Source organism: Symphalangus syndactylus, chromosome 7, assembly GCF_028878055.3.
Source record: "Symphalangus syndactylus isolate Jambi chromosome 7, NHGRI_mSymSyn1-v2.1_pri, whole genome shotgun sequence".
NCBI lineage: Eukaryota > Metazoa > Chordata > Mammalia > Primates > Hylobatidae > Symphalangus > Symphalangus syndactylus.
This window is the reverse complement of record NC_072429.2, coordinates 94,822,934-94,967,112: the sequence shown is the minus strand read 5'-3', so window position 1 is coordinate 94,967,112 and position 144,179 is coordinate 94,822,934. Positions and strand designations below refer to the sequence as shown.

The following is a 144,179-nucleotide window of genomic DNA, read 5'->3' as shown; positions in this document are numbered from 1 at the left end:
GGAACCAGAATAGCTAAAATAACTTTGTAAAAGAATAATAAAGTGAGAAGAATCAATCTACCTGATTTCAAGATTTATTATAGAGCTCTGGTATTTACAGAGTGATAGACACATAGATCAATGAAACAAATAGAGAACCTAGAAACAGACCCACAAAAATATGCCCAACCAAAAGGTACAAAAGCAATTCAGTGGAGGAAGGGCAGCCTTTTCAATGAAGCTCAACTTAAATCTCATATATTTAAAGAATTAACTCAAAAATAGATCGCAGGCTTAAATGTAAAACCATAAAACTTTTAGAAAACAAAACACAGGGTATCTACAGCTAGGCAAAAAGTTCTTAGATTTGCCATCAAAAGTCTGACCCATAAAAGAAAATATTAATGATTGGATTTCATCAAAATTTAAAACTTTTGCTGTGTAAAATGCCACATTATGGAAGTGAAAAGACAAGCTTCAGAGAGCAAGAAAATATTTACAAACCACATATCTGACAAAGGACTGGTAGCTAGATACATAAAGATATCTTAAAACCTAACACTAAAAAATAAAACAAAAGCAATACAATCAGAAAATGTGAAAAAGACATGAAGAAACACTTTACTGAAGAGGATATATGGATGGCAAATATGCATTTGAAAATATGTTCAACATCATTAGTCATTAGGAAATGTGAATTAAAATCACAATGAAATATCACTATGCAACAGAATGGCTAAAATAAGAAATAGTGACAACACCAAATGCCAGTGTGGATGTGGATAAACTGTATCTTTCCTATAACTGTATCTCTTCTGTATCTCTCCTATATTTTTCTATAAACATGTTTCCATTTCTCTGGATAAATACTCCTAGGTATTTATCACACAAGTATTCGTGGCTGTTTTTCTGGTAGTAGCCAAAAAACTGTAAACAACCCAGATGTCCTTCAACAGGTGATAGCTAAACACACTATGGTACATCCATGTGGTAAAAAAATATCAGCCATAAAAAGAAACGAAATTCTGATGTGCACAGCAAATTGGATGAAGCTTCAGGGAATTATGCAGAGTAAAAAAAGCCAATTCCAAAATGTTACATACTTGATTACAGCATTTATGTAACATTCTTGAAATGACAAAATTATAGACATGGAGAATGGAGGAGGGGTTGCCAGGGGCTGAGATGGGTGTTGGTAGGAGGAGATGCAGTCAATAAGGTGGTGTGGCTATAAAAGGATAATAGCAGGGAAATTTGTGGTGATGATGTTGTTCTGTATCTTGTCAATATCCTGGTCTGACATCATACTATAGTTTTTCAAGATGTTGTCGTTGGTTGAAAATGGGTAAAGGGTACAGTGGATTTCTCTGTATTGTTTCTTACAACTGCATGTGCATCTACGGTGATCTCAAAATTAAAAGTTGAATTTAAAAAATAAAGCACAAACCACACTCATGTATTATCTCATAGTCAGAGGCCCAGGCCCAGCATAACTAGGTCCTCTACTCAGTTCCCACCTGTCTGAGTCCAAGGTGTCTGCCAGGGCTGCCGTCTCATCTGAGGTTTGGGGTCCTCTTTCGTGCTTAATCAGGCTGTTGGTGGAATTCAGTTCCTTGTGGCTGTAGGACTGAATTCCCTGTTTTCTCACTGTTGACCACAGACCATTCCAGAGACCAACAGCTGCTTCTCGACATGTGGCTCTTCAATATCCCTTCTCATGCTTTGAGTCTCACTTTCTGGGAGGGCCCAGGCCCATTTAAGAAGTTGCCTGATTAGGTAAGTCCCACTGGGGTAATCTCCCTTTTGATTAACAAGTCAACAGATTAGTAACCTAACCATGGACACTGATACTCCATCATATTCACAGGTTGAGGAATTATGTGACGCATGTACACCAGAGGGTGAGAATTCTTGGGACTGCCTTAGAATTCTGCCTCCCACAGACCATCTTAGCCCCAGCATTCTCTGTGGGATAGGCAGAAGTCTTTGATGGGACTACACCACAGTGCAATTCTTCTCTCTGCCCATTCCTATTGTTACCAAACAATCAATGGGCTCACTTCCTAATGCACATAAAAGCCAATACTATTCACTGGATTTTGAGAAAAGAAAGGCTCTATTTCTAGCTAATTGTCAAGGAGACAGGAGGAAATGCTCCAATCTGTCTTCCTGAGCTGGGGACTGGGTCAGGCTTTATAGGCATATGGTAATGAGCCATGATCTGATTGAGTCTTCCAATGAAGTGCTGCCAGGGAGGCATGATCTGACTAGATCCTGCCATGAGGTGACACCAGGGCTCCATCTGATTGGATTCTGTATCTTGCCATTTCAGGGTCTGCTTCTTCATTCAGTCCATGCTCCCCAGTTTGAGACCTTAGGTTCCACCCATGGTTGAATCCTTGGTTCATCTGGGCATGCTCAGGTTATGTGACCTTCAATCTGGAGGTTCCTGGCGACTGAAAAACAGCTCAGACTTTGTTACATAAAACTTGAACCAGATTGGTCCGGTGCAGTTACACTATTTTCTTTGTTCCCTACTCTTGTTGATCCCTAGAGCAATTGCCCATAAACTTTCTGCACATAAATCTTGGCCTGTGAGTCTGTTTCCCAAGGAACTGGGAGTGGTACTGTTGTACCACTGAGCTAGAGGTCATGGAAGACTGACCAGTAACATTTTATTTATTGTTATTTTTGTTTATTTATTTATTTTTGAGATAGTTTCACTCTTGTTGCCCAGGCTGGAGTGCCATGGCACCATTTCAGCTTGCTTCAACCTCTGCCTCCTGGGTTCAAGTGATTCTCCTGCCTCAGCCTCCTGAGTAGCTGGGATTACAGGCATCCACCACCACGCCTTGATAATTTTTTGTATTTTTAGTAGAGATTGGGTTTCACCATGTTGGCCAGGCTGGTCTCAAACTCCTGACCTGAGGTGATCCACCCACCTTGGCCTCCCAAAGTGCTGGGGTTACAGGCATGAGCTACTGTGCCCAGCCCCAACCAGTAACATTTAAAAAACCTGGGCACAAGTTATACTTGGGACCCTACTTAAAAAAAGAAGTTGTTAGAGCTGTGTTGGTGGGTAATCCCTAGTGCATCAAGTCAGGAGTACTACATGGATGATCATTGGCAACCAGGTCGCTCAATGTTCTTTCTCCAGATTCTGTTTGCTGTAAAACTTGATCCTTCTTTATCATCACCATCACTGCCATCATTGCTATCACCATGACATCATAGTTACCTTACACTGAAAGCTCATTGTGTTCCAAAGAGTGTGCAAAACATCTTGTCTATCATCTGATGAATGATTACAGCAGAGTAGTTAAAGGTACCAGGAGTTAGACTACCTCGTGTTGAATACCAGCTTCTCCATTTAATAGCAACCTGGCTTCAGTTGGGTAAACTTTCTGAGCCTCAGCTTCCTCATCTATAAAATAGGGATGGTATTTGTTTGATAAAATAACCCTTCATGTATAACTCTTAATACAGTGCTCGGTACAGAGCAAGCATTCCATAAATGTTAACAATTTAGTAGTCTCATTTAATTCTTATGACAGCCCTGCAAGAGGATTTATAGCTGAGTAAGCTGAGGTTCAGAGAGGTTAAGCAACTTCCCAGAATCTAACAAACAACTTAATAGTGCCAGAGGTAAGATTTCAACCAAGTTCCTTCTGAGCATGAAGTGTTAGCCCTTAACCATTATTCTGTCTTGTTTCACAATCGTGGGGATCCACAGGGGTGACAACACTGCCTTAAGCAGAACGCAGAAAGAAAAACTGAAAACATACACAGAGTCAGAAAATCTCTGAAAAGGAAATGCTCATGAGAGGGATTCCTACTGTTTCATCTGTGGGGTGCCAGGCTTCTGAGCCCAAACCTGTGTGCTGGTTTGTGGCTTCCTAAGTGGGGTAGTGGAAGTCAAAGTCTTTCTTCTTAAAAAAGATAAGCTGGGCAATAGCCCCTCAGGAAAATGTGATTACAGGTCCACGATCCCCCATCCAGAAGTTCTGAAATTCAGACAGCTCTGGAAACCAAAAGTTTTTTCATAATTCATTTGGTGGCAAAACCTGACTTGGCCTGAATTAATGCAAGCTCATCCTTGTCTTGTTGCCTTTTTTGGGATGAATTGTCATACACTGCTGCAGAAACGCTCATGGGATGATTTGCTGGGGGGCTGGCCCAGACTCCACTGAGCTGTCGGCAACTATGTTACCTTTCTAAACTCTGAAAAATTCTGAGTTCTAGAACACATCTGGCCCTCCAGATATTTCAGATGAAGGCTTGAGGATCTTTTTCTATTCTTTTTTTTTTTTTTTTCTGAGATGGGGTCTCGCTCTATCATCCAGGCTGGAGTAATGAGCCATGCAGTGGCATGATCACAGCTCACTGAAGCCTCAAACTCCTGGTCTCAAGTGATCCTCCCACCTCAGCCTCCTGAGTAGCTGGAACTACAGGCCACCGTGTCCAGTTAATTCTTTTATTTTTTTGTGGAGACAAGTCCTCTCTATGTTGCCCAGGCTGGTTTGGAACTTCGTGGCCTCAAGGGATCCTTCTGCCTTTGCCTCTCGAAGTGCTGGGATTATAGGCATGAACCACCACACCTGGCCTTTTATTATTATTTTTGACCATTTTTACTAAGTACCAGAGCCAAGTGTACAAACCCACCAGATTTTATTCAAGAGTGACCTTCATTTAAATAACCTTTATCTAAGAGCTTTTCAGAAGCTCCCTTGTTCACTGAGAAGGAAGAATAGCAAGCCCCAGGCCATCCACACCTGTCCAGCTCTAACTGAAGGCAGGCTCAGGGGTTCTTGATGGCCACTGCCCATTCCATTTCCTGGAATTGTGGGTTTTTTGACCATGTGTTGTAGAACATTCCTGCCTTGTGCTCATGCCCCAGAATGCTGAGCCGTGTGTCTCTGTGATACGGTAGCATGTAGGACTAAGAGTGTTGGAATGAGAACAGGAGAGGACGCTGGGGCTGTGGCTAAAAGAGCAGAAGAGAGACAGGAATGAGGCTCTTCCAGTTCCTTTCCTGAAACCTCTGAAAACAGCAATATTTTTGCTCACAGTATTTTCAACATAATGCAAAAGCATAAACTTTATATATTTTAAATGCATAAATTCCACATTGTCTTCTCTTCCTTCTTCCCTACTTAAGTGAAATAAAACGCACAATGAGATACAGACCTGGTCATCTCTAAAACTACAAGTTCAGAGTTGCAAAGGAACAGCACCTCTGAATAACTGACCTGTCTCTCAATATTTCTGCGGAGTCTATTCTAACACTGAAAACCCTATTTAGCCACTTTGATGTGGAGCCGAATAGGTGAGCATCATTTTACCACCGTTTGTTTAGCTGTACCTTGGCAAATGTCAAGTTTGAGTCTGGATATTTGGACTGTGGTGAGCAAAATGAGGTCAGCAGCCTCCCGATGGGCTTTCTGTCTGGCTGACAGCACCTTACCGACCTTCACTCAGCTCATAGAGAAGGTCGATGCATGACTCTTAGAGAAACATTGGATGAATAAGGCTTCTGGCTGCTTTCTTCTCTTCAGGATAAATATCAGAGATCAGCTGATGCAGAAGATCCTTGCCACAACTCTAGCTCCAGAGCTTACCCTAAGAGCAAACTCAGTGAACACTTGGAGCATTTAAAGTAAAAACTGGCCAGGCATGGTTACACACACTTGTAACCCCAGAGCTTTGGGAGGCCAAGGCAGGTGGATCATTTGAGCCTGGGAGTATGAGTCCAGCCTGGGTGACGTGGCAAGACCCCGTCTCTACAAAAAAATAAAAATTACAAAAATTAGCCAGGCATGGTGGTGTGTGCCTGTAGTCCCAGCTACTTGGGAGGCTGAGGCGGGCGGATTGCCTGAGCCCAGGAGGCAAGGGTTGCATTGAGCTGAGACTGTGCCACTGCACTCCAGCCTGGGTGACAGAGGGAGACCCTGTCTCAAAAAATAAAATAAAATAAATAAATAAATAAAGTGCAAACAAGTAAAAATATTTCTATATTTGACCATTTCCAAATTATTCTCATCCATTCCCTCTCATCGGTTATAATCTTTGGCCAAGCACACAGTTGGGCGATCCTGCTTCTGATACATTGGTGGGAAGCAGGGAGAAAGGAAAACAACATCAGTTTCTTTTGAATTTAATTCAATTTTACAAACAAATTGAGTACCTCTTTGGCTTGGTACTAGGGACACAGGGACTAGGAATTACAGTCAAGTCAAAGGAAGAGATTGCTCACTATCAAAACTAAGAAGTAGCACAAGATGTTACAAGAGCACATAGGAGAGACACTCAACTTAGCCTTGTTGGAGTGAGGATCAAGGAAGGCTTCCTGGAGGAGATGACAGCCTATGCTTAGTCCTGAAGACTGAATAGGAGTTTTTCAGGCAAAGGGGATGAGAAGAGGATGAAGATAGTGTATGCAGAGAACAGCTTATGCAGAAGTTCCAAGGAAAGTGCATGGTTTGAATGACACAGCATGTAATTTATTTTTAAATACTTCAGCATCAACTGAGAGATGTGTGTTCATTTTAATCAACACCTTAGGAGCAATTTGCTAACATGTGAAGTACTCTGATCAGGGATACATACTCCAGAGTGTTTCATTAGCTTTGAAAGACTCTAGCTGGAAGTCCACACTCTAGAGGTAGCTTCTGCAAGAGCTTCAGCAATCTTTATCTTCCTTCAGCACCAAAGCGTTTATTCATTTGTATAATAGGTTTAGAAATAGTTTTTCATTAATGAAATGAGTTGTTCACAAGATATATGGACGGCTAAGAATGCGGTAAGGGCCCTCCATGCTTGTGTGCACAGAGTGTAAGAAGTTTTCAAGCTCAACAGCTTACACCCTTTATAATGTCCCACCAAGCCTAAGACTCCATCTGGTCTTATGCCACAGACACGTAACAGATGATTCTACGCTGTCTAGCTTGAATCTGACTAGTAGCCCACATGAATTCTGCCACTAGAATATTTTCTCATCATGCAAGATGTGTGTCATACAGAGCAAAGATTTCATCAAGCTTAGAAAAATACTTATGTGTTATTATAGTGCCTGCTTATTAGTACATGTTTATACATACAGCAGAATTTGGTCTGGGTCTTGCTTTCAGTGCAACATACACATACCCCTTGGATGGGTAGCCATAGCAGAGGGGATCTCTAATGCTCATCTTGCTTTAACTAAGGTAGGCCATAGATATCTTTCAAAAAGAACCTAAGCCAAATGAGCGGCCAAATTGGCTGCAGTCTGTTTTCCGCAGCAGGTCTCCTTGGTTTGTTTTTAACAGTGCTAGCCATCCTTTCCCGCCACTCCAGGGAGGAAGTTATCCAAGGTGGGTCAATTCAACTGGGCAGTAGGAAGGAGCAGAATCCCATGGAAAGGTGCCCAAGTTCTACCAGGAAGACAATACCAGTCCTGACAAATCTGCTGGGTAATGCAAGGACAAAAACAGGAGGACTGCTTGGTGACTGGGAGAGCTGAGAGAAAGATGGAAAGGGGTGTGAGGCCCTGGTTAGGATGAGTGGGTCAGGACTGAGGCTGTGACTAGCAGGTGACTGCCACAGCACACCTTCGTCATGATGCCAGAACACAGCATGCTGGCTTCAGCTTCCACTCCCAGCTGGACATCAGCCAGCTACCCATGGCCAAGCTGATTACCTATTGCTCCTCCACCACCTCCCGAAATCTGCTCTGCCTCCTATGTTTTCCGTTCAGCTAATGGCATCACCCTCCACGTGGGAATCACCCTGGGCACCTCCAATGTCATCTCCCCAATTTTAATCAATCACCAAGTCTAAAAACTTCTATCAACAAAATATCTCTTGACTCCATTATAACTGGCCCACAACCAACTGCCTTGGTTCCGGCCCTATCGTCTCTCCTGTGGGCCATTGCCCCAGGCCACACTACAACAGCCTCCTTGCTGGTCTTCATACCTCTATCCCATGTCTCAGCTGCCTTTCTGAAGTACAGATTAAAACCCTGTAGAGACTCCACCACTGTCCCCAGTACATCAAATTCTAGAGCACAGGTTGTTAGAACGGTTTTGATTACGATGGAGTTAGAAACCTAACTAGGACTAGCTTGAGTGAAAAGGGGAAGTTGGTTGGTTCACTTGACTGAATTACAGGAAACACAAGGGTTGTGCCTCAGGGACTGGAATCAAGGACTCAAATATCGCTGGAATGCTTCCTCTGTGTGTTGTCAATGTTGTCTTCTCCATGCACCTGGATCATAACCTGTGGCAACTTGGGCCTCACAAATGCTCAGTTGCACCCATCTTTTTAAGTTCCAATATGAGAAATCCCAGGGAGGGCCTCCTATTGGTCTGGTTGGTATAATGGACCTCTAGTCTAAGGAATATGCCTGGGATGGGGTGATCATGAATGACTCTAGATGCCCCTGGACAAGGGCCAGAGCATGATACATCATTAATATTGATGACAATGGAGGTACTTAGATAACCCACCCAAGTTCTGGCCATGAAAACAGAGCCCAATAATTTTCTCCCTGGTCAACTAATCCCTAGCAATATGACACAGGAGTTAATCCCTTAGGCTCTGGAGTTAGAAGTGTGTGGGTTCAAATCCCAGCTCTCCCAATTATTAGTTGTGTGACCTTGGACAGTGTGCATAGCCCCAGTGAGCCTGTTTCCTGATCTGTAAAATGAGGAGGGAAGTATAATTACATTGTGTGAAAATTTAAGGAGGCAGGGCATTCAGAGCACTTAGAACACAGCCTGGCTCTCGGTGTGTGCTTGTCAGTTCTTCCTGATCCCAGCAGCCTTGGCATGAGTGGGCAGCCTTCAGAAGGCAGCAGGGCCTCAGGCTACTGCCTGCAGCCAGCAGAATGAGATCAGGGTTAATCAGAGGAACAGACTGACCTGATTCCCAGCACTCCAGTGAGGTGACCCATCTGACACCTTGGAGAAGACAGTGCCAGGAAGAGGAGTTGCTTGGCACATGACATTCTCCATAAGGAAAGGCTGAGGGGTCCTTTCAGAATACCTTTGTCTCCCTGCCAAAGGAGAACAACATCTGGGAGGAAGTATTTCTTCAGCTTCACGGTTATAATGCCGCCAGCCTTGCGGGTCATAGCCTGGAATCATCTCTTTATTAAATAATAATTAAGAGGCCCCTGTAAAGGGAATCTGGGTCTAATTACCTGACTCATTAAGCTACCCCGTTGAAACTGGGAGGCTGTTTTGCTCCTGTGGCCCCACTCTAAAGCAATTTTCACATTTCTGGAAGCAGCAAGTGGAGTCTCACTTTTGTGGGGGGCTCAGACTCAAGGTCCTGTGTTTAAGTATACATGTCATTCAAGAAGGCTCCCACCAAGCATCCAACTCAAAGGGTGAGTCCTCCCCTTTCCCGTACTGCAAGATCTAAATTGGTCTTGGAACGGAGAACACAAGGAAGGGCCGAGGGACCAGCTGGGCAAGGAATCAGCTCATTAGTAGCCTCTATGGAGGTGTTGAAATTCAGCAAGTTAAAAGCATATTAGTTTAAATGAGACTTTTCACAAATGAGGGGAAATGTTTAGGTAGGAAGCAAATGTAATTATTTTGTGATGGGGCATAATTTGATAATTAATGGAGAAGTTGTCAGTATAATCTTGAGGGAGCCCCAGGAAATGAAGAAATCTGTCTTTATTAAGGGAAACTCAGGAGAAAAAGTTATTGGAAATGCAAGCAATTCACCAGCAAGGTCCTGGTAGCAAGTCGTTATTAGATGTGCGTGTCGGGACCGTCTTGCTGCCACATCTGTGTGTTTTGTCTTGATTCACCAGGCCCACTACCTCTCCTAATGGGAATGTAGAGAATAGAGAACACTGAAGGCGGTTGTGAAGCAAACCCAAGCTTCTTTCTTCGGTGCAGATGGGCTGGCCGGCGTCTGCTATGCTCAGCAGGAAAGCAGGAAGAGACAAGTCTAACTGGCTCTCTGGGGGCCAGCCAGATTTTGACGCCCTAAAGCCTGTGCAGCCAGGGTTCAGTTTCCCAGGGGGATGCTAGGAGTGTGCTTCCATGGAATGTGCCAGCCCATGGAAGAGCAAGCCCAGGGAAGCACACTCCTAGCATCCCACTGGGAAAACAGGCTGGGTGGACTCCCACTTGGCCAGAACAGGAGTCCAAGAGAAAAGCCCCACAAGGGTGCCTATGCACAGTGATTAAGGCACAGGCTCTGGAGCCAGAATGCCTGGGCTCAGCTCTCCACTTGGCCACAGTGCTTCAATTTCCTGGTGCCTATCTCATAGGGCCAAGGATGGGAAGAGTAATTCTATGTAAAGGACCCACAGCAATGCCTGGTGCTGAAGGTCTGCTCAACAAGTGTAGTTGGCATTTGTCGTAACTACTAGCCATGTGTGGCATTTGAGCACTGGAAATGTGGCCATTCTTGGTTGATATGTGCTGTAGGTGTAAAATGCACACAGAATTCAGACTTTGTGCAAGAAAGAGAATATAAAATATCTCATTGATAGTTTTTATTTTGATTGCATATTGAAATGATAGTATTTTGAATATATTGAGTTAAATACATGTTATCAAAATTAGTATTGCCCGCTCTTCTTAATTTTCTTATTATAGTAAAAAACACTAACATAAAATTTACCCTCTTAACCACTTTTAAGTGTACAGTTCAGTAGTGTTAAGTATGTTCACATTATGGTGAAACAGATCTCCAGAACTTCTTCATTTTGCAACTCTGAAACTCTATACCCATTAAAAAACTCCCCATATGCCTCTCTCTTCAGCTCTGGCAACCAACATTCCACTTCTTGTTTCTATGAATTTAGATATTTTAGATACCTCATCTAAGTGGAATCATACAGTATTTGTCTTTTTGTGACTGACTTCTTTCGTTTACCATAATGTCCACAAGCTTCAGCCATGTCATATCATGTGATAGGATTTACTTTCTTTTTAAGGCTGAGTAATATTCCATCCTTTTTTTTTTTAGGGTGACTATTAGAAAACGTAAAATGTATTTGTGGTTCCTATTATATTTCTACTGGATAGTGCTAGTTTAAAACTAGCGGTTCTCAACCCCATCAGTTCCAACCCCTCCTTATCACAATGAATTTGTAACACTCTCTTCACTCTCCTGAAATAAACTGTATAGATAAAATAACTCATATGCACACATAATTTTTTTAAAAAGAACAATATAATGACCTAACTGTAAGTATATAGAATAAATGAAAGGAACTTATAGAGAAAAAATATATTTTAATTTACTGTTAGACATGACCACTTAATACAAAATAATCAGATGCTTCAATGAATATGTAAAATCACCACTAATGAGATAGGTATCAATGCAGGGTAGTAACTCAAATTTTAGGAGTGATGTTGTCAGCAGAAACGTGATTTCCTGAAATGAAACAGCTCAGTAAAATTCCAACAAAACAAAGTACAATTTTCTCTCTATTTATATGGTTACATTCCTACAAAAATGCATATAAATTTAAATGAAGCAAAATATATAGGTATATATGGAAACTGTAATTAGGTTCTGGGCTCAGAGACTTCAAAATAGATTTTTCACCTAAATGAATGCCCAATGAGATATTTACAAATCAAGAGGACCCCAGAGAAATTTTTCACTTTGCAGAGTTGCCCTGTGCATTGCAGAATATCTTGTTTCCCTGTGTCACTGTATATCTATTGAAGGCCTATAACATCCTTCAGCCACTGGGACAATCAAAAGCATCCCCTCTATTTTCCAGTGATCTCCCGTGGAGGCAGCAGAGCCTCCACTGAGAAGCAGCGATACTGAATTGTGAGAAACACAGTGTGGTGATCCCAAAGGTTCACTGTTCAGGAGCTGCTCGGCTTTTCTGCCCGGTGGTCCCATCCATCCGCAGTTCCCACCATGGCTTTCAGTAACTCAACGTGAGGGGAGTCCTCTGGTCCAGCACTAACCACTCTCCAGCACAGACCAGAAGCCTAGACGCTGAAGTTTCTCCAGAACTTCAAATACAACAGACTCAGCCTTTTTCCCTTTAAACCCATGCCTTTCCTTGACATCCAAGTTTCACCGTCACCAGTGTTTTCTCCAACCCCACCCCTGACCCTTACATAAGGCAGAATCACCAAAGCCTCTTCTCTCGTTGCTCATGGCCTCCCATTTCCCCTGCTTCCAGCTTCCCTGCCTCTCCCTTGGATCTGCAGGTTTCTCAATGGCCCCTCATTGCTCTTCCTCACTCTAGTCTGCCACCGCCACTCCATCCTGTTCATCACAGCCCATGAAAACTGGGAAGCATGAGGTCAGCATTCAGTTCTTTGCAATCAGGCCCAATTTTCCTTTACAGTCCTCCAGAAGTCTCCACCAAGAGCTCTTCCCTTTCATCTGAGTGAGAGGCAGCACAGCCTAGTGGACAAACTCAGGCTAGGATCAGCAAGAGCTATCCTGTATTGACCTAGCCCTACACAGTCACGTGCTGCTGAATGATGGGATATGTTCTGAGAAATGTGTCTTTAGGCGATTTTGCCATTGTGCGAAACATCATAGAGTGAATGTACACAAACTTAGGTGGTATAGCCTACTACACTCCCAGGCCATGTGGAATAGCCTATGGCTCCTATGCTAAAAATCTGTAAAGCATGTTATCATACTGAATACTATAGACAACTATAACACAATGGTAAGTGTTTGTGTATCTAAGCACATCTACACATAGAAAAGGTGCGGTAAAAATATGAGATAAAAATGTTTTAATGGTACATCTGTATAGGGCAGCTCCATTATAATCTTATGGGACCACCATTATATATGTGGTCTGTCATTGGCTGAAATATGGGTTTCTTTTTTTTCTTTTCCTTTTTTTAGAGACAGGGTCTTGCCCTGTCACCCAGGCTGGAGTGGAGTGGTATGATCACAGCTCACTGTAGCCTTGAACTCGTGGGCTCAAGCCAGCTTCCCACTGCAGCCTCCCCAGGTAGCTGGGACTATTAAGCATGAGCCACCATGCCTAGCTAATTTTTTTTTTTTCTGTAGCGATGAGGTCTTGCTATATTACCCAGGCTGGTTTCAAACTCCTTGGGCCTCAAGTGATCCTCCTGCCTCCGCCTCCCAAAGCTCTGTGGTTACAGGTGTGAGCCAGTGCGCCCGCCCTGAAACATGAGTACCTATCCAAACTTCACTCCTTATTAGCTGCCTCTGGGTAAATGAGTTAGCCTCTATGTACCTCCTTCTTCCTCTATAAAATAGGCTTCACCATATGTGCTTTGTGGTGCTGTTATAGATAATTAAGAATGTGCTTGTAAGACACCAAGGACTAGGCTGGCTTGTAGGAGAAACAGCCACTGCTGGGTCCCTAGACCACATTTGCTCTTCTTCAGCATTGTTCCTTCTCTCTACACATTGAGCCAAATATTTGCACAAATTTCACGTCGTCTCAGTCAGACAGTTATCCCATAACAGACCATAAGGGGAACTAAAACCTCATTTCACTAGACATGGACTAAGACAAAAAAATATGTATTTACTAGAAAACAAAAACAGCACTTTCGGTGGGCTGTAAAGTTCCCAAGGGCCATAAGAAGTAATAACTGATGGGCACTGAGCCGGCAGGTAACTGGCTGTACAGCTCTTGTTTTGCTGGGTGGGGTGGATGTGTTTGGGAACTGCAGAGGCAATAGAGACTGTCCGCCCTGGCCCCTCAGTCCTGCATGCCCTCTGCACTCAGCCTCAGTCTCTCTAGCAGGTGAAATTCAAGCAAAGATTTTTAACACATCAGTTTGAAGGAGTGTCCAATGCATGCCAGCCCTGGGTGCCTAGTGTCTTCTCCTGGATATGGCTGCATCAATACTCAGGCTGTCATTCACAACTCCAGGGCCCACCTGGTCTGGGAAGCTTTTCCCATTCTGTCACTCCCTGGCCATCCTTCCCTTCTTGGAAGTCTCGAACACTCACCAAGAGCACATCTGATGATCTTCTCAGTTGGGTTTTTTGTATCTCAGTGAAATAAATGATGAACCTCTCAGGGGCAAGAACAGCATCTTGCACCTCTTCCCATCCCCTGTAGCCCAGGTCACAGCTATGCTAGGAGACAGGCAATGAAATGTGACATGAGTGAAGGATAGAGACAAATGTTCACAAATTCAGGAAGAAATTTCAGAGTGTGGGGGATGAAAGAAGTTAATTATTGGCTCACTTTCTCTGAGCTGGCTTGGGTGTGGTCTTGCTTAGAGGACAGGTGAGGTTGCCCAGCCGATGGTTTCATGGCACTTCTCTCATCAGTGGGCTCTGTTCTTTCCAACACACATGCTGGACTCTCAGAAGGATGCATCTCCCTCTGTGCAGATTTTGCCACGAATTACCAGATAAAGATCAATATTAAGTGTGGTCTCTGTTGATTAAAAGTTGAAGACCGTCTTAGAGTGCCTTGAGGAGATGGACTTGATTCCCTAATAGTGCCTACCATCCATTGAAGGGGGAATTCTTTTGGCATAAAAAATTCAAGCATCCAAGTGGAGGCCCCTTCCTCTCCCCAACAAAAAAAAAAAAAAAAAAAAAAAAAAAAAACTTGAAAAGAAAAAGGGCTCATTCCCAAAGTTGTTTCTTCAGAATATAGAACCTACTTGAAACAAAGTTTAACCTTTCTGGGGTTCAAGTTCATTTATTCTTTGCATATACAACTTCAGCAGCTTCTTTATTTCTAAGAACAAAGGCTTGTTAAAAGGAAAAAGGTCTCTACAGTCTCCTTGGACATCAAATAGTTCTTCAGAGGGAACGCTTTGATGAGCTAAGTGTAAATGAGTTAGAAACATACGGATTAGATTTCTCATATAATACATATGGATTTAAGAATTAAAAGGGAAAATCTTTTTGGAAAATGTGGTTTGGATTTGGATTCTGCCTACTCCACAGACACTGATTAAGTTAAAAAATATGGATTTTCCTTGTGTCTCGCTCCCCATCTTCAGCCTCAGGAACTAGCGCTCATTCTTTCTCAAGTGTGATGTTGGATAACCAAAGGCCAAGGAGGACTTCTAAATAGGGCACACACAGATTACTAATGTTCAAAAACCACATAGGTTTTTGCAACAGACTCTCTTCCCAGTAGATTGGATTTTAAAGTACATTTTAGAAACACCTCTCTGTTGGCTACTGTGGCTCACTAACCATGAGTAAGCCCCAGCCCTGTGTTTTGGTGAGCTAAATACACCACCCTCTGGTAACCAGATTCTGTGGCTGGTAATCCCATTGCAGGAGGCCTCTTGCTACCCTTGGGTAGATGATTTTACCAGCTGTGGCCTTGATATGACATTATGCATATGCCACAAGTTGAACCCAATTGAGAATGTTTTCTTTGAGTCAGCACATGCTTTCATACAGTGTCCAGCAGAGATTAAATGGGGTTAGAGAGGTGAAAGGAGTTGACACAGTACATGGCACATGGAAGGTGCTCACTGCATGGTGGTTCTGTCTAAAAAACATTGAAAATTGACTTTTGTTACCTGTGAGGATCGGAACTGCTCCTCTGCACAGTAAAAATCCTGCACAGTTTAACTAAGGGGGGTGCTGGCTGCAAGAACCAGGCAGCCCTGCTTCCTGGCACTGACCACGCTGGGCAAACATGTCTCTGTCCAGGAAATTGGAAGTCAGGTGAGAGATTCTACTTAATGGGCACTGCAGCTGGCTGGAATGTAGAGTAAGCCACTTTTCTCCATGCGCAGAGAGAGCCAGTGGAGAAAGCCCGGCTCAGACAGGAAGAAGGATGAAGCAGAAGCGCAGAGAAAACAGAAATGAGAGGCCGAATCCTCCTCCTCCAAATCAGCACCAGGTCCCCTCAGTGCTGCTCCCGCATGTGGGTCTTCTTTAAAAACCAGCTTTATCAAGACATAATTCATGTACTATGCAATTTACCCATGTAAAGTGCACAATTCCACACCATATGCAAAAATCAACTCACAGTGGATTAAAGACTTAAATGTAAAACCAGAAACAATAAAACTCTTAGAGGAAAACAGGGAAAGAACTTCCAGCCATTGGACTTGGCGATGATTTCTTGGATATGACACAAAAACACAGGTAACAAAAACAAAAAGAGAAAAGTGGGATTATATCACACTGAAAAGCTTCTATATAACAGAGGAAACAACCAACAGAGTGAAAAAGCAAACTACAGAATGGAAGGAAGTATTTGCAAATCCTTTATCTGATGAGAAGTTAATATACAAAATATATAAAGAACTCACACAACTCAATAGCAAAAAAAAAAAAACAAAAAACAAATAACCCTATTTAAAAATGGGTAAAGGACTTGAATAGCTATTTCACGAGAGAAGACATACAAATGAACAACAGGTATATGAAAAGGTGTTCAACATCACTAATCATCAGGGAAACACAAATCAAAGTCATGAGCTAGCACCTCACATCTGTTAGAATGGCTATTATCAAAAAACTCTGAAAGATACCAGTCTGTGAGTGTAAAGGTGAGGGTGTGAAGAAAAGGGAACCTTTGTACACTGTTGGTGGAAATGTAAATTGGTGCAAACAAACACTATGGAAAACAGTACGGAATTTCCTTGAAAAGTTAAAAGTAGAATTACTGTATGATCCAGCAATCTCACTTCTGAGTATACATCCAAAGGAGTTGAAGTCAGGATTCTGAAGAGATATCTGTACTCTCATAATTACTGCAACATTACTCACAATAGCCAAGATATGGAATCAACTTAAGTGTCCATTAATGGATGAATGGATTAAAAATGTGGTACATACATACAGTAGAATATTATTCAGACTTTAAAAAAGAGGGAAATTCTCTCATTTGCAGCAACATAGATAGACCTGGAGAAAGTTATGCTAAATGAAATGAACCAGATACAGAAAGACAAAGGGTGCACAATCCCACTTTTATGACAACTCTATAATAGTCAAACTCATAGAATCAGAGAGTAGTATAGTGGTTATCAGGGGCTGGGTGGGGAAGAATAAGGGGGTATTGTTCAAAGGGTACAAAGTTTCTGATATGCAAGATGCATAAATCTGGAGATCTACTGTGCAACATAGAGCCGACAGTTACAATACTGTATTGTATACTTAAAAATTTGCTGAGAAGGTAGACCTTATGTTAAGTACTCTTGCCACAAAAGAAAAAATTTAATTAAAATAAATAAATACATAAAGCAGGCAGAAGGCAACTTTTGGAGGTGATGGATAAGTTTATGGCTCTGATTGTGGTGATGGTTTCATGAGTGTATTCTTATCCCCATTAAATATATACAACTTTTCGTATATCAGTCACACTTCAGTACAGTGGTTTAAAAAATAAGGTATACAATTCAATGGTTTTTAGCATATTCACAGATATGTGTAACCATTACCACAGTCAATTTTAGAACATTTTTTTCAGTTTGGAAAGGAACTCTTGTACTTTTTAGCTATCACTCCACCTCCATTGCCCCCTCCCTGTAGTCCTAGGCAACCACTAATCTCCTTCTTTTTTTTTTTTTTTTTTGAGATGGGAGCTTGCTCTGTCACCCAGGCAGGAGTGCAGGGGGACAATCATGACTCACTGCAACCTCAATCTCCTAGGCTCAAGCCATCCTCCTGCCTCAGTCTCCCCAGTGGCTGAGACCTCAGGTGCATGCCACTATGCCGGGCTAATTTTTTTTTTTTTTTGTAGAGACGGGGTCTTGCTAAGTTGCCCAGGCTGGTAGTGAACTTCTGAGCTCAAGCAATCTTCCTGCCTCAGTCTCCCATTTGTGCTGCCCACCACTAATCCACTTACTGTCTCTATAGGTTTTCCTCTTCTGGAGTTTCATATGAATGTCTTCATATAACATGTGGCCTTTTACTGACTTCTTTCATGTGGCATAGTGTTTTTAAGGTTCATCCACAATGTGGCATGTCAGTACCTTATTCCTTTTTATGGACAAATAATATTCCATTGTATGGATATACTACAATTTGTTTATATTTGTTTACCTATTCATTAATTGATGGACACTTGGGTTGCTTTCACCTTTTGGCTATTGTGAATAATGCTGCTGAGATTAATAATAATGAGCCTTGAGGATGTTATGATGAGAAAAATAAGTTAGTCACACAAAAAAGATAAAGTGTGATTCTACTCATGCAAGGTATCTAAAGTGGTTAAATTCATAGAAACAGAAAATTGACAGTTGCTGGGAACGAGGAGGAGTGGCAAGTGGGGAGTTGTTTAACGGGTAAGAGTTTAGTTTCACAAGTTTTTTTTTTTTTTTTTTGAGACGGAGTCTCACTCTGTCGCCAAGGCTGAAGTGCAATGGCACCGTGTCAGCTCACTGCAACCTCCGTATCCTGAGTTCAAGCAATTATCCTGCCTCAGCCTCCTGAGTAGCTGGGATTACAGGTGCCCACCACCACCCCTGGCTAGTTTTTAAAAATATTTTTAGTAGAGACGGGGTTTCACCATGTTGTTCAGGCTGGTCTCGAACTCCTGACCTCAGGTGATCCACCCACCTCGGCCTCCCAAAGTGCTGGGATTACAGGCATGAGCCACCACACCCAGCCTAGTTTCACAAGTTTTACATGATGAATAAGTTCTGAAGCTCTGTTGTACAACAATATGAATATATTTAACACTACTGAACTGTATACATAAAAATGATTAGGATGGTAAAATTCATGTTATGTGTTTTTTACCATAATTACAAACTTTACAAAGCATCTGTGCTTTATTCTCCCTTACTTTCTTGTCGACTCTCTTGCAGTTCAGGCCATGGTCCATGCTGGGCTAGGCCTAACCAAGGTCAGGACCTATCTGGAGGGGCTCACAGGGCCCCCGAGGGAATGCTCACTTGGACACTTCCCCTGTTCTGCAGAGCACAACAAGAGGGTGAGGGCAGGGCCAATTCTCCAGTGGCCACAGCTGGAGGCCCCCTTGGTAGCCAGCAGGGGCAGACTGCACAGCAGGTACTCCCCATGAGGATGCTTCAGACCAGCTCGGGCCTTGGCATAGATTTTCTGGCTAGGCTAAAGTCATGCCCACTTCAGTCTCTCCATTTTTGCTTATTTCCAATTGGTTCCTCTGTGCCAATCATATATGCGGCTAGGAATGGGAGAATAGACTTAAGAAGGCTTTGGCGTGTAACCAAGGACCCTGTTTAGGAGAAAATGTTTTGAAACAAGTAGGTGCAGGAAGAACCTATTTGTTCCTAAGCCTCTTACTGTGTAGTCAGAAAACCCCTATATAAGTATTACATTCACTCTGGTAGCAATTACAAAAATAATTCTATCTGCCATCTACTGTATACTTACTATTTTTCCAAGAACTTAAAACAATCCTATTTCATTTCATCTGATAAAGCTAATATTACTATCTCTATTTCATAGATGAGGACATGGAGGCCCAGAGAGAAACTTGCCCAAGAAGTAGAGCCAAGATTTGAATACATGCCTGTATGAGTCCAAAGGAGTCCTGTATGAGTTCAAATATATGCCTGTATGAGTCATTATGAGTAACGACTCATAGTCATTACTCTACACAGACCTCTCTTATTAGTCTATTAACATTTATTAAGTGCCCATTTTGGACAAGCTCCTGAACTAGGTTGTAATGTGAACGCTAATAGAGGAGAGAGAAAAACCCATACATGGGGAGTGGCCAAGGAATAACTTTAAGTAAGTACATGTAAGTATCACTGTACTATATATGAATGGGGAGGGTGAATATATGAGTTGACTACATATAGAAAGAACAATAAACAGTCTGGCTGTATGTTTTTTTTTTTTTTTTTTTTTTTTTTGAGACATAGTCTCGCTCTGTTGCCCAGGCTGGAGTGCAGTGGTGCAATCTCAGCTCACTGCAAGCTCCGCCTCCCGGGTTCACGCCATTCTCCTGCCTCAGCCTCTCCGAGTAGCTGGGACTACAGGCGCCCGCCACCACACCCAGCTAATTTTTTGTATTTTTAGTAGAGACAGGGTTTCACCGTGGTCTTGATCTCCTGACCTCGTGATCCGCCCGCCTCGGCCTTCCAAAGTGCTGGGATTACAAGCGTGAGCCATCGTGCCCAGCCTGGCTGTATGTTTGAATCACAGGATTTTAGAGTCGAAAGGGATCTGGGGGGTCTTCTAATTCCACCTCTCACCCCAAACAGAGATCTCTTCTACAAGTATCTGTGGAAGTTACAGTGTCAACTTAAAGGCAGTGAGCCAGTTCTTTTGTTTTCCAGGTTTTTGGTAATTATAAAGTTCCTGCTTTTCATCACCAAATCTGTCTCCCTTTGGGGAATTCTCCTATTGGTCCCAATTTTCCCCACAAATCTATAGCAAATAGTCACCCTTCTCATTGCCATGACTGCCATTCCTCACATGCATAAAGGGAAGACAAGCATGTGTTGACCTCTTACTCTGCTCCAAACACATCCCAATAGTCCCACTCAATAGGGATGTTGGTTTCTCATCTAAGGACTCTGAAGAGTCATTAGAGACATTAAGAGTCATTAGAGATATTAAGAACCTTGTCTGAGTTACACAGTTGGAAGTACTGGAGCAGAGATTTGAACACAATCTCACCTCTTTTCTACTATACTACACTGCCTCTCAAAGCCAGTCATCATCACCATGCTCCTCACTTTCTCTTATAGACCATCTAAATATCCCTGATTTCTACAGACTTTCCTTCTCAGGGTACAAGTTCTCTAGACCTCTCCTGATGTTGGTTATTCTCTGAACAGGCTCCAGTTTGTCAATGTCCCTCTTGAAATGCACCATAAGACCAGAATTCAATACCCAGTGTGGCCAGACCATCCTGCTTAGCTTGCTTACCCTGCATGCCATTTGCATGCCCAGGATGGCTTCACTGACTTAAGAAGCATAGTAGAGCTGTCATACATTTGGCTTGGGCTGATTTTGATGTAGCTGCAACCTGGGTCTTTTTCATATGAGCTAGTTTCAAGTCACATTTCATCCATCCCTTACTTATACCATTGCTTCTAATAAGTCTCAGTGGGATCCTGTTAGATTCATTTATTGGTTTTGAGAGAGTATTTCAATTTGTTAAACAGCATATTAGCTGCTTCTCTGGCTTTAGGCTATCTGAACATTTTAAAAGTAGGTCTTCAATGTTGTGATACAAGTCACTGATAAGAATGTTGAACATGCCAGGACCAAGAGCAGAGCCTTGAGACATCCACTGGACACTTCCAACAGGGTGGCAATTCATTGATTAATTAATGCTCTTTTGGTACAGTTGTCTACCCAGCTGTGATTCCAGTGAGCTATTTTTAACTCCACATTTCATTTCTCTACCTCTTCACAGTTTATGTAATAAAAAGCTTTGCAAAACACCTGCTGGAATTCATCCAAAACATCCTTTTTTCCAAGTGTGTTCTGTAGAATGCTTGATCAGTGGGATGGTATTAAATAGGTTTTTTGGTGCAGGACTTCTCAGAACCTTTAATGTGCTAATGTGTCCTGTGAATCTTCAAGATAAACTATAATAGCACACTGTGTTTCTCAAAGTTGAGGTGGGTCCTTTATTTTATTTTATTTTTGCTTAGGTGGGATTTGTACTCTGCTATTTGCTCATTTGTAGTATTCCCTTGATCTACCAATCTGATAACTACGTGTAAAAGCAATACGACATTAGCTCTGCATGGCTTGTTTTTAGTGAACCTCTGCTAAAGCCCAGTGATCAATGCTTGCTTCTATAAAGATGGTCACAGACCACCCTTTAATAATCTGCTCTAGAATTTTACTGTGGATTAAGACCACGCTTGTTGACCTGCAGTTTTCAAAATCTATTTTTTCTCTTCTCTCTCCTGATACAATACTTTCTTGTTTCTCAGGGTTTAACCCACTGCAACTATGAACTTCAGCACCACGATATTTACTGCAACAGAAGTATGATATTTACTGCACCTGACACAGTCAGCTGCTATTGTGGGCTTCAGTTCTCTTCTATCCATGTATGCACTGCCTTTTCTAGTTTGAATGGGCTTCTCTTGATGGAGAACATAAAAACGAAATCTGAAACAATTCAGGTTCATGGTCAAGGCAGATTCCTGACTGATGATCCCTCAGATTTTCATGTAACTCACAAAAGGAGGTAGACGCCATGGGGATAACGAGCTAGCCTGCGTGTCTTGCTACAGAACTGTTCTGATTGAGAATTAAAGGGTGAAGATGAGCTTCCTAGTGGCAGGGTAGAGGAAAGGGTGTGATGAAAAAGACCCTGATGAATATTCAAGCAATGAAAACAGGCCAGAATGGCTGGAGACAGAGATGAGGGGAGAAAGTGACCAGGGACATGAGGGAGGGCCAGAGCATGGCTTATGAGCCCTGATAAAGAGAAAAGAGAAATCGCAGAAGGAACTGCAGCAGCGAGAGAGACACAATCAGATTGAACAAGGAGTGAATACCCATTCTTTTGTCTCCTACTCTTGTTCTATATGTGGAGTTTGTAAGCTGTGCCCATTTCCTTTTAAATAATAGTCGTTTGCTTTTTCTAAACACCTCAAATCACCCCAGGGTTGGCCACTCCTGATACGCTACTTTTGCGGGGTTTCTTGCCACTCTTGATAAGCATCCTTGGTTGGGTGCATCCTGTTTTTGTATATACATGCCCTTTAAAGTTCTGAACTGTTAGTCAGTGATAGAAGGCTTCAGAGAGTGGAGCTGGCTTCTGAAGATGAGAAATGTGGTGTCAGGGAAGAGAAAAAGAAGTTTGGTAGGAAGGACACATTGCCTAAGTGTATGAAGCCCCAAGGCTGCACAAGTAACGTGTGGTTCATATTTAGTGGCTCATGGGTGGACATGGTGTACAAGGGCAAGAAGCTAGGAGTAGGAATCTGAAGGTGGCCTGAACCCTGGCTCTGCTATCACCAGCTGTGTGGCCCTGGCCAAGTCATTGCACTACTCTGGGCCTCAGTGTCTTGACATATGCAATGTAAGGGGTTCAACCAAGGCTTGACCCTGAGCCCCCTCCTTCAAACTTCTTTGTTGCTCTTTGTCTCCCCTGTCTGCATATGCATGTGTTCGCATGTGACAGCTATCTCATACAGGGTGTTCTGCCATCCAGGCCACAGCCTCCTTCTTGAACTGTTTGCAAGTCAGAAGCTGGACTGCAGATATAGCATCTGGGAGCAACTCTCCTTGGATCGGAAAGAAGGTGAAAATGTGCTATTCTGTTTTATTTCCCCAGTCATGTTTTAATGCAGCCCAGACTCTGGCTTCCATCAGCAGAAGAGGTCAGGAGGCGGATTATGGGATTGTAATCTTACAGAACGACGAGTCCACCTCTCCCTGTGGCCAAGTGAATGATTCACGTTTGGCTCAGTTAACACTAGGGAGAAGTCAGATTAACACAGTAACTTGCTTGGAAATGGAGGTTGTTGCACATGGGGCTGGCTTTCTTGAGAGAACACATTTTCAAAAAACACAAATGTGTTTTGTTCAGGGATTAAATGTTCTCAGTGGTCCATCATTGCCTGTCTGGAAAGCTCGCAGTAAGCGGATGCAGGAGGGATGATCATTTAATAGTTCCCCAACCTAAACTCACCATGACAGGACAGAGTTAGGAGGATGAAAGATAATTAGTTCAGTTTGGGGAGAACCACCAATGGAAGTGCCTTTTCTTTAAACTCTTTTTTGATCAGAGCAGTAACTAAGCCTCAGAAGACACAGAAGGAAGAACATCTTCCCTAGATGCAGCGCAGATGCAGCCCCTGGCAGCCTAGACCCTGGGGCTCAGCAAAGCTCCGGAAAACCCCCCACAAACATTGCAGTCCCATCTGAAAACCAGAGGGGTGGTGGATTCCATCAGGAAGGAAGCAGCTCTGGTATGGAACTGTCAGATGCACTGAAGTGGATCCAGCCAGCTCTTTATGGGGAAAGAGCCATAAAACTGGAACTCGGGGACCTGCTGCAGCAGAACTTTTTGTTTTGCTTTTGTGGCCCAGTGAAGCACCCACTTGCAATACTCTCCATTAGCAAGTGGTTCCGGGGAAATGACAAATCTTCAGAGGCCAATGGTTCCACCTCTTTCCTTCCGAGGTAGCCCTTATGGGAATCTCCTGGATGGATTAGGTTGATTCTGGATGGATACCAAGGCCACAAAGGAAGATTCCTCAAGTCAAGGGGCTGCCTGGCTGGAAAACTGGGCTCCTCGTGGGGCAAGGGCTGGGTCTGGAGTAGACTGTGTTTGAGGCTTGAACTTCCAACCTCCCTGGCACTGTCTTGTGCTTTGGGAGTGACTTCCAGGCATAGTGCCACCCAGTCACCCAAGCTAAAACACTATCACTGTGGGGTGGAAATGGAAAACAGTATCATGCCAGAGTGGACAACCGTTCACTGCCCTGGGTTGAGCCTGTGGAGCAGAGTGATGACCTCCTAGTGCCCCCAGGTTGGTGAGACCGCCCAGTTCTCCAACCCCAGTGGGTGGAATAAATCCCTAGTGTTAAGAGAATTTGGGCCGGGCGTGGTGGCTTGCGCCTGTAATCCCAGCACTTTGGGAGGCTAAGGCAGGCAGATCACGAGGTCAGGAGTTCGAGACCAGCCTGATCAACATAGTGAAACCCCGTCTCTACTAAAAATACAAAAATTAGCCGGGCGTGGTGGTGCACACCTGTAATCCCACATACCCAGGAGGCTGAGGCAGGAGAATCGCTTGAACCCAGAAGGCAGAGGTTGCAGTGAGCCAAGATCGCGCCACTGCACTCTAACCTGGGCGACACAGTGAGACTCTGTCTTGAAGAAAAACAAAAAAAGACAGAATTTGGGTGTGGTGGAAGGCCTCAGCAGGGATATGCTGCACTTCCGGCTGGTAATGGCATCTCAGGAATTGAGCAGTTAATTGGAAAAATATGAGATGTGGCTTACTTGAACTCCGAGCAGTCGAAGCGAGTTATCCTGGTTATATTAGAGGTGGATTCACTGTGAAGTTAATGAAGCTATGCTTTTGAGTCCCCTCCCTTCCTTTGCAAGTGCATCTTCCAAGACCCTGGGAATTAGTCTAGCAATGGAGCCACATGGCATTCATTTTTGTGAAATTTCAAGAATAAGAGCTTTTGATACTATTTTTATTAAGGAACCTCTAGAATTGTGAACCCCAAATGGAGAGCCCCACAAAACCTGAAGTTTGAGTTATACCCATGAACTGGTATCCACGGGAGAAAATCACAGCCTTCTTTGGGATCTGGCAAGATCAAAGCAGGTACTGGGGGAGGAGAGTGGATGCCTTTGCACCTGTCCCAGCTCAAGTACTAATGATCAGAAATTGATTCTCAGTCATTACCTCCAAAGAAGGAAGGTTGTAAGAAACTTGGAAATAAGGTATTTTCTGATTAGCATGCCAAAGCAGGGCCTATCAATTTCTACAGTTGGTGGAGGTCTTACAAGAAAAAAGTAAGCAATACCAGGTGTGGGCCCTCGGACACAGCTGAATGTGCCAGCTAAAGAAGTGGAGGTGGCAGGACCCAACTGCCACATGCAGGCTGAGGGGCGCATGGGCCAGAGGACACTTACAACATTTCTACATAATCAGAGAGAACCCGAACAACCCACACCGGAAGTATCACATCCAGGAAGGGTTAGTCTGTGCCCTCTGTCCTGCAATCTCACTCTGAGAGCATTTACTGAACACCTGCTGTGTGCCAGGTGCTGGGGATGAACACTCAAGGAGCCTGGAGTCTAGTTGAGATCTGCAACAGCACCGGTATCAAAGAGGTGAATAACAGGCCACGATAGCACTTCCAAGTGCATCAGGGATGAGGGGAGTTTCACAGAAATAGAGTGTAGAGTATTTGCACTGAGACTTGAGGGATGAGTGGAACTTGCCAGGCAGAATGACCGGGGCAGGCATTCCAGGCAGGAGCCTGGGAGTGTGGTGCACTTGGTGGGCTGTGCGGAGGCCCAGTGGTTCCACAGTGCTACGTATAAGAGAAAAGCTTGGAGATGAAGGGATCAGCAAGAGCTGATGCTGGACACACAGCTGGGTGGGATCCTTGTGCTCCCTTGAGATGCCAAGGAGTATGGGCTTTATCCTGAATCCCTCTCATTGAGCATCAAGCCCCACTGCTTCTCTCTGTAAGGTCTCTCTGGTTTGTTTCTTCCTCTCCATCCAAAGGCTGCCCTAGTTCAGGTCCTCACCAGCTCCTGTTAGTTTATCGCAATTGCCTCTTAATGTTTCCCTGCCTCTAAAGAGGCAGTCATTGTAACAGTGATAACAGCACATATTTATTGAACACTCATGACAGGCTGGACACTGTTGTATGTGCTTGTAAAAGATGCATTTGGGATTTCTTCTTAACAACCCTATGAGGTAGGTATTATCATTTCCAGTTCCCAGAGGATGAAACTGAGGCACAGCAATGAAATAACTTGCCCAAAGTTAAACAGTTAGTGGTAGGGGCAGGATTTGAACCAGAAAAATTTGGTGTGTGAGCTAGAGTTCCTACACTATCACATTGCAGGTAGAGGATCAAGATCTGCATTCTGGAAGATTACCTGAGTCACTTAACTTCTTCAAACCTCTCGTTTCTCCATCTGTAAAATGGGGCAACATCAGCGAAGACCTTGTGAGGAATAAATCAGAAAATCCATGAAAAGCACGAAGTAAGGTGCATGGCACACAGCCCAAGGAAGCATTAGCTTTGATAGAAATTATTTTGCCAAGGAGGGCAAAAATATCAGGTGCCAGTCACATTAGCAACTCAACAGCACAAAGGTGATGTCAACATGTTAAATATTAAACAATTTATTTGGAAAACCTCAATATTCCTTTTCCCTCTCCCAATCGGAGCAGCTGGACAATAAAGAATTTTTTTGAACAAGATACAACCATTTGCAATATTTAAAAATCAAGGGCTAAAACAGTACAAATGAGAAAGGTTGAGGCAGTGGATCTCACACAAGATGTAGACCCTTGTTTCTGTCCTTGGGCCAACTTTGTCATACCCATTTTGGGTGAGATTTCATGAAGCTGGCCAGCTCTGAAACAGAGCGCCAGAAGTTGTGTTTACACCATTGTTCCAAACCTAAAAGGCAATTCTGCTGCTCGCAGCAATGTCGCCTGAAAAACCCGTGACAATACAAGATAATTTACAGGCCAACAATCACATTTTGGAGCATCCATTACTCCAGAACTCTGATTCTGTCATTTCCCTTTATAAGATTTACTTACAAAACTTACTTCAAATACAAGGCTGATGCATCAATTTTTTTATCACTTCCATTTCATAATCTATTAACATAATAGTCAATCACTTGAAAGTGAAAACTGATCACAATATAGTGGAGGCTTCCTGTTGACTGATGTGAGTGCTCATTCAGAGGGTGTTTGGTGATTCTTTCATCTGCCCTGCTCTTTCTGCATTCCAGTGTGTCATCGAGTGTCCTCCAGCTGATGGGCATGCATTTAACAACACTATTTACACAAGAGGGCACCATCTGGACCAGAGGGAAGCCACTGTTCGTTCTTTCTTTCTTTCTTTCTTTCTTTCTTTCTTTCTTTCTTTCTTTCTTTCTTTCTTTCTTTCCTTTCTTCTTTCTTTCTTTCTTTCTAATTTTTGAGATGGAGTCTTGCTCTGTCACCTGGGTTAAAGTGCAATGGCGTGATCTCCGCTTCTGGGTTCCAGCAATTCTCCTGTCTCAGTCACTCGGGTAGCTGGGACTACGGGCACACGCCACCACACCCAGCTATTTTCTTTTTTTTTTTCTTTCTTTTACTTTTAGTGGACACGGGGTTTTACCATATTGGCCAGGCTGGTCTCAAACTCCTGACCTCAGGTGATCCACCTGCCTTGACCTCCCAAAGTGCTGGGATTACAGGCATGAGCCACCACGCCTGGTTGCCACTGTTGCTTTTAAGCCAAGTTTTTATTATTTTTTTTTTTAAATTTGTGTATTTAGGAGGTACAAGTACAGATTTCATACATGCATGTATGAAGGAGTGGTGAAGCCTGGGCTTTTAGTGCACCCATCACCCGAAGTGACATTGTGCCCAACAGGCAATTTTTCAACCCTCTTCGACAACCTTCTGTTGTCTCCAGCATCTATTATTTCACTCTGTATGTCTATGTATACCCATTGCTTAGTGGGTATTTATTTATTTATTTGAGACGGAGTCACTCTGTCACCCAGGCTGGAGTGCAGTGCTGTGATCTTGACTCACTGCAACCTCCGCCTCCCAGGTTCAAGCAATTCTCCTGCCTCAGCCTCCCAAGTAGCTGGGGTTACAGGCACCTGCCACCATGCCCGGCTAATGTTTTGTATTTTTAGTAGAGATGGGGTTTCACCATGTTGGCCAGGCTGGTCTTGAACTCCTGACCTCAAGTGATCCACCTGCCTCGGCTTCCCAAAGTGCAGGGATTACAGGCGTGAGCCACCGTGCCTGGACAAGGTTACTTATAAGTGAGAATAAGATGTGTACTTTATTTTTTTAAATGGATAATGGTGTTGGGCTTATCTCCTTTCTGTTGAAATTTCTTAGATGTACATAAAGAAAAACTCTTTGGCAGATACACAATATTGATGAATGGACCTGCAGCTGAGGTGATCTGGGTGGCCAAAGCATACAAACATACGTGGATGTTACCAAGAACCATAATGGCCTCTCCTTCATGCCCTATGTGTGGTCTGGCTAGCCTTGCACTCAAGCTGAGCCTGGCATTTTGTGACTCAAATGCGGTCCAGAGAAAGCGACAGGAAGACACAAAGGGTGAGTATGTGAGTGAATAGGTATTTGTGAGATTATGCGTTTCTGTAGGTGGATACATTTGTGATTGCACTCAAGCTGAGCCTGGGATTTTGTGACCCAAATGGGGTCCAGAGAAAGCGGCAGGAAGACACAAAGGGTGAGTGTTGAGTGAATAGGTGTTTGTGGGATTATGTGTTTCTGTGGGTGGATACGTTTGCGATTTCAGGCATCCTATTCTCAAGCACACTCCTCCACCGTCAGCATACTTAACTGACCACACCAAGAAAAACACAGCCCTATTCACTTTCATAGATGCTCCGGCAGGCGTGGGCTCTTATAACAGGAGTTTGGGAACTTTGGGCCCTGGGTGTTTTTTCAGCTTTCACCCATCATTTTGAACTGGGACAAGCAAGGGTTTAAGGGGAAAAATGCTGAACACCAGCACAGCAATACCACACATTGGCTTCTGTGGTCTGAGAAGAGCAGCAGGAATTCACGCCATGATTGGTGGCTCTTTCCCACCTCAGCAAAGCACAGGGCTGCTGCTGCCCAGCGTGTGAAATCTAAGCCAGGCGCTGACCCACCGCTGGAATGGAAACTCAAACCTGCACAGTCTCTTGGCTTTGTGGCTGTCTTTCCTGCTCATGGCGGCAATCAGAAGTCTGTTCCCAGTTAGGGAGCAGAACCTTGACTGATAAGAGAGATGGGAAGAGAATTTCAAAAATCTTACAGGAAAACCGCCTCCTAGAAAGTTAAAGTGGGGTGGCGGGAGGTTGCTAAGTGAGAACATTGGGGGTTATTTTGGGGTGGACAGACACCAGATCACCAGGGTGGTGAGTATGGAAATGTCACTGTCACCTACCATCCCATCCCCCTCCATGAAGAGTGGCATTTCAAAGTATTTGGCCAGTGAGTCATCAGAAAAATGCTATTTTTTCATTTTGGAAAAACACTGTATCACAGCAGGACATTTTGCTGTTATCTGTTCTCCCAAGAAATACAGTGGTGGGGGAGGACCCAACCCCTTCAAAATTAAAGCCATATGCATACCATATTAAAAATAACCCACCCAGCCCATTCCAGTATTGCTGACCATAGGAATTCAGTATTTATAATTTACATTCTTTCCCATACTTTGCTGTTTCAGACGTGAAAAGTAGAGGTTTATGGCCTCATCAGATTGTAAATCATTCCTGAGGGCAGAGGGAGCTGCTACAGAGGAGAGAAATTGCCTTCCAACAGTTTGCAGAATGCGTCAAAACATTGGGAAAATAATCCACATGGAGTATGGGGACCGTGTTCAAGAGCTGGCATCTCAACTGATTTCAGGCCACAGAAACACAGGGATGTCGAGGTCGGACTCTGTCTACTCACAGGACACAAAAGACAACGAAGGCCAACACCAGTTATTCTGTCCACAGAGCACGCAACCAGCCAACCACGCCTGGAGCCATCTGAAGAGTGGCTTGGAGGTGTGGCCATCTCTATTCAAGCAAGCACCTGAGATCTGAGTCTCCTTCCAAGGAGGAGGAGCAAAGGTGTGGCGGTCACCAGGGAACCAGCTCCTTGCCATCCATTTGCCAGCTCTGAGGCCGGTGAGGATCTATGGGGCCGTGGTCTGCTGATAGGAGTGAGACATGTGCACAAGAATCCAGGGGAGGAGCCTGGCACAGTCTCAGGCTGTGTTGCTCTGGCGGCTCCCCCAGCACCTCCTGGCCGTGTGCTCTATGTGTAAGCTTGTGTTACTGTGGCTGCTGGGAGGATTCAGGGACCAGAGGGAAGGGGTGCGGAGAGCCCCACACAGGGGTGTTTTGAAGGCTCCAATCCTCTGAATGCCACTGTCTGGAAGTCGTGTTAGCAGTGGCCCTAGTGAACTCTTATTCCCCTGCTCCTGGTCTGGATTTCATCCACTCTAAGAGAGGTGGAGGATCCCTAACATTTTGAAAGCTGAAGATCTTTCTTAAGCCTTTCCCACGCTGCACTCATAAAATACCTAATCAGTCCATGACGTATGCAGCTGGAGAGATGAGAATGAGCCCAAACAGCCCTTTGTCGGGCGGGTGGGAACAGTCAGGCTTACAGCCCGGATTTCCAGTATGGATTGTTACATAAACCTTGCCTGCAATTTGACTCTGTAATAAAAGCTATTGTGTGTATACTTCAGACACGAAAATGAAGTTACTTTGGTTTTTTTAGTCTCAAATGTTAGAAAACCAATTTTCTTTTAAAGGCAGACAAACTTCATTTCCTGTGGTTCGTAAAACCACAAGAATCTCCTTTACTCAGCATCCAGAAAGGGGCCACACCCTACGCTGGAACACCAGGCTCTGATGCCCCGGTGCTCTGACTGCTCTGAGGGGCAGGAGGTCGCAGCTCCGAGCAAATCTTCCTGCCACCGCAGGGCACTGTCGGTGCCCACAGTTTGCAGACCCTGGCCAGGGTGATGTCTTGAGCATTCCGGTAACAAAGAAAAACCAGCAATTAACTCCCGGGCACAAGAAGTACAAGCGTGAGCCCAGATCACTTAAAGAGCCTGGGCGGTTGGTTGCATCAGCTGTGAAAGCAAAACCCTTGGGTAAATTCTATGTTCTGAATGATGTTACTGTCCTCACTGGGGTTACGAGAGGGGAAGGGATCTGCCAACACCCTTCTCCTCTCTGCTCCAAGAGGACAACAATGCTGGGGCTTAGGAGTCCCTTTTGCCAGAAATGCAGGCAGGAAGCTTGCTGTCACCCGCCTCCCCAGCCAGGTGTACTGAATATGGAGGTAGAGACCAGGCTTCAACCAGAGTATTATGAGTATCAGAGTATCATGAGGGACAAATTCAGCTTAGCCCTGTGAGGCCTTGGACGTACTTGGACCTGTTGCCACCCCTTGAACAGTGTTAGACTGTGACAACAAGTATCTCTTTGCAGGACAAGCAGCTTCAAAATTCCACCTAACAAGCTGCACGAAAGGGAATATCAGAGTAGACCAAGTCACGGATGAACTTTCTGAAATGGACTAAAGGCATTTTTTAGTGAACGTGGAAGAAAAGGAAGCTTTTTACAATGTAGCATTCCTATAAACTAAAAAAAATTCAAATCCAACTGTTTTTTCTCTTCTTTGGTAGACATCAATGAAATAATTCCTTTAAATTCACAGAAGATAGCAAAATTAAAAAGCCGTATTTATCTAATGCATCAAATACCAAAGTTCAATTAAGGAAACTATTGCAATCTTCACCTGAGATAGGCCCATCATCAGGTTAGAATAAAGTGTGATAAGGGGGAAATGTTGTGAAAACCTCTTACGGCAGAGCAACATGACTGCAGCCCACCAGTCTCGGCCATTACTGATACTGACCCTTGCAAAGAACCAAATCTCTAATATAATCCTGGGAATGTGCACACACATGTGAAGGAAAGAGGTGTATTATGTAATGGAACACTGACAGACAGACGTCTTAGCTCTCCTTACAGTTTTTTTTTTTTTGAGATAGTCTCGCTCTGTCGCCCAGGTTGGAGAGTGCAGTGGCGTGATCTCGGCTCACTGGAACCTCCACCTCCGGGTTCAAGCATTTCTTCTGTCTCCGTTTCCTGAGTAGCTGGGACTACAGGTGCCTGCCACCATGCCAGGCTAATTTAAGTATTTTCAGCAGACACAGGGTTTCACCATATTGGTCAGGCTGGTCTCAAACTCCTGACCTCAGGCGATCCACCCACCTCAGCCTCCCAAAGTGCTGGGATTACAGGCGTGAGCCCTGCACCCAGCCAGCTCTCCTTACATCTTGATTTCAATCCTATAAATGGGAAGTGGTATGGAGCACTCTCGTCTACTATGGGATTTCTAGTTGTCATAACAATAAGAACCATATAAACAATGCCCACCTGGTAAACATTAGGGTGGGCCCAGGAACTCTGCAGCAGTCACTGAGCACATTCCAAAGAGCGTGGATGTTAACCCCCCAACCCCGTATTTAAAGGGCTAGCTTCAGTCTGGCTGCCAATGGTTACATTTTTTCTTCACCACCTTGTGTTTAGCCTCCCCGTCTGTGTCCAACCTCCTCCACTTCTCAATGACCCCGAGGGCCTCTGTAAGTGCAGGATTCTACCCAAAACCCTCCCAATTCCAAAGGGTGGGCCTTGGCATAAAGAGGCATCACTCCAGGGTGCTACACGGTGGCTTCTGAGGGAAGACCAAGAAGGCTGAACCTGTTGTATTTGGTAATGAATTTTGTTTTCTCCTGGGTGAGCACCTTAGCAGCTTACTGTAGAAGCAGAGTCCTAGTGAAAATAAGACTGGCATTGATAGGACGTCCTGTATCATCAAAATGCTTAACAGGTCCATGAAACATCCTAGCATTGCTGTGACAGTGGTTCCAAGGTTTCTATGAATGGTGGAAACAGACACAAAAGAAATGTGGGAAGAAGCTTTGGGAAGACCAAGAATGAAAAAAAGGGAAAAGAACCGAACACTCAGTGCAATGCTACTTAAGGAGAAAAATACACAAACCGTTCTTCATGCTTTAAGTCCAAAACAATGTTGTCTCTTAAGAGGGCGGTTTGCAAACAGGGAACATGAGATAATTTACAATCAAATCATTTCAGATATTGAATGATAATTCTGAAACACGCATTCTATTTCCATCAATGTGAGATCTATTTCCATAGAAACAGTGAAAAAAGTAGGCCAAACTCAGCAGTATGGCTTCTAAAAGGAATGGCAGCTGTGGTTCTGGCCAGCCATGGAAAGCACTGGTTTTGTAACTGCTATAGTAAAGAGCTCTGACTGAAGGGAAATAGAAAGTTTCAACTCAAAGAAAGGGCATGGAAAGTATCTGAGGACTTTCCTGGCTGTTTGCAAAGCCATGGAGAAAAAATCGTCTCCTGTGCACCCTGCTATTCACAATGCCACAGTAAAGTCGAATTCACCATCTGTGAAACAGCTGCCTCCTGTAGGCTGGCCTCAGAGGAAGCACACATGCTCCATCAGTTGGAACAGGGTGACAGTCAGAAGAGTGTGAAAGTGTCAGGCCCAGCGCTCCTGAAAAATGAATCTGGAAACACTCAGTGAGGCACCACAGGCATGAGAAAGAAGAGACAGGTGTCTTCTCCAATGGGCACAAGTATGTCATGCTTAGAAAAGCAGAACACAGGATGAAACAAAACATATTTATTTGCAAAGAAAGATCACGTTTAAATTGTACCTGTGTTTAAAAATGGCCTCTTTGATGGGTTATAAAAGTGCAGGCAGGTTTTATAAAACACGCACTTTGCCTCTCTTCTATCCTTTTGTGGGAAGCAGGCGGATGCTGGCTGGAGGACATTTGAGAGCTCGGAGCTGAGGCTCATCACTGCCAAACCCCTAACTTGCCAAGTGAGCGGAGCTGCCACTGACGCTTCTCCACTCCCGCAGAATCTACTATTGAGCCCTGGGCCCCCTGAGGACAGGATGTGACCCTGGCTGGCATGATTCATCCAACTCCTTCATCTTGGAATTCTTTTGCAGAAAAAAAAAAAGTGACACTTCTATGGCTAAAGATTTCCTTAAAGAAGAAGAGACATCGGAACGAACCTTTGTGCTCTGTGAAATTAGGGAACAAAAGATTACTTTCAGTGAGTTGATATCTGTAAGCTAATCAACTGGGTACTGGCCTCTTGTTAGAGGACAAAAAAATCCAACTTGGAAACCATTACCACAGGAAAAACAATGACTATGTTGTTCATTTCCTGTTGGTCACTTGGGAAGTCTAAGAAGTAGGACATATATCTCTGTAAGCCCTTTAAAATACACATCTTTTCTTTTTCTTCTCACTACATATAACACATATACATTATCCTAAAATCACTTGAAAAACACACTGACTGCTTACAATCAATGGAAGATACCAGTAAGATGCAAGAAAATGAGCATTTTACAGACAGACCTTTGGTAGGCTTTAAAGTGAATCGTTTTTATTTAAAACAGGGATCCATCAGAGGTGGTGAACTATCAGGGTCAAGGTTCTAGAGCATGGCACGGATGAAAGGTAATACTCACCAGCACCTCACATGGGACTCAGTGACAATGTCAGCAACACACCATGGAAGGAGAACAAACCCGATGTAAAAGGCACCTGGCTGGGGAGAAGCTGTGGTGTGCACTGCCTCTCTAGCAGGTTTGCTTTTGTGCACTGTGGGTAAGTCTGGATGAATAACATTGGGAAGGGAATAATCGGAAGCGAGGCTCCTATGCAGGCAGCTACCCTCTCCTGATTGGTGTATACTCGCCACGTGGTAGAAGGTCTTACAGGAGACTGAGGTTACCAAACAGGAATGCAACACCTCTCTCCCTTTTCTGCTCTAGAAGGAAGGGGAACCCTTCCCCCAGTGTCAATTTCAGCAGCGGCTTCTAAAGGCTGTTAAAAAGCATCCTAACTTAAAAACAAATAACAACAGTAACCAAACAAAAGACAGAAAAGTGGCCTGAACTTAAATCAATCAATGGAAACGTAGATTCATAAAAATAAAATAAAAACTGGTGACCAGTCCATTAACCATGGGGTTAATGCCTTGTCTGAAGGAAGATGTTTACGCTGCATCCACGATCCAGCAGGTGCGGGAGCTGCTCTTGGCAACTGTGAATGAATAGCTACCGTTTCCCTTCAACACACCGCGCTGCCACCGGTGACCGCATGCCAAGTGCTGAAGTTAGAAGAGACCGCACGTTGGCAAAGGCCCCCCAGGCAATGATCTGCCTGACGCGGCCAGGTCTGTGGGAAACAAGACTTACGATCTCAAATAATGACCCCCAAGTGCCCTCGCCTCTTCCTGCTTGCCCTGTGCGCCTCGACCTCCTCACGGGGAGGTCCAAATGAGTTCCATTTCCCCCTCAGTTCTAGGCACTCTGGAACATCTTTGATTAACCAGGGTTTTTCATTTCTTTCCAACGCCATTGGTGACTTTTGACTTGGAATGCCGATTCCTTCTCCTGGAAGAATGGCTTTCGTTGTTGCCTGCGTGCTTGGGTGGGCTGTCTTCAGAACCTGGCCAAAGAAATCAGAGCACACCGTCACCCTGGGCTCTGGAGATTGGTGGCTGCCCTTTTCCAGACTGCCCTAGGCTTGCCGGGGAACAGGTTCTTCCCTGATACGTGCACTCCCCCTAGTGGCCTCATTCAGAAATGAAGGCGAGGCTCTCAAAGAACTAGTACTGAAGGAGCACACGCGGTGGCGCGGGGTTCAACGCAACAGCCCCCCAAAGTCTGGGTGGTTCCTGAAGCGTGTGTACATCTGTCCTGTGTATGATGGACATGGTCATGATGGTGAGGACCAGAAGTGAGAGCACAGGTGAAACAGAAGCCCAAACGAGGGGCAATTAGAACACACACCACGCGGTGCCCATCCTGCCCTGCAACCAAGGGTTTCCATCCCTTCACCTGCTCCACACCACCTTCTAAACCCGACATCGGGAAAGACTCTTGACACTATAAAATCAGAGCTATTTCACACCCTCTACCACTTGATCTGGAGAACATCCTTACAACTCAGGCCCCTGCTGCCCACGATGGAGGGCACTGGGCAGCCTCTGCCCTCCGGCTGAGCCTGTGTTCAGCCCCTGCCTGGCCTAGCGGCCAAGCCAAAGGGTTCTCTGCCCCAGGGCTCTGATCCAGCCCCATAGGAAATCTCCACCTGAGGCTGCCAACAAAAAAAAAGTTACCAGAGTTACAGTCTCCACTGTAAGGAGCATTTGACTTAGACTAAGAGATTCTTTCCCCACTCAGAAGACTTCTGTTTTTGTTATTTTTCTTTTTCTATTATTCCATCTAGTAAATACATCTCTACTACTGCTTAATTCTTTTCATTGGAGAACCCGTAAGTGCCAAGGTTGTTTGTAAGCGCATGGTTCTAAATAGGACACCTGGGGAGCCCCTCTGCCCATCTCCATCAGATTTCACCACGGGCCGCTCACTGATCAATTCCGTGGTTCAGGAGAAACTTTCCCCAAAAGGGCGGCCAGCAACTCAGCACAGTGTATGCTAGTGTCTCCCCTGGGAGATCTTTAATGAGCCTGATGCCAAAAGAACTTAGGAGAATGACTGCAACAGGGCGTTTTCTTCTCCATTGGCCCACCGTTTCTCTGAGCAATTTTGTGAGCTAAAATTCAGTCTTTAGTATTTGTAATTTTCTTTCCTCAGCCAAGCTTCCCAAGCAGCTTATAAGGATTGACAAGGAATTACTGTCCAACGAAGTCACCTCAATGTCATTATTCTACAAGTCTAATTCTTTGAAATAACCGGGTGGCCCCAAATGTTCCCAAAGTGATCCTTAGAGGCCAGTGGAGGCTCCCTAACTACACGACTGAAATCTCTTACACTGCTCTGCCTCTTGAATAAATGCCATTAAAATGATCCCCCTCTTTTGAAAGGCTTTTCCTCCTGATACACAATTCTTTTTTTTTTTTAAGAGGCAGGGACTTGTTCTGTCTTCCACGTGGGAATGCAGTGGTGCAAGCATAGCTCACTGCAGCCTCGAACTCCTGGGCTCAAGTGACCCTCCTATCTCCGACTCCTGACTAGCTGTAACTACAGGCATGTGCCACCACATCTGGCTAATTTTTTAAGCTTTTTGTAGAGACAGGGTCTTGCTCTGTTGCCCACGCTGGTCTCAAATTCCTGGCCTCAAATGATCCTGCCATGGCCTCCCAAAGTGCTGGGGTTACAGGTGTGAGCCACTGTGCCTGGCCGGATATACAGTTCTTCCTGTTCACTCATGATGAAAGCCAAGAGGAAGAACGTTCCCATCAGGGTGCTTGAAATGGTGTGGGGCCCTCAGGAAGGGCAGAGCTACGTGGAGCCTCTTCTTACAAAACAAGTTTCTCACTCAGATCCTGTGAGCATTTTGCATGTTTCTTTTTCTTTTATTTCTTTTCTTTTTTTTTTTTTGAGACAGAGGCTCACTCTGCTGCAGAGGCTGGAGTGCAGTGGTTTTGAGAAAGAGTCTTACTCTGCTGCCCAGGCTGGAGTGCAGTGGCATGACTTGGCTCACGGCAACCTCCGCCTTCCGGGTTCATTCGATTCTCCTGGCTCAGTGTCCTGAGTAGCTGGGATTACAGGCGCCCGCCACCATACCCGGCTAATTTCTGTATTTCTTGTAGAGACGGGAGTGTCACCATGTTGGCCAGGCTGGTCTTGAACTCCTGATCTCAAGTGATCCGCCCACCTCAGCCTCCAAAAGTGTTAGGATTACAGGCGTGAGCCACCGTGCCCAGCCATTGCATGTTTCTTAATAAGTGACAGGAGACATTCGATGGGTAGGCCTGAGACCCTTCAAAGCTTATATCATCTCCACTCAAAGAATAGGTAATAATTCCACATCTCAAGGACCCAGTAAAATTTTAAACAATGAACAAGATACCTTTTGTCCCTTTCCTCTGATGCCAGGAGATCTCTGGACTGTAGGTGCCATCTTCACACTCTGAGTAGGTCTAGGGAGAGAGACAGGCTTAGTGCAGGAATTTCAGGAACTCCCTGGGAGAAGTGGCAGGGCAAAAAGGCGAGCATGCTGTGTCCCTGCCTCTCCCAGGCTGGGCTCATCACTGGCAAGTGACAGAACCTCCCTGTGCTTATATTTCTCTGCTATAAAAACAAGGTTCTTTCCTCTCCCAGGTGATGCAGAATCAATCTTCCAAAACATGCCTTAAGTTCTTTAGACTGAAGGTGTAAATAAAGTGTTATTTTTACTGAAAAAAAATTACCGTCTACCAGACTGCCATCGTGTCTTAAAGCCATTCATGTCTGTTTTCTATTGTATCCTCATATCTACTCAATGAAGGTCAGGGCAAGCGTTTGCCCAGAAGAGCCACAGGCTGGAACACAGGAAGAGGCCTCCACACAGTTTAAGAGCTGGGGAGAAAACCCAGCTTCCAAAGGCCAGGTCACGGCTTTCCTATCACTTTTCTTTTTTTCTCCAAACAAGCATAACTTTTTTTTTATCTAACAAAAGTTAGACAAAAATATTGGTCTACCGAAGAGAGCCGTCACAAGCAGGGCCAGCAATGGCTAGGGAATGAGTTGCGACATGCAGTTTCTGCAGTGGCAGAACTGGAGGCCCTGACCTCAGTGTTTGCCTCGCCATATCCTTACAGGCACATGCTCTGAGCTAACCTGCCAAGCCCGGGGTGATTATTTTAAACAATGGCCATCCCTGCCTCTCCTTCCATACCTTTTCTTGGTGACCATAGTGTTCTGCATACCAAATCATGCCGTACAGACAGAGGAAAGTAGTGAAAGCCTGGAAGAGAAAAACAAATGATGCTGCACAAAGAAATTCAATTTCCCAGAACTTCAGGGTTTCAGTGGGAATTAATGCAGGACAGCTCAATGCACTTCTGCCGTCTGGACGCCGGTTACAAAATGGCTGGACGTGGCAGAGATCAGACCTCAAGGGGAGGGTGCACACCCAAAGCTTCTGACAATAAGGGTTATGATGAGACCACAGTTACTACCTGTGACTCTACTATCAGAAAGCAAGAAAGACCATTTTCAGATGTGGGATATGGTGGGATGCATTTTCTTGATAGCTTTGCGGGTTCTGTTAAAGAAGACACAGAGGATTCTATGTTCTAGTTCTGACTTTCAGGGCCCATCCTCTCCTAGCTTCCCCATCACAGGAGAGCGCTAAGAGGACTCAGTGTGTCAGCTTCTAGGGGGAAGAGGTCACAGCGGCACCTGAGGGCCCAAGAACAAACACTCTCAGGGTAGAGGGTGGGGAGTTCAGCTGGACAGGGCTGCCCTTGCTTTTCCAGGCTTTTGAGTGTCAGTGACCCTACTCTGGCCCCAGTTTTTATTGCTTTTGTTTTTCTTGGTTATATGGATAGGAAAACAAAGAGAAAATAAAGATGCTCTGTAACGCCCTGAGTGGAATGAGGAGGGTGTGGCCTGTGGGTGCCCAGAGGCAGGGACAACCTCTACTCCACACTTGCCCCACCCACTGGGCCTGCCCCGACACCCTAAATTATACCCTAATTTAAGGAAAGAAAAGCACAGACAAGAATCCAAAGTTTCAAAACATGTCAAAAAATCAAAGCTTAGGAAAAGTCTCTGGCTGCCTGAACTGCATACCAAAGGCGGGAAGGAGGGAGGGTGGGCAGGCAGAGCAGGGCCATGAATCTCCCTGGCCACACCTTCCCCACTGCAAGCAAAGCAACCAGAACAAAACAAGGCAACTGCCTGTTCCTTCCAAATTCCTCGCTCTAGAAACCCATTCATATCAAGCCATCCTGGCTGTCGAGCCTCCATCTCTCCCCCTGCATTTCCTGTGGACACCTGGGCACCTGTCATTTTCCTGGACCCCTATCATCTTGCACCAACTGTGGGGACAGCTGTGAGAGCATGGAGGGACCTTCACAAGGAAATAATTTTAGTTCTAAGAATCATAACTTTAGATCAAAAAGGTCACCTCAGAGACCATTAATTTCATTGCCCCTCATTTTCCAGAAGAAGAATGAAAGCTCAGAGAAGTGAACATTGGAGCCAGAACTTAGGTTTCTTGAAACCCCCGGATCTGAGTTTAAGGGATGGCTATTGATACAAATATTGGCTTTATGCCTATATAGCTTTATTTCTCCATCCATGTATCCATCCCTGAGAACGAAAAGCATCATGGGAACAGTGAACAGCAGCAGCTTCTCCTCTGCACAGCCACAGTCTGGTGGTAGGGCGGGAAGGCAGGGGCTGTGAATTCTCATCACGGCAGCTTGCAGTCCAGCTTTGGCCCAGTTCCTTTATCAGTGACATTTCCTGGTAGCTGCTGGATACACAGTGCCATCTTACTTCCAAAAAAGAAAGGAGAGCAACACTCTGGCTGGCCGTCCTCTTCCGTGCCAGTTACGTGGAAGCAGGAACAGTGGCAGCATAGAGAGAGAATGAGAAGCACAAGCAGCGCCACTGGTTCATTTCCTACTAAACCCACGTGCAAACTGGCATATACCTACAGGTTAGGGATTTATTAAAAAGCTCATATCCATCAAAAATTAGGCCACGAATGAATACATTAAAACTACAAAGTGAAAATGACTTCCAACCTTTAACATGCTCTAATGCTTGCCCAGATTTCTTAGATATACCAACGTTAAGTGTGCCATTTTCATGGCATGGAAAGAGTGGGAAGGACTAGAAATGATTTGCAGAGTGTAAGCCTGTGTATGCGCTAGGCCCCTTACAAAGAGCAAAACAGGACATTCTGGGTTTCACACAGCGGACTGGGGGGTTAGGTTCCACCTCCCCAAACCAGAGGGCTGTGGGGAGGCGGGTCCCTCCACTAGACTGTCATTGCAAACTCTGACCACCAGAGGGCAGGCACGCGGGGCTCTTCCCTTCCCCAGTCCCAGGCTCAATAGGACAGGCAGTGGCAGCTGCCGCTCCCTCCAGGGGCAAACAGCAGGCACGTGGAGAACGACAGGTGCTTATCATCAGAATCGTCACACAAAGGGCCTGTTGTGATTGCCAAATCTACTTCACCTGCGTACAAAGAGGCCCATTTTACACTTGTCCCAGCAAACGGAAGCCGGTAATTTACAGGTTTGCAATCACACCTGTGGAAATCTAGGCACGTACCCACTGAAAATGTCAAGGCTCAGATTTAAAATAGCAATTGCACACTTCGTTTAAAGAAAGGGCGGGGGAGTGAGAAGAAACTACGTGGGATGAGAGCCAGGCTGTCCAAGACCACGGGGCTGGCGGCAACGAGGGCGCAGGACCCCAGCTTGGCTTCTACATTATGGTAATGAGCATTCAAATTAATGACGGCCGAGCAGACAACCACGCTCCTGGAAAAGCTTATTAACCAGCACCCGGGATCTTTGCTTCTGCATTAATCTCAAGCTCCGTGCGCGCTCTCTTACCAGGCCAGGGGAGTAATTAGGGGCTTTGCTTCTCTGAGTGGGGCAGAAGGCACGGTGTAACTTGAAGCTCTCTTATTGAATAATGTTCGCCTCCACTCCTGGGTCTGAGATCAATCTTGCTCTTTATAATAAAGGTCAGGAATATTTTAAAAAGTGCCAGGACCTTGTTTCTGTTCTTCTTTGAAGGAAGGCAGTGGAGACCCCTAATCATCCTGTCTCAGGGCCTCTTTTCAGGCCAGGTCCCTCTCTCATGTCTCATCCTGTAAGTCTAATCAGAGATTCTGCCTGTCTTCACAATCCTGCTCATTGTCCCCGGCCTGACCTCTTATTAAGGAATCCCAGCCTCAGTCAGCTCCTCTCCCAGAAGCATGTTCCCTGAGCTCTTAACCTAATCCCAGGACTCCAACTGCACCCTCCATATGGGCTCCTCCCAAGTATTTTATTTCCACCAATGACCAAATCCTTCCAGTGTTACTGACAGATTAGAATTTCCCATAAAACAGGACATTTCCACCTGTAAATTCTAAAGGTTCCTCAAACCCAAATCCCCTGAACCAAATTCACCTCCCCCTTTCAATGGGCTTCTCCTATACCCCCAATCTGTCGCTAGCACTGGTGGCCACCCAGTGGCACCAATTAGAACCTTTGGAGTGGCACTCAAGTCCCCTCCCAGCTATCACAAGAGTAATGGCATCCTGTTGAGCGGATTCCTTAAACAACTCTCAGATCCAGCCCTTCCTCCGTATCTTCAATGCCTCTGCCTTGGTTCAGCTTCAGTTACTTGTCAACTAGGCCTGGCAGCACCTCTGACTGTGCTTCCTCCCCCCAGCCCATCTTCCCTCTAGACTCTCCCAGCCTCCATGGTGTTTCCCCATGAGATACAGATCAGACCACATTGTTTCCCCGCTTGAAAATCGCTGGAGCTCCAACTACAGCCGCACAAAGCCCTTCCTAAGCAGGGGACGCTGTCCTACTCTTCATCCAACTCGCTCTCTACACTGTCACTCCTCAAACAGGTCACCACCTTCCTGAGCCACTGGGCACTCTCACAGCTTCCTGTCTTTGTATGTTTGTCCCCCAGCCACCTGCATGTCGCAAGTCTTTGTCTCTTGAACTCATTCCTTTATTCTCTACGAAGCTGCCAAGTGCTTCCTATGCACCAGGCACTGTGCTTGAGGCAGTGGGGCCAGAAGGATGACTTCAACTTATTCTTTCTGAGCAAGGAGTGCAGTGTGGAGGAGACGGATAGAAACAAAACAAATTCCACCGCACTGGGGTTAGAACTGAGTTACGTATAAAGCGCTACTGGTCCCAAGGAGGGAGCTATCTACTTGCCTTGGAGGTCAGAGCATATTTCATGGGGGGCATATGTTTAAGTTGGTTTTGGGGTATCAGTTTCATCATGTAGATAAGGCAGGGAAAGTCTTTCAGATCAGGCAGAGAAAACAGCATGGGAAGGGCAAAAGAAGTCTGGAAGGATGACTTGTTTAGGTAACTACCAGCAGACAAGTGCAGCCTGAGAATAGAGTACATGTGGGCAGATGTGATGGAATGCTCCCACTATGAAGGTCCTGAACACACGAGCAGATTTTATAATTCATCTGGGAGGTTTCATGGTGGGGAGCCTTCTTCCTTCTTGAAGTTTCTTCCTGTGTGGAGGAAGCTTCACTGCTTCCCTCCACCCCTCACTCCTTCCCTGGGGAGGTGTCACACCTTGAATGATGACTCTAAGGAAGCCAGCATTTCCTGAAAAAGGTGAATTCTCAGAAATGAAGATGCTACTCTGATCCCCATATCTTTCCTCTATCTTGCTTATCTCTTATTTTTTAACTCAGGTGGGGGAAAAGATTGTGTTATTGTGCCCTCTCAAGCCCCCATCCAGAGAGAATGATTCTTAGCAGGGGAAAGAGATTGAGTTCTGAATTTTGGAAGATCATTTTGACAGCAGCATGGAGAATGGATTTGGAGGGCAGAATGGCAAGAAAATGGGTGTCCTGACAGCCGCAGAGGCAGTGGGAATGGAGAGGAGATGGAGTTGAGCTACATTGTCGAATTAACAGAGCTTAGTGACTGGCTGATTCGAAGAGTGTTAGAGGACAGGAAGCAGCCTCTAGAGTTTTAGCTGGGGCCTGGGGGAAAGCCAGTGGTTCACTGCAACCCTTAAAAATCCTGCTCACATATCACCAAGGAGCCTTCACCAACCCCCAGCATGTCTGTTGCTCTAAGTATCCTATAGCCTTATGCACACAATCTTTTACAGTATTTATCACATATTAACATAATTAGTTTGCATGTCTAATTGCCATCTGAACTCAGAGATCCTTGGAGGGCAGTGATGAAGAGCAGTTCCCTAGAGAGAATGTCTGGGTTTGAGTCCTGGTTCTGCCACTTAACTACCTATGTGACCTTGGGCAAGTTAGTGAACTTCTTTGTGCCTTTGTTTCCTCGTCTATAAAAGAGGGATAATAAAATACCTTCCTTCAAAGTCTGAAGATCAAATGTGGAATTCATGAAAGTGCTTAGAATGGTCTCTGGCACATAGTAGGCGTCAGTAAATCTTATCACCGTCATCCATCTGTGTGGCTAGAGCCCCAGGCACAGCATGGAAGAGCACTCAGCAACTGTCTGTGAATGAAGCCCGGACTAAGAGGTCTGCACCAAGTGAACCAGAGGTCAATGTGAGCATAAGAAATGGTGCATGTCCTCAATAAGTTACAATCACACAGACACAAAGGCTAACCCACAAAAGGAGATATATTCTAAGTGTCAAATAAGTAACAGAAAGTCTCTAAAACTTAAAGAGAAATTAGAGGGGTCCCTACAGTCTGGGTGACTGCTATGGTTTGAATGTCCCTGCCAAAACTCTCCTTGAAACTTAACTGCGAACTTAACAGTATTAGGAGGTGGGGCCTTTAAGAGGTGATAGGTCATGAGGGCAAAGCCCTCATGAATGGATTCAGGTTGTTATCTTGGGAGTGGGTTCCTGATAAAAAGGATGAGTTTGGCACTTCCCTCTCTGTCTGGTGCACTTGTTTCTGCCTTCTGCCCTTCCACCATGGGATGACCTCGCTGGATGCCAGTGCCATACTTTTGGACTTCCCAACCTCCAAAACTGTGAGCAGAATAAACTTCTTTTCTTTCAAAATTACCCAGTCTGCAGTATTCTGTTACAGCAACAGAAAATGGACTAAGACAGAAAATTGGTACCAAAAAGTGGGGGTTACTATAACAAATACTTGAAAATATGGAAGCAGCTTTTGAACTGGCTAATGGGTAGAGGCTGAAAGAATTTGGAGGAGCAGGCTAGAAAAAGCCTGTATTGCTGTAAAGGGAGCATTAAGGGTGATCCTGGTGAGGGCTCAGAAGAAGAGAGGGAAAGCCTCAGTCTTCTTAGAGATTACTTAGGCGTTCATGACCAGAATGCTGGTGGCAATATGAACAGTCAAGGCCATTCTGATGAGGTCTCAAATGGAAATGAGGAGCAAGGATTGGAAAGTGGAATAAAGGACATCCTTGTCATATAGTAGCAAAGACCTTGGCTGAATTGTGTCCATGCCTGAAGGCTTTCTAGAGTGTGCAACCTAAGGGCAATGAACTAGGATATCTGGTGGAAGACAGCCAAGCAGCAAAGCATTCGGGCTACTGTGTGGCTACTTCTGACTGCATACAATGAGATTCCAGAGGAAGGAAATGACTTAAAGACAATTTATAATTAAAAGGGAAGCAGAATGGAATAATCTGGAAAATTCAAAGCCTGGCCATGTAAACAGTGAAAAAGCATATTCCAAACACTAAGGGTGAGGCCATGTGGCTGTTAAAGAGATTACCATGGAAAGAAAGAAACCAGGTGCTATTCATCAAGAAAATGTGAGGAAGATCCCTGAAAGCAAAAGCATTTCAGAGATCTTCAAGGCTGCCCCTCCCATCACAGACCCAGAGCTCTAAGAGGGCAGAATGGTTTTCGGTTACAGGCCTGGGGAGCCCTCCACGGGCTCACTGACCAGGGCTACCTAGGGATTCTACTCACACATTCTAGCAGAGTGCTCCTTGGCTGCCTTAGCTGTGGCTCAAGTGGGTCTTGGTGTGGCTTGGGCTACCATGCTGGGAGGGATAAGCTATAAACCATGGTGGTGTCCATGTGGTGTTAATTCTGCAGGTATGCAAAACGCAAGAGCTGTGGAAGCCACGGCTTCCTCCACCTAGATTTCGAAGGATGCAGCGAACTGCCTAGAAGACTAGGCAAAAACCTGCCACAGGGGCAGTGCCACTGCAGAGAGCCACTACTAGGGCAATGCCAAGGAGAAATGCGGGGTCGGAGCCACCAGAGAGGACTAGTGGCAGCAGGGTCATCCCCAACACCACAGAACTGTAGGGTCGCCAGTGTGCAACTCCCGCCTGGAAGAACTGAAGCACTGGCCAAACCCGGCACAGCCATAGGGATGGAGCTGCTGGGCCTGGGGGCCCAACTCCTGCTCCAGGCCAGGACGCAGAACATGAAGTCAAAGGAGATTATTCTCCAGCTTTAAGATGTAATGTTTCCCTGTTGGGTTCTGGACTTACTTGGGACTGCTTATCCCTTTTGTCTTGCCCATTTCTCCCTTTCAGATTTGCAATGTCTATCCTATGCCTGTCCCACTATTGTATTGTGGAAGTAGATGACCTGTTTGATTTCACAGGCTCACGGCTGGCATAGTTCTTCTTGGCTGTGGCTCAAGTGGACCTTGGTGTGGCTTGAGCTACCACTCTGGAAGGTATAGGCCAGAAACTGCGATGGTGTCCAAGTGGGGTTAATTCACCTCAGGATGAATTGTGCCTTGACCGTCACTCATATCTGATTTAGATGAGACTCTGAACTTTGTAGTTGATGCTGGGCCAAGTGAAGCCTTTTGGGACTACTGGCATGAAATGGATGTATTTTGTATGTGAGAAGCGGGGGTCAGGGGTGGAATGCTATGGCTTGAATGTCCCTGCCAAAACTCATGTTGAAACTTAGCTGTCAATGTAATGATATTGGGAGGTGGGGCCTTTAAGACATGATTAGGTCATGAGGCGTGTACCCCATAAATGGACTGATGCTATTATTGCAGGAGTGGGATTGTTATCACAGGAGCGTGTTAGTGATCGTGGGAGTGGGTTCCTGATAAGAAGGGTAAGTCCAGCCCACCTCCTGCTGTCTTACATGCTCACTTCCCCCTTCCGCCCTTCCATCATGGGATGATGCCCCTTGCCAGATACTGGTACCAGGCTCTTGGACTTCCCAGCTGTCAGAACCGTGAGGCAAATAAAGTACTGTGATTTAATTTCTCTGTAAATTACCAAGCCCATGGTATTCTGTTGTAGCAACAGAAAATGGACTAAGACAGGGACCTGGGTGGGTGGCCTGAGAAGACCTTTCTGGCCACTGCTGCCTGGGGGGCAGTGGTGAGGAGGCAGCTGGGAGGCCTGTGAGTTGCTGTGGTGAGGAGGGCTGTCTGTCTTGTCCTGGGAGTCCTGCCTGTCTCACCCTCCCTGTGGGCAGGTGGTTCTCTGGTACCCGGTGAAGAGGGCACCCACCTCTGCCCCCTGCAGTCAGGTCCTATTACAATTCAGACTTGAGGTGCACAGGCCAGAGACATATCCGAGAAGAGCATAGTGAAAATGTCTGGGCATGTCTGACTCATTTCCCTAACCGATTCCTTACATCTGGTCTCACTGACATGGAAAAATATACTTGGGCATTAATTCTGTAGTTTAAATACAAAGGAGATCATTATTCCCTTTTATTGTTCAAGATGAAACAGGACAGAACAGGCTCACTGTGCCTTGGCACAGTTAGGATTTCTAACAAGTAACCCTAAAAATAGATCCCGTTAAAGGCGATAAAAGACACGTTAAAAATACAAAGGTTAGTCTTGCCAAAAAAGAGAAAAGAAAAGAAAAAACTAGACCCAAATGTGTTAAGCCTCTAGATCCAATTACCAACTTACAGAAAATGCAGAGGACAAAGAAATATGTTAAATTACAAGATAGGATAAAATCAGTAAAATCCAGACTGTGGGAAAATCTATAGGACAAAAGAGCTGCTTTCTTCAACTGATAAATTACGAGGGAAAGAGGATTAGCCATAGAAGGAAAACCTATGGATTCAGAGACTTAAAAGGCACGCCAACCAATCATGATGGGTGAATGTGGATTCAAATATATTGTTAAACAAATACAAGCTTTAAGAAAAAGTTAGTAATTTGAACACTGATTAGGTATTTGATGATATTAAGGAATTATTGTCAATTCTTTTTTAGATATGATAATGGTAGGGTGGTTGCATTAAACTGAAAAAGCATCCTGAGCTTCTTTTAGTGATCCATCCTGAAATATTAAAGGTGGATCTGTTTCAAAGTAAGTTAGGTTTGGGGCAGTGAGTACAACATAAGAGGAAACACAATTGGCCCTGAGTTGATAACCGATGATGGGTTCATGAGAGGCCATCTATTCTCTCTATTTGCACATGTCTGAAATTTTCTATGATTATTTAAAAAGCCCAATACATTTTCTAGACTAAGTGAAAAATCTTAAGCTTAAATATAAAATAAGAACTTTTCTTCAAAATAATAACTTCAAATATTTAAATGAAGAATGGCAGTCGCAAAATGTGTAAGTGGGTACTATCTTACTTCATTTGAAAGGTGAGGGAAGAGCCCCAGGGCAAAAGAACCAAGGCTTAGGCTGGTATCCCTAGAGGCTCTTCCCTTCAGAGTGGAAGGTGATATCCAGGCTTGGGTTGTAACGTGGACCTGGAGGGCAGAAATTGCAGGATCGAATTATCTTCCAAAACATATTTTATTGCCTATGAAAGACCATATGTCCTTTTATATATAAATCTATGTGCAATGAGATGCATGTTAAGATGTATGCGGCATGATGATGATGAGAAAGCAAAGTGCACTGTGATCTTCCTTGTCCTTTCATGGCGGTCCCTAAATGCATAGCACATGCAGACAAATTCTCGTGAGTCAAGGAAATGCACGTGGGGGGTACCTGACGAGGGCATTTGACTGGAACCTGCTGAGGTGACCCATTTCAGATACGGTGTAGTTGTGTCTTATTCTTAAAATTAGGCTGGTGGCCAGTCTCAGACAATTACAAGTAGAACACCTTTTTATGAATTTCTAAGGAAATTTGATACACAAGAGGGTTTCTTTTTCCCCCTCCGTTTAAAGCGGTACTATGAGAGTTTAGCTAATGCCTTTGGGTAAAATGCAATGACTTACCACGCAAAGAAGCCAAAGCACAACATAGAGTATTTGGGTCTTAGAGAAGAGATCTTGTCCAAATTTTATGCAAACAATGGCCTCCAGGAAACCAATGACCCTAATTAGACAGAGAACAGAGGTTAAGTATTAATCCATCTTACCAGAGCATACACTTTATCCAAAATATGCATGATTGAATCAAAAAATTCAACTCATCACATGATTTCTGCCTCAAACACTGGTAGCAGGTACCCCACAAAATAACACTGTTCAAGCTAACTGCATTTACTTCGGAAATAATAAAGTATTTTTCACTTCTTCCTTCTTCCCAGACCAAAATTGTGACTCATAAATTTTAATAGCTAGGGGCACTGGCATCACCTAACTCAGCACCTCCACTGCCATAAGGGTAGGTGATCACGCCGCCTCTGCTGGAACCCTCTCAGGCACAGGGAACCTACTACCTTTGCAAGGTGACTTATTTTTCTGGTCAAACTCTTTAGCAGTTAGAAAGTTTTTCCTTGTCTCAGGCTGGTATCTGCCTCCTATACCTCCTACCCTGGGTCCTAACATTATGCTAGCATGTCACAGGTGAGAAAGTATCATTTCAGTGGAGGAACCTAGAAGGCTTTTTCACTGTACTTCTGAAGTCTAGACTGTGATTAAGGGGCTAGGTGGCTGCCACACAGGGTGAGTTTGACCCTTCCAAGGGAGTCTTTCAATAATTTGAAGGCATTAATCACATTCCTTCCCAGGCTTCTAAGAATTTCCAGATGAAATAGCCCCTGTTTTTGGTGACAATATAAACCCTTTACATTCTCTTGATCTGTAAAAGATTGTGCTAAATACAAATTTTTTTTTTTTTTTTTTAAGAAACGCCACACACTTATTTCCCCTTTAAAGCATTAAAAAAGTCACTCTTGTGTTCTATATATTCATTTATGACTATAAAAATCAGGCCTTTCTAAAGGTTCAGGACTTGGAGGTAAGAATGGATGAGGTGAGGTTGACATAGTTGGCCATGAGATCCCAGGCAGCATATGAATACTGATTTTAGACAAGTCCATTTTATGCATTCCTTGCTCAAGATGAGATCTGTACACTCCAGGAATGGTGTACTCACACAAATGTTTTCTAAAAAGGCAAGAAGGGGCAGGGCATGGTGGCTCATGTCTGTAATCTTGGCACTTTGGGAGGCTGAGGTGAATGGATCACTTGAAGTCAGGAGTTCAAGACCAGCCTGACCAAGATGGTAAAACCCCATCTCTGCCAATAATACAAAAATTAGCCAGGCATGGTGGCACACACCTGTAGTCTCAGCTACTCGGGAGGCTGAGGCAGGAGAATCACTTAAGCCTGGGAAGTGGAGGTTGTGGTAAGCCAAGATGGCACCACTGCACTCCAGCCTGGGCAACAGAGTAAGGCTCTGCCTCAAAAAAAAAAAAAAAAAGGCAAGAAGGCCCTTGGTGCCTGTGCTTACTGGCAGACACAGTGATCACTGCCATCATCAAAAGTGTGGATGGCTCTAAACAACTGAAGGCCTGAATGCCTGGAGTTAGAACCACTTCAGCAAAGCAGAAAAATCAACAGAAATTCTCCTCAATTTGTCGTTAGAGAGTCTCAGGCTGTCTTTTCCCCTAGCCCGAACCAAACAAGGTTTAAGAGTGGTTGGCTTGAATCTTTAAAGCGCTGCTCCACAAAGCATGTCACATGTGAGAAAGTATCATTTCAGTGGAGGAACCCAGAAGGTTTTCTCACTGTACTTCTAAAGTCTAGACTGTGATTAAGACGCTAGGTGGCAGTTACATGTTTGGTATTCCAGCCTGTGCAGTGCGGAGACATAAAAAGGATGATTTCATCTTTGGCTGGGACTTCCTGAACAACTCCTATGATGGGAGTGTTGAGCCCAGAACATAAGTGTGATTATCTACCCATAAGCCAGACAGAACACCCTGAGTTTATTAGAAAGATTTCTGAATATTCAACTAGACTTGAGGCCCCTCTACTTTTTTTTTTTTTTTTAATAGAGTCTAGCTCTGTCGCCCAGGCTGGAGTGCAGTGGCGTGATCGCGGCTCACTGCAACCTCTGCCTCCCCGGTTCAAGCGATTCTACTGCTTCAGCCTCCCGAGTAGCTGGGACTACAGGCACATGCCACCACACCCGGCTAATTTTTGTATTTTTAGTAGAGGTGGGGTTTCACCATGTTGGCCAGGCTGGTCACCAACTTCTCACCTCAAATGATCCACCCACCTCAGCCTCCCAAAGTGCTGGGATTTACAGGCGTGAGCCAGCCTGAGGCCCCTTTTAAAAGCATGTTGATTGGCCGACTAAAGCTGTGTTTCTCAAACTTTTGTGATCTAAGGCCCATTAAGAACCATGGAAAGAAACACAATTTTCACTGTGATCCAGTATATGCATGCGCATACACACACTCACTGAAACAAAAGCTTCATACGACAATTTGCATCCTTATTCTGATATTTTTCTATTCTATTTCATTTTAAGAAAATACTAGCCAGAATCCAATCATTGGCTTCATAATGACCTGAAGTTTTTTTGTTTTTGTTTTTTTGTTTTAATTTTTTGAGACCAGCCCTGACTCCGTTGCCCAGGCTGGAATGCAGTGGCACAATCTTGGCTCATGGCAACCTCCACCTCCCAGGCTCAAGCAATTCTTCTATCTCAGCCTCCCAAGTAGCTGGGACTACAGGCTCACAGCACTACGCCCAGCTAATTTTTGTATTTTTTATAGAGACGGGGTTTTGCCGTGTTACCCTGATTGGTCTTGAACTAACTCCTGAGCTCAAGTGATCCACCCACCTCAGCCTCCCAAAGTGCTAGGATTACAGGTATGAGCCACTGCGCCTGGCCAACCTGAAGTTTTTTCTGAAGACCAGCGCTTTTGAGTTAGCAACTTAAGGATATGATTTGTTCCAATGTGCTGAGGAGTCCTAGCTAAGCCATTATCCGTGTGTGTGGGCACATCTCATGAGAAGGTGGCTAGAAGGAGGTGAGGGGGCCGGCTATGGGATTATATAAGGGTGGAGAGTCCCAGACTGGGGCCTGGGCATGGGAAAGGCACAAGGAAGGGCCAGGAATCAGGGGAAAGGGCTGAGTTGAGGTCAGGGTAATATGGACCTGGAAGGCCACCCGTAGGCTTGGCTTTTAGTCTGAGGGGATCCTAGAGGGTCTAGAGCAGAGGGTTTAACACGGTCTTCTCTCTCTCTCTCTCCATATATATATATATATATATATATTTTTTTTTTTTTTTTTTTTTTTAGACAGTCTCACTCTGTCGCCCAGGCTGGAGTGCAGTGGTGCAATCTCAGCTCACTGCAACCTCTACCTCCCGGGTTCAAGCGATTCTCCTGCCTTAGCCTACTGAGTAGCGGGAACTACAGGTGTGTGCCACCACACCTGGCTAATTTTTTGTATTTTTAGTACAGACGGAGTTTCACCATGTTGGCTAGGATGGTCTCGACCTCCTGACCTCGTGATCCGCCCGCCTTGGCCTCCCAAAGTGCTTGGGATTACAGGAGTGAGCCACTTCGCCCGGCCAGTTTGCTTAATATTTTTTTTTAATTTTTCAGCTTTTATTTTACATACGGGGGTAATGTGTGGGAATGCTACATGGGTATATTGGACCCAGGTAGTGAGCGTAGCACCCAGCAAGTAGTTTTCCCACCCATGCCCCGCTTCCTCCCTCCCTAGTAGTCAGCAGTGTCTATTACTCTGATGTTTATGTCCATGTGTACTCAATGTTTAGCTCCCACTTTTAAGTGAGCATATGCAGTATTTGGTTTTCTTTTCCTGCTTAGGATTATGGCCTCCAGCTGCACCCATGTTGCTGCAAAGGACATAATCCCGTTCTTTTTTATGGCTGTGTATTATTCCATGGTGTCTATGTACCACATTTGCTTTATCCAGTCCACCACTGATGGGCACCTAGGTGGATTCCATGTCTTTGCTATTGTGAACAGCGTGGTGATGAACATTCGAGAACCTTCTGCTGGCTGAACAGAACTGTGTGAGAAAACAAGAGCAGAAGCAGGGAGGCTGCTGTACTCATCCAGACATGGGGCCCCGGGTCAGGGCTGTGGAGATGGTGAGAAGTGGTGGGAACCCAGCGATCACATGGGCTCTTTTAACCACCAGCCACTGTCCCCACCATTACCTCTGACCCACTAGAGGGAGTCCTTATCAACAGCACCCTTCCAGAAGGCTAACATTACTTTTCTACCAAGAGTGGCTAGTTTAGGGCTGAGGCCTGAGGCTTCAGCACAGTGGGAGCCTGTATTAAGCCTGCCAGTGTGAGACTACATACCTCCTCCTACCTCCTCACCCCTGGGGGTGCTGGGGTTTCCTCCGCATAGCTCAGCAATAGGTCCCTTTACTCAGTTCAATTTAAATCTCTCTGATCTTTCCCAGGCTAAGCTAGGTGGCCAAATGTGGCTTAATGGAATTCAGTCAGGGCCTCCACTCCCTTTGATGCCATCCACCATCCTGTATCTTGGTTTAGCAGGGTTAAAAGGCAAATAAACATTTGGGCAGCCTGAGGTGCTTCTGCTGGGAGCAGGCACTAGAGATTCCTGACCTAGGGCTGCTTACTGGCGCACGTACTCCCGGCACCCCCGATTTGTGAAGCCAGTTCCAGAAGGTGGGAAAAAAGATGATGTTAATGTAGAGCCCAGAGTCAGGAACTCTTCGGTGAGTTGAGTGGAGCAGGCATGGTGGCAGGGCTGTTGTAGGAATCTGGGGCATGAAAGCTCTAGGCTCGTGTGTGTGAGCTGGGTGTATGAGCCAAACTTGAGAAGAAGAGATTTTGGCTTGCCAATGGGCCTGCACGTGGATTCTGAGGATGCCACAGCAATGCCAGTGACATGGAGGCTGGGTACCTGGCTGCTGCATCCCACACACACTGCTCCATGGCTGCACAAGCAATCCCTGGACGGCTCAGAGTGTGGGAGACCCCCTCTCCTGGCAGCCAGGGCCCAGCCTCCAATAGTGGAGATGATATGTGTATCCATGTTAACTCAATGACCACACAATCACACAGGATGCCAGGAAGGGTTCTCCAAGTTCAGGAGTGAGCTTCTAGTTCTGATTAGGGTGGGCAAAGACACCTTTCTGGAGGAAGCAAGAGCTAAGTGTGGCATAAACAATAGATACAATTCCTATTGTGCTCCTCTGAACTTTCTAACTTCCAAAGAATCCCTGGCACGAGGGGAGGGGAGAAGCGGGTCTTGGGTGGCAAACCCAGAACTGTTCTGCTTAGTCGTTTAGATACTTAGTAGGATTTGGGGCAAGATGCCATTTGAAGAAAGGGGATCGGCTGCTGAAAAAAAGCTTTGTAGGCTGGGTGTGGTGGCTCACGCCTGTAATCCCAGCAGTTTGGGAAGCTGAGGTGGGCAGATCACGAGGTCAGGAGATCGAGACCATCCTGGCTAACATGGTGAAACCCCGTCTCTACTAAAAATACAAAAAATTAGCCGGGCGAGGTGACAGGCACCTGTAGTCCCAGCTACTCGGGAGGCTGAGGCAGGAGAATGGCATGAACCCGGGAGGCGGAGCTTGCAATGAGCCGAGATGGCGCCACTGCACTCCAGCCTGGGCGACAGAGTGAGACTCCGTCTCAAATGTAACTACTGTCAGAGCTTCTGAGATGTCAATGGAGGTGCACTTGAGTGCAGGGGGTGGGGTGTGGCAAGATAAAGGGAGGATGAACAGACACAGTCACGAGGAGAAGGGGAACTGGCTATAAAGCTATACGAGCAGGACAGCAGTGACTCCCTTGTGCTGGGAAGGGACCCCCCTCCCAACATCTGTTCCCCTTCCCCTGTGTTTGCACCCTCTCCCTAGAAGGAAGCTCATGCTCATAGTTGCATCTACCCTTAAGACAGACAGTCTAGGCTGGGTGCCGTGGCCAATGCCTGTAATCCCATCACTTTGAGAGGTCAAGGTGGGAGGACTGCTTGAGTCCAGGAGTTCAAGACCAGCCTGGGCAACATGGTGAAACCCTGTCTCTACAAAAACTAAAATATAATTAGCTGGACACTGTGGTGCGTGCCTATAGTCCCAGCTACTTAGGAGGCTGACATGGGAGGACTGCTTGAGCCTGGGAGGTCAAGGCTGCAGTGAGCTGTGATCACTGCCACTCAACTCCAGCCTGGGCAACACAGCAAGACCCTGTCTCAAAAGAAATAAAATTTAAAAAGAAAGAAAGCCTGAACTATGGGCCTGGAAGAACAATAGAACAAAAGCACAATTATGAGAAATTGTAAGGAGGAGAGAGGGGTAGAATGGGAAGCCGGCAAAGGGAACTGAAAACAGAAAAGTGAGAGGAAATACAGGACAGATATTGCAGAGGGAAGAGGACAGTTTCAAGAAGGCAGATACTGTGCAGAAGATCCAAGAAGAGGATGAGGAAAGGACTGGCTGGTTTGGAGCTGACCTTGGAGAGCAGCAGAGGTGGGAACTTATTGTGATGGACATATTAGCAGAGGTGGGATAACAGGCCGCGAGGAAACTGGTCGGGTGAAGAGCAGCTCTGGCTGCCTCTGGGAGGCAGGATGCAGTCCTGGGCCCTCAGGAAGGGTAGGCTCACTCTCACATGAGGGCCCACCCCATGCACTCCCAGGAAGAGGAAAAGCAGCTGTGCACTGCTGTTCAGCCAACGCTTGGCCACCTTCCTCCCAGGACCAGGCGATAAAACGCTGCTTCTATTTAAACTGGGCCAATACTGTCTTTCTGAGGCAGAGAAGCTCAATTCTAATCGGGGTGGAGTGGGGAAAAGACAAAGATGACATAAACCCCACACCTGGAGAATTTGTTCACATCAGTCTGGCCCCAAAACTCCCACCGAGCTGAAGGAACATCATGTGACATCTAAATAGAGAAAGGGCTGACCTTTTCACGCAGCTGCTTTCTCCCTGCTAGGGATCCCATTCCCTTGCTGGATGGTGCCCTGTCTCTGCTGAGTGCAACACCTTTCGTATAAAAGGTTTAAAAGCTCAGTCTATGGCACAACTGTTAGGGATGACATGTATTTAGCTACAACAGCAAGTAATTCATAAAAACATTTTGAGGATACCATCTTTATAGAAGAGAAAGTACCCTCTTCAGGAGAAAAAGGGTAGAGTGCTGGGAAAGAACCCCAGGCGGGTTATCCTATTTGACCTTTGCCTTCCCCCTTCCACCTCCCAAAAGGCAACAGTCACTATTTAGGGCACTGCTCCCTCTCATTTCTCCACCTTACCAAAGTCTGAGATCATTCCAAAATTAGTGAAAAGAAAGCTATAAAGCAGCTACTAGTGATTAAAGGAAACCATATACTTCAGTGTTTTCTGTTTTGATAGGAGAGGAAATAATGACAAAATGGTGGGGAGGTAGAGCTGGGGCAGAGGAAAGAAGTGGGTGGCCTCCGGGGTCAGGAGAGCAGGAGGCTGTGGCTCCTGTTTCACCTTCCCTGGCTGGCAGTGGACTGTGCAGGGGGCAGCTCTCACGGCTGTTCACGCACACAGGAGGATCCACTGGGTGTGATTTATGAGGAGGGCTTTATTATTTTTCAGCATAGCTCACTGGTTCTCACAAGATTCTTCAATCTCGGCATCACACTGTTCCGGGAGTTCTCAATTCTCAGTAAAGCACACTAAGCCCAGTGATCTCTCCTTTGCATTTCACTATATTTTAATCTCTTTCAAACAAGGCACAACTTTCTGGGGCAGTGTTTACCACTCTTTGGCATTGTTTACTTTTTTACTTTTTTTTTTTTTTTAAAAAGAGAGACAGGGTCTTGCTCTGTCATGTGGGTGGGAGTGCAGAGGCACAATAATAGCTCAATGCAGGCTTGACCTCCTTGACATCCTGGGTTCAAGTGATCCTCCTGCCTCAGCCTCCACAGTAGCAGACTACAGGCGTGTGCCCTCATGCCTGGCTAACTTAACTTTTCGTGGAGACAATGTCTCGCTATGTTACCCAGGCTAGTCTCAAACTCCTGGCCTCAAGCGATCCTCCCACCTCAGCCTCCTGGACTGCTGATTACAGGCGCGAGCCGCCACGGTGGAGTTTACCTTTGCCGTTTCTCCCACTGTGGGGATGGTGTTTCATGGCTGTCCAATTAGAAAGAAACTTTGTCATGACGCGACCTCTCTCTCTGACCCACTTATTTTCCTCAACACGTAAATCGATACAATTCTGTGGAAAAAAGTCCACTCCACAGCAGAATAATAGGACCTTGCTAAGGACTTTTAAATATGAAAGCAAAATGCACGTGGAAAGAATGTGTGAGTGGGAGAGAAGAGCTCAAATGCAGGAAAGACCATTTCTTCCTTGGACAATCCTTTAGAAGGAGGGACCCACATCCCTTCTTCCAGTACACAGGGCCCTCACACATGAAGCGGGAGCGCCGCCTCTGCTCTGTCAGAAATCTGGGAGATGTGTGAATTCTCCCTCCTGCGATATCATGAACAAAGGAAACCAAATCCATTTTATTACTCTTTAAGCTGCAACCACTTTGGGTAAGAAAATCAGCTTACACCATAGAACTTATGAGAAACAAATGACAATGGCCCTTAGTCTTCTAGGGGTCGGGAGGAACCTGCCTAAATCTAACCTGAGTATCAACATTTTTAGCCTTTAAAACTATGTCACCCTTCAGAATCTAGATGACAGCTGGAAACACATACATACATACATAGAAAAATGGAAAGGAATGACATTAATATATTAACAACAATTATCTCTAAATGGTCAACTTCTTTGGGTGATCTTTAGTTCCTTCTAGATCCCTTTCTGAATTTTTATCATTGTGCATGTATTACTTTTTAATTGGAAGAATGTACTGTTTACAAATCTGTGAAAAGTAATTTCTTCTCTATAATGGGTTTTCCTCAATTTTTCTTTATACTCTCACACTCCATTTAGAACCTTGATTAGGTCTTGAAGCTAAGCCACCTTGGGGATTGAACTTCATGTACAGATTTGCTGGATGTCTCTGGAACTTCAGTCACTAAATGGGATGGTAAATTGTTGCTGATGTTAAGTAGAAAAACAACTTACCTGAGATATTCAAGACGGTCGCACATTTAACAGCAAGAGGTTAAACTAGATAACCTAAGGTCTCTTTCTCATCAGTTAAATAATAAATTAAATTGAGGCTGGGCGCGGTGGCTCACACCTGTAAGGTGTGGTGGATCCCTCTGCCTCCAAGGGAGGCAGAAGGTGGGTGGATCACGAGGTTCAAGAGATCGAGACCATCTTGGCCAACATGGTGAAACCCCATCTCTACTAAAAATACAAAAATTAGCTGGGTGTGGTGGCACACGCCTGTAGTCCCAGCTACTTGGGAGGCTGAGGCAGGAGAATCGCTTGAACCCGGGAGGCGGAAGTTGCAGTGAGCCGAGATCACGCCACTGTACTCCAGCCTGGCGACAGAGCACTCCGTCTCAAAAAGAAAAAAAAAAAAGATATAGCATTTGAATCTATAACAAGACCATTGTGACCATGCTGCTGTATGTTAGTTCTCTTTGGAACAATAAAATTATACTTCAGTATATAGCAAGCAGCTGTTCCAAGGGGCCCTTTTGATGTGACAATAATATGGGGTGTGGGTCAGCCCATAACAGGATGGCATTCCAAAGTCAAGATACATCCAGAAGGAATGCAACCAATCCATTTTCTCTCTAATGTATTTCATAAAACAAAGTCTCAGAGTTGTCTATGGGAAATACCATCTGATTTCCTAATTTAAAAAAAAAAAAAAAAAGAGAGCCAAGGCCGGGCACAGTGGCTCATGCCTGTAATCCCAGCACTTTGGGAGGCCAAGGGGGTCAGATCATGAGGTCAGGAGTTAGAAACCATCCTGACCAACATGATGAAACCCCGTCTCTACTAAAAATACAAAAATTAGTAGGGTGTGGTGGTGTGCACCTGTAATCCCAGCTACTCGGGAGGCTGAGGCAGGAGAATCACTTGAGCCCAGAAGGTAGAGGTTGCAGTGAACCGAAATCATGCCACTGCACTCCAGCCTGGGACAGAGTGAGACTCCATCTCAAAAAAAATAAAGAGAGAGATCCATTTCTTTTTGTTTGTTTGTTTTTTTGACATGGAGTCTCACTCTATCGCCCAGGCTGGAGTGCAGTGCAGTGGCACGATCTTGGCTCACTGAAACCTCAGTCTCCCCAGTTCAAGCGATTCTCTTGCCTCAGCCTCAACCAGCTAATTTTTGTACTTTTAGTAGAGACAGGGTTTCGCCATGTTGACCAGGCTAGTCTCGAATTCCTGGACTCAAGTGATCCGCCCACCTTGGGCTCCCAAAGTGATAGGATTACAGGTGTGAGCCACTGCGCCCAGCCAAAATAAGAGAGCCATTTCTATACTCTTGTTTTATAATTTGCCAAGTAACTATTCTTAACTTAAATCAGAAAAGGAAATATTAAAGATGAAAAGATATATCTATATATAGATATAGATATGATAAAATCTTGTCCACCTGCCTTCATAGAAAAATTATACTGAAAGGCTCTTAACACAGGGTCAAGAAATACCCAAAGAAATTTAGGGCTTAAGTGGTTTTTAAATCTCCACAATAACAGATTACTCACCCAAACACCCAGCACTGTGTACCTACGCGCTTGCACTGTGTGTCGGTGAGGTAAGCGTAGTACTGTCTGAAAGAACAAAATTGGAATTCATTGAGAGCTGCTGGAAGACCAGCAAGTCAGGACATAATTAAATCACTTTGACAGAGTGAATGTAAAAAACGTCCCTCCTTGTCCCATGTCAGGCTGCCTGGTCTAGTTCTGTTCAAGAGAAGAGAAAGCCAGTCCCTGTTAAAACATTCCTGTAAGAGATTCAGCGTTTGGGTTAGGCTGGAGGGAGGGGAGCATCATTTAAGAGCCAGATTCTTGACTGGTCTGAGTGCCGGGGTGTTTACAACTAACTGATCACAACCATTCACAGATTTCTTTGTTCCTTTTCCACTCCCACTGCTTCACTTGACTAGCCTTAAAAAAAAAAAAAAAAAAAAACACGAAAAAGAGCCAGATTATTGGCAAAGGCAGTCTGGATTCAGTGGTAAGACTTCCACAGCGCTGCAAAGCAACCCCAGGTGGGTGTTTCCATGTCTAGCTCCGTGGAGGTGACTCCAGAGAGTGAGCAGCACTGTCCATTGGTTGTCTCCTCTGGCTCTCTCCAGAACAATGGTTGCTGATTGTAACCAGGCAAAAAATATACAGATTTTTGGCTTTCAGAAACTGGAATGGGACCCCAGCTATATCTCATTGCCATTGAATGTCAATGACTTGGAATGTTACTGACAAGTTCAGAAAAAAACAGGCAATGACATGGTGTTGAAAGGCTCAGAACAGCACCAACCGGTAGAAATATAATGCAAGCCATAAATGCAATTTTAAATTTTCCAGTAGACATGTTAAAAAAAGTAAAAAGGAACATATAAAATCCATTTTATTAATATGTTAAACTAATATTTAAACAAATATATTAAAACATTATAATGAGGTATTTTATATTCTGTTTTGGCCCCAACTCTTCAAAGTCTGGTGTGCAGTTTCCGTGCATGGCACATTTCATTGTGGACTGACCACATCCCTAGTGCTCAATAGCCACATGTGGTGAGTGGCTTCTGTGTGGTACAGCATGGCTTGGAGTCTTGTAAGTACCCCTGAAACTCAATCTACCCCTTCAGCAGTAGCATCTGAACCAGGAACTCATCATCTTTTTGGGGTCACTGACTCTTTGAGGATTTGATGAAAGAAAGGCATAACACTTTGCATTAAAGTTCAGAGGATTCACGGATACCTGACGCTCATCCATAAACTACTGTCTCCTCACCCCAAAGACCAGAGTGAAGAATTCTAAAGAATGTAGCTTTTCCTCTAACTTCATATTGTCATGACCTAAAATGTCTTGATCATTTCAGCTACTTTACCCTCTAACTGGACCCATTTCCTTATATTGTACTTTATAGTATCAGATTAAAAGCACGTTCACTCAAGTATCTTCTCAAAGCAGATTCGTGTGAAAGTCTAATAAAAAAGGAAGAAGCTGGAGATGTTATGATTTACACTGAAGCCTCTAAACTCTCTCTCCTCTTGGGACCTAACATTTGCTAAATGGGGTGGCTGTGTTAAAAATCCATTAGCAGCATATCCATCTTTTGGAGTAACTTGTCAAAGAACCTCCTTACATGGGAACTGCCTCAAACAGTGTAAGGGCACAGGAAGTGTCTGATTTTTTAAACAAAGAGAGTTGTGGAGAAATCCACAGGGCATTGTAAAATTTTGAGGATCTCTCAAAAGTTCAAAACATTGGATTTTTAGTGTCTAGTTTTTATTTTGGAATGTTTAATACTGAAATTTCATGATAAATCACATATGATTTGCTATTTTGTTCTAAGAAGAAAATTCTTTCCATTCTTACTGACTTTATTGATTGCTCTTAATTTTATGAAAGAGCTGCAGTGAATCTTTCCTGAAAAAAATTGTAAAGTCTCAAATTAAATTACATTTTAAATGGGGACTCTAAACCATTAAGAAAAAACAGGATTTATGAGATAATGACTGCAACAGACCACTAATCTATGAAGTTTCAAAGGGCTGCTGGCTCACTCACTCTTCTTTTCCATTTTGGTCATAACAAAAAGAACAGATGGGAACGTTAGGCTTAACTCCTCAGGACTTGGACATGTCTTACTTGGTTTGTTGAATCCAGAATCTGGAGGTTTTTTTTTGTTTTTTGTTTTGTAATAATGAATGATGACATGAAGAGGTGCTGGCTGGAAGGTCTGTTTGACCAAGGTGTAGATCTACCGTCCTTGGCAAGTGAGGCCCACTGCTTATGGGGTTTGCAAGCACATTAAAAATAATGAAATAAACAATCTTACAGCTTCTGAAAAGCTAACTCTTTTAACTGCTTAAATTATATTTGTAGCTTTGGCAGATCTTTGGTGTTGCTACTCATTAATGCCAGTATTCCGTATTAGTTATAAAACTCAAATGCCATTTCTAAATAGGAAAAATGAAACAAAGGAAAATGCTTGCTTTGAACTGCACTGGGCCCAGTCTACTTGAGGGATGGTGTCTGAATAATCCTCACCTCTAGGGCCCCACATTAATCCAGGGGAATAATGGCGGGAACACCCAAGCTTATCTCAGTTGTCCTAGAGGACTACAGGAAGCGCCTTTTTAAAAGGAAATTAAATTAATTGGGTCTGAAAAAGCTAAAAGTCTCATTCAAAAAATAATGTCATTTATGACTTCAGTTCTACCATAAAAAGTGTGCATTTTTCCAGTAATCTCATTTTTAAAAAACTCAGCATCACTATGCTGTTGTTTTTTTCTAATATGATGTTATAGGAGAAAAAAAGATCAGCAGTCCAAGACTGTAAAGGAATCTGATAACAATGGATAGTACTATTGGTGTGGTGTTGATCAAGTGCCTCTCTTTTTAAATGTCTGGTTAATGTTACTGACATCTGAGAACAAAACATTTTCTTCATATTCTGGATGTATAATTCTTTACGATGGCATTTTCATGGAAAATCTGCTAGTTTATGTGACTTTCCTTATGCTAAACAGGACAATCTAAAGCAAGTTAATGTTCTCATATGACAGTCCGGCTTGTGCAGAATTACCTCACTGTGGGAGCCGTGATGCCACCAATAAAGAGAATTCTACCCCAACTTAATGGATGACTGGCTTGGAACACAAAGATATGCTTCAAGAAGAAGGTATTCAACTCAGTCAGCTGAAAAAGACGGAGAAATTAGTCAACCTGGTACCTCATGCTAATTCAAAATCCTCTATTCCTTAAATAGACATTCTACAATTAGAAATAATTGGTATGTTCAAAGCATTTTCAGAGAATAGATGTGGTCTTCCAAGGATTGCTATTCAAACTAGTTAACAGCCAGTACATTATGGGCAGGGAGCAACTAGAGGCATAGGGAGAGGTGGCAGGGGTGGTGGATGGGCACATAGGGGCACAGGATATCAGCTATTTGTCATGTTTCCTGGTTTGAATGATTGTTACTCAGCTCACACATGTGATCCACTGGGATAGTCAGGAGAGAAATGCTTTGAGCATACAGAAGTCATGAAAACAAACCTGTGCCACAGAACACCTATGCTGCCTTACAGAAATCAGGCCAGGTCTAACAGAATTCCAAATGTAGATAAGTAAGCTCTTTAACAATCAAAAGAGGCTAGAGGCCACGCACGGTGGCTCATGCCTGTAACCCCAGCACTTTGGGAGCCTGAGGCGGGCAGATCACCTGAGGTAAGTTGTTTGAGACCAGCCTGGCCAACATGGTGAAATCTCATCTCTACTAAAAATACAAACATTAGCCAGGCGTGGTGGTGGGCGCCTATAATCCTAGCTACTCAGGAGGCTGAGACAGGAGAATTGCTTGAACCTGGAAGGCAGAGGTTGCAGGTTGCAGTGGGCTGAGATCGCGCCATTGCACTCCAACTTGGGTGACAAGAGTAAAACTCCGTCTCAAAAAAAAGCAAAAAAAGAAGCTGGAGACACATCTGAGAGATGACGATGGACTTATGCAGCACACGCCTGGGACACAGCAGACCCTCTACCAAAGGCAGTCCTTAAAAGTGGGTGTGAAGGGTTGGTCCAAGTTTCAGCTGGAAGCAGTAGTACTTTTCCCTGAGGTTAGCATCCTCATGCAGTTCATCATGATGAGTAGCACAAAATATCTTGTGGCTGGGACGTGGCTGCTCTCTGCCTGGAGCCCAGCTCCAGGTAGCAAGCAAGGGATGGAGATTATGGAACGGTCACTGTGCTAAGAGAACACAGTACATGAACTGGCAGGTTCATTACAATTCCACAAAATGCATGTTGTTTTCCCATAGCACTGACTTCAAGGACACAAAATAAAAAATAGTCTTCTAATTAATATCACATATGGAAAGCTGATCCCAGCGCAGTGCTCACACTCATGGGAACAGTGTGCTCCATCGCATACCACCAGGTGGTTCCACCCTAACGGCACTATACTACTCTCCTTGCCACATCCAATCATTCCTCCTTGTAATAAAAGAAAGCTTCTGCTTTCCATGACATTGGGCCTGATAAGGCAAAGCTTAATCCCAATCCATCTACGGTCCTGTTTTTAAAGATACTGACCTCTCCAAACCATTGTGATTACTTACTTAACTATTCACATACACTTCTGTATGCATAAACTTCATTTATTGAGATGGGCATTGTCTCTGTGTGAACAAGGAAGATCGTCTGTCCTAAAAGGGACATCTGCTAATTTTTTCCTTATATTGGGAGTATTTTGTGTTTATGTGTCCAAAACATAATTTCTGATGATTCTGAAAGATCCTCTTCAGGCTACTTTCTGAAAGATCTCTTGGCTACTTTCCAAAAGTTGTGAAACAACCTGGGGCCAGGAGCATCAGAAAAAATTGCTGTCTCTCAGAAACACAGATGCTTGATAATCTTTTGCCAAGACCCTGGGCTGTTGGAATCACTTCCGTCGTGAAGTGGGCCACTTGGAAATGTAGCTTCTCTTCACGGAGGACAACACTCTGGAGGACTCAGCAAAAGGCTCCAATTCCCCGGCACTCATTTAGCACCCTACAGATTACCCAAACTGGTAACAGCTGAGGAACAATTTTAACCAATAAACACTGAATTAGGAATGTAAGAAAAGACTTCTCATTTGTTTCTTTGGTCTTGAAAATGATCATTCTAAAAAGCAATCCAATGCCTAACTCATTGGATGATGGATGCTAGACACAAATTATTTCACGGAATCTAATCTGTTTCTAATTTGTAATTCAAAGATTCATATTTTAAAACTGTCTTCACAATGAGGCAAGACCTTAGGCATAATATCACTTTGCTTAATTATCCTACATGCCAGCTGCAGAATATTATATCTTGTGAAGTATGGAGCTGAAAAGCAATGTAAACCAACGTTAACTCTAAATTCCTAAAAAGTTTTTATTTTAGTTTTTGTTTTCCTCCCAACTTCTGGGCATCTGAAAAAATACCTGCCAGATGATCATGAAAAGGTACACTCCAGCTACTCTCTGAAAAGAAGATTTGGGGTCAAACCATCGAACATAGGTCCAGCTAGCAGGAGTGAACTGCAGTACAGCTCTCTTGATCTTCCCAGTGGTGGTATGAATGTCCCTGTAAGAAGAGAATGGCTCCAGTGAAAATCCAGAGATAAGGCAGGGGGAAAAACAAAGCACAAGAAAAAAATCCTGTGTGCTGATGATTTTTATAATAAATGCTCAGGACAAAGAGACTGCTTTTTATTTGAATTGTGTCTCAAAAGTCTCTCTATACAGGTAAAGCAGGTGACAGAAGCACACTCAATGGGGAATCTCATTGATGACAGGAACAGGGCAGCAAGGAGACTGTTCTCACCCACTTCTTGTCTCCCATGTAAAACTGCACACCCTCCATATTCTTGCATCACCCACATCACTTCTTTACCCTATGTCTTCCCCAGAGCAGTAAACATTTTGGGTTGATGAACAGTGATATTTAACCTTTCTTCATTTGAATCCTTGAAATCACTCAATTAAAAGTTTCACACACCCATGAAAGAACTAAACAGTCCCACAGTTTACAAATGCGGACATTAAGGCCCAGAGACAGCAAGTGGCTGGCACACTCAGCATGAGGAGTGGGTGTAGACTCCAGCCCTTCCTGTACTAGTCCAGGAGAGCCAAAACCCAAGGTATAATAAATACTATTTAATAACTGGTAAAGAGTCTTTAATTCCACAAATATTTATATCATGAACTTTTACGTCTCCAACATTGTGCTAAGTGCTTGGAGGCACAAGCACCAACCAGTCAGGCCTTCTGTTCTAGTTGGTGGGAGCAGGGAGAGTGATAGGAAACCAGGGCTGTTCCTTCATCCACCCACCTATCCACCAACAAACTCGTACTGAGAAAACATCACAGCAAGAAGATCTGCGGCACACTGGCAGCAAAAAATAGAGACTATCCAAAAATAAACAAGAACTATAAAAGACTTGTACTGTAAAAATAGCAAAGTGCATAGAAAGACTGAGAAGAAAATGGGAATAAAGAGAGATACAGTGTGATCAAGAATCAGAATATTTAATACAGCAAAGAGGTTAATTCAACTTAATCTGTATTCATTTATACATTTAATATTACTTTAAAAAACCACCAATAGGATTTTTTGTTGTTGTTTATTAGTTGGGCTTATGCCGTGAGAACTTGACAAAATGATTCTGAAGTCAAATTTCAAGAACAAACATAAGAAAACAAGGAAGTATATTGTAGCAGTGTTCAAGAAAGCAAACATCCTGAGGCCAGGCACAGTGGCTCACGCCTCTAATCCCAGCACTTTGGGAGGCTGAGGCTGGCACATCACTTAAGGTCAGGAGTTTGAGACCAGCCTGGCCAACATGGTGAAACCCTGTCTCTACTAAAAATACAAAAATTAGCCAGGTGTGGTGGCGGGTGCCTGCAGTCCCAGCTATTTGGGAGGCTGAGGCAGGAGAATCACTTGAACCTGGGAGACAGAGGTTGCAGTGAGCCGAGATTGTGCCACTGCACTCCAGCCTAGGCGACAGAGTGAGACTCTGTCTCAAAAACAACAACAACAACAACAACAACAACAACAAGGAAAGCAGACATCCTGGTGCAAATTCCGACTCAGCTGCTTGCTAGCTGTGTGTCCTTAGGCAAATTACTAAACCTAAGCCTCAGTATCACATCATTCCTAAAATGAAGAGAATAACAGTGTCTACCCTCAGGACTGACTCAAGGCTCAAATGAGATACTGCTTGTGAAGCTTGCTTGGAGCAATACTTGAAGCATGGCTACTATTTTTATTAGGTTAAATGTGGCCTTAAATATATTAAAAAGTGGCTGGGCATGGTGGCTCATACCTGTAATCCCAGCACTTTGGGAGGCCGCGTAAGGCAGATCACCTGAGGTTGGGAGTTCGAGACTAGCCTGGCCAACATGGAGAAACCCTGTCTCTACTAACAATACAAAAATTAGCCGAGTGTGGTGGTGCATGCCTGTAATCCCACCTGGGGATTACAGGCACTTGGGAGGCTGACGCAGGAGAACTGCTTAAACCCGGGAAGTGGAGGTTGCAGTGAGTTGAGATTGTACCATTGCACTCCAGCCTGGGTGACAGAGCATGACTCTGTCTCAAAAAAACAAATACATAAAAATTAGAATTAAAATTAAATATATTAAAAAGTGTCCTTGCAAGTCAGTGACCAAAGAAAGGTTTAGTAATAAAAGGGATGGGGAAAACTGGTTAACCAATGGCAAAAACATTGTGAAATCTCCTCCTCACATCATATACCAAAATAAATTTGAGACAGATTAAATACTTAAAACAAGTAAAACCAATAAAGAACTAGAAGAAAGGCTGGGCACGGTGCTCACGCCTGTAATCCCAGAACTTTGGGAGGCTGAGGGGGGCGGATCACCTGAGGTCAGAAGTTCGAGACCAGCCTGACCAACATAGAGAAACCCCGTTTCTCCTAAAACACTCAAAAAAATTAGCCGGGCGTGGTGGCTAATCCCAGCTACTCGGGAGGCTGAGGGAGGAAAATCGCTTGAACCTGGGAGGTGGTGGTTGCAGTGAGCCGAGATCGTGCCATTGCATTCCAGCCTGGGCAACAAGAGTGAAACTCCCATCTCAAAAAAAAAAAAAAAAAAAAAAAAAAGAACTAGAAGAAAATACTGGTTAATATTTACCTAAACAAAAAGATTAACAGTATTTTTGATGTTTAAATAAAAAAATCCACTACAAACTAGTTTAAAAGGGGATGATGGGCTGGGCGCAGTGGCTCACGCCTGTAATCCCAACACTTTGAGATGCCAAGGCGGGTGATCACCTGAGGTCAGGAGTTCGAGACCAGCCTGGCCAACATGGTGAAACCCCATCTCTACTAAAAACAAAAATTAGCCACGCGTGGAGGCATGCACCTGAAGTCCCAGCTACTTGAGAGGCTGAGGCAGGAGAATTGCTTGAACCCGGGAGGCGGAGGCTGCAGTGAGCCGAGATTGCACCACTGCACTACAGCCTGGGTGACAGAGCGAGACTCCATCTCAAAAAAAACAAACAAAAAAAAGGGGGTGACAAAGTGGAAAATAAAGTCATATTTATGGCAAAGTGTTAATAAGCTTAATCTGTAGAAAGCACAAATAAAAGAGGGTAAATCCAATAGAAATTGATAGAAATCCAGTATCACGCAATTTTATGCGTGATAAATTTGACAAAGGTTTAAAAATGCAGTTCAAGGAAATAGTGAAATAGATATACATATATATTATAGATGAGATTATAAATTGGTACACTCTAAGAATTTATTTACCAAAAAAAAGGTGATGCACACCAAGATATATGTCCAAGAATGATCACTCCAGTCTTCTTTATGAAAGCAAAAACTTTGAAACAACTAAAGGACCATAAAATGGAACTGGTTAAATACTACATGGTTTATCCATATGTTGAAGTACAAAGAAGCCCTTTAAAATCATGTTTTAGAAGAATATTTAATGATGTGGGAAAATGCTATTTTGTTATACAGAAAACAAAGTTTTAAACACAATTGAAGCAACCACAACTTTCATTATCAGTACCATTATTCTTCCTTATCAATGGCATGATTCGTGCTGCAAAATGAGAAGCAAGTTTAACAAAGCAGGATAAAGCAATGCCGGCGGTATGACTGTCCTCTACTGGAAGCATAGTGGGGCATGCAACTTAAAACCAGTCAGAGAACTTCCTGGGTGGCAAGTGAGCTGAGTCAACAAAGAAAAGGATTATCAGGCTGGCCTATGGGTACACAGGCCAAATCTCAGGTGAGGAGAGGGGAGTGTGTGCACAAACAGACTCTCGGTTGCCTGGGAGGGTGTAGAGAAAGGATCTCCCTACTGGGGCAATGGATGTATTGACCATGACCAAAGACCATGAGAAGCCATCACAGGGGAATGACATGATGAATCTGATGTTCTTAAAAAGATCACTCAAGCAATGGTGTGGGAAGGACTGGAGGACTTAACCTGGAAACAGAGATGAATGATCCAGGGATGGGAGTCTGAATGAAGGCTGAGGCAGTCGGGATAAAAAAGAGGGGGTGGATTTGAGAAATCTTTTGAATTAGGAGGATGGTGTTAGGACCCCCTGAATACATAGGGTGACAAAGAGAAAATCATAAATGATTGAGCATTTTCTGGACAAATGCTTGAAATCAGGTTTATAATCATTTATGAGTTTCAGTTATTAACATGGAATTTATTCCTTATCATCAAAGACCATACTAAAATGGATTCCTACCAAAACAATTAAATATATATCATGAAAAACTGTGACTAAAATCCAAAAAAAAGGCAACTCACTTGAAGCTTGCCCAGTGGTAAGTCCTCATCTCTAAAAACCGGCAAACGACCATGCCCAGCCAAATGCCACCGCCATTGCACAACAGGATGTCCAGAATGACTTGATCCCACCAGCACTCGGCAAAATTGGGGAGGAGATGCATGAAGAAGAGCTGAGAAACACAAGAGCCCATGGTTGGAAAAATAAACAAAACTCGGGTACCATGCAGATAGATGGATTTCCTTTTTAACAATACATTATTTTAGAAGAAGTTGTTGACATTTCATTTTTTCCTAATGTATAGAAAATAACCAACAGTAACAGGTTCTGCAATCTGTTTCTTGTTTTTTTATATTGCAGATGGCTTGCAAACAAACAGCACATATCCAAACAGCTCTTCTCTTTTTGACACAGGGCTTTTAAAGAAAGGATGGTCTCTCTTGAAAAATACTACCAATTAATTACCTTGGCTAATGACAACATGACAAGGATCTGGGAGGGGAAAAGGAGAAAAGTTTCCAACCCTGACAACAAAGCATTGTCATAATTCTCAAAATTAGCAGCTTGAGAATTCAAATTGTGCATTTCAAAAATATCCCCTAGATATTTAGGTAAAACAGTGAGTAAGTTGTAAAAGAACAGTTAGCTCTTGATGACACGATGTAGGAAGCACGACAGCTTAATAGGAAATCTCACACCAACTGATTCACAATAATGACAATCTTTTATTAAGTGCCCATGATGTGCAAGGTGGTGACAGAAACGGAAGTCAAGGGTCTTGATTTCAAGGACAGGTGTTAGATGTTGTATTTTTTTTTTTTTTCTGAGACAGAGTCTTGCTCTGTTGCCCAGGCTGGAGTGCAGTGGTGCGATCTCGGCTCACTGCAACCTCTGCCTCCCGGGTTCAAGCAATTCTCCTGCCTCAGCCTCCCAAGTAGCTGGGATTATAGGCACACACCACCATGCCCAGCTAATTTTTGTATTTTCAGTTGAGCCGGAGTTTCACCATGTTGGCCAGGGTGGTCTCGAACTCCTGACCTCATGATCCACCTGCCTCGGCCTCCCAAAGTGCTGGGATCAGATGTTTATCCAGATAACCAGAACCACAAAATATGGAAGACGGAGGAAAGTGTTGAAATGGTGACATAAATGGAGTATGGTGGAACAAGACATTCATTCTGACTGAGGCTGAAGGTTCCTTTGGCCTCTGGAACTTTCCTGGAGAGGGCTTCTGCAAGAAAGACATATTGGAGGGGGACCTTTAAGGACAAGAATGACTGATTTCATGAGATGGAGATGAAGATGCGGGCATTCCAGGAAGGGGAAACAGTAAGATCAAGGGTGGAGCAGAAGTTCTCTGGAAATCAATTTGTCCAAAACAAAGGGCATATCCGCTGTGCTCAGAACAGCATGCCCTGCCGTGTGAAGGCCCAATGTAAGAAGGTGAAATTACTAAGACAATGCCTGGGAGTTCTCTGGAAAGAGACAAGCCTATAATTATAAACCTTTGAAGTAATATAATAAATACTGCAAAGATAAAACAGTATTCATGAAAGCATTTTGTAAGCTATAAACAAATTATAAATATGAGGAATTTTTTGTTCTTAATGAACCTGCTGTCAAGAAGCTACAGAGTAGCTGCTGCGATGGCTTGTGGCTGCATTCTTAACCCCGGGGGCCTGGTACTACCCTTGAAGTGTATTCCCAGGTTCCAAGCCACGAGATGGAGCCTTAACTCTTGCCCTTAGAGAGGGAAGGGAGAGAAACTTCAGCAGAAGTCAATGGCACATACTTGCTGAAAGAAAACTATGCAAGAGAAAGTGGGATGTGGAGGACATCCTCCAGCCTAAGGAACTTTCCTGGAAGGTACCAGGTTCTGAGGGTGAGATGGGCCCCCGATAGACCCAAGCCCAAGGAGGAGGGGGCTGCATTCCTTCATTCACTACAGATTTGTGGAGCATCTGCCATGTATAAGGCAAAGTCCTTGGGTCTGAATACACAGGCATGGGCCCTGCCCTCTTGAGGCACAAGGATTAGCAGAAGAGACACTTATCGAGTGTCTAACATGTGAGGAGCATTTCAAAGGAGAGTGGCGAGGTGTTCCATTTCCAGCTGTATGAAGATGGAGCACAGTTACTGGAGGGGCAGGGAAAGCCTTCCAGAGCTGAGCTCTGGAGACGGCTTGTTAGCAGGTGAAGGGCGAGAAGACAGGGAAGAGCAGCGGGGAGGACTCTGTGGTGGGGAAGACAGCAGAGGCGGCTGCAGCACCAAGGGCAAAAATGAGGCATGATGAGGCTGAGGCTGCAGGCAGGGGCCGGTGAACCTGGAGCCTCATAGGCAGGGTTGGAAGTTTGGATTCTATTTTAAGAGTAAAGGAGGCCTGGAACGGTGGTTCACGCCTGTAATCCCAGCACTTTGGGAGGCTGAGGCAGGTGGATCACCTGAGGTCAGGAGTTAGAGACCAGCCTGGCCAACATGGCGAAGCCCCATCTCTACTAAAAATAAAAAGTTAGCTGGGTATGGTGGCACATGCCTGTAATCTCAGCTACTTGGGAGGCTGAGGCAAGAGAATCGCTTGAGCCCAGGAGGTGGAGGTTGCAGTGAGCCAAGATTGCACCACTGCATTCCAGCCTGGGTGACAAAGCAAGACTCCATCTCAAAAAAAAACAGAGTAATGGACAAACACTAAAGAGCTCTGAGTAGGAAAGAGCCTTGGTCTGGTGGGGTCTAAAGAGGATCATTTGGCAATAAATAGTGAAGAGACAAGCAATTCTGACGGAGATGACCATGGATTAGAGACAAGTGGGAGCGGAGGTCTGAAGAGACGTCAGTGGACGACTGGGTGCTTAGAAGACTCTACAGAACTCTATAGGGCCTGGTGACCACAGGCACTTGGGAGGCAGGGAAAGAAGGTACAGCAGATGCCCAGTCTGCAGTGCAAGGGGGAAGCAAGCAAGGCCGACAAGGGCCAGGTGCCTGACACAAGCCTATGCAGCAGCCGGGTTCCAAAGACACTTGGAATTCAGAGGTGGAATATGGTATAAGGGCAGGAACGTGGGCTTCACATCTGGAATCCAATCCTAGCTCACCTAAGGAAGCAAGGCTGTGCGCTCCGGCTCCCCCATCTGTACAGTGGGAACCTGTATGCACTGCCTTTCCTGGTTTGTTGTGAGGACTTAGAAGGCATATGTAAAGTGCTGGGCACTATTATGGATCGGTTGAATTGTGTCCTCTCAAAACTCCTATGCTGAAGCCCTAACCTCCAATACCTCAGAATTTGAGCTTATTTGGAGATAGAGTCATTGGAGAGGTACTTTGTTAAGATGAGGTCATAGGCAGTACAGTGAGCTGCTAATCCAATATGACTTGTGTCCTTATAAAAGGGAATGCTCTTGTGTCCTTATGAAAAAGAACACATGGGGCTGGGCACAGTGGCTCACGCCTGTAATCCCAGCACTTTGGGAGGCTGAGGTGGGCAGATCACAAGGACAGGAGATTGAGACCATCCTGGCTAACATGGTGAAACCCTGTCTCTACTGAAAATACTAAAAATTAGCTGGATGTGGTGGCACATGCCTGTAGTTCCAGCTACTCTGGAGGCTGAGGCAGGAGAGTCACTTGAACCTGGGAGGCAGAGGTTGCAGTGAGCCGAGATCGTGCCACTGCACTCCAGTCTGGGCAACAGAGTGAAACTCCATCTCAAAAAAAAAAAAGAACACCATGAAGGCTCAGACACGCACAGGGAGAATGCCACGTGACTAGGAAGGGGTCATGCATCAACAAGCCCAGGGACCACGACTGCCAGCAAACCACAAAGATAGAGAAGGAGCCTGGAAAAAATGCTCTGAAAGGCCCCAGGGGCAACCAGTCCTGCCGACACTTTGATCTTGGACTTCTGGCCTCCAGAACAGTGAGAGGCACATTAATGGAAGCCACATCTAGTTGGCACATGTCTCTAAGTTAGGGTCAGGATGATGATGAGCATGGAGAAGTACACTGTGCATGTGGCCAAATTCTGTTCACTGGGAATGATTAATAATAATAGAACAATAATGAGTTAGTTCCCAAAGTTTCATTTTGCTAATAGTTTTTCAAGACTATAACTCTTTTATTAAGTAAACGCAACAAACTTTTGATTAGTGACATATTAGAGCTAACATTTGGAATCCATTTTGCAGCTACCAAATACCCTGGATGCTCTTATAGTACTTGAACACACAATTCTATTATCTCAAACTGGAAGCTAGTTAGTAGGTCAACTGATCTATTGAATTCTAAGCAGATCTCCTCATTCCCATTTATTTGTCTTACTTGGAATTTTAACTTCATTCTTTAGCTTTATTTCATTTGTTTCTCTTTAAGACTTGCAGGACAGAGGTACACTTTATTAAGTTAACAAGGAGGTTTTTTTTATATTTGCTTTTTTTTAAACAGAAGTATAAAATATTCTTATGGGATGGTTTAAATACTGTTTTGTACCACAGGGGCTGGAGAATGGATTAACTGACTGTTAACTGACATACTTTTTCCTATATATAAACTACACACACGGCACAGTCTGGGGAACCCCCAATGCCCTCCTTCTTACCTCAGTCAGCTCCCAAGTAATACTGATTGTCCAGCAGAGACCGTAACTACGGATCAGCAAGGCCTTCATGGCCCAGCCCCAGAAATGTCCAAATGCAAATATATCAAAGTGGCTGATAATCCTCTCCCAGGTGATCACATGGCAGTTCACAGCATACTCCTATTTAAAATAAAAAAGAGAATAATTAGTGGAACTCTAGAAATCAACTTGCTTCCAGGATTCTGCCGGTAAATGAAGAGAACAGATATGAACTTGACAACTAATAAGTCCTGCTCAGTAAAAAATGAGAAAGTTGTAATAACTTAAGGGTCTTGAGGGAAAATAGACAAGTATTTGAGTTTATAAATCAAAACTGCTTTGCTCTGAATTGCAAAAGCTGCATTAAAATGAGAAGCAAAATAATTTTACAAAGGCTCAACATATCCTAAAGAAGTGGTATCACATAGATCATGTCATCGGACCACAGGGCAATGATATTAAAGCCAGTAACTAAAGCACAAATAAAAGATTCCCAATAGATTTGGAAATTTAAACACACATTTCTAAATATCATGGATTAAAGAAGAAATCATAATAGAAATTTTTTAATGTCTCATAATGATAATGAAAATACACCATGTAAAAATTGAACTTTAGAGGAAAATGTAAAGCCTTAAATAGTTATGCTAGAAAAAAGAAGAAAAGCACCCAACTTCGGTAATTAAAAGAAAAGAGAACTCCCCTCCCCAAAAATATATCAGATACTACATAATTTAAATATTAAAAATTACAAAGCTTTTAAGAATTTTGGTTCCATTTCTAATATCTTTGTTTTTGACTATACATATTTCTAAGTAATTTAATATCTTATCATGTGACTGCATGACAATATGATAATATAACATTTATCAGGAATCTCTACATTTCAAATCCTTTCTTCCCAAAATTAATTTGACGGGCAGTAGTAAGAGTTGGCAAATATTCACCCCCTATTATCAGCCAGCTGAAAAAAATTCCTATAAACTCTAACAGTTTTAAATTCCAGAAATGATACTTTCTGAGAGCAAAAGAGCTTCCCTGTCTCTTATGAAACCCACCACACATCAGATTTCCTTCTCAGATAAAATGCATTTCAACTTGCAAAGCTGAACAAACATTTTTAAGAATTCTATTTTTTGAGAAGCAGTATGATGTGAGATTATGCTGTGTAAATGGGAAATCCGGAGAAAAGAGGATAAAATTCAATACGGGTAAGTCAAGATAAGGCTTTAAAAAAAACAAACTGCCCTGCAATAAGATGAAAAGTCTCTTCCCGGACTCTGGAACAGCACGTTCTTGTCACACAAAATTGCAGGCTGACAGAGGGAAATCCCCTTAGGCTGAAGCAGGTTGTATATTAGGTTAAGGAGCAGGGCCACGTCCCGTCAACCTCAAATGTCTCAACCACCCCACCCTCTTCTTTACTCTGGAATACACTGTGTAGAGTTAGATAAGGAAGGGGTAAGATCTGTTTTTAGAAGCCTACTCTTAAAGTAATCACAGCTTGCAGATAACTCTGGAGGACTTTATACTCTGTTAAGTATTTCTATGCTTTGACATGTGGGAAGGCATTTTAAAAATCATAAAGACCAATCCATCTATTTGCAGTATAGTTAGTAATGAACAGATTTGCCAATTATCCCCTTCATAAGACCTGAGGTCCTTGTCCTGGAAGGGCCACAGGGCACTGCAGTTTAAAGTAGCCAGAGAGCTGCATGCAGGCAGAACCCTGGGAACCAGGAGGAACAGGCTTTAACTGAAGTCAGTGTAGAGCTGAAGCCTGGAAAGGGGGTCAAGTGGACAGGTGTATGCCTGTGAGCAAAAGATGGGTAAAGACAGATTCTGCTGACCTCCCAACTGGTCCTAGGCTGATTTTGGCGGCCTTACCCTCTGCCTCGCTTGCTGGACACCTAACCAAATACTAAGTCCTATTCACTTTACCTCCCCAGGTTGTTCTTTTATGCATCTCACTGCCACTATTATTTCTTGCTTAGACTTCCGTAATAATAGCTTTCAAAAACTGTGGAATGTGTCAGGCATATAATAAAGTATAGATGATGCTACAATAAGCACCTGGGTATTCACATCCAGCTTAAGACTACAGAGAGATCTTGAAAATCATAATCAGATCATGGAATGTGCATGCATGTGTGTAAGGGTGTCTGGGGCAGGAGGGTGGGGAGAAATGGGTTGGGTAGCATGCCCGTCCCAATGTAGAAGGATCTCCACTACTACACACGCTAGGTCTCCAGCCCAACTATCTTTTCACTCCTCTCTGGGGCAGTTGCTGACTTTGGAAGAAAGAGATCCAACCTCTTTTGGGTCCTCTTTGGAAATTATCTGCCTACAGACAGCACAGGTTCTCATCAGCTCCCCTAACCATGCAGCAATTTTTGTGGGTCAGGCCCTGCTTTGTAGAAGCAGCTTGTGGTTGTCTAATGGGCTAGGGGAGGACAGGCTTGCTTAATTCAGCCGAGGTCTAAAGCAATCTGCTCCACTGAGCTTTTACAGGAAGAAATCAGCTGAGATTTTGAACTCTTGTTTCTGTTTCCAAACTCAACTAGAAATGGAGGTATTATTGATTGACCTCCTAAAACATCAACACAGGTCATGAAGCTCCTCTGCTTATAAACCTTCCATAGCCTTTTCATACACTTAGAATAACACCCAAACTCCTCGTCCCAGCTGGCTCAGCCCTGGCAGCCTCCTAGCCTCAGGCAGGGCCCTCTGCCTCGTGATCCCTACACTCCTTCCGCACCAGACTGGTCCCAGCTCCCCACACCCCCAATCAGGGCCTCTACACAGACTGTGCCCTTTGTAATGGTCGTGCTTCCTTGAATCTATGACATGCCTTTTTCACACTGTATTGTTTTGAGAATTAGGGTGACTATTTCAATATATTATTACAATGTATAGCACTTTAAAGATAAGGTTTCTCTTTTTTTTTTGAGACAGCGTCTCACCCTGTTGCCTAGGCTGGAGCACAGTGGTACCATCTCGGCTCACTGCAACCTCCGCCTCCTGGGTTCAAATGATTCTCCTTTCTCAGCCTCCCGAGTAGCTGGGATTACAGGTGCGTGCCACCATGCCCAGCTAATTTTTGTATTTTTAGTAGAGACAGGGTTTCACCATGTTGGTCTCAAACATGGTCTCAAACACCAGGCTGGTCTCAAACTCCTGACCTCGTGATCCGCCCACCATGGCCTCCCAAAGTGCTGTGATTACAGGCATGAGCCACCATGCCCAGCCCGAGGTTTCTTTTTTTCTCCTCCAAAAAGTCATACCTATAATTGATGGTGCATCTTAAAATTGATGTTGACCTCGCAAAGCCATGACCAATCTTAACATTATAAAAAGCGAGACCACCAGACACTGTGTGCCTCCTAGTGTGATACGCAGCACCAGCTATGAAGCAGTCCCACTATAAAAACTGATCTGGAATCTAGAATCTCATCCAGCCCCTACACCTGAGTTCTACTTTATAGAAGATATAGGGGGACAAAAAGAACACGTTAAATGATGATACTGCAAATGCAGCTGCAAAATCCAGATGTGAAAAACCCTATAGAATAAGCAATGTGGTTTCTTTGACAAATAAACTTTCAGGACATGATGAGGGGAATTACAGATGAAAAGAGATTTAAAAGACACATCAAATGCAATGTGTAAACCTTGTCTGGATCCTATTTTGAATAAATCAACTGTACAGAACATTTACGAAGCGACTGCAGAAATGTGAACACTCACTGTGTACTGTTCACTGTTCAGTGGTTATGCTAAAAAAAAAAAAAAGAAAAGAAAAGCCCATCTATTTTAGGTTTAATTTCTGAGAACTGTTTCAAAATAATCCAGGATGTGGGATGAAAAGGTGAAACAAGTTTGGGCCTGTGTCAATAATACTGACACTGGGTGATGGGTACATGAGGTTATAGATTCTCTCTACTGTTGCATAGGTTTAAAATTTTTCACAATAAAATTCTAAAAAGCTGTTGAAATTGTCTTAGGATTCAATAGCCAACAATTATTTGTTTAATTTGCCTTCTGGTAGACTCTAAGCTCCAAGAGGACAGGGAGCATGCCCACCTTCTCCCCCACTCCCACTAGCATGGGATGGTGTCTTATGCAGAAGAAAAGCTGGGTCAGCATTAATTAGCCAAAGACTGCTGCTTCAAGACAACCCAGTCTACAAACTTGTCTGAAGCTTAAAGGCATATTTTTGAATAGAATCAATATTTTAAAATGCAGCAACTTTTCAATTACACAAAAAACTGCCTCTAATGGGATTTCAGTGATCCAATTTATAATATTTATAATATTATAATATTAATTCTAAGGGATTTATAACATTTTATAAATGTGTATATTTATAATATATAATATTTTGTGAATATTTATATTATATATTTATGAATATTTATAATATTTATATTATATAACATTTTATAATATTAATTTATAATATTAATTCTAAGGGAAAATGAAGTTTGAGTCTCAATGTATGATACCAGGCATGGACCATGGTCTATCAAGATTAGGAATGGGTAGAGCATGAAGGAGTGGAGAGAGTAGGGACTCTGGGAAGCCAGGAATTATAGACCTGTCTTGCATAAAGGAACCACTAATGAATAGGTCCTCAGAATTGCAAAAGACAACTTTAAAGAAGTATAAACGGATGGGATTACAGATGGAGAAGATGGGCTGTTTTAGCACCAGTTAGAACTCTATAGGCTGAACACAGCCTCGTGCTTTACTTTGGCAAGAAAGATTTAGCCAATACTTGAAAACTACAGTTTAAAAGCCAGGTTCAGCTACTTGGGGGTTGTAACTTTGACATCTGGATGTCCCTGTGATGTCAAATTCTTAAGAAAGCCAGGTGTCAGGAGCATTATTATTCGATTCAATCTTCTCCTACTGGCTGTGAGAACTGGATCAACAGAGGCACACAAGCACATCCACCTGCAAGTCAGTTTACTTTGCAATGTGACCACTTTTGCTCAAAAATGCAAGAAAGATGTTTGGGAAAATATTACACTTGGGGTATCTTTCTCCCAATTTCTATTTCCTTAGGCTCCTGTGAGCATCAAAGCACTTATTTTTATAACTATATACTAAAAGCACACTCCAAATGAAAAGTACAGGTTTTGATGCCAGAGAGATCCATCGGCTTGTGTTTTCGGTGAGATACTGCATTTTAAACTTCCATCTTCTCTGTAAAATGGTGATGTGAACATCTAGCATGCATGCACAAGGCTTATGTAGAATATAAAGTGCCCTGCACAGTGTCTGACATAGACCATTCATAATAAATAACTGCCATTATCCTCATAACCGTCATCTGCATTATCATCATCATCATAGGCTAAGAAGTCAACCTCCGTCATTCTCTCCCTTAGAGTAAAAAAATTCCAAAACAGACTTTCTCCCCCGAGACTGATAAGTAATTTCTGGCATTCTTATTTTTGCTTTAGGCATATCCCTTAAAAAATTTATAGATAACAATCTTTAAATACCACTCTAAGAAGGATTTGACCAATGTCACTATGGGGGAATGATTATTTCTTGGACCTTCTATGAAGTCCCTTTGTGTTACTTCTTGTTTGCCAAAGCAAACCCATCTATGGCCCAAATTCCTGTTCTCCTTTTCAGAAAAGAATTAACCTGTACCAAATGTTGGGATTAAAAAACACTGGAAAAGAACATATTATAGTATAAAATAGTGTGATATTGTGATTCATAATAAATACCTAATTTGGTCCTTGTCCCGAGTTCCTGGCCCAGAGCTCCTGAAACCCTTGCAATTTCCTGACCAATGGGGTGCCAGGTGCATCTTTTGTTCTAATATCTGTTCTTTGACCCCAGGTACTGACACAGAGCTCCTAATTCCTTGGAGTTTCCTAGGTGATAGGAGCATCTTTTGTTCTAATGAGGTGACTTGTTAAGTTCCTGGGTTGGGGCTGGTCATCAGAAAGACCAAACCATGATTAGAAGCCTAGAACTTTCAATCCCACCTTCCATCCTCCAGGAAGGAGAGCAAGACTGCAGATTGAGTTAAAAATTGATCATGGGGGGCTGGGCGCAGTGGCTCACACCTGTAATCCCAGAACTTTAGGAGGGCAAATCACCTGAGGTCAGGAGTTTGAGACTAGCCTGGCCAACATGGTGAAACCCCGTCTCTACTAAAAATACAAAAATTAGCCAGGGGTAGTGGCAGGCGCCTGTAGTCCCAGCTATTTGGGAGGCTGAGGCAGGAGAACTGCTTGAACCAGGGAGGTGCAGGTTACAGTGAGCCGAGATTGTGCCACTACATTCCAGCCTGGGCAACAGAGCAAGACTCCGTCTTGGAAAAAAAAAAAAATGATCATGGGCCGGGTGTGGTGGCTCACACCTGTAATTCCAGCACTTTGGAAGGCTGAGATGGGTGGATCACTCGAGGTCAGGAGTTTGAGATCAGCCTGGCCAACATGTTAAAACCCTGTCTGTACTAAAAATACAAAATTAGCCAAGTGTGGTGGTGCATGCCTATAATCCCAGTTCCTCAGGAGGCTGAGGCAGGACAGTCACTTGAACCTCGGAGGCCAAGGTTGCAGTGAGCTGAGATCATGCCACTGTGCTCCAGCCTGGGTGACAGAGTGAGGCGCCATCTCAAAAAAAAAAAAAAAAGGCCAAGTGTGGTGGCTCATGCCTGTAATCCCAGCACTCTGGGAGGCCGAGGCAGGCAGATCATTTGAGGTCAGGAGTTTGTGACCAGCCTGGCCAACACGGTGAGACCACCGTCTCTACTAAAAATACAAAAGTTAGCCGGGTGTAGTGGCAGGTGCCTGTAATCCTAGCTATTCGGGAGGCTGAAGCAGGATAATCGCTTGAACCTGGGAGATGGAGGCTGCAGTGAGCCGAGATTGTGCCACTGCACTCCAGCCTAGGCAACAAAGTAAGACTCTGTCTCAAAAAAAAAAAGATCATGCCTATGTGATAGTCTCCATAAAAATCTCTGAACTCTGGGGTTCAGAATTTCCAGGCTAGTGAACACATCCACATGCTGGGAGGGTGGTGTACCCCAACACCACAGAGACAGAAGCTTCTGCCCTCAGGACTGCTGGACCTTGCCCTAGGTACCTCTCCAACTGGCCGTTCACCTGTATCCTTTATCATATCCTTTACAATAAGCCGGCAAACTTAAGTATTTCCCTGAGTTCTATGAGCCATCATAGCAAATGATCGTGCACAAGGAGGATATTGTGGGAACTCCTGATTTGTAGCTGATTGGTCAGAAGCACAGGTGACAGCCTGGACTTGTGAGTGGCATCTGAAACGTGGACAGTCTTATGGGACTGGGCCCTTAACTAGTGGGATCTGATGCTAACTCCAAGTGTCAGGAAAGTTAGAGAACTGGTTAGTGTGGGAAAAATCCACACATCTGGTCACAGAAGTGTTCACCGTCAGTGAAGAGAAAAATAGTTGGTTTTTCCCATATAATTAGTCTCTTCAGTAAAAGCCAAAATACAGTCGTTTTAGCCAAGAATAAATTTTTTTTGTATGGTTTAACCAAAATAATAGTAACAAATGAAATAAACTAATTCATTACAACTGGCCTCTCCGTGGCAAGCAGTGGAGCAGGATCAAGGAATCAGGGTCAGAGAGTGCAGGTGCTGAGGGTGATGCTGACAGGTGCAGGGGCAGCCACCGTGACCCAGGGCATGGCCCAACAACATGGGGTGTTGGGGGCACCATGGCAGACCTCGCAGTAGGCCTCACAGATAATTCTACTTTGTTCACTTCACAATAACCCCCAAGTAAGTATTACTATGTCAACTTACAAAAAAATGGAATAATCTAACAAGTACTTTGCCCAAATTCCCACAACTACCAAGTAACAGAGGCAGAATTCACACCCAAGGCTGACGATAATGTGTGTGTTCTTCCTCACAGACCCCTTTACGTAATGAGAGGATTTCCTTTCCCCGGACTCTATCACCTGTGGACAACCATGCAACTCAACAACCCTCCCAGAGACCTGGTTTTTAGGTAACCACACAGGAAATACAGAGAAAGAACAATTTAAAATGTCAAGTCTATTACCTCTTACACCCAAGAAAGAGTCTACCAGTTTCTCCAAGAGGCCACTGACAAGTACATACCATGACATCTGCTTCCCTTGTGGCGTATCGAAGATTTGGATCTAGCCAGTACATTAGAGATTTAACCTGCTCGAAATTCAGGAAGAGTAGGAATACCAGGAACAGGAAGTAGAGCACACTGAGTCCTGAGAGAAACAAAAACATGCTGAAGTTCAGAAGAGATCCAATAGTCAGACACACACGATACAAATTAGACTCGAATGGCATTGCCAAAACCAGACACCGAGATTGCAGCACAGCCTGTCAAGACTCCTCTTATAATCTAGGATTTCCCTTGATGAGGCAGTCTGATACACAGTCCTAATTCAGATTGAGAGGGGTCAAGAAAACCATCTCTGAGAAACTGATGCTAACTTAGACTGAGACTTGAAGGATCATGAGGCAAAGGATGTGCGGGGTGGGTGTGAGGATTGCACGCAACATTCAGGTAGAGAACAGTGTGCAGGTCGGTTTCCGAAAAGAGAAATGTCTAGGACCCCGTATGTGGCTAGAGCACTGGCAGAGAGGGGAACGGAGCAAGGCGGCCCTGAAGTGACCATCAGGGCTTAAAGGCCACGGCCAACATTTCAGATATGATTGTAAGTTAAGTGGAGAAATAAGATGATCTAGGTAACATTTTAAAAAGCCAACTAAGTGGACTGGAGGAGGGCAAGGCTGGGTGTGGACAGTACTACTGGTGTAAGGTTCAAGAGGTAGCCCAGGGCCACTTATTTGAGACTTACACTCCACATTACCCCATGTAGGAATTATTTTATTGTTCTATCATCTCATAATTGCTATCCTAATAATCACTATGTGTCATTTAAAAAAGAAATGTTAACAATGCACTTTTAGAAGGCAAAAGCCTGTCCAAAACATTTTAGAGAGATTTCAGAAACGATCACCAGGGGTTTTGTGGTTTCTCTTTCTCTTGAACCTGCTGGAATTAGAACGTTTATGTGGGACATTTAGAGACCGTGATACAAATGACCTTGGATCACAGCATCCATCCAAACTTGGCTCAGCACTAATCTCCAATGAGCCACTCCAGAGGAGGGCACGTCCGTGGCTGGAATGAAATCCACTGCAAGCGCTATAGTGCCAGGCCTTCCAATGGGCACCCCTCTCCCAGGCCTCACGGAGTTCAAGGGAGGCCTGGGTGGTATGTGGCCAGCCCATAATTGTGCATCCTAGGGCCCAGGGAATGCACATTTTTTACGCAAGTTGATATGAGAATTGCCTTCAGTTTGCACTTATGCACCATCCATTTTTTTTTAACGAATTTTCACCACAAATGCCCACTATACTTTTTAATAATTATGATCCTCTTGAATAATTCCATTAGGACAGAAAGAATCTGTGGTGCAGGGATTCTCAATCTGGAGTTCTCGGTTGGGCTTCAAGGTCTGTGAAGCCCTGGACACTATATGCAGAACTGTGCATGGTGAATGTCCATGGGTGCATGCATAGGGAATGGGTCTATCTAGAGGTCTCATCGGATTATCAAAGGGATCCATGCTCCCAAAAGGCTCTTAAGAAGGAAATAAAACTGCTTATTACCTACCATAGATCATTTGAAATAGGAAGAATTCAGTTGTGTCCAAATAGCTGAAAATAACTTAAAACTTCAAACAGCACTATTAAATCAACGGGAGGTATGTATATTATAGCCAGGAGTATCTTTTTGAAAATGTAAATGGAATCAGGTCACTCTGGGAAAAACCCTCCCGTGATTTCCCCCTGCCCTTCATGCCCTGCTCTTTACCCTGGCCCACAGTCCCCATGATTACATCTGTGCCCGATGACTCTCTGACTTCTCTCCTACTCTTCTCCCAGGGCTCACTATACTTGGGCCACACTGGCCTGGAAGTGGTTTCTAGCTGTGGGTCATTTTAGCAGCTTTTCCCCTTGCCTGGGATGCTCCCCTCCCCCAGAATCTTTGCAGGCTTGAATCCTTCTTTGTATGACAGTTTCAGACTTGGCATCACTCCCTCAGGCCTCCCATCACTCCTCAAGCGAAACCAGACACCAGCTCCTGTCACCTCCCCTGGTCTTAACTAGCTTCCTAATAACTTCAGATAGCTGATATTTTTTTGATTACTGATTTGTGTAATAGTTTGTTTACTAGCTGTCCTCTGTCTCCAAGTGGAAGGGCAGCTTCTTGAGGGCAGGCTCCTGTCTGTCTGGTCTTCCCTGGTGGCCTCAGGGCCCAGAGCAGCACCTGTCACACAGCTCACTCAGTGAATGGCTGCTGAGTGAAAAGTTCACCAATCAATTCAAAGAGACTAAGAGTTACCTAGAAGCTCTGAAGGCTGAAAGGAAAATAGGCAGCCTTCAGCAAAATAGCAATTTCTTAGAGTTCTTGAACATTTTTACATAAGATTACATTTTCCAAACCTAAAATAATTCATTTGGTGACTTATTTAGGCCAGATGAAGCCAATATCCAAAGTTTTGCAGATGCATTTTTAAATCCATTTAGGTGATTTCACTATTTAGACTACAAAATCAAGTAAAAATAAGACATCCAATATTTATATGCTTATTTGTAACCCTTAGTTCAAATTAGGGTTCTTTGTCAGAAGTCTTTCTCATTCATAACACTGAAGAAATTGAATTGCTTTGTTTTCATTCCCTTCTAGGTGCTCACAAGACAAATGTGCTCATAGTAGGTACTTGGGCTTGCACTAGTAAAAAGCAATATGAAAACACATAAAGGAAACAAGAGATATTTGCTTAAGGAAAACAAGAGATATCTGCTCAAGGAAAACAACAGATATTTGCTTAAGTCAAATCCTGTGTACATTAAGAGACAACAATATAAGGAGGCATGTGGAGTTGAAACAGTTCATGTGTAAGAGAATTTAAGTCATCATCAACACTTTATTTTGTGTCAAATAATTTTAAGAAAACATGTATATTAGGAACATCAAAAAGTAAAAAGCTAGAATAAAGTTTTAACTATTGAGAGTGGCAAGTAAAAGTCTTAAAGTGATAAACAGAAAAAAAGATTAAAAAAATAGAATATTCTTTTACATTGCTAATGTAAACTCACCAAAAACCATTCGCCATAAGGCTGGATGAGGTCGAGTGAATGGACCTGCAGATAAATAACATTATAAAGTTAGAATGAACTGGTTTCAGAGAAGGCTAAAACTTAAGGTGCTACTGATCTCCATACACATAACAAGAAGAAAAAACTCTCTACTGTTAAAAGTTTTTTTTTTTTTTTCTACATAAACACTTTGAGGTCAAAGTTTGGTTGAAATGTTTTCTCCACATTATAACAACTGTCACCACAATCATCACAGGCACCACTCCCCACAACAGAGATTTTTTTAAAGCTTTGTCTTGAGAAGTCAGAACATAATTTCCCATGGAAACGATGTTGTAATAGTGAGTGGGTCACCAGGCTAGGCTTAAGTGTGTGTGATACATATTGTACCTTAACAAGTAAAATGTCCCAGCTGCCCAGGAGGTCCAGGGAAAGAGGTTCTGGACAGCACAGTCATCATCATGTGTGTGCGTTTGCGTGTGTGTGTGTGTGTGTGCATGTGTATGCGTGTGTGCGGCGTGCACGTGTGTGTGCGTGTGTATGCGTGCGTGCGTGTGCGCGCGTGTGTGTGTGTGAGACAGAGAGACTGAAAAATAACAGAGGAAAAAGAAACACCATATGGCTTTTGATTATGACCTGTGCTGACAAAACACCTCTGACATGGCAATCCAGTTCAGACACATGCAGATTCCACACAACAGAAACAAAAGTCTCATAGGACAAAACTTTCCCTTACGACAAGTGATACGTCAATACTTTCTCTTTTTTCATTAAAAAAGCAGAAGAGGGAGAAGAAAGCAAGCTGAGCCTTGACCTTACACCTCACAGCTATGGAAAAGCACCATTCTGGTGAGTCCCTGTTCTGTGCGGGGCTGCCAACACTTTGAACAGCCTTCCTACACTTGCAGAATTTCCAACTTTATGAATCCCATGTCCCCAGGAGAGACACCAGAGCTTGTTTCCCAGCCTTCTTTATAGGTAGGGCTTGGTGTGCAGTGGCACTTGTGCCAGGCTTGGCCTCAGGAGCTAGTGACAGTAAAGGGAGTAGGCACAGCTCTCCTCTCTCTCTGTTTCTCTCGCCCTGGCCAGTAGGGGCAGTAGGCAGGTGGTGGCCATCCAAAGTGGCACTCCCTTAGAATCCATTGCAGAAGTGACACTGCGGCAGACCATAGCCCACGCTTGCTGGAGTTTCCTCCTTAGAACAGTTCTGGGGGTGGTGCCTGTTTCTGGAAGCTCAGACTATGGCTGGTTTCCAAGCAAGCCTATGACACTGCGAGCCACTCCTAGTCTTTAACAGGCTCTTTAATGAGCACAGTCAGCTTCTGTTGCTTGCAATCTTGAATTCTATCTGAGGCAAACATTCCACTGTAATTTTTATTCCTGAATTCATTCTAAAATCATCTATATATTCTTAAAAAGACCACATTGAAGCATATTTTAACTACTTTCTTTTGATGAGTCAAGTTCTTATTACGAAAATCAGTTACAAGTACCCCCCACCATTCAAATCTATCAGTTCCTAGGTGGCAGTTTGGATGGTGAGTTTGGTTCATGAGAGACTCTGCTTTATCCAAATGCGTTTGCGTTTGGTTCCTGCGTTTTGGATGGCAGGTAGTGAGAACTCAGATGGTTAGGGGTTTATTGAAAATTCATCTAAATCTGTTTGATTTCTGAGTTCTAATAGTGAGGGCTCAGACAGTGAGGAATACCTATATTCCTTTTCAAAATCAGCTGCTTCTTTCTCAGAAAGTCAGTGAAGGTTATAAACCAGGATCCCCCGCCAGGTAATGTGACACCGTCACCTTTTGTCAAGTCATTGGGAAACTCATGGCTACAATTATCATCTTTTAAGTTATTTTCACTTCCAAATGCTCCTCTTTACTCATGGTAGGCGATAGCTCTTGACTCGTCACCATAAGTGACTTCTGTATTTTGGTGGCTGCCTGGCTTACCGATATTACTTCATCTATAACATTAACCTTTTAGACATAAAATGGGACATCAGGTTTCTGTATAGTTTCCTCTTATAAGGTTCAACTCTAAAACTGTATGACCTATTATTTGGCTTGTGACAAAATCAGCACTTAAAAATCCTATAATGTTATTCTCAAGAGCAATCATAATGACAAGAGTCAGCAGTACCTTCCTGAGCACTTACTATGCACCAGGCTGTGGAATGAGACACCCCCATACAGTGTCACAAGGACTCAGTGACAAAGGTGTCATAATTACTCCCACTTTACAGATAAGGGTACTGAGGCAGAGGAACCTGCTCGGGGTCATGCAGCTCATGGAGTCCACCTTAGTTCCATCAGAGCCTCCTGTGTCAGCAGGCTGAGTCGTGAGGAGCACCTGGGGACTTTCCTATGAACTTTCACAGAACTGGGTCGGCTCAGGAAGAGGAGAGGGTTACAGAGGGTGTCTGAGGGTTGAGCCCGGACTGGTTTCAGAACCAGGAGAGTGAGGGGAAAGAAACAAGCTAGGAGTGTTTAGAGCTGATGCAACAGGGGGTAAGGCATGGCGCAGGCTTTACTGTAATGTGGAACTGATAAGCAGGCTCAGGAAAAGCAAGACCAGGGAAAGGGCAGGGAACTGATAGCTCTAGAGATAAAAGCCAGGGACCACCCTAATCCAGGGAGGTGGGAACCACTGGTAACTTTTGCCTACAAAAGGTGAGATAAGGCCCTGGAACATAAGGTGACCCTTTCAGTAACTAACTTCAAAACCCAGTCTAGGTTTGATTTCAACCATCAAATCTGCCCCCCAGCAAGTGTGAGCCTTGTCATAACTGCCCATTGCCTCCTGAGAAGAAACTGAATTTTTTAAAGTGGTATTTTAAAAAGTACATTTTAGTAGCATTATATACTAACAGTGCAATCTTTACTGTCAGACAACAGTACTGCTAAAAGTATCATTTTACTTTAAAAAAAAAAATCGAGGATGAGGCTGGCGTGGTCTAGATTATAAATCCTGATACTTATGCTCACTAGGTTACTTGCACCTGGCTACTCCAGTCAAGTCACCTTTGCAGAGCCTAAGGGTGTATGTGCCAGGGGTGGGGACACAACTGAGGAGGAGCCCCGCCTTCCACAGCATCACTGGCCCGGCATGAGCCCCACCTGTAGCATACTGTGAACCTTCATGTCATCTCAATGCCTTCCCCACAGATCTTATTTCCCAACAGACTATTGACTACTTTCTCAGTGGTCTTGTAAAGGCAGGCTTCCGTTTCCTCTCTGATCATTGTTATGGTTCTGAGGTTATTAGAAGGGCTCAGCCTCAGGGCTGCTTTCCACAGGAGTTCCTACTCCTTATCTGTGCTTTATATGGGATTTGATAAAAGCTGCCTAGGAGAATTTGGATCTGTGGTTTGGTTACTTACTCTCTTACTTATGTTGGAGAATTGGAGAAGACTTCTTAGGGCAGTGGTGCAGCAACAAACGGTGGGTTTTGGTTTTCTTATGGGGACACTTAAAAACTATGTGTTTTATTTATCGTTCCTTCCACCTAGAACACATCATTTTTTCTTTTTTGTTTTTTTGAGACGAGTCTCACTCTGTCACCTAGGCTGGAGTGCACTAGCACGATCTCAGCTCACTGCAGGCTTCGATCTCAGCTCACTGCAGGCTTCGTAACCCAGATTCAAGTGATTCTCCTGCCTCAGCCACCCTAGTAGCTGGGATTACAGGCATGTGCCACCACACCCAGCTGATTTTTGTATTTTTAGTAGAGACAAGGTTTCACCATGTTGGCGAGTCTGGTCTTAAACTCCTGACTTCAAGTGAACCACCCACCTCAGCCTCCCAAAGTGCTGAGATTACAGGTGTCAGCCACTGCGCCTGGCCTAGAATACATCATTTTCAATCAGATATTAAGAGCAAGGTTAATTCCAAAAGAAATAGAAACCAAATGTCTTCATCATGAGAAGAGCTAGCATTTTAAAATCTACGTCAGAAATTAGAAAATAAGATCATTGCCTGACTCACCAGAAACAGTTATACCTATAAAAAATTAAGTTCACAGGACTTCACCTTAGGGAAATATAATTATTTTAATAAAAATCAGACATTGCCTGTCGAACAGCTAACATTTGTATCCTCAGGCCAGAGGCCCCCTGGCAGACCCTGTTAGTCAGCTTCTCCTTTTAATTATTATTAGTTAGAGTTCTTCTAGGAAAATTTGAGAAGGTGAAAAAAATGATCTCTAGGCAACTTTCAAACTTAAGGAAAAGAAAATTGATTGACTGATTGATTGATTGATTTGAGATGGAGTATTGCTCTGTTGCCCAAGCTGGAGTGCAGTGGCGCAATCTCGGCTCACTACAACCTCCGCCTCCCGGGTTCATGCAATTCTCCTGCCTCAGCCTCCTGAGTAGCTGGGATTACAGGCATGCGCCACCCTACCTGGCTAATTTTTGTATTTTCAGTAGAGACGAGGTTTCACCCTGTTAGCCAACCTGGTCTTGAACTCCTGACCTCAAGTGATACACCCGCCTTGGCCTCCCAAAGTGCTGGGATTACAGGCGTGAGCCACTACACTGGGCTGGAAAATTTTTTTTTTTACAAAAAGTAGTGAAGCAGGGGACACAGGATGGAAGGAGAAAGGAACTTTTTGTTTTTAATTTAGAAGATGGTGACCTTTTGGACCACTTTTAAACATCAAGGAGACATGATTACCATTATCTTAGCAAAGAGAAGTCAAAGGACACAGAAGGACAAACAATGATAAACTCAGGAAAAATAAGAAATACTAGTTTTTCACTCTCCTCGAAGACCGTAAAAAAGTGCTGAGTGCAGCCGGGTGTGGTGGCTCATGCCTGTAATCCCAACACTTAGGGAGGCCGAGGCAGGCGGATCACCTGAGGTCAGGAGTTCGAGACCAGCCTGGCCAACATAGTGAAATCCCGTCTCTACTAAAAATACACACACAAAAAAAATTAGCTGGGTGTGGTGGCATGCACCTGTAATCCCAGCTACTCAGGAGGCTGAGGCACAAGAATTGCTTGAGCCTGGGAGGTGGAGGGTGCAGTGAGCCGAGATTGTGCCACTGCACTCCAGCCTGGGCAACAGAGTGAGACTCTGTCTCAAAAAAAAAAAAAAAAAGGGCCGAGTGGTGTTTCTCTTGCAGACAACAAAAGGAAAAAAAGAGGGCTTGTTCTGTGAACATTTTTTCCAGGTGGATTTATTATTTAATTCAGCATATATTCATGAGAAGTTACTGTGGGCCAGGCACTTGAAGTACAGATAAGGCTAGGCTGGTTTTGGGGGCGTGGTAAGGTGGAAAGGGGATGAACATCAGTTAAAGGGAGTTCTCAGAAGCAGGAAATGTATGCCAGAAGGTCGCCCGTTGAAAGAAATCTCCAGCCAACTGGAGACTCAAATAGGTTTCTAAATTTCACTCCAGTGATACGGTGGTATAGTTAAAATTATACATACACTTGAGTGTCAGTTGCTATAATGGGATGAAGGTAGCAATTAAAACATTTTTGTAAGGAAGCCAAAAGAGAATGAAGAGGAGAACTGAAGAGGCAAAGAGGGCAGGAGAGAAGTGTAAAAGCGGACATCAGACCCTCTCCTTCCCCTGCTCTCACTGCCAGCCCTCTCCCTCCACATCTGCTTATGGAACTGAATGAAAGAACTCTGGGACCTAATCCTGCCACTCACCCTGTTGATTGTCACACAAAATTTTGTTTGAGTGTCCACTCCTCTGCCATATAGCTCAGGGGTGGATTCTAAACCAGCGGAGGTAATCCTAGTCCCCTGTCATTCTTCTAGCCAACAAATATCTGTTGAACACCTACTCCTCTAAACACTATAAATTTCTGTCCTTGGAACTGGTTGAGAAGAGACATGTGGCCCAATCCTAGTCAAAGACATGTAAGTGTGCTGGAGGATTGCTAGAAAAGGGGTCTCTACTCAAGTAAAGACACACGAGAAGAGATGATCTCTTCATCTGCTGGCCATTGCTTGCCACTACATGGCTGGCACTACAGGAGCTGTCTCAAGGCCAGCAGGGCAGACTGCAGCCTAGAAGATGGCAGAACAGAAAGGGGTAAAGAAGCTGGGTCTTCACAGGTCACTGAGCTGCTGAATAAGCCAGTCTGCCAACTACCCTATCTCAGAACATCTTGTTATGTAAGAAAATAACGAATTTCCTTAGTGTTTAAGCCATTTTGAAATGTGTTTTCTATCACTTGCAGCCAAAAGCATCCTGACTATTATAAAACCCTATGGAGAAAGTAAGAGGTCTTTTTTGTTATTTAGACTCTACAAAAAGAATCACAAGGCTCCCTTCCTGTAGAAGTTGACCAAGTCTACCACATAGATAACATACATGAACTCACACATACGTGATGAGACAAATGGACACAATCCACTTTTGGCCTATACACAGACGTGCAGGGCAGCATTTACCAGGTCAAGGATAAATGCATTTCAAGTTGCCAAAAAATTGTTCCGGACATGCTATCCACTGCAGGCACTTCCCCAAAACTGTCTGTGAAGGAGAGGGCAAGTTTGGGCTGCATTTTTCCTATTCATTTTCATTACTTGATTTGAGAATATGTGCCAAGGGTGGGGAGAATGGAAAATAAGGGGACAAGACTGAGTGTGAAGGGGCATGTACACTCCACTCACAGAGACAGCCGTTCAGCATGGGCTCCTGGGGAGGCCTGTGGCCTGAGAGCAGGCTCTAATAGGGGAGGCCACGCACCTCAGGGGCACCCTGCCCAGGGCCCTCCCAACTCCCCACCATCTCCACTGGCACCTTCCAAAGCCATCCCTAATTTGAAAATATTCAATAACATTCTTTCATGTGGAAAAGTTAGTTTTACTACTCCTAGGTAAGGTATGAATAAACAGATCTTTAGAAAACAAACAAGGTAAACACAGTATGTTTGCTATATACACATGGCTTCAAGAGAATCCAAGTCCTCCCTTTGCTGACTGATGTCCCAATCCCTCCTGCACAGGACACTGAATGGCCATCCTCCTTGTTTATACCTTCTATACCTATCTGAAACCTTATTTTTGGCATGGTCCGCCTTTCGGTGAAGTGTGTGTGTGTGTGTGTGCGTGTGTGTGTGTGTGCCCGGGAGGAGGAGAAAGGATGGTAGGGCAGAAATAGAGTGGAAACAGGAGACAGTAGGAAGGCTCAGATCAATGTGTCAGCTCCTGCCAGTCACAGACAACACATGGGCAATGGAGGAGCATCAGCTCAGTCACCACCCACCTCCTTTGTGGGATGCAAAGCATGCTAGGTCCAGGCCAACTAAGATCCCACCCTGGGGGAAAAGACAAGCCAGAGACTGACAGAAAAAAAGAGAAACAGGAGGAGACAGAAACATATTATGGAGAAAGCCAGAGATAAAGCACATCACAATGGACCTAATATGAGATATGACCAGAGCAGCACTGCGGAAGGGAAATGCACAGCTGGGGCCCTGCCAGCAGGCTGACATCAAAGGCTGGGGGACATGGTGGCACGTTTCAACCTTCTCACTGGTAAACCGAGCTGGCTGAACTAGATGAGCTCTGTGGTTCCTCCTCCCTTTGTGTGTATCACAAAGTCCATGCAGCCAGGATAAGAAAATCGAGCTTCAGTTTTATCTTTCCAGAATCAAAACAAAAGCACAGTCCCACAATGAGAGATTGAGCAGCTGAAGTCAACTTTGAAGATTAGAGGACTTCATTGGGGAACAGAGGCAAAGCCAGAAGAAATCACACAAAGTGTTACATCAAATAGATTTAATCCCCTAACCTTCAGTGCCTTTGGTACCTCAAGAAAAACATCTGCTAATGAAGCCCCAATACTCAGCTCCCGCTAAAGACTTAGAGAAGGGACGGCTGTAAAAATCACAGCTATTGAGAGACTAATCTTTTAGAATCCTCACACTTCTAAAACAGCTCTGGGCTCAGAAACAGCAAATTTTTCATAAGGAGCCAAAAAGAAACCTTCAAAGCCATGAAAAAGTAACCCTTGAGAACTAAGCAACAAGTAACACAGGTCAAGGAAAGCTGAAGACTTGAAGAACAGACCTGATACCTTTGCACTGATCAGTTTCCTGAGGACATATGCATGTATCATGCTCTGATTAACTGATAAGGGAACAAAAAGACAGGATAGAGGACATAAGAGAAAAGTAGGAATAGAGGGCACAGACCAATAATGGTCATGGCATTGAGTGATGACAAAGAAGGAGGCAGCAGATCACAGGATACAGAAGGCAGAATGGCTGAGGGGAATGGGGAATAAACTGTCACTACCATCTGAATAGTCACCTAGTCATGTTTTAGAGGCTCCAAATGTCTGCTTTGGTGGTGGTCAGCCTTGTGTTGGTATGTAACCTGAGACAGAGTTCGCCATTTCCTTGCTTTGAGCTGTATTCTTAGGCCACCTTTGTACGGAAAGTGCTCAGGGAACCCACCCTTGGCTGGCAGCTTATGCCATATACAATACGGCACTCTTGAATGAGAGGAGGGTCTACATAAGACCCAAGCACTCCTCTAACCTAAAATTCGACGAGAGGGAAGGGAAAGTTGGCAAATAGCCAAAAAGCAGTTTGAAATCAGGGATTTTTTTCGGCAAATTTGATAGCAGGAATCCCAGCTGCTCAGACAGCTGAGGATGGAGGATTGCCTGATGCCAAGCGTTTAAGACCAGTCTGGGCAACATAGTGAGGCCCCATCTCTATCTACAAAAAATATAAAAAATTAGCTGGGTGTGGTGCTGTATTCCTGCAGTCCCAGCTGCTCAGGAGGCTGAGGCGGAAGGATTGCTTGAGCCCAGGAGTTTGAGGATGTCGTGCCCTATAATCACACTTGTGAATAGCTATTGCACTCCGGCCTGGGTAACAGAGCAAGACTCCATCTCTAAAAATTTTTTTTAAAAAATTAAAAATTCTATAGCAGGGTCAACACCCCTTTATTCCATGAATTACCCATATTATGCACAACTTGTCTTTATACCGTGATAATTGTGCATTACCAGAACCATCAATCCTTATGGAAAAGCCAAACTACATTTGACATATCTGCAAAAGGTATGCAGATTTTCATTAAAAAATTCTTTTTAACCTAAAAGCTTGAGTGGTTGGAGAGCTAAACTCAGCTCCCAAATAACTTGGCTATGTAGAACAATTCATTCTCTGAGAGTTCAGAGTCATGGTTTTATCAGCATGATTATTATGCTAGTCTGCTACATAATAAAACCACTACGTTCTCGTAAACACAGTGCTACATATGAGTCTGCCTCCAGAGCGATGCTCCTAACTACGATGGAAAACTCAGGTTATTATTATTATTATTATTATTTTGAGACGGAGTTTCACACTTGTTCCCAGGCTGGAGTGCAATGGCGTGATCTTGGCTCACTGCCACCTCCGCCTCCCAGGTTCAAACGATTCTCCTGCCTCAGCTTCCCAAGTAGCTGGGATTACAGGCAGGTGCCACCATACCTTGCTAATTTTGTATTTTTAGTGAGATGGGGTTTCTCCATGTTGGTCAGGCTGGTCTCGAACTCCTGACCTCTGGTGATCCGCCCACCTCGGCCTCCCAAAGTGCTGGGATTACAGGTGTGAGCCGCCGCACCCAGCTATTTTTTCTACTCTATCTTCTAGATGACTCGTGTCTCAAAAAATAGGACAAAATTCCACTGCCAGCATCTTAGGAAGCCTGAAGGCCTTGACATGGAACATTTCCACGTAGCATCTGATAACATTCATAATGAGCTTCTTATATTACACATGATAGCCTACTGAATAGCATGAGCGGTTACAAAAGAAATGCATCTTAAAGCATGATATTTAAAACCCGAGTAGGGCTGGCCCATGGAGAATAACCCCTAAGAAAGACTGGAACAATTTCCAAACGTCATAAGTACTAAAAAAAAAAAAAAATAGAAGACAAGAGTGAGTGTTTAGAAGTGGCTATGGCAAACAAGTAGAGAATATTCTAGTGGAAAGGTACTGAAAGGGAATAAGAAAAAAGAAAACAACTTTTAAGGAAGAATTTGGAGGAAACGGATGAATTGTGAGCATGGCAGAACACCAAATTTGCTTTTCAAACAAAAGCTTTGCCTCACTCACTCCATAATCATGATGGGGGTAAAATTCACAGAAATCATTGTCTTTTTTTCCTGCTGATGAAAATTCATATCCTAAATGCATAATCAGCAAAGTTTATGGTGATAAAAGATCACTTGGGACAACTTATTTAAGTAATACTCATTACAGCATTGACCCCGTCCTTAGCAAAAAGGAAGAACTCAGCAGTAATGGAGTATTTTATGACTCAACTGATAATAACAAAAACAGCAACAAAAAGAACCACACTTATTGAGAGCTTATAATTTGTCAGTCATGTTCATAGTGTTTAACGTGCACCCATTTAGTTAACCCTCACAACCGTACCTGTCTGCTGTCTCCATTTTATAGAAGGAAATTGAAGCATTCTCAGCACTCTTAGGAGGCTTCCCTGGGGCTAGAAGTGGCAGAATGGGCAGTCTGCCTCCAGAGCCTGTGCCCCTAACCACTACACAAAACTCAGATTATTTCTTCACTCCATCTTCTAGACGACTCACATCTCAAATAAACCAGAAAGGCACAATATAGGAGAAATGTGGTAATGCATGACATTACTTACCATTGGGGAAAGCTAACACACTGATGATAAGAAAGAAGAAAATAACAGAGAGGATGCCTCTCCAGATGTTGTCTTCTGGAACAGAGTCATCCCTGAAAATAGAAAAACAACATTGAGCATTTACTTTCAGATCCAAATTGAAAACCTAGAGGAAGGAAGACTTCCATGTTCTAAAAACTGGGGGACTGCTAGATGTATGACAGGATTGAACATAGGTTCTGAAATAAGAGATTATACAGATCATACAATAATTCTTAGATCATTATATGTCCAAATGGCACTAACAAACTAATGCTGACTGTTAATTTCATAGACCTGATTATAAAACCAGACTACATAATCAGACACACTTTACCTTCCAGTGAAGGGCACTTTTAATAGACACCTAACAATTGAATATCTGCCCAGAGGTTATAAATGTGGCCCTCAAAATGCCAGCCTGATCTTTACTAGGGTATCTGTGATGCCTCCTGGCTTAGGTAGGGAGGCCCAACATCCAATTTCCAGGCACACCAGTTTTTACTTAAGAATGGCTGCACACTGAGGGCACACAATGTCCTCATTCAGACTGACATCACATTATTGACATTGGGAATGATGATGACAACAGTAATAGCTCCCATTTATCTATCTACTGTGTGCCAGGCACTGACCAAGCAGTTTATAAACATTATCCCTAATGATCACAAGTTTGCAAAATGGAAGTATTATCAACCACATTTTACAAAATGAGGTTGCAAAAGTTCAGAAAGATTAAGTAACTTGTCTGAGGTCGTGTAGGTAAAACGTTGCTAAGTTGGCATTCAAAACCAGGTCTGCTAGACACTGAAGAAAATGATTGTTCCCCCCAAGCCAAGCTGTCTCATGAAAAAATGATCCGTCATCCTAAATCAGCCTGACTTATGTTAGAGGCACAGGGTTGGTATAAAAGACATTGACAGGACACACAATATGTAGGTTATAAATTAAAAGCAAGGCTGAAATTAATAACTGTTGCATGGGAAAAGAAGGCTGATTCTGTAACTCCTACTTTATAATAAATATATTCTGGAAGATTCAAAAAATTAAAATTAAAGATTCAAAAAATTTTTAAAAATACTGGAATTGGAGAATTAAAAAAACAAATGAACCTCAAAACAAAACAAAACAATCAACAGTCATGAAGTGGTAAATTCACATGGCAAAGAAATCAGTAACAAAATTGAAGGAAAAGAGGTAAACTTGGGGAAAAAAATTTATAACTCATATCAAAAGACTAATTTCCTTAATATGCAAAGCATTTTCCCCAAAATCAACTAACAGGAAGAACAACAAATGAACACAGAAAAACAAACAGAAAAACGGGCAAAAGATATGAAGTTTGTTCACAAAGTAAAAAAATCTAAATAGAAAAATGGGCAAAGCATATGAAGAGTTTGTTCAGAGAGTAAAAAATCTAAGGCTCTCAGAAGTGAAAAGATGGTCAGCCTCACTCATGGTAAGTTAAAATAGAGCCCATTTTTAAAATCTACCTTATTGATAAAGGTAAAACTTTAATGACTGAGCTGGGGAGGATATGAAGAAACAGGTAAATAGGCATGTTCATACAATGCTGGTAGCAGTATAAATAGATCACTTTTATGGAGGGCAATTTGGCAATATTTTAAGTCTACAAATGCATATGCTCTGTGACTCAGCAATTTTACTTTCAGGTATTTATCCTTTAGATAAACTCTCATTCATGCAAAAATGACATATATCCCAGATTGTTCACTATGGCATTACATGTATTCTTAAAAGTTGGAAGCAATCGAAATGTCCACCAAAAAGAGACTGAGTAAAGAAATTATGGTCCAGTCTTGCGATGGAAAGCTGGGCAGCCATTTAAAAAAACAAGGAAGCTTTTTAAGAATCAACTGATTCATAATAACTTAAAAGATATCATTAAGTAAATAAAGCAAATTGCAGAATAGTAGGTATAATAAGCAACTAGTTGTGCAAAACAAGGTGGGGGAATGTGTATGGGTATGTAGCTTATAATTTATGCTTATACCTGCATAGCACGTCATTGGAAGTCCACCCAAAAAAATGGTGACACTGGTTTTCTCTAAAGAGGAAAAATGAGGGGCTGGGGAGAAGTATGGAGAGAAGTATTCACCACATACCCTTTGATGTATCTTGGATTTCAAGCGACGTGAGTACATCATTCTCTTTAAAAACGTTAACTAAAATTTTAATTAACGGGTTATTAACCACAAATAAATGGCTATGGCAAATCAGCAAATTAGTCTCTATTTAAAATTATCTACCAATCAAAATGCTTGAAAAGGTACATCAGCACTAAATTTATAACTAAATGGGTAATACATTAGGATATAAAACCAATGAAATGGCAGTTTTGTAAATTTTGAGCAATTTTATTAGAAAAAGAGGATCAAACGGATGGCCTAGTTTCAGAGGGGGTAAAACGTTGATTAAACGGAATAAAATAGCAGTTGGGTCTGAAAAGTTGGCAGTTTTATATTTGTCTAACTAGGAAAAAATGTATTAATGAAAGACAGTGAGGTCTTTGGATAAACTGAAAACATGCAGTATGGGAAGATCAAACTTCTGCAATCAAAGATTAGGGGATAGGAGAGTGAGTTTACGAAGCCATGTGAGTCCTATCAGACTAAAGTCCCCAATGTCACACCCTACTGTGAGTTTCGAGAGCGGAGAGAGTGTCCCCACCTCATCTAGAACAGCCCCTTACCAGTCTGTGGTGGTGGTACACAAAAACAACAGAAAGCCTAACAAGTGAGGATGCCAAACTCCCCTCTGGCCACAGGGCAACCTGAGCACACAGGGCCATTCTGTAAGGTCTGGTGTGAGTCCCTCCTCTCTGAACCCCGAATAATCCAGAGACTTAACCACATGCTGAGGTTTCCATAGTTAATCATGAAACAGAACTTGGCTGCAGAGTACACATGAGTGGACCCCAAATGAGGGACAAGATCTAGTATCCATGGACGGCCACTATATTCTAGTGGCTTTGCATGTTAGTGCTCTGAATCTTCATAACACTCTAAAGCAGGAAATGATCATAATCTGCATTTTACTGATAGGGCCTGGCCCCAAAGTACAAGCTTTTTCCCCTACAGGAGGCCATACGGTGCAGTGACTGGTACAGGCTGGGGCCAGACCACCAGCCTGTGTGACCTTGGGCAGATTACTTAACCTCTCAGTGCCCCAGTTTCCTCCTCAGTAAAAAGAGGATGGTAATAGTTCTACCTCATAGGGTTGTGTGAGGATTAAATAACTTAAAACATGTAAAGCACTTAAAACAGTGCCTGGCACAGAGGAAGTGTCTGTAATTATGAGTTCACAACGTTTAAATGCCCTTCATTTATGTCCACCCATTCCTTCATCTAGTTAATACCTATCATTGGGTAGTGACTCTTTGAGGTCTGAGATGAAGAGACATGGCCCTTATTCTTGAGTGGATCAAGATAAAAAAGGACAATGAGACATTATCTTAGTATAGCCTTGCCCTGAAGGAAATGTTTTTCATATATAGGAACTGTCTCTGACAAACCCCAAAAAAGCCCAGGTATTCACCTGTGATTGGCCCCTTGGTGGGGTTGTAATTGTCTCCTACGGCTTTGTGAGGCTGCAGTGTGGTTCCTGCTTCTCAGGAAAGATCATGACTTGTGGTCTGGGCTGCCCAATCCTCATCTTGACTCTTCCTGGCCTAAGGGTACTTGCTCAACTAAGACATTTCAGTTCACAGCAACAAAAAATATGAAGACTTACAGCTTTCAGTTGTGATGCTGTGACACCACCTTGACTTCTTTCCTGGGTCTACTGCAGCTACTAACAACAAAATGCCCCAGTCTGCAGTGCCCTGAACACTCCAAAGAACTTTCACAGCTGGTGTTTTATTTAACTGTTCCACAGTTCTGGGGGGGAAGGCAGAGCCAATATTACCTTTGTTTGAAGGATGAGGAAAATTAAGCTCTTGGTTTATCTTGCCCACAGTCACACACAAATAGAGGCAGAGTGGAAGTAGATATGAGGGCTTCTGGAATGCTGGCTGTAGGTCAAGATTGCTATTATACATTCTCCAATAAGGACACAAACAGACAAGCTTAGGGAGGCAAAGTCTTCCTCGCTCTCTGCTAAACTTAGGAGGTGCTCCAGCATAGCACTGACCACATATTGTGAAAATACCAAATGTACAGATTAAAATAAGAAAGCTCCCCAGGGCACAAGTCCCACCTCATTTCCCCAAGGTAGCTCTGGTGCCTGGCACAATGCCCTGACACACAGCAGGCATCCACCTGCCATAGTAGATGGCAAGAATGAGCAAGATGATAAGACAGAGTAGGCCAGTGACTCAGGTAACATGAGGGGGGAGTCTCAGCCTGACCCACAGGGTCCACTGGCAGCGACTTCCCTCTCCCCTTGCAGAGTGTTGGCTACAGAGGGCTATTGAGACCATTAGCAAATATCTAAATTCCCAATCAAGTTTTCAAACACCTTGGCTTCTTCTGCAGAGCATTGTTTCAGCTAGGATAGGGAGCTACCCAAAGAGACAAAGTCTTAACAGCAGGAAGTATCAGGAAAGCCCTGAGTTTAAAAAAAAAAAAAAAAAGTTTGCACTCCAAAGAATTTCTGGACTCCGACTCCGATTCTGTCTCAATTTAATATTTGAGTACAGGAATTTGACCAGAGGGGTGGTAACTTCAGGAAACCAAAGCAAACTCCATTCACTTGCCTACAATCTTTTAGACAAGTCTTTCTCCCTGGGGTCAGGCAGCCAGGAATATCTAAACTTTATTACGATTCCCAAGGTTTCTAGGTTAATTGTCCCTCTCTCCCTCCCATCTTCTCCCTCATTACCTTTAATATGAGTCCTTGAAATAAAGACCTATAGGTTCATGTTTAGACGAGTCACTGTTAAGCATCATCTCTCCCAATAAAAAGTTTAATCCCAGGTTACATGGTAGACCAATGTTAAGTAGCTTAGGTGTTATCTTTAATACCATATTCATCTATTTTATAGAAAGTTATGATCCTTGTCAAGAATTATGGGTGAGATATCAACTAAAGGAAAAGAACGGTGATAAATTTTAAGTTCTTATTGAATAAATGATTTCATGTATTCAATTCATTCAGCATTTACTGGATGTCTATCCTGGGATGATTAAGATAATTGGCCTCAAGAAGCTGACACAGGAACAAATATTATGACATGTGAGATACAATAATAACAAGTATTTGGAAGGATATAAACATTTCTTCCTCTGTGCTTCTTGGAACAATTGAGAAAGGTATCCTGGAGGGGAACCATCCAAATGGATTGTGAAGGATGCCAAGGGTGGCATCATGTGTGGGCAGGAGGTGGCAGGAGGTGCCTTCCAGTCTGAGATGGCAGCCCTGCCTAGGTGTGGGACACGTGAGCTGTCAGGGCCTGCTGGGTGTTGGGTGTGCTATGTATGGAGGGAGGGATAGAGGTGGGAAAGTAGACTTACTCCATTACAAAGGACCCTGGAGTCCAGCCAGTACTTTCCTGTAGGTGACAGGCATCTACTGAAATACTGATGTCAACTACCTTTGGTGTTATCTTTCATACCATACTAATTTCATTTTATGGAAAGTCACAATCCTTGTGAAGAATTACAGCTAAGTTATCAACTAAAGCAGGAGAAAGGTGATATGTTTTAAAGTATTTATTGGATAAATGAGAATTTAAACAGGGAAAGATGGGACCATGATTTTGTCTAAAAAGATCACAGGAGCAGCACTGGAGGGAGGGGGAGCCAGGGCCTGGGAGTCAGCTATCCCAAAGTGTTGGGAGTTTGCTGAGCAAAGGCTTGGGAACGGAAAGAGAACAGTCCCGAAAGCTATAAAGGCCCAATCAGACCTGCTGAAGATAAACAAGATGGTGAACTCCAGGTTGGGAGAAACCTAGGCTAGAGGCAACGAGGACTACGAACTGTTGAACTGAATTAATTGAATTAAATGGGATGCCAGGGCTGAGGAAGCAGTGCAGGCTGACTGGACTAGTCCTGGTTTTGGGATTAGTTAAGACTGAAAAACTGTAACTTCTCTACAGAAATCTGGGGCAATAGGAATTATGTCACAAGATAAATTGTGTTACATCTGGTAATAGAACTACATCTAAAATGCTAAACACAGTTTATTCAGAACAGATGAACTTGAATTAAGGTTGCTTACTAAAGAGGAGTCTGAAAGGTGGCAGTTCCTAGGTATATAATCTCTGTGGGCTGAGGCATCATCTAAGCCAAATAAATATTTAAGTCATCCAAGTGCCCATTCACTGCAGAAGACCCCAGAGAAATATATGGCACATTTCCCCCTTTAATAAATTAGAAATCGTATTACGGACATAAAACTCTGGAAATCAGTATAAGAAAAAATATAAAACATTAAGTTCAATAAAAAATTTGATTCAAATAGTAAAAAGGGAAAAGAAATGTTAACAATCATTGATAACTGGACCTCAGGCGCAACCTAACATAATGTTCACCACCAGGGCTGGTTTAACCCTAGCCCATAATCACTATAGATGAGCACTTAACATTGCTAGTGTCAGGGAACAAGGGCATGCAGGGCTTTTGTTGCTGGGAGAGAAGGAATATGATGTATATAAAGGAAACAGGATAAAGACAACTGAATCAGCAGTATCAGGGGACATTTTCTAATAGGAATTTATGTGGTCAAGAAGGAAAGAACAGGGAAGGCTAGCAAGTATCCATAAGCAATACAATACAGGTGGGCAGAAGTACACCCCAATGATATGATGGTGAACTGGAGTTCCAAAGCCAATAAGGGAAATTAAGTAAAAACCATTATTAACAAATCAATCAATCAATCAATCAGTCTGTCCATTTCCCTGTCCTTGTCTGTCTCCTTAGTTCTAAATCGAGGAGAAATGAAGCACAGACAAATTGACGATCACTTAAGTACACAAATCCACAGAAAGGCAATGTCTTCTAGGTAAGTAACAATTTTTGTTGGACAAGTGCTAACAAAGGCTGATTCTACTGTTGAATGGCAGGTGCCTCTTAAGGAGAGGTGGGCTTCTTTGAATGTGAATTAATAGATTCTGGTGTTTTCTAAAGCTAAAGCTTGAGTTTTTTAAACTAAAGGCATTCAATATTTCCAAGTTTACCAACCTCTGAATGCAGAGTAAATATGAGGGTATCTTATAGGTAATTATTATACTCTGAGCTTGAGACAAAAGTTTTCCTTGCCCTACTTTGGCTAACAAACTTCTAAGACATATGCAAAAGCATTTATTTTTAAAAATACTATTTATTTTTTAATAGAGATGGGGTCTTGCTATGTTAGCCAGGTTGGTCTTGGACTCTTGGCCTCAAGCAATCCTCCCACCTTGGCTTCCCAAAGTGCTAGGATTACTGGTGTAAGCCATTGCACCCAGCCTACTTATTCTAAAATGTGGGAAAATAAGTTTTTGGTTTTCTTTTGAAACAGGGTCTCATTCTATTGAGTGAGTAGGATGGAGGCTGGAGTATGGTGGTATGATCTCAGCTCACTGCAACCTCTACCTCCTAGGCTCAGGTGATCCTCTTACTTCAGCCTCCAGGTGCATGCCACCACACCCAGCTAATTTTTGTTTTGTTTTGTTTTGTTTGTAGAGACAGGGTTTCACCATGTTGCCCAGGCTGGAAATGAGCTTTTTCAAATAGGAAAATGATTAGGTAGTATCTAACTTTATTTTTAATGATGGTGATAAAGACAGGAGATTTAAACACTATGGTTTAACAGGGAATTGGCCTAAGGGCCATCTAACAAAAGAACTACCTGACAAATCCAAACTTGTCTCAGACTTCAGTGCAAGGTATCTAATCCTCTGTAATCTTAAATTCTTGCTGGATCTCTGAAGCATGTGACAGTACCCAAGTACTGTTTCTGACATACTGGTTATATGACATCCCAAAAGTATCCTATCTCCTTGTTCTCTTAGACAACTAGTCTTTGCAAAACAAACTTTAAGACATATTTTTTAAGTTTTACTGAAAGAATTGCACTGAACAATTGTCCAACTAAAATCTTATAAAATAAATATAAGGCACTGGAGTTAATCATTACAAAAGAGCATAGGCTAAATTTTCATTTAAGAAGTCGTTACTTTCTGTCTTTATGGAGGAATATAGAGCTATCCTTGTAATGCCCCACTTAAGAGTCACGAATCATTACAAAAAATGAGTAAGATTTAGTAAGTACTAATTCTATTAATGGTGCTTATGATTTTATATAAAGTGAAACCTGTTATTAATTAGTTCTTCATTATGTGATTTCTGTCTCTTTATGAAATTAGTGGAAGAAATAAAATTGTTAACATTTTTGGACGAGGCCACAGTCTGAAGTTCAGATTATGGTTCTTCTATTATTTTGGACAAGCTGTTAAAATTCATATTCATTTCTTATACTTTCACTGCTGCAATTTATTGACTGCCTTGACAGAATATGATGTAAAAGGAAATTTCAGAATATTGTGACTTTTTATATCAGAAGAGAGGAAGAGAAACCTATTTTGAAAGGACCTAGAATAATATTAAAAATGAAAGGCTGAAACCATATTCTTACTTCTCATTATTTAAAACAAAATACCATAATTATTTTTCTAATTTCCAGAGAAACTCCCTCACTAATTTCATTATTTCAAGCCCACACCTAAGATGAAGTTAAACTGAAGCTAACATGAAACAGGTATGTATGTTATCTAATGTCCATTTTTCAAATGCTTTTATCCTTCTCAATTACAGAGCATACTACATCCTCATTCAATAATAAATATAACTTAGAAGACAGTAGCATTCAATGAAATCACATCGTAATAACCACTAATGTTTATTAAGCACTTAATACTTGCCATGCACTGAGCTAAACAGATTATCTAAAAAGATGAATTTAATCCTCATGACAGATAATCCTGACAGATTAATGTATTGATATTTTAATTTTACATACAGATAAGGAAATTGAGGCCTAGCAAAATTATATGGCCACACAGCTATTAAGTGATAAAATCAGGCAACATAATGAAGTATTTGAAAGTAACCATAGTTAGGGACATGACTCCTTTCTCTCCAAAGCTAGAAATACGTTTGGTCAGGTACTGTGGAAAGGTCTGGTCTTAACCTGCTGCACAGCTTTAGCAGATTTTATAGTAATAGTGGCAAGATCCCTCAATCATTAAAGAGTAAGCAATTGTTACTTAAGCTTTATACCTTTAGGTAGATTCTTTCAAATGGATAAACACTTACATAACGAGAACCAAGAGTCAAGTGAATCCCAGAGGTAAGGAACAAGTGTGATGTGGGAGGATATTAGTTTTATGAGGATTTGAAAAACTGCAGTTATTCCCAAGGGAGGCACCACCGGCACTTGTGTGTGTGTACACAAACGACTGTGTAGAAGACAATTCACTTTATGTTGTATGGCGCTGTCACGTATGTCACAATACATTTAATATCCGTTAACTGCTCCCCTTCCCAAATACTAGAAGTTCTCTCAATCCTCGTGACTACCCAATATATATATCCCTATACATGTTCTGCTGACCCTGACAGAGAACCTTGATTGTTGTATAAAAATCCTGGGAGAGAAGTAACTGACATGAATTGTACATTGTGCTCCAGGGACTCTGCTAAATGCATTCACACACATTCATTTAATTTTCATAACCCTATATAAGTAGATATTTCATCCCCATTTTACAAGTGTGGCCCCTGAGGCTCAGAGCAAGGTTATGCAAATTAATTAAGGACACACTGCCAGTTTTGCAACTAACAGTGTGGCTCAAAAACTACATTACTCTAAGTTGGCCTTTTAAGCCATAATGGTGAGGGAGGTGTGACTTTCCTTTCTTTAAAGAGGTTCATTCAGAAAGTATAAATCATTCTAAGTAGGAACCACGGTGTGTACCTCCTTATGAACAAAGGATGAATTAGTTCCCTAGGTTAGGAATGAGGGGCCACAGGCGCAGTGCCAGAGTTACATGAGGTGTGTTCAAGATTTGGGCTGGGCAGCTCCTATGAACAGGTATATATTAGAATGTGTGTGTATGTTTTCCAGGGAATAAGAGAGTTGTGTTATGCTGTGTGAGGTTTATGTGTTTCATTTAACACACAGCAGTTACTATACCTCAGGCACCACTAAAATTGCTGGACAAGATCACATTTCAGCACGTATGTTAGGTAATGAGTGAGCAGGGTATGCACTGCGTGATGTGTGGCGGGCTGGTGTCTGTGCAGCCATGTACACAGATGATGGGTATTGGGCTGTGCTGGAAAGGAAAGGTCCGCTGTGATATGTGTGTTTAGAGTGGCAGTTTGTGCCGTGGTACAGATGGTAGTGTTTGAGGCTGGGGGAAGTGTTATGCTGGATGACTTGTGTGCAATGCATAGGGGAAGTGCTGCACAGGAAAGACCATGTATGTAGCACACATGTGCATTTTTTGTGCGTTACGGATAGTGCCGAATACCGGAGTTCCACAGGAAGGGATCTAGGTTGTGTCCAGGGCCTGTGTATGGTGCCTGCAGGCGCTGTGGATTGGGGTGCTTTGTATGTGTAGCGGTGTGTGCTGAAAGTGGTGCATACGAGATGATTCATGCGGTGTGCTGGGTAGGGACGGGGGCTGAAGCAGTGCAGAGGAGGGGCCCGCGTCGTGATGTTGTGTGGAGCGATGCTGAGTGCGGTGGGTGGGGGGGCGATCGTGCTAGGTGACTCGCGTGCGTTCCCCGTGTAACCGGAGGCGCTGTATGGAGAAGGGGCACTGAGGGGTGGGGGAGCAGGCTAGCGTACTGTGAGACACCGGGCGGGCGGAGGGGCTGCGTGGGCGGCGGGCTGCCAGTGAGTGTAGGTGGAGCAGCCAGCCCGCTTCCTCACCCAGAGCCTTGCCGGCCCCCCTCCCCGCCACCCTCCCTCCCGCCTCTTCCCTAGCTCTTGGACGCGCCCCCCGCTCGGCCGGGCCGCCCCACCTGGTAAAGGCGAAGTACATGAGGCTGACGATGGTGAAGCTGAGCAGGGTGATGGTATGCGGCCGGTAGAAGAAGTCAATGGTGATGTCCTCCACTTGCTGCTCGTTGATCATCCGGAAATGCATTTTGTAGTTCACATCATCCTTGCTTAGGGTCCGGCTCCCCACGCAGGACGCCATGGCCCGCCTCCCCGTCCTGCCGCGGTGGCGGCGGCCCCAGCCCGCGGAGGCCGGGACCCCGGGGGTGACTAGCCACAGTGGGCTAATAGCCGGACGGCGAAGCCGGGTCTGGCGCCCAGCAAAGGCTGGGAGCGGAGGGAAGGACAGGCGCGAGAGGGCGGGGTCGCGGCGCCGCCACCGCGGCCTGGGGCAGGGGAAGCCGCCGGCCGTCCCCACGCTGTCATCCTGGCTGAGGCATCTCTACGCACTCAAGGAATCTTCAGACTCCAGGTCCACACGACTTCAGGGGAGTGGCGAGCCGGAGAAGGGTAGCTGCGGCCCCTGGCTGGCTCTTTTCAGCGCACTTAGCCCGCTGTCTCCCCGCGCAGCCCGGCACATGGTCTCGCCCACTCCGGGCGCAGCCCACGTGGGCCGGGAAGCGCGGCTGCGCTGGGTAGGGCCGGCTGAGGAGCCGGCGTGCGGCGCGGCGGGACCGGGCGTGCGGCCCAGCGAGTCGGTCGGTCCCGGGGTCACCCGCTACGGGGCGCAGGCCTCGCCACAGGTAAAGCAGGAGCTGCCTCAGCACGAGGATCGCGCTCTTGGCGGGGGTTCAGGTTCCGGCGCACCCGCGTCCAGACCGCGCCCCAGGGCCTCAAGGGCCTTTAGGTCTTCGCGGCCCAGTCGAGGGTGATTGGTTTTGTTTTGTGTTTTTCGCTGGCTGATGTAGTGAAAACTAAACCATGCTGGCTAATTAGCGCAGTGTGAGAAGCCTCAGGAGGGGGCTCTGCCTTCCTGCGCAAGTTTGGGGAACTGAAATGGGCTAAAATGGCCTAGGAAGTATTGAGAGGCCCTTTATTAGGAAGCTACCCCCATAACCTCCCTTTCTCTCCTGATTTCTTTTATATCATTTCGTAGGTAGAAATCTTGAACTCTATTTCAGTGCCTCTTTCTAGCGAAGCACTAGGCACTCATTGAGAACAGTATATATGAATTGTTAAGAGACTTCAGAGTTTCTTTAAGGGTTTTCTGTAATTTTCCTCATGAAAGGACCTTGTCAGAAGACTTCTGGTTACCACCTCACAGGGCTTTTATACACATCTGCACATCCCCTACCCGCTTTTGCATACTGTGTAAGCAAGTGAGTTAACTGTACTTGCCATTGATTTATTTCCATTCTGCAAACATTAGAGCAGTACAAGGGTCTGGGAAAGTGGAGAATAGTCCCCGGAAGGGTGGATCCAGGGATGAGACCCAGCTCTGCTCTCGTGAATGAACAGTTAATCAATTGTTAAGATGTGTAGGCAGCAATGAAAAGATGTGGAGAAGATAGTGCACTTGTAAATAACAATGCAAGGATAAACATTCGTTGTATGCACAAAGATCTTTTAATGACGGGGTGAAATTTGAAAGTGAGTCTTCCTGATGTTTAAGTGGTATGGAGTGTGGAAAGGCTTCAGGATGAATTTGCGATTTCAAGAGTTTGAAGTAGGATGAAGTGCTTAGACGTCAAAAAATGTTAGAGCTGATAGGGGCCTTAAGAATCATCTTATTGTACCCCTAGCCTTTTAAAAAAGCATTATTTGAAGAATGGTTATTGACCCCACCCCCACCCCAACATCATGGGCTAGACTGCTGCTTTTGTTAGACTGCTGCCAGAAACAGCCTTGTCAAGGTAGCACAACCGAGGTCTTTCAATTTAGTGCCCTTATGACTACCGTGCAGAGAATGAATGTTGTAGGTTTGAGGGAAAGCTTGGCACATTTGGAGGCCCATTTCCCACCAAAATCTAACAGAAACCACCTATCCCAGCAGGGTATTGTGAATACTTTTCTAAAATCATCGCAGAATGGGCCGAGCACAGTGGCTCACGCTTGTAATTCCAGCACTTTGGGAAGCCGAGGTGGGTGGATCACCTGAGGTCAGGAGTTCAAGGCCAGCCTGGCCAACATGGTGAAACCCCGTCTCTACTAAAAACACAAAAAATTAGCCGGGCATAGTAGCGGGTGGGGGTAATCCCAGCTACTCGGGAGGCTGAGGCAGGAGAATCACTTGAACCTGGGAGGCAGAGGTTGCAGTGAGCCAAGATGGTGCCGTTGCACTCCAGCCTGGGCAACAAGGGCGAAACTCCGTCTCAAAAAAAAATAATAATAATAAATAATTGCAGAATGAAAGGAAACTTTCACTTTTGTAAAATCTCTTTCAGCAAACTTCCCAAAACTACAGATCTCCAAGAGAAGATTAGACCCTCAAGTATTTGGTCTAATTTAGAGCATAAAACAAGCTGAATTCCACTACGTAGAAAAACAAAGTATAAAGTTGTAGGCAGCAATTAATTCAGCAGAATTTTTGTTTTTGGTTGTGTAATCAATAATAATGGCTAACATTTACTGAGCATTTCTTATATCCTGACTCCATCCTGTGTTTTATGTGGATAATGTTATTTAACGTAAGATTATATGCATCAAATTTACCTTTCTAATTAGCTGGCTAAATATAAAATCCCTTCATATTCCTGGAGTTTAACATAGCACTAGCCTTTCCTGATAAAAATATTTTTGAAAACTACTTTTTCAGTCAAAATATGCAGGTATTAATTGCTGGTTGCTTATTTATTTCTGTCACTTGGTTTTGTTTACTAGTTTTGACCTTTTCTTTTTGAAGGCTTTTTTCTCCTTTCCTACAGTGAAACAAAACTTGACAAAACTGGTTTTGTTCAATTCGCTTTGGAAGAACAGCTTTATCTGTGAAGTAATCAACAGTGTTCAGCCCTGAGAATGAAGCAAGAAACTGCTTTCACTGTTCTATATATCAATTATAATATTTTGATGATTCATTTAGGACACAGTAGATTTCTGTTTTTTCATTTTGGGACAAATTTATATACATAAAATGTATTTGAATAATTCAGTGTTACTTTAATCAGCAATCTGCTGTGGAAACATCCTTCACACCAAATTTCAAGAACACTTAATTGCATCAGCTTATTCTTTTTAAATGATTAAATTAACAGATTAGTGAGGTCTGCAGTCACTTGAACATTTGCAGATTTTTGTTTTAAGCATTTTTCTTACACCAGTGTTGTTGCATTTTGTTTTTAAATTGTAAAGTATATCTTTATTTTTCCACTCAGAAGTTCCTGTCTGTTGGTTTGTAACTGAGATTGCCTTGTTGTTGGCTTTTCCTGTACATAAGAAACATCTCACTATTTTAGACTAAATATATATTTAAACACCTTTCAATTAGAAAAAAATAATTTCCAGTTTATCTTTTTGTTGTTTGAATACTGTTTTAAACATTTAAGTAAATTAAATTTCTCTTCTTTTGACGGTTGTATCTTTCCTTTGTAGACTAAGAAAAATGGCTTTGTCAGCCCAACAGATACCCAGATGGTTTAACTCAGTTAAGTTGAGGAGCGTCATTAATGCTGCACAACTCACAAAACGTTTTCCTAGACCAGCAAGAACATTGTTACATGGCTTTTCTGCTCAGTCTCAGATATCCTCTGACAATTGCTTTCTCCAGTGGGGATTTAAGACTTACAGGACTTCCTCCTTATGGAATAGTTCCCAGTCTACTAGCTCAAGTAGTCAAGAGAATAATTCTGCCCAAAGCAGTCTGCTTCCTTCCATGAATGAACAGTCACAGAAGACACAAAATATATCTAGCTTTGATTCTGAGCTGTTTCTAGAAGGTAATTCTGAACTTTCAGAAAAGTCTCCCTTTCCCTACTTTGGCCATTTGAACAAGCTACCTGTTTACATTCTGCTAGCCCATTTCAGGTAATATTTTGTGCAAAGAAAGAAAAGGAATAATACCAGTTCTATTGATGAACTTCTATCATGCCTTTATTTTACTGGTAAGAGAAAAAGTTCGTGGGCTAACATGTAAGATTATTTTATAACTACACATATAAGACATTTGCTTTCTAAATACTTTATTGTTTAGATTCTTAAAACAAAATTCTTCTAGTGGTAATTAGTTTTATTAGGGTATAATTATATCAAGTAAAATTCATCTTATGGGATATATAGTTCTGTGAATTTTGACATACGCATTTAGTGTGTAACAACTACTGCAATCAACAAATAAAACAGTTATATTACTCCACAAAGTTCCCTCATGTCGCTTTTTAGTCAATCCTCTCCTTCCTATGGGTCCTATTCTAGGAATATTTCGCTGGTAAAGAAGTAATATAAGGTTAAGTAGAATAGGAAGGAAAGAGAGCTGGAGAGAGGGCAGGGAGGAGATGCTGGCTATAAATGATGAGAAAGGATAGTTAATGATTAGAGGCAAAAAACAGAACAAAAGATCACAGATCTGATTCCTTAGCTTAAGGTAATGTGTAGTTCTAAGTGTCTTCCATGCTGCGTTTGATTTTAAAAAAACAAAAACAACTTCAGAATCAGGGCTGTACTAGAGTCACATCTCCTGTAGAGAGGACTACAGGTTGTAGAAACAATCATAGAAGCCCTCTTAAAGGTGTATTTGAGGGTAACTTGGAAGGGAGGGCATTGGGTCAAAACAAAGACTTTCAGGATATGATTACTTTAATCCATGCAATTCAGACTATTGGCATATGTGTACTTTTGGCCAAGTTAACAGGCTATGGTAAACTCAATCTCTGTTTCAAAATTCACTTGAAAGTTAGGTGATTTTTAGCATTCTCGCCTACTGATTAAGTGAAGGAAAGGCATTGTGTGCTTTGAAATTTACCATCAAATTTCTAATCTCGGAGGAACAGTAGTTAGTCTGTCTAAATAGTTGTAACCTTACCTCTTAAAAGGTGAAAAATTGGGGGCTTGGATGTTTAATTCTAAAATGATGCCAAGATTTAACCACTGAAAGAAGCAAACAAGGGAAGAGCCGGTCTTTGTAGAAATAGTTTTAAGTGTGCATATTAGAGCACTAATTTGTTTCTCTCTTTCAAAGAACTGGATGAATTGCCTCCATTGTCTCCAATGCAGCCAATTTCGGAGGAAGAGGCTATTCAGATTATTGCAGACCCTCCATTGCCACCAGCTTCATTCACACTTCGAGACTATGTGGATCATTCTGAGACTCTGCAGAAGCTGGTTCTTCTAGGTAAGTTTGACTAAACTACAAGTACTTTTTGCACATAGTCTTCATTACTTTTTTTACTTTTTAAAATTAACAATGTAATCTATACTAAGTAGTATACAAACATAAGCAAAAGTCAAATAGTATAAAAAGGCTTCTAGTGAGAAACTGTATTCCCTGCCTCATCATGCTGATCTTGCGTCCTATTCCCCAGATGCATCTACTTAACTTGTATCTTTCTTTCTGTTTGTGTTCAACCTCCTCATTTTAAAATAATTGTTTATAGTGCTGTTGTTTGGTTCATCAGTTTTAGACATCATTTGATCTCTTGTATGTACACATGTACTTTTCCTGTATTATTTTCAATTCTCCGAATATAAATTACAATTTTAGATAAATCATTAGTCTGACTATAAATATTGCTATCTGCCCTAACAAGAAGTATGCTATCATTATTTACCTTCCTGTACAAGTTTTCATTTTTCCAGCATTAATAGTTGCCTTGTTCTTCATTTGATGAATTGTTTTGTTTGTTTGTTTCTGGGGTTAAACTTTTCCATACCTTCCAGTAGCCTCTCAGGACAGTTTTTCCCAGGTGACCCTATCAGATGATGTATTTCATTTCTCCAGAGTGGATTGTTCCCTGCGTGTCCCACTACCCCGACCTCCTTCCTGAAGCCACTGTCCTCCTGATTTGAATGGTTTCTAGGCCTACTCTATAGCTGTCTTCGCTTTTTGACCATTAGGTTGCACTTGGATCTGGATAGCTTAAGGGAGCCAGGGGATCTCCCTCCAAACTTTCCGTTAGTCATCTTATTTTTAGTCTAGCATTTTATTACAAACTTTTGCTTTCCTCATTTCTCTGGGTTTGGTACTTCTTATACTTGATTTTCCCAGATAATGAATCTCCTTTCTCCTGGTGCATTGAGAGGAACTGGATTTGGGGGAGGTCAGATTTCTCCATACCCAATCCCCTAGTTTTTAGTCTATACCTCACCTCTAATCTCTCAGATTTCTAGGGACTCCAATTTTGGAGACTTTTGAGTTTTTTGTGGTACTGATCACTTACCACTTGTCAGATTCTCATTTGCAGGCATTTCAGTGTCGTCTTTCTCCTCTCTGATAAAGCTGTTGCCATGTTTTCATCTGTTTTCAGATATGTGGGGATATAATCTCGTTTCCTCAAAGAAGCATCTTATCTTTTGTTTCTCATTCCCCATATTTTTGGGAGGTGATTTTTAACAGGAGAGGAAAAAGAGAGACCTTTGCTCTGTTAGAAACTTTGGGGGTCATCCTTGATTTTTTTTTTTTTTTTTTTAGACGGAGTCTCACTCTGTCTCCCAGGCTGGAGTGCAGTAGTGCCATCTCAGCTCACTACAACCTGCCTCCCATGTTCAAGCGATTCTCCCGCCTCAGCCTCCCTAGTAGCTGGGATTACAGGTGTGTGCCACCATGCCTGGCTATTTTTTGTATTTTTAGTAGAGACGAGGTTTCACCCTGTTGGCCAGGCCGATCTTGAACTCTTGGCCTCAAGCGATCTGCCCTCCTCGGCCTCCCAAAGTGCTGAGATTATAGGCATGAGCCACTGCACTCGGCCTATCCTTGATTCTTATTGCTTTTGTCCCCTCCCTCTTTACATGTAATTTAACACCTTATCTTATGGATTCTACCCTCTCTATTTCTTTCAAATCCATCCACTTCTCTCATCCTACAGTCACTACCTTGTTTAGGTCCTCATTTGTCACTGAGTGGCTGCAGGAGCCTCCTATCTTGATAGTCTTCTCCTCAGCAGTATTGGCTCTGATATGTTTCCAGTGTTAGTGCTCTTTCTGAAATGCAGATCTAAGTCAGTGACCTATTTAAAATCCTTCAAAACCTTCCCATGGCATCAAAGCTTTTCCTGATTTGGCTTCTGCTTACCTGTTCAGCTTCATGGCTTGCCACTTCCCTCCTTTGTTTAGCCAACTCCAACAACTGGAGAGCATCACTGAAGTCCAAGTAACTTCTAAAGTGTCTTCTTGACCCTGCAGACAAAGTGACCCTCTTCAGGCTCTCATTTCACTCCCTGCTTACTTGGATCCTAGCACTAATGACACTATTATAATTGTATACTCATCTCTCTGTGCCCAGTTACCCAAATGTTACCCGTGTGTTTAGAATGGCCTTTGTTCTCAAGAAGCTTCAAGTCCTCAGAAACATCTAAATATATAAGAATAACTGGAATGCAAGGATGAAGGGCAAAGTGGTAAGTCCCACATGAGAGATGCAAATAAAGTGTTCTGTGAATCAGCCTAAGTGTCCATCAGTGGATGAATGGTTAAAGAAAATGTGGTATATTTATACATTGGAGTACTAGTCAGCCTTGAAAAAGGAAGGAGTTCCTGTTATTTGCAACAACATGGATGAACCTGGAGGATGCTATGCTAAGTGAAATAAGCACAGAATGACTAATGCTATGTGATCTCACTTATATATGAAAGCTAAAAAAGTTGAACTCATAGGAGCAGAGGGAGCTGGGGAGTGAGGGGGAGGAATGGGGAGTTGTTGGGCAAAGGGTACAAAGTTTCAATTAGACAGGTGGCATAAGTTTTGGAGATCTATTGTCCAGTATGATGATGGTAGTTAATAATAATGTATACTTGAAAATTGTTGAGAGTAGATTTTAAGTGTTCTCACCACACAAAAAAAATGATGAGTATGTAAGGTAATGAATATGTTAATTAGCTTGATTTAATCGTTCCACTATGTATACAGATGTCAAAACATCATGTTGTATCCCATAAACATATAATTTAAAAAGTGTACATTCAGAGGCAGGAAAAAGATGACGTCTGCTGTGAGGAGACAGTCACCTTTCCTTTCGAAATAGCTTTCCTTGTCTTATGGCAGTGCTATGGATGATACAAGATAAACCTAAGACACAGTCCGTCTTTTTTTTTTGACACAGGGTCTTGCTCTGTTGCCCAGGCTGGAGTGCAGTGACACAGTCTTGGCTCATTGCAGCCTTGACCTCCTGGGCTCAAGTGATCCTCCCACCTCAGCCCCCCAAGTAGCTGGGACTATAGGCACATGCCATCTGGGTTAATTTTTTTTTTTTTTTTTTTGTAGAGCGGGGTCTCACTGTGTTGCCCAGGCTGGTCTCAAACTCTTGGGCTCAAGCTTTCCTCCCACCTCGGCTTTCCAAAGTGCTGGGATAACAGGCATGAGCCACCGTGCCTGGCCTAGTCCTTAAGTCCTTATCTTTAAATAATTTACAGTATACTTACAGGTTTGGAATATATTTCAGCCATTCCTTTACCTGTATGCTGATACTTCAACAGCATGTCTTAGAAGTAACTTAAATAATAGTAACTTAGGGGAGCCTTATTTGCTCTGTCAAACAGTATTTTTGAGTACCCAAGTCCTAGTTTTTTCTCTGTTTGCTTCTGAGACCTGTTTTCTGCCTGATCTGTATCCCAGGAGGCCATCCCCTATGCACCAGGGCTCCTATGCCAGCTGGCTTCTTGGCAGCTTCAGCCAGTGGGAGGCATCTACAGGACAGAAGGTAGAAGGGCCAGGTGGGGATATTTTTCCCCTGTTCCTTCCCTACTTTGAGTCCTGTACCTGCCTCACTCCATGACAACAGCACTCTTGAGCAGCCCTTCCTTAATAGCCTCTAGTCCCTCTGCGCCCTGGTAACATTTTGCCTCCTTGCCTCTTTAGTGTTGAGAAGGCTCTTGTTTGTTCTCTGAAGGCTGCTCACACCGCTGTATAGAGTCCCTTCATTAAAGTCCTTGTCATTTGTACTTTCCAGGGCACGTTGTATAGCCTGCTAGACCCTGACTGATGTACCAAATATGTGTAACCATAACTGAATAAAATGGTAATATTCGTAATTACTGAACTGATGAGGTAAAGCCCAACTAGACTGGTCACCTAGAGGTTAGAATTGTGTACTATTCTTTTTTTATAACCCCAGTGCCTAAAAAAGTGACTGGTCCATAGTGGGTATTCAGGGAATATTTTTTCAAGTTAATGAAATGAAGTGAGCCCAAGTTATTCGCATTGAGAGCAGTGTGCATTCCTGATGAGATTCTGCTCTCCCACTGCTGTTAAAAAGCAGCTTTTCAGGATTTCTGTTCGAGCACAGTCAGGGTGTGACAGCTCATGCTGAGCAAGGCACTTCAGTTCATGTCAGCTGTAATATTTAGTTAAATGTGAAGTCTGAACCCTTTATGTTATTTTTAAAGCATCCGCTCCCCCATTTATCACAGATTTTTGGAACTGGTTTTCATCTTATTTATTTGTCCATCTAATAATTGGATTTATTTTTCTACTAATATTATTTTTAAATTACAAAAGAATTACATCCGGTTGTCAAAAGAGCAGATATTATAAGAGAAGGACCTCTTACCCTCTCTTCGTTCCCAGTTCCACTTCTCAAAGGTAACCACTATTAACCAAATTGTGGAATAGTTTTCCAGACCTTTTTCTACACATAGGTTTTATACTATTCTGTAGTTAAACTTAGTTTTTTTTTGTTTTTCTAGTAGAGTTAATATATGTTTAGATTCTTTATCTAGAATTGATATCTATATAAGATATAAAGAGAATTTTTTTTTCAAAAGTATAGCTAGTGGTCCCATATATTTTAACAAATAGTCTATTTGATTTAAAATGCATTATTGTTGTGTAATAACATTTTTTAGTTTATTCTGGATCTGTTTCTCATCTTCATTGAGTGTGTGTATTAGTCTGTTTTCACACTGCTGATAAAGACATACCTGAGACTGGGCAATTTACAAAAGGAAGAAGTTTAATGGACTTAACAGTTCCATGTGGCTGGGGAGGCCTCACAATTATGGCAGAAGGTGAAAGGCACATCTCACGTGGCAGCAGCCAAGAGAAGGGAGCTTGTGCCCGGAAATCCCCCTTTTTAAAACCATCAGATCTCATGAGACTTATTCAGTATCACACAACAGCACAGCAAAGACTTCTCCCCATGATTCAATTACCTCCCACCGGGTCCCTCCCATGACACATGGGAATTCAAGATGAGATTTGGGTGGGGACACAGCCTAACCATATCATTGTGTCTATGTGTATTTAATTCATTTTACTGTTCATGGGCATCTTATATCAATACCTGTTTAATATCAAGAAATTTGGATTTATAATTATATTTGGTTCTAATAATATTTGGAGTTATAATGAATATGACGATTTATTTTTTTGATTGTGTGATGCCATTAAGAAGTTTTAAATGTGGAGGTTTAAGGTTGTATACTTTCTGCTTTGTTGTATACTTGAAGGGCTATGTGTTCACTTGTTCTCACTCAGACATTTCTTGAGTTTCTTCAAGGGACTTGTCTCCATGCTAAAGACCTAGAGATTACAACGATGAGTAAGGCACAGGGTCATTTTTATTCCCCCTATGATGGGAATCATAAACATATTTTCAAAATAGTGCTTATAACTAAGGAAATAATAAAATCTTCAAAGAAAGTAACATTTTATTCATATTGTTTGTTACCCTGCAGAATTACCAGTTACTATGGGGTTCATTAGGGACTGACAAACATTCTGAAACAATATTCAAGAAACCTTAGACAAAGGTTCCTTATGACTTAGTGGATTTGTTCTGGGGGGAAATGTAGCACTAAATGCTCTATTTTCCTCTGTACTTGATTTTTAAAATAAATACTATGTTGTTTCTGCAACCAACTTAGTTTAAAAATATTTAGAAGTTTCTGTTGATCTAGCTCAGTGCTCCTTTGGCTAGGTATTGATCTCCATCAGTAATTTCTTGTGCTTATGTATGTGAGTTTAATGGGTGAACTAAGAAGTCATCTTCAAACAGTATTTATAATTTATTATAGGCGTGGATTTGTCCAAGATAGAAAAACATCCAGAAGCAGCAAACCTCCTTCTGAGACTGGATTTTGAAAAAGACATCAAGCAAATGCTTCTGTTTCTTAAAGATGTGGGTATAGAGGATAACCAACTGGGAGCATTCCTGACAAAAAATCATGCAATTTTCTCGGAAGACCTTGAAAATCTGAAGACCAGGTAGGACTTTTTTAAAAGGATTCTCATATAACCTAAGAAGTGGTTATGAAGGAAATATATGTGGAAGTTATTCTTTTAGTCTCTGCTGCACAAGGGTCTACTGAGATAATGAACATGAATGTTATTTTTTGTTATAGACCTTCTTTGATCTAAATTAAGTATTTACAACAGTTTTTTTATTCAAGTACCCATTATTATTATTATTATTATCATTATTATTATTTGAGATGGAGTCTCGCCCTGTCGCCCAGGCTGGAGTTGAGTGGCAAAATTTCGGCTCACTGTAACCTCCACCTCCCGGGTTCAAGTGATTCTCCTGCCTCAGCCTCCCAAGTAGCTGGGTGACTACAGGTGGCCACCATGCCCAGCTAATTTTTGTGTTTTTAGTAGAGATGGGGTTTCGTCATGTTGGCCAGGCTGGTCTCGAACTCCTGACCTCAAGTGGTCTGCCCATCTTGGCCTCCAAAGTGCTGGGATTTTACAGGCATGAGCCACCCTGCCTGGCCCCATTATTATTTTTATGTTTTCAACTTATTACTGAGTCAGTAATTAACTCTTTCTCTTTAGAAACTAGAATAAGTTTTTTTCTAAAAAAAAATCCATCAACAAATAGCTAACTTATCTGAGAGTGCACTTAAAGATATGATCTTTTGTAGTTTTTGTAGTTTTTGTCTGGCCGATTTTTGTTGTTAGACATTTGAGATTGTCTTGGCAAATTACTGTATAATTTGCTTAATCATATCCATAAGTTGGCTATTTTGGTTGTTCCTTGTTTTCTTCTTAAGGAGCACTTTTATAAACATATCTGTGCTTCATTTAACATTCAAAGAATTATTGAATTTGTGAAAATAAATACAGTGAGATATTGATCTGTGAGGTAAGAATCCTGCTAGGCATTGGGAATACCACAGAGAACAAGGCAAAACCCCTGTCCCTAAGTTAACATTTTAAATTCATCATCGCCCCCACCTGTCACAACCCAGTCTGTATTCCCAAGATTCACTGAATACCCTTTTGCCCGACTCAGAAATATTGGTATTAACTTGCCTTCTCTTCTTTTATCATCTACATCCAATAAATCATGAAAGCCCATCAGTTCTTCTCTTCTTATAACTCAAATCAGTCATGACATTTCTCTGAATCTTTGCTTTGACTATTTTGCCTCAGTTCCCCATAATATCACACCGAGATAACTGCAATGATCTCCTAATTGGTCTGCCTCTAGTCATGACCCTCCAGACTGTTCTCCACACTGATGTTGATTCTCACTACGTTTCAGAGTGCTTTGCGATTCCTTAAACCATCATAGTCTAATGTCTTTCCTTGGAATTAGGAAAAAAAACAAAACAAAAACCGCATTTATTAAATTGAACATTTGAACCCTTCTATATGTGAGACACTGGCCTAAACTTTAGACATCAAAGACAGTCTTTCCCTTCATGAGAGTGATAGTCTGGTGTAATATAGATAGGCTATCACAATACAGAGGGGAGAGAGAATGATTCTAAGAAACTCATCTGACATATCCAGCTCTAGTCTTCCTGGCTGTCAGGAACACTAATTCCCTCTGCAGTCAAAAACCAGCCTGCCCTTTTTGCTCAAGATTTATTCCAAGAAAGCATAAATACCAGGAGGTAGTGATAATTTCACAGGCTGCACCGTTATTGTTAATAGCCCCTTTGTACATGGGAGTCACAGAGAGGTTAAATAATTTGCCCAAGATTACATACCGTTAGCATAAGTAGCAGAGTAAGTGGTTTCAACCCCAGTTAATCAAACTCCAGGGTTCTGACTGCTGCATACTGTCTCTACATTTAATTCTTTGAAGGAAACTTAAGCTTAATAGCTTAAGTTACTTGCTCAAGCCATACATGCGCCTAACAACTGAGGACTATTCTCACATAGGTAGCATAGTCCATTGATTCCTAAACCTGGCTGGCTATCAAATTAAGCTGTAGAACATTTTTTTAAAATTACTTAGAATTTTTTAATAGGTAATTCAGCCACATGTATTCAAAAGAGTATGCAGTAAAAAATACTGAATAAACACAGGTATGAGAACCTTTATTTAAATGAACTTTGTTTCTGGTTCTGATATATGCAGGAGTCTTATTTCTATAACAGCACTGATTTCATGTACTTATTTTTTAAATAAAAAGTTATATTTAAAAAATCCTTGTAGAATTTTCAAATGAATAATTGGCATTTTAATTATTTAAATACTCTTTTTTTGGTTGGGTGGGCCTTATATCTTGATTTTTTATTGGAAAAATTACAATGTCATTACAATGTAGACAATAGTTTTGATAATTTTTTAATCAAATGTTGAACCTTGCTGCCAAAAAAACAAGTAATACCTCCTTTTCTCCTACTTTGTCCCTTGGCCTTTCAAGACCCACCTATCGACACAGCTACTGTTATCAGGATTTTTTGTTCGACCTTCTAGGAATGTTCTATAAAGCATATATCTGTGTATACACACACGAATACAAATACATAACAATTGGTAGCATTTATACATACTATTCTGTATCCCACTATCTTACCTTCACTGTATCTTGGAGATTATTTTTTCTTGGTGCTGCCTATTCTTTTTAACTCTAGTACAGTCCATGCTGTGGACTATTGATAAGCATGGAGTATGTTTCCAGTCCACTGTGAGGACAAGGCTGTAGTGACTTACCTTTTAGATACTTCTGAAAAATCACACATATTGGTGTCTCTCTGTAGCACGGATTTCTAGAAGTGGAAATGCTAGGTCAAAGGCTATGTTCATCTGTAACTTCAATAGATATTGCCAAATTATCCTTCATAGGGGCTGTTTTCCAGTTTATACTCTCCCCAACAGTGTACGGAAGTGCCAGCTTCCCTGTTATCCTCACAAATACAGTGCTATCACACTTTGCTTTCAGTTGATTGTATAGATAAAAAGATACTGTATTTGTTGGTTTGGAGCATCAGATGTTGAAACATGGAATGTTGTTTGGAGCATTTTTCATATGTTGAATTTCTGTTTACATTTCCTTTTCTGTAATATATCCTTTGCTGTTTTTTAATCAGGCTTTTTTCTTTTTTGGTAAACGTTCTTTTGTATATGAAGAAAATTAGTTCTGTCTCTGAGACATGTTGCAGATATTTTTCCTAGATTGTCACTTGCCTTTTGACTTCATTTATAGTGGGGTGTGTTTTGTTTTGTTTTGCCATGCATTAAAAATTTTTATATACTTAGATTTATAAATATTTTAACTATTTTTAAAGGAGTAATAGTCATGTGATTATAAAGTAATATAAGTTTTGGTATATAGTATAAAAATACCATAGGCTTTAGATGTAGGCATGCCTGAGTTCACATCTTAGTTTTGTCAGTAATTAGGTGATGATCTCAGACAAGTTATTTAACTTCCCTGAATCCATGTTTCCTCAAATGTAATGTGGAAAATTTACTTGGCTCACAAGCTTTTTTGTTTTTCTGGTTAGAATTAAACAAAAGAATATCCTGATATATTTTAAACATTTAGTAAAACTATCTTTTACTATGTTCTTAGATTTTTAAAAAATGTTATTTTATAGCCAAACTTTCTATATTTTACTAACTTACATAGTTTGATCTTCAAAAACTTAGCAGGAAAATCTCTCAGTTAACAAAATACATATTGAAAGACTGTAGTAAAAATCATTTATAAAAATACATACTCAGGCCAGGCGTGGTCACTCAAGTGTAATCCCAGCACTTTGGGAGGCCGAGGTGGGTGGATCACTTGAAGTCAGGAGTTCGAGACTAGCCTGGTCAACATGGTGAAACCCCATGCCTACTAAAAATACAAAAATTAGCTGGGTCTAGTGGTGTGTGCCTGTAATCCCAGCTACTTGGGAGGCTGAGGCATGAGAGTCACTTGAACCTGGGAGGCGGAGGTTGCATTGAGCCAAGATCATGCCACTGCACTCCAGCCTGGGCAACAGAGCGAGACTCTTCCTGAAAAGAAAAGAATAGAAGAGGGGAGGGGATGGGGCTCAGTAAATATACTAACCTAAAAAATGCCTCTCTCAGTTACAACCATTATTTCCTTAATTTTCTTAATTTGTGTTATTTTGTTAATTTGTGTTTTTCTGTTCTTATCCAAAAAAAAAAAAAAATCTTAAGCAGAAGCTATTTCATTCTTTCTTACCAGGTAATAAACCAGATTAATTGAAAGGAGAATCTAAAGGTTGGTGCAAAAGTAATCATGTTTTTGCTATTGAAAGTAATGGCAAAACCGCAACTAATACCTGTTAGTGGATTTCAGAATTATTTTCTGTTTTTAAGTATAAATGGAAACCATCTAGAGTTGGGTGAATGCTTGTTTTGTTTTAAACATGCTTTTGCCATTGTTACAGAATGGTTTTATTTAGTTCGTAATTTAGGGTGTGGGAGCCTTTTTAAAAATAGCTGTTACTTTGGAAAGCAGCATGAGACGCTGTCTCAAAAAAAAAATGTAAATGTTTATCACGTGTATGTATTTATGTTTCTCTAGGGTGGCTTATCTGCATTCAAAAAATTTCAGTAAAGCAGATGTTGCACAGATGGTCAGAAAAGCACCATTTTTGCTGAACTTTTCAGTGGAAAGACTGGATAACAGATTGGGATTTTTTCAGAAAGAACTTGAACTTAGTGTGAAGAAGGTAAAGAAAAGGAGAGAATTTGTTTATTTCCATGTCAGGTACATTTTAGTAGCTGATAGATGTCATGTTCCTAACAGATGCCTGGCCCATGTGAATCATATAAATTCCTGGTATTTTTTGTACAAAAATGAATTATCCTGCTAGTTTGAACATAGAGCTCCATCATCTTACAATACTTAATCAAACTGGCTCCTTCAGTTTTTGTTTTATTTTTTTCCAAACAGTACTAATCTTATATATTCCTGGGGTTCCTATCATTTTTCTGATTGGGTCATATTTTAAGTTTTAACTTTGTATCTTAATAATGCCTTAATTTTCCAAACTAGTTAAAGATGCACATGTAATACTAGATTGTTTTGTTTGCAACCACAGACTAGAGATCTGGTAGTTCGTCTCCCAAGGCTGCTAACCGGAAGTCTGGAACCCGTGAAAGAAAATATGAAGGTAGGACAACTTTAGGCTTTTCAGAAATCAGTTTCTTTAAGTGTTAAAATCCTCTGAAGAGAACAGATTTTGCTATTGTCATCTAAAAGAAAACTAGACTTTAAGTTATTTCTAAAAAGAGAAATAGGAAATTATCTTTAACAAATGTCTAGCAAGCAGTTTGTTTCAGTTAATATTTTCACATTGACCAGGTATTAACATGAGTAAATCACCTTGCAGACATTGATACCCACAATCCTAAAGCATTAGATAGGGATATAAGTGGTACCTGAAACTGCTTCTGTTGCCCAGTGTGGGAGTCTGATGTCTTTGTTACCTGGGCAGTGTTACCAGTCTACGAAAGTACTCCTGTTGGCCAGCATGACAGTCTGTGTATGTCTCAGGGAGTTTTGGAGGCTGGATCCAAAAGACTTCTGTGAAAAGAGTAGCAGCCAGCACATTGTTCTCCTTTGCACCTGTCCCAATTGCCAACTCTCATTCTATCACAGAATGTACCAGACACTCTTTACTGTCCTTCCTCCAAGAGAATAAGATGAAGCCAAGAGCAGCTGACTGGTTAGTATATAAAGCTGTAGTAGTATTTGAAATATTATATAAGGGCTGTTTTCTGAGGTGAACAGTTCAGTCATTGAAGAAATCTTTATTGAGCTCCTGCCCAAGCGCCATGCTGAGGAGACAGCTCCTCCTCCCAAGGAGCTTACAATCTAGTGGGGGATCAAATCCAGAGTGATGGGGGCAGTTACTTGGTGGGGGCACACAGGACACTATGAAAGCAAATAGAGGACCTGGCCCATGTTTGGTTGTTTAGTTCCTCATCTCTGCTTGGAAAGTTGACATGTCGTTTTTCAGACAACACATATGTGGGTATACTTGGGAGAAAAAGCTCAAAAAGCATTTTGAAGATCCTGCTGCTGAAGGATCTGTTTGGTGTTGGGCCCATGCCTCTGACCTGCAGCCCTCCCATGTCACTCATTCTCTCTTGTAATTATGGTTGCCCCTTTGGTGATCTTCATGACCATCACTGTGTAGCTCTTTCTTAGCAGAGGGGTTTGAAATTCCGGTGACCCCAGGAGCCGGAAGCTGTAATTCCTTGAAGGCACTGGCATAGCTCTCTCCAAATTTTAAAATGTTATTTTAAGTTTAAAAGAATCATGGTCAGGCGTGGTGGCTCACACCTGTAACCCTGGCATGGGAGGCTGAGGTGGGCAGATCACTTGAGGTCAGGAGTTTGAGACCAGCCTGGCCAACATAGTGAAACCTCATCTCTACTGAAAATACAAAAATTAGCCAGGCGTGGTTGTGGGCACCTGTAATCCCAGCTACTTAGAAGGCTGAGGCAGGAGAACCACTTGAATCCAAGAAACAGAGGTTGCAGTAAGCTGAGATCGTGCCACTGCACTCCAGCCTGGATGACAAAGCGAGACTCCGTCTCAAAAAAAAAAAAAATCATGGCCAGGGGTGGTGGCTCACACCTGTAAGCACTTCGGGAGGCCAAGGTGGGTGGATCACTTGAGGTCAGGAGTTCAAGATCAGCCTGGCCAACATGGTGAAACCCTGGCTGTACTAAAAATACAAGAATTAGCCAGGTGTGGTGGCATTCCTCTGTAGTTCCAGTTACTTGGGAGACTGAGGCAGGAGATCATGCCACTGCACTCCATCCTGGGCAACATAGCGAGCTCCATCTCAAAAAAAAAAGAATCAGCGCAGCCTTGCCATGGTACCAAAATAACTATTTCTACTTACGATTCATAGCAAATTTACTTTCTTTTAGGTTTATCGTCTTGAACTTGGTTTTAAACATAATGAAATTCAACATATGATCACCAGAATCCCAAAGATGTTAACTGCAAATAAAATGAAACTTACTGAGACGTTTGATTTTGTGCACAATGTGATGAGCGTTCCCCACCACATCATTGTCAAGTTCCCACAGGTAATGCCACTCACAGCTCTCTCTGTAAGTGCTGCCCTTGTGCTTTATTCGGAGCTGCTCTCCAGCTGCATAGTTCTGTACACTGGGAAGAGTTTATAACTTGCAGGGCGCAAATGTCCATCTCCTGAGGAGAAGTCAGTGATTAGTCTCTTTCCCTGGAGTTTCTACCTAGTCCTAGTTCTGATTGTTGGAATCAGGCCAACAAATCTAATGTAGTCTCTCTCATGTTTTTGTCTACTTGACTTTGGAATAGATCACTTCCCTTAAAGGTCCTTTCACTGCTACGTGTACTTTTTAGTCACAGTTTATTTAAATTCATGAATCAATAAGCCATATTGTAATGATCCCCATCCCAATATAAAAGTGATCCAGTTTGCCATCATGCCAAAGCCGTAATTATATTTTCTAAGCTAATCAAGCTTTCATATTCCTTACCTAGTGAGTGATATTATCTGCTGTTCACAAGAATATTAATCTTGAATATTGACTCTTTAAAAGCAGAAACTTTGTCTGATTTATATACTGCCAAATCCTCAGTGCCTAGAACTACACCTGGCACTAAGTAGGCACACAATTAATATTTGTTGAACAAATGAATGATTGGATTTTATCAAAGTAATCCTTTTTTCCTATTTCCTATGCAAATAGCCACTCAGTATTTATTGGATAAATGACAAACTGAATTTTTATTTAAGTGATCCCTCTACTCCATTTGCTAGAACACATGTGTTCCTGTTTTTGAAAAAAGATGGGTAAAAGAAATATGACCTTAATACAACTCTCAGAACTAGATTGCATTAGGTCCAGTTCCTTCACATACAGCTATATTTATTTGCCTATTATACTTCACTAGGAATGGGCCTCTAATACAGGATTTTCCTATTTTACCAAATGTAAATATACTCATTATAGAAGTGTTAGAAGCCTACAATTTTGTGAATTTGGCTCATGGAGTAATTGTGAAATAATCTTCAATGAAAAAGCAATGACAATTTGTTTTTCCCTGGCTTGGTGCGTAATTCATTTTTCCAGTATATCACTGAGCACCCATCAGTGCTACACATTGGGCACTGAGGATACAAAAGTCAAGCAGACATGGTCTCTGTTCTTGTGGAACTTATAATCGAGTGTGGAAGACAGGTTTAAAAATAGAATTGCTTTATATGATGGTAAAGAGTCCTAACCAGAGCTCCTACAGTGTGATTTAGAAGCAGTAGGAGAATTATGGAAGTAATAATAGCAATTGAGTACTTACTGTGTGGCAGCTCTATCTTTATTGCTTTATTTGTATTAACAGTTAATTCTCACAACCACCATATGAGGTAGATGCTATTATTACCCCTATTTTACACATAAAGAACTTAAGCTTAAAGAGATTTAAGTAACCTGTCCAAGGTTACCCAAGTAACAAGGTTGGGGCAGAACCACGGTTAGAACTCCAACAGTCCAGTTTAAAAACCCAAGCCCTTTACTAGGATCTGCTAGAAGTACATTTGAGTTGTCTATAGAAGAGTGAGTGGTGTTTAAAAGATGGAGATGAGCTTTCCAAATAGAAGAAATTATAAGCTGACCAGATGCATCAAAATCACTTAAAAACACAGATTTTAGACACCTCAAACCCTTGCCTCTGAGATGCTCTGTTGTAGAATTGTGGCTTCCAAATTGGGATTCTCAGATTCCTAGAGTCTAGGTGGAATTATTGGGGAAAAAAACCAGAAAAATAAAAAGCTTATTAATGAAAAAATACATTAATGGACAGTGAGGCTGTGAACGGGCTGATATAGACTTTAAATTTTTGGCTGGTGTTTAAATCTCAGTGGTGTGGAACTAATTTTCTCATGCAGATAATATTCCTGGTTGGCAGATCTGACTTATGATTAATTAAAAATGGGGAAAGAAGTATAACTTAATAACTATGGTTAATTTAGTCATTTCAAAGAAGAGACCGTGGAAGGTAAAGGATAACAAAAGCAGTTTTAGGGTAATTAATGTGAAGAAATCACTAGGCTAAGGAAAGAGGTTATATTCAGGATCCCCCGAAACCTTGGCTCTCCCCTTCCTCTGTGACTTTCTGTGAAGGCAAAGCTGAAGTCCACCTTAGGATTAGAGGAGAGCAATAATTCTCAGGCTAGGGGCACTTTTTTTAACTGCGAAGAATTTAATATGTCATTAATAGGATAAAATTTTTGTGCCAATGGCAAAGTAGCCCCTGGTGGCCAGCAACCCTCCCCCCATACCACCACACCCATAAAAAAAGAAGGGAGAAACACCGCAATCTGAGCAGTAGCTTTTGGACTTGAAAGAGTACACAACTCTCTAATGATGGAGTAACTTAGGACCACTGGAGAAGTAAACATATAATATCTGCTCATAAGCTAAATAAATGCTTTGAAGTGTTATTATGTTTAGGAAATTGGTAATAGTTTAGGAGCACCAGAACCATTTGTGGTTTTGTCTGTTGTTGGGTGATAGTTGTTTTTTGTTTTTTGTTTTTTTGTTTTTTTTTTTTTTTGAGACGGAGTCTGGCTCTGTCGCCAGGCTGGAGTGCAGGGGCGTGATCTTGGCTCACTGCAACCTCCGCCTCCTGGGTTCAAGTGATTCTCCTGCCTCAGCCTCCCGAGTAGCTGGGACTACAGGCGACTGCCACCATGCCCAGCTAATTTTTGTATTTTTAGTAGAGACGAGGTTTCACCATGTTGGCCAGGATGGTCTCAAACTCTTGACTTCGTGATCCGCCCACCTTGGCCTCCCAAAGTGCTGGGATTACAGGTGTGAGCCACTGCACCCAGCCGGGTGACAGTTTTTTAAGCCAAGAATCACTGCATAGGAGTCATACTTCTAAAAAAAAAAATCTATCTAAAACCCCTTACATCTTCATTATCCATAATATTGTGATCATGGGAATTTAGTTATCAGAACAAGGGCAGAATAGCAGAGACTGAAAAGGGAGATGTTCTGTTTCAAAAGCAAGCCAAACCCATGTTGAGGCAGCACCCTGTACTTTTTTTAGTCACTCTTCTCACAGTACTTTGGGTTTCAACAATTGCTTTTCATAGTGTCCTTTCCAACTGATCTGTTACTGTTTCCACTTGAATATAGGGAAAGAGGCCTAGGGGTTATGTGTCACATCCCGTGTTCACATTATATCTGTAACAGCCAAGAGGAGAGCTTGAGGCAGGCATAATATTGAAAGGGCTTCCTCTGAGCCTTGCCAGGGAACCTCACAGATCTCTCAGGCTTCAGGGCTGTAGCTCAAGTCTGGCCAGATCTCCCATTTCTCTCTTCTGTCTGTAGCTGGCTGTAGAGCCTTGCCTGCTTCTCACTCCTTTCTAAAGTTGCTGCTGCTCACTCTAGTTTTTAGGAGTTTTACTTTGAGGCAGGTAAGACATAACTTTCCCTAGTTGCTCTCCCAGAGGTCAGATTCATTTCATTTTGATTATAGTTAAGGGGAGGAGTGCGAATTTGAAAAAAGGGAGAGAAAGAGGTGTTACAGATTATGAAATCTTATAAATCTTTTTAGAATAACATCTTAATCTCTAACATTGGTTCTCAAACTTGGTAGATATCAGAATCATCTAGAGGGCTTGTTAAGACAGATTTCTGGGTTCTGCTCTCAGAGTTGCTGATTAAGTAGTTTTGGGGTGAGGCTTGAGGATTTGCCCTTTTTATTTTTTATTTTTTTTTGAGATGGAGTCTTATTCTGTTGCCCAGGCTGGAGTGCAGTGGTGCGATCTCAGCTCACCACAACCTCCGTCTCCTGGGTTCAACCAATTCTCCTGCCTCAGCCTCCCGAGTAGCTGGGATTACAGGCATGCGCCACCACACCCAGCTAATTTTTGTATTTTTAGTAGAGACAGGGTTTTGCCATGTTGGCCAGGCTTGTCTTGAACTCCTGACCTCAGATGTTCCGCCTGCCTCAGCCTCACTACAGGCGTGAGCCACTGCGCCCGGCTGAAGATTTGCTTTTTTAACACATTCTCCTCTGTCTCTGGAGCACTCAATCTTCTTTGCCCACAGTATAGCCCTTAATTATTTTCTTATTGTTTTGTATGTTGATTTTGAATCCCTTTTTCTAGTTTCTTCACAGAAAATATAGGATTTAAATCCTCTGGCATTTATCCTACTTACTGAACACATGGTCAGTACTTTGTATTGGTTAACCTATTAAAATTTTTCCCAAGTAAACTTTTTAATATTTCATCCTCCAGTGTGCAGTGTTTTTTAAAAACTTTGTTTCTTTTCTAGGTATTTAATACAAGGCTGTTTAAGGTCAAAGAAAGACACTTGTTTCTTACCTATTTAGGAAGAGCACAGTATGATCCAGCAAAACCTAACTACATCTCTTTGGACAAACTAGTATCTATTCCTGATGAAATATTTTGTGAAGAGATTGCCAAAGCATCAGTACAAGACTTTGAAAAATTCTTAAAAACGCTTTAGATTTTTATGTATGTTAAAATGCAGTATTGTAAAGTGAATATATATATGAATAAATGAATATATTTTTAAATGCCTCGGGTCTCAGCTGATATTGGAAACCATTTGATACTGTAAATTTGGGTACATATACTGTGGTAGATCTTTCATCAAGTTCCTAGTGACTTAATTCTTGTTTGACCTTTTCCTTCCTTCTTAGGAAATACAGCAAGCTCAGAGAAGGGGAGAGAGTTGGTTTACTTTAAGTTGGTGCTTTGTCATTCTAGTGAAGATGAAAACAGTGGAGGATTTTTAAAGTGGTTTCATTATAAAATGGCTTTATTTCCTTTGAACTGTTACGAGTTTCCAGAGCATACTACATTAGTCATCTAATATCTACTGCTCAGATAATGCTACAAAACACACTTCATTTTGGATTATCTACATTGTTAACTTCTTGAACACAGATATTCACAGTTGGCTAAGAATCAGGAAAAGGAAAGTGGAGTTTAAAGATTAGGGGCAATGAGATATAGTGAAAGGCTTAACTAGCCTTTGACTTATTACCAGTAAACAAAGATTTGTTTTCCATTTACAACATGTGTTATCCTGGGCAAGTGATTTCATTTTTGAGTCTTTGCTTTTTTATTTGTAAAACGAAGCATCATGACTTTAGTGGTCTGCCTTATGATCACCAGATTGGGTAGACTGTTAACACTGGTGGCCCCCATGAACCACACCTGGTATTTGTACTCTTGTGTAGTTAGTCCTCTCCCACACTGACTCTGGGCGGATGTGATTTGGCCCAGGGGACATTTGTCAAGCAGAGGCTTAAGAATTTGCACATCAGGGCTTGCCCTCTTGGAACATTTGCTCTTGGCACCCTAAGCTACTGTGTAGAGGGGTCTGGTTACTCTGCTGGAGAAACTAGGTGGACAGATGTCTGGCCAAACCCAGCTTTTTCAGCCATGCCAACTGAGCACCAGACATGCATGAAGAAATTATCTGGGATGTCCCAGCCTTAGTAGACACTACACTAAGCAGAACGACCCAGCGGAATTCAGAATTGGGAGAAAGTTTTAAGCCGCTAACTTCGGGGGTAGTTTGTTGTGCACAGAGTTTTGTGGTGTGCTGGATGCCCTTTAAAAAACCTCATGAAAAACTAAATTTGTAATCGGTCAGGGCCAGGTATAGTGGCCTTCCTGTTACATATTTTATTCATGCAGCCGACATTTGAGTTCCTAGAAATAGTGGTGAGTGTAGCATAGATATGTGCTTTCATGGAGTTCTCCAATGGATGAGATCAATAAACAGGAAACAATAAAAAATAAGCTGGGGACACCATGGAACCATCCTGTCCTCTCTTTCTATGGCTCACAACCGCATTTTGCCTTTATGAATAACCCACTGAACAACCTTAGCAGTCAGAATAGGCAAGTTGTGCTGATACAATGAACAATCCTAAAACCTCAAATGATTGAAAAACCACAAAAGTTTTTATCTTATACATGTCTCATAGGACCACAAAGGCTCTGCTCCACATCGTCTTTAGTGATACAGGTTAACGTATCCTGTCTCCATCATTTCTGGAGTGTTGCCAGTCTATGGAAAAGGAAAGAAATGTGAAGAATTGCTCTTAAAAAGTTTTCACATTTTTCTTGGCCAAAGTATCACATGGCCATGCCTAACCTTAATAGGGCAGAGAGAGGCAATCCCTAATCCTGTGCTGGGAGGAAAGAAAACCAAAAACAGTTTTTGAATCAACATTAATCACTACCAGCAAACATTCCGTCTCTCTAGCTTAATTCCTTAGGAGCTGGATTGTGTGACAATTTTGGGTTTCAGATCTTTTGATATGTCTTTTCTTGCCACCTTCACCTGTAACCAGCAAGCTAAAACTTAAAGGGTGGAAGGGAGGAGAGTTTATTGAGTACCTACCCTCTGCAATGTGGCAATGTACCAATGTACAAATGTATTGCATTTCTTCACATCTTTCAGACTTCACTTTGGCTAGTGTAAGATAGAAGAGATCATTCACCAGCTTTAGTGCTGCATACAGGACTGACTAATAGAAGAAATATGGTGGCAGCATGGAGATAGAAGAAAAAGGAAAATCAATAGAATTTTAGGACCGGAATGTGACTAAGATCATTAAATCTAACCTTTTGAACTTACGATGAGACAAGCTTCTATTCTGTATTGTCCCAGCTCTGAGCTTAAAACTGAGGGGGAAAAAAAGATATCACTGAGTAATGGTAGAAGTTCACCAGTAACTATCAGTCATGCTAGCTCCCCGCAATTGTTTTCTGTCTCTAGATGTTTATGCCTAAGACTTCGCATGTTGGGGCTGAGACCTTAAAAGTGAGAAAATCTATATACTGCTCTTTTGTCTTAAAATTGTGTGCAAATTCTGCAATACATCTTAGATTTAATCTTTAAAAACCTTTTCTGCTGGGCATGATGGCTCACACCTGTAATCCAGCATTTTGGGAGGATGATGTGGGTGGATCACTTGAGGTTAAGAGTTTGATACCAGCCTGGCCAACACGGTGAAACCCCGTTCTCTACTAAAAATACAAAAATTAGCGGGCATGGTGGTGTGTACACCTGTAGTCCCAGCTACTCAGAAGGCTGAGGCACGAATCGTTTGAATCCAGGAGGCAGAGGTTGCAGTGGGCCGAGATTGTGCCATTCAGCCTGAGTGACAGAGGCTAAACAACAAAAAAAAGAGGTGAAAAAAAAAAAAAAACCCAAAACCTTTTCTGACCTAACCTTCCACTAAAATAGCTAGATGTAGATCTTCAGCTGGAGAAACCCAAGGCCTGAAAGGCTTGGTGTCTTTCCTGGATTAGTAGTGTAGCAGTGTAGCATATGACCCTAGAATTAAGGAGCCCCAAATATGCATCTGGATTTTCAGATTCTGGAAGAAGAACCTGGACTCTTCTAGTCATGTGTTCTTGGACAAGTTATTCAACCTTTCTGAGCCTCAGCTTTCTCCTCTCTACAATGAGATAATTACAGTACTTTTAGAATTAAATGATAGTGTAGGAGACTGAGAGATCACCTCCAACCCTCCCTCCCCTTTGCTTTTATGTGGGCTCTTTGGTTGGATCTAGGAACCAAATTGACACATGGCAGATTAACAGGAGAAAAGCATTTTACTAGTTTTACATGTACATGGGGATCCTCACAAGAGAATGAAGTGGCCAGTGTAAGATGCCTTTATACTTTTTACACGAACTACAAATCAGAAGAAAGGGGATCTGGCTAGGGACAGTAAATTTCTTATGGAGTCATTAGGAGAAAAGTGTGTGTGATGGGGTGTAAACTTAGTGGAAGATAAGGGTTACTTCGGAAAGTATATTCAGGTCCAAAGCAGCCCCCAGTTTCCAGTCTCTGGTGATAGGTGCTATTTTCTCCCTCTGGTAAGGGACGGGTACTGCAGAGGAATCCTGGAGGAAGCTTTATGGCTTGCTGCATGCAGGAAGAGATGGGTCATCAAACCCTTTCTGAAACCACAATTTCTCCAATATTTTCAACTCGAAATAATCAATGTACCAATTCCATATATTTTGGGGATGGCACATCCATCAGTCCTTCAATAGAAAATAAGACGATGCCCTTAAAACATTTAGCTTCCTGCCTGGCACAAAGAGCTGAATTAATACTGTCCATAGCTATTAACAGCAAGTAACAGAACTCAGCTTTAAGCCTTGGTCTCCTAATTCCTGACCTGTGTTCTTCCCATCACATCACAACCAATACTTCTTAGAATGTAGCACGCAAAATGCCCCGCCTACTCCATTGGCCTCACCCTGGCCGAGAAGGGCGCACGCAAGTGCTCAACTACAGCCGACAGAACTCCGCCTGCGCAAGCGGCCTTTCTCGGTTCGCGATGCGACGTAACGCGCCTGCGGACTGGGCCCAGCGTGTCCTCTATGACTTACCCAGAAGGCAACGCTTCTTTTTCTGGTCAAAATGGCTGGCAAGCAGGCCGGTAAGTAACTGGGGGTCTTCTTGGCGGGCGTCGTCGCGCTCCACCGTTTATTTTCGCTGCAGCTCGCTCCGTTTTCTCTCTTCTTTAAGTGGCCAAGTTTGTCGAGGAAGGGAAAGTGGCGGCTTCAGTCCAGCGAAAGGGACGTGCTTCCCCACTCGTTTGCTGTCCCCAGGCCGGGCTTGCCTGTATAGGGTTGGGATGTTAACCCGCCGTTTGTGAAAATGCCCGCAGTGGCTCTGACAGCCCTGGAGTTCCAGCTGCCCGTGCTCGGAAGTCCTTCCCCTCGGCCTTAGAAAAGTTAGAGGGTACAAGAGGATAACTAGTGGATGACTTTCAACCAGAATGAGCTCAGTGCTTTCTATGACCCAAGTGCTCTGTCGTGTGCAATGGCCCTGTAAACTCTCTTGCCATTGCGACGAGGGAGATATTAATTTCCCTTTTACGCTGATAACTGAGGCAAAGTGACCCAAGAAAGTAGAATTGGAAATTTCATTGCACCCCTTGCGCTTCTCAGACTGCGAATAAGAGACAGTTGAGCAAGGGATACGAGCGACGCTTCACGTTGACCTTGGATTATCTAGAACGTCAGCTTGATCAGTAGGTTTGGAGAAATTTGAATTTATTGTAGGTTCAAACGCATTTATTGTGGAGTAGAATGCAGATATTACTGGAATATTTAAAACAACTTGAACATTGTTTGGTTTTCCCTATTTTTTTTCTTTTTTCTTTTTTGCTAATCTCTGCCCTCTGGCGGTACAAGTTGGAGTAGCTTTTTTTTTTTTGTCTTTGAGACGGAGTCTTGCTTTGTCGCCCAGGCTGGAGTGCAATGGCACAATCTCGTCCCACTGCAATGCAACCAAGTTGGATTAGCTTTAAAAAAATGATCCTTTTCTCCCCGCCCCCAGCAATTGTGAAGCTGTTAGGAAATATCAGGTTGCCAGAAACATCCGTTAACCTAATTGACATTGAGCTTTTTGGGGGTGGGGGAGACTTTTAAAATAATTATCTTATTAATTTGGCAGATATTGAAGGAGTCTTACTAAATTCAAGACACTGCTTCTGTGCGTGTTTGGGAACTACATAGACCAGATCTCAACTCCCATTAGCTAACTCTGACCTTGGGTGGGATCACTTCTGTAAGCCGGCTTCCCCTTCTGTAGTAACAGTCATGTAAATAAATCAGCTAATGTTGGTGAAGCAAATAGGAAAGTGTTTGGTGCACAATAAGTGCTTAGTGGATATTATTATAGTCACTGATAGGTGGTTGAAAATAATCTGTCTTCCAGAAGTATGTTTGTAGATTGTTGACTGATACTTGTTTTTCTAGCAGCAGTTTTATACATGACTCTTAATTTCCAAGGAGATTTGCTAAAGCCACGTAATCTGTAGTGCACTGAGTTTGCAAGCAACGAGAGTTGAGTGAAAGGAGAGTTTGCTTTCCTTCCTTGGTAAGGGCTAACCCTAGACAAAATTTTAAAAGAGAATACAAACTTGTTCTACCTCTCCTTTTGTAAAATGTCTCTCCTAAAATGTCAGATACGGTCCTGCTGTACTTGGACCCTGCTGGGTTACTTCATCAGGCTCAGCCCTGTTCCCCAAAGAGTTTTAAAATTACCGATTTCTCATCCGTTTTCAATATCCATTCCCTTGGGGGGAGCTTAGTTGCTTAGGAGGAGGTAAATGGACTTCTTTTACAATCCATATTAATGTTTAAATAACTAATGGTATCAAAATCCTCCCCAAAATACATACATTTTTAAAGAATGTGGCCAAATGAAATAACTGTAATATCGAGTAAAAATTTTAGAGGATGAGGGTCATTTAGACCTGCCAGTCTATGCTGAAATCTCACTCTCTTTTCCTACAACTCCAGCTCTCTTGAAATGAAAAGTTTACAATTATTTCCTGTGATCTATTTATGAAACTACAAATGATAGAAATTTCCAAGTCCTTTTCCTATCTCCCACCCCTTCATTTCTGAAGGTAACAGGGCAGGCATAAGGGCACACGATGTACCTATGGATCTTTTGTACATTCAGTGTTTGAGTTTACCCTTTTCTTTCATGACTTGCTACCATTTTCCTGCAACCACTTTTGCTCATAAATAAGCACTTTTTATCAACATTTTATAGAGTATAAACTTTTTGCTTTTAAATCTAATTCTTTTTGATTAAATTCTTACTGTATATACTATATACTTTTAAAAGGAAATTTATTTCTATGTTTGCATTCATCAGCAAGATAACCGAGTACTGGTTGCTTGCCTGTCAATGTGTTCATATAGTTATAATTAAATTGTAGCAACTAACAGTGTGACAATTATCAGTTTCAGCATCAGGCAAGTGGCTGGATGGTATTCGAAAATGGTATTACAATGCTGCAGGATTCAATAAATTGGGTAAGCAGCTGTGCTGTTTAATGTTTGTTGTTGTTGTTGTTGTTTCTTTGTTTTTTTGTTTTTCTGAGAGTATTGCTTTTGCAAGTGTTACTGTTGTTCCAAAAACCATTTCAGTTCTTGTATACATCAGAAGATTTTAAAATTAAATCACATTATGTTAAATCCAGTTCCTTTTTAAAGTTTTTTTGAGAGGAGAGGGACGAAAGCCTCTAAAATGTTCGACTTGGTAATGATTTAAGTAGTAAGACATTTTCCTTCTACACCCCCTCTCCCAACTCTTCCACTTAAAATTTTATTTATTTGTTTATTTATTTATTTATTTATTTATTTGAGACGGAGTCTCGCTGTGTCACCAGGCTGGAGTGCAGTGGTGCAATCACGGTTCACTGCAACCTCCGCCTCCCAGGTTCAAGTGATTCTCCTGCCTCAGCCTCCTGAGTAGCTGAGATTACAGGCGTGTGCCCCCACACCCAGCTAATTTTTTTTGTATGTAGTAGAGACGGGGTTTCACCATATTAGGCTGGTCACAAACTCCTGACCTCAGGTGATCCACCTGCCTCGGCCTCCCAAAGTGCTGGGATTACAGGTGTGCACCACTGTGCCTGGCCTTCCACTTAAAATTTTAATTGAAATTATATAAACATTGAAAGTAGAGAGTTTTCGAATATTAAAATTGTATCGCGTCCATGCAATCATATGGTTCCTAAGCTTTTTTAGAACTTTGTAATTTACCATGAACTTCATCTTTTGCTATTGAAGCTTGAAGAAAGTGTAAGCAAAAGTCACTGTTCTTAGCATACTATCATTTTAAGATTCTTTAATACCTTGATTTCAGATTTAAACTATGAGAAAGTAGAGATGTGGTTTATTAATGTGTGTTTAAAAACAAAGTAAACATTTAAAATATTTTGTAAATGGTTTAGATAAAATATGAGTTTTGTGACATTGGATTTTAAGAGGCTCATATATTGTTTCCATAGTCTAGTTCAAGAAGTAACCCATTATATCAAGTAATAACTCATTACTTTTAATGGCAAAACTGCAATTACTTTTGCACCAACCTAATAATGTATGAAATGCGTTGAATTTCCATTGAACCTAGTGATTTGAATTCGATAGTTCACCAAAAGCTGTAAGTTATAAGTCATAAAGATATTTTACTAATTTAAAAAAACCGTGATTTTTGAGATGCATGTGCAATCTAACTTTGTCGTCTACCACAGGGTTAATGCGAGATGATACAATATACGAGGATGAAGACGTAAAAGAAGCCATAAGAAGGCTTCCTGAGAACCTTTATAATGACAGGATGTTTCGCATTAAGAGGGCACTGGACCTGACCATGAAGCATCAGATCTTGCCTAAAGAGCAGTGGACCAAATATGAAGAGGTAGCACAGCTTTATCTACTTGACAGTGTTGCTCATTAAGGATCGAATTTTAGAAACAAGAGAAACATGTTCATTTGCGTAGCATTAGAGTTGCCTGAGTCATATCAAATAAATAATGAGGGTAATAAAGCAAATATTATTTCCGTTTTAGAAGAAAACCACATTGAGTCTTATATGTGAAGTGATTCTTCTGAAATTACTAAGCAAGTCTCTAATGTAGAGAGCCAGGACTGAAATCCAGGTCTGTTGCCTCCCAGGTCATTGGTGTTCCACCTCTGCACTCTGCTTCCTACTTAGATGAAAAGATCAGCCCATTGAGTGGCCCTCCAGATCCCAAGAAGAGCTTCTGTGAAGCCAACTCTCACCCCTTGAACTGCATTGAAACTAGGCAAAGGCCCGTAGACAGTCATTTCTTTTTCTTCCCGAAAAGACTTCCCTCTCATAACCTATCAAAGCAACTTACCACACCATCACCAGATTGGACATTTTAAAAAGCGGATAGTTCTTAGGTTGAGAATATGTTTTCTAAAATTGGAAATTAAAAAGTAATTGCTTTTTTCTTGTTATCGAAGACCTGTTGAGTGTTTGGGATATATCAGTATGTGATGGTAACATATAATATTTCATTCTTTAGGAAAATTTCTACCTTGAACCGTATCTGAAAGAGGTTATTCGGGAAAGAAAAGAAAGAGAAGAATGGGCAAAGAAGTAATCATGTAGTTGAAGTCTGTGGATGCAGCTGTTGTGAAGATGGTTAAACTTGAAACAAACAATTTTAAGAATTATTTGGTCTGCAGATGTTTAACTTTAAATAAATGTCTATTGTAATGGCTGGAGTTTTTGAATTCCAAACCTTATACTAAATAACTACTGAATCCATTTACTGTTAAATTTTTTTCCAAACTTTCAAGATATACTTAGTTGTGTTTAACTGCTACCTGGAGCTCAGAAAACAAAAAGTAGACGTTAGAAAAATAGAAGTATAAAGACAAATCATACTTGTCCCCATATCCCAGTGACTTTTCCACTTTGGAAATGATTGTTATGAAGTTTAAGGGTTGGATACTAGTCAGTTAAAAGTTTTAAGATTATAGGGTAATTTTTAAAAATATAGATTAGAATCATTGGCGAGGCATGGTGGCTCACGCCTGTAATCCCAGCACTTTGGGAGGCCGAGGCAGGTGGATCACCTGAAGTCGAATTTGAGACCAGCCTGGCCAACATGGTGAAACCCCGTCTCTACTAAAAATACAAAAAATTAGCTAGGCATGATGGTAGGCACCTGTAATCCCAGCTACTCGGGAGGCTGAGGCAGGAGAATTGCTTGACCCCGGGAGGTGGAGGTTGCAGTGAGCCTAGATCACACCACTGCACTTCAGCCTGAGCAACAGTGGCTCTGTCTCAAAAAAAAAAAAAAAATTAGGATTATTCAATGTTGTCATCGTTTCCACTCCTAAATTCTGAAATGCTTTCTTTGGTAGAGATGAAAATGTGGAGCCATAGCTAGTAGAGAAGGAACAGTAGGACCTGCAGCCTCCCTGATTTTCCAGGACAAGTCATTGCTGTGTATGGCAGGAATGCCTTACCTCAAATAACAAAACTGTGAAAAACAAATTTGTGTTACATTTAAAATTTGTAAAGCAATGAGAAATGTGTGTATCATAAAGAGTATCTTTTAATTTTTGCTAAAATATTAGCCTCTTAAATTCTCTAGGGACCCCCTCCCCCTTTTTTTTTCTTTTTGCTAGTCATTTTTCTAAACCTATCCTGAAATCATGTCAATTTTCTTTTGTCTGGTTGGAGACAACTAGATCACTTGATAATGGTTTTGCTCAGGTCACATTGTGACAAGGTTTTAATGTAGTCCTACTTTGCAGAAGGAGGCCAAGAAGATGGGCTGTCTAGAACCCCCTTTAAAAGCATTTGTCTATTCAGAAAATTTTCCTGAGTAGCTCTCTACAAAGGCTCTTTTAATTGTGATTTCAAGATCACTTTTGCAGGACTCTGGTCTATTCGTTCAGACGTCTACTGTGCACAATTACAAGGAGACTACAACTGAGGCATCTCAAAGAGCACTGTCAAGGTGTGTAGGGAGCTGGGTGGGTGGAGGGAGGCTGGGCTCTGACCCTAGAAACCATGCTTATGAATGCTGTTAATATTTAAAGCAAGCCTAAGGGCACTGCTGAAGGACAGGGGAACAAATAGAACTGACGAAGATTGAGGTATAACAGGAACCCCCAGGCTATCCACCTGCTCAAGGTAAAGTGTCGTATTACATAGGGCAACCTCTGATTTTGTAAGAGTTCTCCTAAAGCCAAAGTGTATGCCTTATCTGTGTTTCCAGATTACTTCATTCTTCCAAATGAGAACAAGTGTGCAAAAGTTCTTTGAACACTAGATGAATGTTTTGTGTTCATTATAAATTATGATTATCGTCCTGCTTGTTATGAAGACTAAGAAAGTAGATCTAGTATTTGGCTCACACAGGTGAATGGGTGAGAATTTGTTAATCCATCAGTGAAGTCCTTTCATTTGAAAGAGGGACTTTCTATTATCAAAAGCTGTCCTGTGAAAAATCACTATGAGAGTGCCTGAAACACAGGCTTGTCCTGTAGACCGAATGGTAGAGTGATTCAGAGCTAATTCTGGGTTAGACTGCACAGGTCTGAATCGATTTGCTCACTGTGTAGTGCTTTAGGAATACAGTTTAACCTCTCTATGCTTCAGTTTGTTTGTCCCTAAGATAGAGCTAATGATAGAAACCTACTTCACCCAGTTGTGAAAATTAACTGACTACATGTCAAGCACTAACAGTTTCTGGCATATAGTATGCATAATGTAAATTATGTGATGAGAAGCGAGAAAAAATAACTTGGGAAAATGCTGAATATCATGAAAGTCAAATAGCTAACCAGTAGCTAAGGTCCAAGGTCCCCTCTCTTCCTTCTATGTGGCACTCTTGTTTCTGGTTCATCTACTCCCCTTGGGTGTCACCTCCTTGAGTGAAGTACCTGCTGGAGATGCGAAGAGTGGAACTGGATCTGCATGACAACTTTGATTAGGATGGAGCTAAGACTTGGCTATCTCTCTGTTTTGTGTTTTGGATGGGTGACGTTTTAAAACTGCCAACATTCAAATCCTGCTAGTTTGCTTTGTACGGTTTAAAATGTTTGATATCTTTTGTTGTTTAAAGTTTGAGATTGGTTTTGAATATACAGTTTTCCTACATCTTGAAGAAGGTTATGTTTGTTTACTCTGAAGTGGTCTATGTTCTGTTTTTTTGTTTTACTATACTTTGCAAAAAAACAGATGGCTGGCTTATGTTCACTGTTGTAGTGCACTAACTAGTATCACTTGGTCTTCCTGTTGTCAAGATGTAGGAAGCAGCGTAAGGGATGTTGGGCCTTCAGACCCCCCAATTGCCAGCTCTGGTCCTAGTTCCAGATTGCGTGGAAATATTTGATAGCATTCCTGCACTGAGTTATCATGGTCTGAATATTTATGTGATGCTCTACGAGTGGCACCAAAATGTTAGTGATGGAATTTTCACTAATGGCACCTTTTCCTGTTTTTAAATTCTAGAATCTTAATAAATCCAAAGTGTACATTTTGGTAATGATTTCATTTAGCTATTTACTTTAAGGACTCCCTTTTCAAGCATTAACTCTGCACTAATTTTGACTTATGAAAAGATTCAGCAGTAAGAATAAAAACTGGGCCAAAGCCCAAAGTAATAATCCTTCACAAATAGGATGGAGTTTTAAAAATATGGGCATCCTGTGTGTAGCTTTGAAAATAACCAAAGTACTTGGAATTAAAAAGTTAGGTGAACATAAAAATTGTCATAACCAAATCCTTGACAGCTTGATGGATGAAGAGCAGATGGGTTTACGCTGTATGGGAGGAGGCATGGATTTTAGGAGGGACAGCATCAGAGAGGGATGGTTAGAAAGTGAGTAAGACAGGTTGCTTTTTGGAAAACAAGGAAAGTCCCTTTATTAGAACAAGGCATGAAATTCTGCCACTAGGTGGCGATGCCCTATAACTTTACAACTTAAGGTACATCACACCAGCACTATGGAAGATTTCTCCATTCTGCACCCCACAAACTCTCTCCCCTCCCTCATTTTTCAGGATGACAACACCTTAGAGGTTTATGGCCATCAGGAGAATTTACTACTAAGCTATATACTGATGTAATGAAATCTAATATATGTTGTGCAATGAATTATGAGATGTTAGTTTCAGGATTTTATTACTTCAATCAGTTATGACCGTATTTCCTTTTATATGATTGCTCACTCTTTAAACATACCAGATGACTGTATAAGGAACACCTAATAAAGACTATAGATGTTAAAATATTTTAAATGTTTTAATTTATATGCCATAATTTGTTTACATTCTGGTTATACTGGTGTTCATATTAAAAGCCATAACATGTTAGAATCTGAGATCTCAGGTCGGATAGTGCCTCTAAGTTATATTTTGCTAAGAAATTTTATTGTATTAGCAATTGAGCAGGAGAAAAGAACTGAATCGTTATAAGGTGGTTAATTTTTAGCATAGATGTCAGAAAGCCTGTTAATATTCCAGAGGCTTATGATAAACTATTTAAATTGTCATTCTGGATTCTGATTAGATCTCCTACAGAGAAAGAGTGTATTATTTATTGAACTTTTTGTTTGAATACATGTGCCTATTTTTGCATAAATGTAAAAATGTAATTTTAAAATAAACCCCTGAAAACTTCTGGTAACATTATCCAGTTGAATAATTGTTTTGTTAGTATTCTAAATATTTTAAGAAAATTTTATACATATCTGTGACAAATTATATTCACAAAAAAAGATAATTATTTGTTTTACAAAGGAGTCAGCTTACAATTTCTCTCTTATGCATGCATTTAAAATGTGGTTTGCCACTAAACTGGAAACACTGATCTGAGGCCAATGATTTAGGCAAGTCATTAGTCTAAAGATTGGCTTCCTCAGCTATAAAATGAAGGGCTTTGACTAAAAAGTCTTTTTCATTTCAGTACCAAAATATTCTGGGTCTGTGATTTAACTTATGCTCTTTATTGTTGGGATGAACTAATACTGGTGGAATACTAGCTTTGTACTAGGCACTCTTCGTATGTTGTCTCTTTTAATCCTCCCTGCAACCTTCTGGCATGGCTATTATAATGCCCATTGTATGGAAGAAGAAATTGGGCTTTGAAAGTCCATTTTATGCTTGTTCATTACATAATTTTCTGGGTTTTTTAAATTGATGTACGTGTTTATGTTCCAGGCTAGGCAGAAGCTAGATAGAATATAGCAGCCTCGTCACTGTTGAAATCTGGGGCTAGATAATTCTTTGTTTTGGGGGCCTCCTCTGTATGTTACAGGATATTTAGCAGCATCCCTGGCTTCTACGCAGTAGATACCAGTAGCACCTCCTGCCTCCGAATGTAACAACCAAAAATGTTTCGAGACATTGTCTGGAAATGTCCCCTGGGGGAGCAGAATTGCCCCCAGCTAAAAACCACCAGTGTAGGGAATACAGAGAAAAACCAAGATGGTAGAGACAGGTATGTAATCAGATGCATGAATATGTAAACATATATGTACATACTGTGTGAATTGTCCACAAAAAGTATGTACTGGGTACTATAGAAACATGGAGAAGGTAAACTAACTAAACCTGGATGGGAATCAGGGCCTCTGATAATGTGGCTGATTCCAGAAGAGTAAGCAAAGTTAGCTAAGCCAAGAAGATGGTGAAGGGCTTTCCAAGCAGAAGAAAATGAGCAGGAAATGCTCAAAGGCATGGAAGTGCAGGGTGTATGTCTAGGGAAGGAAAGGCAGTTTTGCACTGATGGAGTGGCAAATGTCAGCCGGAGAGACATGGGAGATAAAACTTGAAAGGTGTACGCCATATTGAGATGCCTGGACTTCATCCTGTGAGCAGCAGAGTGTTTGGATAGATTCTGGGAAGTGAAAATGTTGGGGCAAAGGGGATGAATATTTGAAGTTTTTCAATACTGGACTTCCAATTTGCTTTTCAAAAGTTTATAATAATTTATATTCTTCTAAGCAATCACGAGGGTCCCTTTATTGCATTCCTGCCTGCACTGAGTGCTCTCATTAAAAGCAATCTTTGTGAATTTGGTTGGAGAGTTTCTTGTTTAAACTTGCATTTCTTGGATTGAGTAGCTAGACCTTTTTCCATATGCTATTCTCAAGTTGTTATTTCTCTTTCATCAATTTTGTTCATGTCCTTCACCTATGGGCCTATTTTTAATTTTCACAGCCTTTTCCTTATTTGTTTAGTTTTCCTCTTAGCTCCCTCTTCCCCCTTCCCAAACCCGGGTCAGTTCTTATCTATTTGTATGAGACCTTTATATGTTTAGATAGTACTTCTTTTACTTACATTTGCTGAAATGATATTTTTATTTCATTGTCTGAATTTTATTTGAGGTTTTTTGGATGCCTTTTCAACTTTGTTCATGGTGGGTTTTGTCAAATGGAAGTTTCTGATTTTTATGTAGTACAAATTCTCAGTCCTCTCCTCTGTGGTTTTGCCTCTGAGATCATGCTTTGAGAAGTCCTCTCTTTATTCCAAGCTTTCGTAAATATCCAGCAAGGTTTCATCCAGTACTTTTAGGTATAAGAAACAAAACCATAAATCTTCAATCCCTCTGGAGTTTAGATATATGGTGTGAGCAGAGTATATTTTTGAGAGATACTAGGAGGTCCAGTTGGCCTGACTGGATATCAATTAGATGTGTAGGAGGTGGATGTGAGGAAGGGTAAAAGAGAGGTCCGGAGGGGCTCTACGAACACAGGTGTGTTAAGGGTGATGCAGCCTGGTAATCAGCCCCTTCTATGGGCTTGGCATTCTGTGAGATGTTGGCTGTGCTGCATATTCCAAATCTACTCTTGTCCCTTCTGGATTCAGCTCTGTACCCCAGGAGAGATAAATTGATGTAAAGACTGCACAAATAGACACTTTTGCCTTCTGGCTTCTGGCTTGGGCTTGGCCAGCCAGTGTGGAGAGGGTGACCACCTGCAAGAGAGGGCATATGAGAGAGACAGGAATGTTTATTCCCCAGCCCACGTTCCTCTGAAGAAAGCTACAGCTCCTGTCAGGCAGCCCCTCTCAAGATTCCTACAGCTCTCCCTTCCATGCC

At 42.6% G+C, this 144,179-nt stretch overlaps 3 protein-coding genes across 7 annotated transcripts; 2 read left to right on the top strand and 1 right to left on the bottom strand.

The window, feature by feature from the left end:
• Positions 1-34,544: 34,544 nt before the first annotated feature.
• On the bottom strand, positions 34,545-107,201 carry PTDSS1 (phosphatidylserine synthase 1). Its single transcript, XM_055286839.2, has 13 exons — positions 106,505-107,201; positions 95,514-95,605; positions 84,874-84,918; positions 81,841-81,965; positions 73,688-73,846; positions 69,120-69,271; positions 64,758-64,899; positions 62,375-62,487; positions 59,325-59,390; positions 48,741-48,840; positions 38,814-38,882; positions 38,007-38,076; positions 34,545-35,636 (listed from the first exon to the last, which is right to left on the bottom strand). Exons 1-13 carry the CDS (start codon positions 106,681-106,683, stop codon positions 35,527-35,529), a joined length of 1,422 nt encoding a protein of 473 aa, XP_055142814.1. The 5' UTR covers positions 106,684-107,201; the 3' UTR covers positions 34,545-35,526.
• Positions 107,110-129,318, top strand: MTERF3 (mitochondrial transcription termination factor 3). 3 transcript variants are annotated; one of them, XM_055286835.2, is made up of 8 exons: positions 107,110-107,224; positions 110,010-110,353; positions 111,592-111,744; positions 117,579-117,768; positions 122,280-122,427; positions 122,800-122,871; positions 124,643-124,804; positions 129,050-129,318. In XM_055286835.2, the coding sequence occupies exons 2-8, from the start codon at positions 110,020-110,022 to the stop codon at positions 129,242-129,244; spliced, it is 1,254 nt and encodes a 417-aa protein (XP_055142810.1). In that variant the 5' UTR covers positions 107,110-107,224; positions 110,010-110,019; the 3' UTR covers positions 129,245-129,318. The 3 variants fall into 3 exon arrangements, with proteins under 3 accessions (XP_055142810.1, XP_055142813.1, XP_055142812.1); XM_055286838.2 differs by lacking the exon at positions 129,050-129,318 and adding an exon at positions 128,881-129,012 and having other exon boundaries at positions 107,128-107,224; XM_055286837.2 differs by lacking the exon at positions 124,643-124,804 and having other exon boundaries at positions 107,128-107,224.
• A 3,746-nt stretch (positions 129,319-133,064) lies between these two features.
• UQCRB (ubiquinol-cytochrome c reductase binding protein) lies at positions 133,065-137,837 on the top strand. Of its 3 annotated transcripts, XM_055286833.2 has the most exons (5): positions 133,066-133,217; positions 135,544-135,615; positions 136,839-137,005; positions 137,263-137,399; positions 137,640-137,837. In XM_055286833.2, the coding sequence occupies exons 1-5, from the start codon at positions 133,199-133,201 to the stop codon at positions 137,665-137,667; spliced, it is 423 nt and encodes a 140-aa protein (XP_055142808.1). In that variant the 5' UTR covers positions 133,066-133,198; the 3' UTR covers positions 137,668-137,837. The 3 variants fall into 3 exon arrangements, with proteins under 3 accessions (XP_055142807.1, XP_055142808.1, XP_055142809.1); XM_055286832.2 differs by lacking the exon at positions 137,640-137,837 and having other exon boundaries at positions 133,065-133,217; positions 137,263-137,511; XM_055286834.2 differs by lacking the exon at positions 137,263-137,399.
• The last annotated feature ends 6,342 nt before the right edge of the window (positions 137,838-144,179 follow it).

Bases quoted from the DNA above. Each gene is read 5' to 3' on its own strand.
- PTDSS1 (XM_055286839.2), bottom strand. From the start codon at position 106,683: ATGGCGTCCTGCGTGGGGAGCCGGACCCTAAGCAAGGATGATGTGAAC. The intron at 95,606-106,504 runs GTGGGGCGGCCC...TTCTATTTTCAG, and splicing joins ATGTACTTCGCCTTTACCAG to GGATGACTCTGTTCCAGAAG. The intron at 64,900-69,119 runs GTGAGTTGCCTT...CTCTTCTTACAG, and splicing joins TACCACTGGGCAAGCTTCAA to GGACATTCATACCACCACTG.
- MTERF3 (XM_055286835.2), top strand. From the start codon at position 110,020: ATGGCTTTGTCAGCCCAACAGATACCCAGATGGTTTAACTCAGTTAAG. The intron at 122,872-124,642 runs GTAGGACAACTT...ACTTTCTTTTAG, and splicing joins CCGTGAAAGAAAATATGAAG to GTTTATCGTCTTGAACTTGG. The intron at 124,805-129,049 runs GTAATGCCACTC...TTTCTTTTCTAG, and splicing joins TCATTGTCAAGTTCCCACAG to GTATTTAATACAAGGCTGTT.
- UQCRB (XM_055286832.2), top strand. The intron at 135,616-136,838 runs GTAAGCAGCTGT...CGTCTACCACAG, and splicing joins TGCAGGATTCAATAAATTGG to GGTTAATGCGAGATGATACA. The intron at 137,006-137,262 runs GTAGCACAGCTT...GTTGCCTCCCAG, and splicing joins AGTGGACCAAATATGAAGAG to GTCATTGGTGTTCCACCTCT.